The sequence below is a fragment of the Zosterops lateralis genome (assembly GCF_965231275.1).
Source record: "Zosterops lateralis genome assembly, chromosome: 4".
Classification (NCBI taxonomy): Eukaryota; Metazoa; Chordata; class Aves; order Passeriformes; family Zosteropidae; genus Zosterops; species Zosterops lateralis.
In genome coordinates, this window is record NC_139765.1 from 14,847,140 (window position 1) to 14,988,964 (window position 141,825).

Consider the following 141,825-nt stretch of genomic DNA (forward strand, 5'->3'; position numbering starts at 1 on the left):
GATAGACACTACATAAAATAGGCAGGAGCTGAACCCATTATCTACAGTGTTGAGGAAAGGACTCAGTTCTCATGTTTCTGTCTGACAGTAACACAAAGTTTTCTTTGTACAAACTCCAAGATAGGAAGGAGGAGTAGAATCCTAGGTCCCACTCATGAAAACACTTATCTTGGCTTTAACTTACAGTCCATTCTAGAAGGGCTTAAAATACTGCAACATAAATAAAAAGGAAGGATAACAATCTAATGATGGACCAGCTCAAGGCACCTGTTTATTTTGACCACATTTAAACATTCCCATTTGAATGGCATGTTGTATTAACCAAGATCTAAAATCCTGGTTCACAGGCATTTAGTACCCTCTGGTTTAGACAGATCACACTGTTAAGTCAATACATTCCAGACCCTTGTAAAAGACATTTATGTTGTCTTTTCCCATAATCACTACACCACTGGTTTTGGGAAGGTAGGAAGAAGACAGCAACTAACTTAGAAGTAATGGCTAGGGATGAGAGTGTGGGTTAGTGTACATGCTTTGTTCCTAGAATTTTCCTTTAGGATAGAGTGTTCTTGCTCTGCTATTCCAGGAGCCACTGTCATTCCACCTCCTAGAGTGAAGCGTGCCTGTTCCTTGCATAGTCTGTGGCCAGGAGGGCCACAGCTACTCCCAGTCTTTTGCTTATTAACTTTGACAGGTGTTAAAACGGGGTAGCCATTTTAACCCTGCTTTACTGAATAACCTGTACAGGGAGCTACTTCCTCTTGAAAAGGTGATGGAACGTTCTTCTTCCCAAAAGGATGGTGGACAGGCAAGCTCAGGTCCTGTGACAGTCATGACCATTGGCACTAATATACATTGCAGTAAGTACCTCAAGTGTGCTAGAAAAGAAGGTAGTAGCATGTCAGTAAGACAAATCTGAATTCTGATTCCACTAAGTGCCTTTCTCCTAACTACATTATAGTTCTTTATTTTACTTGGCTCTATGCAGCTTGGCCTAACCTTGCAGTGAGAAGACTTTTGGATGATTTAAATGTCTGGCATGGTGTTGCTTGTTCAGGTTGAAAACCTAGCTTTTATGTCTCTCATCAGCTTTACCCTTCAATGCAGCTAGTACAAGTAGTCATAATTCATTACTTGATTACACATTTCTTGTGCAGCTTGAGTTAGGATGCATTTAGGAAGCTCTTGTTCTGGTTAACGTCAAGCACGTACCACCTGAGAACCTGCACTGGCTATCTAATGACTTAAGTTTTGGAGAACACACTGGGGCACAGCATAGACCTGGTTACTGTAACCACCATTCAACCTGGGCTCTGATCACAGCAACTGAAGGCACCACTGTAAAGGCAAAGTACTTCAAAGGGAGAAAAGAAATCAGCAATATCCTATCTTATGCCACACTTTCCTCCCTCTTTTAATTCAAAACACACTCAGTTGATGTCTCCCAACTGCTATTATGCAACAAAGCACCAACTGAGTGCCTAGGAGGGGATTTTGAATATCTGCACCTAACTGTTTTACCTTGAATTATGTTACCTCCTGGAAAGAAAAGACTCAGTTAAACTGGTTCCACAGAACAGTCCTTCATGTCCCAAGCTATAACAATTTGTTTCAATTATGTATCCATTACCCATTTCTTGAGCACTTTCCACATGTGACAAAAATAAAAGCAGTTTCTTTTAGAAAATGAGTGCAGGTGAAAGCACTTTTGCAGCTAATCAAATAAGAAAGGGTTACAAGAGAAAAGTCTTCTTGTTCTGTTTTCTGTTGGACAATGGTCCTGACTTTTGTAGCACTTGCCTGCCAAGATAGACTTGGTAGAGAAGTAAAATTACAAGGAAGAACAACATTACAAGGAGGAACAAAATAGGCTGCAGCCATCCAGGTGGATGTAGCACATGGATGCTACTACAGTGATCTGCTCACTTTGATGCTTCTGCACCCATACTACTGTTAACAACTGAGGACCTAATTTCTGGAAAGCAGAGGTTTAATAAATGCAAAATAGGAATTTCAGGAGCTTCTGCGCAGTGGGCTCTGGCAGTGCTGTCTACTGGACCTCATGTTCCAACAGCTTGTAAACAACAGTGCTCTAATGCAGGGTGTTAGAAAGCCTCTGACTGCAGTGACTGTAAAATTTCAACATTAAATCAAAGGTTCGTTTCTGTTTAGTTTAGCAAAAAAACCAGAGAATAGAAAGTCATTAACAACTGACCACAGCTAAACTATGTAGCAAACTTCAAGAAAGTGAGAGGAGAAATTGCTAGACTAGTTTCAGTTCTGTTTCATACTTCAGGTCTCAATTTAAAAATAAAGCCATTTCCTAAGGAAAAGAGACTGGTCTTTCCATTAAATGATACTCAGCTGTTTTTACCTCTTTCTACATTTTTTCCCCAACCTTCTAAGGATGATGATGTTACAGTTGTTGTGAGCAATTAACAGTATGAACAACGGTTTATTTTCTTCTGTACAAAAGCATTCAAAGCCTTGAAAAAGCAGCCAGGGGCGTGACTGCTCAGAGACAGGCATATTGGAGGAACAACTGCCTCCTCCTTTCCAGAGGGAGACAATCCATGGAGGGTATGCTTGGAGAACATTTGCTTCATCTGTTTCAAAAAGGTGCTTGCCTGCTTTAGAGTGGGTGAAATCTTGATGGTTCAGGCTCTGTATCATCCTATAAAATGCTAGGACAGATGGATAGATCAGCTACAGTTTGCATTCCTGAAACACACAGAAAGCCTCAAAGGGTGCTGAAATCTGTAACAACAGAAGCAGCAACTAATCAGCTATAGCCACAGTTCAGGAAGAACAGTCAGCTTAAAGCTGATATTGCTACAGGCTGAAGGATTTTGGGGCAAAAGAGTATGTCACACCTAGAATCCACAGTACCATTCTTGGATTTTGCATGGCAAAGGGATTACCCTTTACTGGGATACCTTTCTGGAGGTAATGACTAGTCCTTTAGGAACTAAATCCTATTCTTTCCACAGCATAAGGAAACATGTGTTTCATCTGGTTCTACAGCTCTGCCCAGGAAAAAAAGACAGACTTGCTTTTAAACATTGCTCCTAGCAGCTGTGCCAGTTAAGAATACCAAACTCCAAAGGAGCGTCCTGCAAACTTCAGTTGTTCCAGCTGAAAGGTCTGTTCTCTGTTTCACATGGAAAGCCAGGAGTAGCAGCAGGCAGTGCTGAAGGCTCAACAAAAGAAGGATTAGCAGACAGTGTCAAAGTAAAGGAGCAACAAGTTCCATCAGCTACAAAGGAAAGGCTAGTGACATTAATTAAAGCCTACTTATCTACCCCATCCAGCCCAGCACCATCCGAGCTGAGGCTGGAGAACAAAGTGACTGCAAAGTGGCTCAGTGGTGTTGGTCCCTGTTAAATGGGAGGCCATCTTGATGGTTTGAAGATTTTAAACCAAAGCAGCAGGTGTGATGCAACTAAAAACCAAAAGAGGTGGCAGGATGGATTGAGGAGAGAGCATGCTCTTCTGCAGTTATGAGATAGGTCGGTGCAGTCTCTGCCAGTTTAGACCACCTCAGATGCTGGAAGTGAAACTGTGCTGCTCCAGTAAGCAAAGTCATAAGATCCTGTAGCGTCCCCGATCCCAAACTTGCTTCTGCCATTTACAAGGAAGGGTGGCTTTACTCCAATTCACCTTAAAGTTGGGTGAGGAGTGTTTAAAGGAGTCCTGGTTCTTGTCATTGGTTTAACTGTCCCCACCAATAAACTTGGTAGGAGCTATTTAGGAGACTGGGCCATTAACAGCTTGTGCTGAAGCCCTCTTTAGTCCCCAGGTGGAAGGGGGAGTTGATAGGAAGATTTATAGCTCAGCTATAGCATTTCACATTGGTTGTCATCAAACAAATTGCTTTCCTGAAGTCTTCAGCCCTCAGGTATCCAGGCTAGGCCAAAACCTAGTTATCACTGGCAACAGTGAGGTTTGGTGCAAAAGTGCCACTGGTCCTAGCTAGACAACACATTAAAAAAAAAGGGAAAGGGAGACAAAACCAAAAGGAACCATACAGCAGGTACTCACTAGGACGTTGTGTGAGAAAATAAAATCAAATTTTGTTTTTAAATTATAAATACTCTCCGTATAAACTTATTAAATAACTGTGGCTGTGGTGAGTTCCAGTGATCCTCCTAAGCAATGTCTGGTAGACTTTAAAAAGTGATCTTTGCTCCCCATCTCTCTTGCCCTTGGTTTAAGTGCAGCAGGGGTTGTCAATGACTAGCATAACATCAATGCCATACACTTCCAGGAGGTCCATAAGGAAACTTCGATCCCCTTGGGGATCCAGGCCCATGCCTCGTGCATGGTCAGCTGTCAGTGTCTTGTCCTGGCTGGCTGACACCTCCATCAGTGTCTGGAATATGCGGTTGTTCTGCTCCATGAAAAACCTATAGGGTAAGATCAGCGAAAGCAATTGCGTTGGACCTCCAAAAGGACAGTGTGTTTACCAAACAGGCAGCAGAGCCCCAGAACTGCATTTAACCCCCTTTAGCCAGAGATCCCACCTTGTTAGGGGATGCTGTAGTACTTTTCCATTCACTCTACGGGTGACCCAGAATAAACAAAGATAAAGCAGTAACTTTTAATTGACAGTGGTGCTCCTAGCTGTGGGGGGCATTTCCCTCCGAAGAAACCACATTATCACCTAAAGTGTGTTCTGTGGTCACCAAGCAGGTCCATCACACCTACAGCTCCCGTAATGTTGAGGAGGAAGGAGTGTTGTCACACATCTGATAAGCCAGTGGGTAAATAAATTCTTCATTCCTGGTGCAGAACACACCAGTGACAGCTACTTCTTATCTGTTGCTTTTCTAGAAACATGCAAAGCTATTCAGAAAGAGCTCTGGCTATGCCTGTGAAGCTCAACAATCAGAGCTCTCCCCCAGCAGCCCTTGTCACAGTTTCATCCCATTACTTCTCACCTGCTGCAGAATGTGAATAGCAACAGGCAGTGAAGGGCTTCAGAGGTGGTAGACATGTGTTTTTTATCTAATTCTGTACCTCCCACTCTATGCCAGTTCTGGTTCCTCTGTTTGCAAGGTATGAAGTCAGCCACATCAGTGGGCCAGTCCTTCACATGCAGGTTTTATCTCCACACTTTACCAACCCCCAGCATGGTAGAGTGCCCACTTCCCATGAACACTGTCCTTTCCAGAGCCAAATGTTCTGGCAAAAGAAAAATCCCATACTGCTTATGTTTGCAAGGGCATTCTTACATCTCTAATTGTGTTTTTAAAATTCACTTCTCCCTCGCAGCACATAAACAACCCCCGTGGATACTACATTTTGGCGTCTCAAAATGAAAGGAAGATGATCTGAAGAGGAAGAGCCAGTCTGTTTTTGGAATCTTAGAGGAAAAAAGCTGACTATGGAATTATGTCAAACATGCTGTTTCATAGTATGCCAAACAGTGCAACACAAAATCAGTGCAAGAGGCTCCCTAAAACTAGCAGTGTCCAACTAAGTATTAGAGGTAGCCACTCACAAGATGAAAAGGTCCTCTTCACATGAGCTGCAATCCTCACCCACTTCTTGAGAATACATTAACATCTGCCTGAGAGAAGGGAGAGAGGTTAATTGCACATAGCTACTGTGAACCTGAAAGCTTTATGAGACGACCAGAATCTTCAAGAGATAAGCTGAACCAGTGGGATATTTTGAAAATACTACGAGGAAGAAGGTACAAAGGAGCAGTGTCCTCTTTATTCCACCTCTCCGGTGGAGGAGAGGAGGACCACCCAGATGTCTGTGACTACCTTTGGTCATTGAGCCGTCGGTACTTCTCCTTATCAGCATTGTTAATTTTCAGGAGTGGTTGCAGATGTTCATGATGCGTCTTCACATTCTGGTTGTCCACATAGACATCATAGAGATCCCGTTTCTGCTCAAAGATCTTTTCTGTTGTACCTGCCAAAATCAGAGAAGATTTTCAGAGCAGCGTGTTGCTTTCCCAGCAGACCAACTGTTCTCTCCTGCTTGCATAGTTAGTCATTCCATGCACAACCTATTTCTCATCATTTCTATTCCACAGTGTGGTGTCTCAAGACATTTTGCAGCCTGAAGCTAAAAACATCACGCCTAATCCATCATACTTACAGGCCACATATGATACTTCTGTCTCCAGCATTTCTATGTCTGCCACATTCACGTAGAAGAATGGTTTGGACTCTGGGACAGTTCCTCCAAGCCCAGGCAAAGAAACATTTGCAAGGCAACAGCAACAATACACTGTGGACAAGAGAAGTACATCCTGAGATGCTTTTGGTTTCCTTCAAGGGCACTTTGAACCCCACTTGCCCAGTTTTCCCACAGGCTTCTATGAAAACAGTGGTCAGAGCTTTGAAATGCCCTTGAACACCAGAAATTCTCAAGTGAAGACGTTCTATTTTGCATAGGAAATAATCAGTTCTCCCATAGGAATCCCACATTCTAGAATCCACAAATTCAGTCAGTGCTCTTATTGTCCTTGTCTTGTGCTGACAGGAACTGAGTTTGACAGTGCCAGATGTGTCCTTACTCACGAGGCCTGAAGAAAAGCATTTGGTAGGAAATGTGTAAATGCAGACTGAGCGGGATCTTCATGAGGCATGGTCAGAATGGATTTTGAAGACCTGCATGATGTCTCTCCCCTCAGTACTTGCAGGCATTTCTGCAATGCTTCAGCCTACTACACCAGAGCTCTGCAGTGTCCCTGGAAACATACCTCTATAGCAGACAACTCCAACTGGGGGTGGTGAAAATATCAGTATGCGCTTGCGCAGCAGGGCAAACTTCCAGAGGACAAGGATCTGCTCACCGAAGAATTTGATGAACTGAGACATACAGCCAGCAGGGTGTGTGATCTGCAGGTGGAGCGAAAGGCAAGAAAACAGCTCAGAGGTGAAACAGGGACACATGCACAGATGCTAAGTCTAAATGTGGGAGCAAGACCAGCACACAGCTTGCAACGGTCCAAGTAACAAAATCTTATCTAAAGCAGCCTATAAAGCGCAGGAGTGACTGCTTACATAAAGGAGTATGAGGCATCAGCAAGGAGCAGCAGCCCTCTGCCCATTCCTGCAGGCCTCAGGCACCTGCCTCACCTTCATCTCTGGGTACATGTATCTGTGGATGGAAGGCAGCCAGTGGACAGGTTGCTGAGAGCTGGGGGTGCCCTTGCTATCAGGGAGAACTCCTTTCTTGTCATCATAGAATGCCTCTAGATGGGAGTAGTGCCCTGGCATCTCCAGCTGGTGTCTGGAAAAGAAAGGAAAAAAAGGGGAGATCTGTAGTGTTTCCAGACTATTTGTTTAGTGCCTTGCCCCCAGCAAACATCTGCTCTTACAGCTAAAGGGGATCCTGAGTGCCTCAGTTGCACAGACTCATCCAGGAGAGCTGAAGAAACATCAGGACTACCAGCTCTCCATGCAGCCAGAGAACATGCACAGGACTGACACAGGTGGTGAGCTGGTGTGTGCATAGTACTGATACTGTTTTAAATACACTCGGGTACATTTTCACTGCTAGATCCACTCAACACAACTGAAGCATACAGCTAGCCAGGATCACCATTACACAACTAGAAGCCTTTTGTAAGCCCCTAGTAAAATGGTTTTCAGAAGTGGAAAGGGGAACTTCTTGTTCTCTCCACTCTTCCTGTGACACCTATGTCTGCCTACAATAACTAGGGTTTGGGTAGCAATTAACTAGCCTGTTAGGAAGGAACAGACTGCTGCTAATCAGTTCCTTGTCTCTTTCACACTGTGAACCTGTAATACTTTCTGGAGAAACAGCCAGTCAAGGAAATCACAGCAGAGCATTGTCACTGAACTCTCACTTGCCTAAAACTGCTCTGCATAGTAGGAACATTACCCCTCTCAGGTGGGAAATGGCCAGGCTCATTCCCAAGGGAACTTACCTGACCTGGTTCTCCAGGAAGTGCATGTACCTATACAGCAGCGTGTAGGAAGGGGAGAGGATGCCCACAGACTTCATGCGAGCACCACGCTCTAACTCACTCTCCACAGGCATGTTGGCAAAGCAGGCCAGGCCAAAACACAGCCCTTTCCGGAAATAACTGGAGACAAAGGTTTGACAGAAGGCTTAACGTTAAAAAGAGGAAAGAAGAAGAAAGAAAGGTACCTGCTAAAATTACTGATTTGGGGTCATATTTTTTTCTGTAGGGAACTCCCTGAAAATCCCACCCTGCTAGCTGAAGGGCTGAGGACAGGCCTTGGGTTCCCCAGTCTTCTCAGTAGCAAGACAAAATATTTTAGGCAACAGTTCCCAGGAGTTCCCACTAAAGCCCCTACCAGCCACGTCACAGGCTGGTAAGGAATGCAAATAAATAAATAACTTGGAAGGAAGACCAACAGAATGCATGATTCAGTCAGTGCAGAGCACTTCCTCCAAGGAAGAAGCCTGCAGTGGATGCAGTTCTGAGTACAGTACAGCTACCTGGTCATATTTTGGGTGCCAGCACATTGAAGCATACTGATTATCAGACTGCAAGGGTATGGTTCACATGGCTTTAAGAAAGTAACTGTTACTCCTGACCAACAGGAATTGTGACACTGCAGTTCATTGCAAAATATTGCTGCATTGCAACATTGGGTTAGCAGAATGCAGAAAATTCCTCTCTTAAGTGTTTCCACTGAAGGAGCTAGCAAAGGAGAAGGTGAGTGAGACCTGTTTATAACAACATTTAAAGGAACCAAAAGCCCTGGAAGAGTCAAGAACATTTTTCTAAGTCCTGTTCCTGCAAAATCCTTCCCATTTCAGTTCTGCCATTCCTTGCCCTTCACCCTAGGCCTCTGCTGACAGTCTCAAATAGTGGCAGTGCAGATCATTTGCCCAATACACATTAAAATTTGCACACAGTGGGAAGCTGGTCTGTCCCAGTTGGCCTCCACAGGGAAAGCAGTCATACAGCACATCCCTGCAGCTAGCTGGTACCTAATATGATACTGAAAGTGTCTGAAAAGTACCTTTGGCTCAGGTAGAAACAGTTTATCTGTAGGACCCTAGCTTCCTAGGTAGTATTTTTCTTGCACATTCTGAATTAAGAGCTGGTGGTGTAGATGCACAACTAAGAAAGGAAGAAGTAATATAGCTCAGATGTACTCACATGAAATCTGACTGGATTTTGTGGGACCCGCTTGCCATGGATTTGAATTCCACACCTTCCAAATCTATATCTTGGGGTAAACACCATTCCACCATGTTGCCTGCAGAGAAGCATATTAATTTGGGTAAGCTTGAATACAGTAACCATTTCTAAAATGCATACATCACCAATAGGAAGTTGTTGCTTTTCTAACCTTGGGATATCTGTAACAGTGCCCTAACGCAACTCCTGAACTCCTAAATTGTCACGGGCAGTAAGGTGACATACAATACGCCACTCTTCTCTTGCAAATGTTACTTGTAGCACAACACAGAGACACTGCAGGACATTTGGGGCCACTTCTGAAGCTAGAGCTATTTTGTGGGTTTATCCTTGATAAGTTTAATCACAGAGCAGCTAAAATTTTACCTGATGGCAGATAAGCTTTGGTCTACATAAGTATCCATCCCACACAGAAAGAACCAAAGAACAGACTGTTACTCTTTAGGATGTGTTTCTGGGATAGCACACACCACCACCAGTATTGTTCTTTTTCTGTGCTTGTTCTTTTTCTTTGCCTGTGCAGGCCTGGTCAAACAGAAACCCCTAAGCCATCATCCAAATCATCACTTCTTCCCTGAAATCTCTCCTGTTTTTGTTAGGATAGAAGGAGTTAGCTGAAGCTTCATCTGGAGGCTGAGGTGATCCAAGTACTGCAATGTGTTTGTGTATGCTAGGATAACCAACAAAAAAGTACATAAACTACAGGCGAGATCAAGATCAGCAAACATCTGTCACCTGCCAACCCAGCCAGAAAGCATGCAGTTGTTCAGGGGAAAAGGCCACCTGAGGAGCCTGATCCTGGAACAGATGTTATCAGAGAAGTCACAAAATGTCCCTAAAGCAAATTAATTCCTACAAGTTTACCACAGACCAAAAAAGGGGTGATTTCTCACGCTTTCCCATGCCAGCACATCAGAGCCCAGCCTTCTTACCTGGACATTCCCACTGCATTGAGATGTGCTCCAGATTTAGCCACTAACTTTCTGTTCTCTGTCAGTCTGCTCACAGCATTTGAAGTCATGTGGCTTAGTTTTAAAAACAAGGCAAACAGACCAAAATTCTTCACCATAATGCAATGGCAGATGCAGCACAAAGGTGCTTCCTACTGGTTCACTCCTTTCCCTGCCCTTTGGGGTGAGCATTCCAGCTGTGCTTGCATGGATAGCATACATTTGGAAGAGCCTTACACTCAGCCAAGACTCTTGGAGATATTTAAATCTGAGGCGTCATTTCTGAAGTCTGTCTTTTGTCTCATTACTCATACTGCACAAGTATATGCCTGCACAGGAATAGGGCTTAGCTACTGACATTTAAATAGGCTATTTTTCTTCTCACATTGATGCTGTATTCAGTAGACCTCCCCCAGCCCTGCCTGGCAAGGACTTCAAAAAAACCAACAGCGTTAGGCATGGCAACAGGAAGAGTTGTGCATCCAAGTGCCCACTTGCAGTGCACACGCAGACCTCTCCCGCAGAGCCGGGCTGGCCGGGGAGCAACAGCAGCCTCATGACCCCAGGCACAGCCCTGTGCAGTCACACACAAACCACAGAGCTCCGCTGTGCAGCGCCTTGGCCTCTGAGGCGTGTGAAAGGCTGGCAGAGAGAGCCAGTGACATCATAGCAGCCCACGCCCTCCCCTGGAGGGCTCGCAGATTATATATAGATGGTGGCTTTTGTTGTTTGGGGTTTGTGTGCGCCTCTTTGGTTTGCTTTTTAAAGGCACAAGACCCTTCCTTGAAAGTGTGAGGAAATCATCTCTTGAGAATATTGCCTCATAACCACAAAATTGTGGTTAAAGCCAGATGTGCTTTGCTTTTAAGCCTTCCCCACAGAGCATCCCTTATTGGTCATTACCTGTAGATTAATAGATCAATAGGCGAGAGTGCCATCAAGAGCAAAGGAAGATTGGCTTGACTCAGTTTAGTCACTGTCAGGTGTCCATGGCAGAGATGTTGAAGTGGACATGGTTCAAACAATGCCTGTTCCATATCAGCAATAAGGAAAGGATGCCTTGAAACAGATCTTTACCCTGCACGTGACCTCAAAACCAGCTCACCTATCACATAGCTGGTTTGTTTTATTTTCTGTGATCCGTCAGGAGCAGCCTGCACCTGTGCTCCCGGCTGTTCCTCACGCCACCTTGCCCTATGAGCACATGAGCGACGTGGCAGTCAGAGAACAAATGCGGAGATTAAAAAGTAGGAAAGTTGGTCTGGCGAAACAGGAGAGCAAACAAAGGAGAGACTTCACCCAGATGCCATACGACTGCCAGCCTGCCCCAGAAACCAGATGGGGGAGGAGGGAGCAATGTTGTAGAAAAACAGGAAGCATTGCCCTTCCCCATGGAGAAAGCAGCTCTCATGCATACAGGGAACTTTCCAAGTGAGAGTCACCCAGCATTAGAGACCAGGCTAGTGATTTTGCTGAGAGCCAGATCTGCAGATTTGATCTCCTGGAAGCTATCTCCCACCTTCAGGTCAGGTCTGAGCCAGCACTTATTTTCTAGTGTGCAAAGTTAAGGATGTTCTTCCTCTTTCCCTTGTATTTTCTTTTCACTGGATTTTCACATCCTCACAAAGAAGATACTGGCACCAGCATTTGAGGGTCATCACCTGTCGCTCCTTACTATTAGATATTTCCCAAGGGCTTTAGGGCCCCAGCTATGCAATTCTACCATGTTGTGCCAGAACAGGAGAAGCATAAAGTATAACTTAAACATCACATTCGCTCTGTTTCCTGCATGGAAGAAATGTGGGACAGAAAACCAGAATATTTTGTGTGTATTGGTGCAAAACACATTACTTCCCTCTCTCCCCTCTTTGTCTCTCTCCATTATTAAAGACCCTTTCAGCTAACAGACTGTGTGGGACCTCCACAAAGGTGACTGTTATCAGCTGCCCCACAGCAACAGTGAAGAGAGCTCCTTCTCAAGTGCCCAGGTACACCATGCTGCAGGTGAGGACATCCCCGATGCAGGAGCTGCTCTGGCGCTTATGTCAGACACTCACATGAGCACTGACAGTCACAGGGACACTGGAACTGTAACAGTGACTTGGCAACCCCATAACCTACCTTTGGAAACTCATCACATGCAACTGCTATACACTGAGCTCATCTGCTTCAAGCCCTTCTAAATTTAGGAGGGAAGCTGTTACATTCTTTATTAGCATAGTCATCACTTTATCCTTCTACAGTAAAACACCTCTTGCCCACCTACTTGCCTGTAGTTGAGCAGTCACTATCTGGCATAACCACCTGCACAGCCACCGCCAGAGATTCAGCTGTTCCTGTGCCTCAGCAAGCTGCCAGAGGTGATCTGCTGTGCTTTTCCTGGGCAGGATCAAGCAGGTTTCCAGCTAAGACACTAACTGGATGATTTCCTTTAAGTCATACACAAAGACCATACACCCTTACAAACATTATAGAAGTCCTTCACACTGTCTCATGTGGTTGACCAGTAATTCCCGTATTCTTTTTGACCCTAGCAAGTTCACACCAGCTGCAACTTCATGATCTTTTTCCAAGTCCACACCCTCTCTAGGGCACTTTGCTCCCCAGCTGTAAGCTATATTGCTCATAGTCCTATCATCCATGCTGGGTAGCAGCAGGAGGCTGAATCTTCCTGGACTTGACAGACTACTCCAAATGCTGATGACACCCAGCATTAACTGCACATCAGATTTGAGAAGAGCTGTTGCCCAACTTTCCCTGGACTTCATTCAAAGCAACAGCTGGTTCAGAAAAACTCCTGAGAAAGTTCAGCTTTCTGCCAGCTCTCAAGAAAATTTCACAATTTCATATAAGACATATGCTGTCGGATTGAAAGACAACCTGCTGCTGCTGCAGTCATCCAGACTCCTTCGTGTTTTGGATACTTAGTAGAAACACCTCATTTCCATCTCCTGGTGGAAAGATGACATCCAATATCATTTCAGGTTTTTATGAATGAAGAGCCTCTGACCTCTAGACTGAAGGCACCTGTCTCTGGTGCAGTATGAAAGGGTAACTTCTCAAAACCCTTGGGTGTTTTGGGACACAGCAGCCATGCTGTCTGACAGTGGGCTTTGCAGCACATCACACCAGGGTCTACGTCCTCTTCACTACTTCCTTAGGATCTTCAGTGCAAGACTGGCATTCAGTCTTCACTACCAAGGCCCTCTTGTGAGTATGATGTCAGTTACTTTCCCCTCCCACTGAAGAACCAACCTACTGTGCTTTACAGACCTCTTTCCTGTCTCTAGTTACCTTCTGCTGTGGATTTGCTAAGGATGTGCCTGTGCAGAGAAGAAAGAGAAGCCTGGTCTCACATCTGGATGCAAATGGGCTCCTGAATCTCTCTCTCTTGCCTTTGAACCCTAGATCTAGCAACCAAAAGACTCAGGAATGTCTCAGGGCATCAGACCCCTCTGCACAGTAGTACCTGTGTTCACAGGTGCAAGGCGAGTGCTAACTTCATATCTGTGTCCTAACATCCTGTTTTGTGGATACTGTGGCAGCAGCACGATTGGAAAACAAAGTTAAGGCATTTTCTGAAATGCTGACTTACAGGTTTGAAATTAATAACCTCTATCAATAGTGATACAACACCACAGTCTAACAGCACCGGGAGAAATGGATATGGCAGTGAGAAGCGGAAAATACATTCCCTTTCCCCTCTCCTCTGCCTTCCTGGATCGCAGCACAGAGATCCCACCAGAGGCCGGCGTCTAAATACATTGGTCACCAAGAAAAACACAGCCGAGCTGCTGCTGCTGGTGGTGATCATGCCCTGCGAGCCTGCTGGATTTACGCCTGCCATAAACGCCATCCATCACCGACAGCTGCGGGCAGGTCTGCGCCACTCCATGGAGACAGAAAGATGCTCTCAAGATGCTGCTAACAGGTTGGTGCACTCCAGGCAGCGCTGGGCAGAGGCTCGGCCTAAATCTGTGCAGGGGACAGGGGATGCCCCAGTGCCGTGCACAAACTCCCTGTGCCATGACCCGCTGTGGGAAGAGAGACACCCGTCTCTCCTCCGAGCGGCACCAGGCACGGCGCCATCCTCCCGCCAGAACTTCTCGGCGGGATGGAGACCAAAAGCAAACCCCCTTGTGCTCCGTTTTCGGCAAATGCCCACGGCCTCTGGTCCCGACACCGGCAGCCGTGCGGTGGAGCCGCGGTCCCCCGTGGGGCAGAGGGCAGCCCGGCTCCCGCCGGCCGCTCCACACCGGCTCCGGCGACGCTGCCCCAGCGCGGCGGGAGGAGCGGTCCCTGGGAGGCAGGATGCGGGGGGAGCGGTCCCCAAGGGATGCCCAGTCCCGGCCGCATCCATCTTACTCCAGCGGCACCAAGAGCCCCGGGCCCGGCCCCCGCACCCCGGCCCGCCCGCCCCCGGCGCCCCTCACCCGTGCGGGGGTCGAAGGTGACCACGAAGACGGCCACGATCTGGTCCTCCTCCGCCTCGGCCCGCGGCGGCCCCGCCGCTTCCACCGGCCCCTCGCCGTCCCACGGAGCCGCGCTCCAGCCGCCGCCGAGCCGCCGCCCGCCGCTGCCGCTGCTGCCCGGCTCGGCCGCGGGCGGCGGCGCCGACACGGCGGGGCCCTCGGCCCAGAACAGCAGCGGCGCCTCGTCCGAGCGCTCCACCATGGCCGGGCCGGGCCGAGCGGAGCCGAGCCGAGATAACCGAGCCGAGCGATGAGCAGAGTCGGGCCGGGCCAGGCCGAGATGAACCGAGCCGCGACGGGCAGAGATGAGCCCGGCCGGGCCGGGCCGGGCCGGGCCGAGCCGAGCGGAGCCGAGCCGAGCGGAGCCGAGCCGCACCCCCCGCGCCGCACCGGCGGGGGGCGGGAAGCGAGGGGCGGGAGCACGGGGGTGTCACCGGCGGGGCGGGGCCGCGGGGCGGGGCCGGGGAGCGGCCGGAGCCGCCCGGGGCAGCCGGGGGAGGTCCCGGCTCGGAGCTCTCCGGGGCCGCCTCCCGGAGGAGCACGGCGGGCCGGGGTTGTCCACCTGCTCGGGCTTCACCTCCTCGCGCAGGGCACAGCCAGCTGCCCGCCTTCTGTCCCCCTCAGGCTGTGACTCCAGTGCCGAGCAGCTGCTTCCCTCAGCCGCATTAAAGCCATCCTGCTGGGAAAGCCACAGGAATTGGGCAGAGCAGCCTCAGAGCCAGCAACGGGGCCGGCTCGCACCCTCCCCCCCCCCCCCCCCCCCCCCCCCCAAATGGCTGTGGTGGAGGCTGCGAGCGACAAATGTGAGAGTCAGGGATACTGATCCAGTATATACTGGTATGGGGGTGTGTGTGTATGTATATACATATATCCATAAATATATATACACGTACATATGCGCTACAGAAGGTTGTGAAACAGCTTTGCCGGAACAAACAGAATCAGCTTGAGATTGAAAGATGGGGACACAAGCATGACCAAGGAATCCACCGGCAGCCAACCTTTTGTAATTACCGTCCTCCTTCTGCCACCACCAATGTCATTGTCATTAGGAATAATTTGGTTCCCTAGGCCTTTCTGATTAATTGAATTACTCAATTAAGCAGGCCACAATTAAAAGGAAGATATTGTCATAAAAGCCTTAATTGTCTAACTTTTTTCCTGTTAAGCAGTTCTGAGTGTTCAATACCCCATTAAGAAACCCATCATCCAGTTTCCTTAGCAGTGAGGTGTTTTTTTTGGGGTTTTTTTTTTTGTTTGTTTTTGGTTTTTTTTTTTTTTTTTTTTTTTTTTTTTTTTTTTTTTTGTTAACATTAACATCCATTTGCCTGTAAGCTTCATTTCAGACAGCTTCAACACTGAGTGGGCATTTTGTTTCACAAAGCCCATGCACAAGTTTACTTTGCAGAGCTATAGACCAGAGTAGGTGGTTTTTAGCAGATGGAGTTTTTCATAGAAGGTGACTGGCAAAGAAAAAAAGAAACAAACCCTGCACAATATTTTGTTACTGTGTAAAGAAAAGCCAGATTCTGCAAATACTTGGCCACATGCTTTGCTTTAATTGTATAGACAGTGCCAATCTTCATTTGGATGAATATATTTTTGCATGTTGGTGACGCCAAAGTGACAGCTCGTTCCTAACTTCATCTCCACAGTAGTGCTGCTACAAATGTCAAGTGTCTGTCCCCCAGCAATCTAGGCAGGAAACAAATCTCAACTAAGAATTCCTTCATGACCCACATGAGCTATTTGTGGTGCAGAGCTGTTCCTGGTCCCCTCAGCAGTGCAGGCACACTAGTATTGCCCCAGCACGAGGGAGGGGATGCAGTGGGAAGAGCAAACAGTGACAAGGAGCAGGGGGTGCCAGTGCCAGCTCTGGGATGTGCAAAATGTCATCGTGCTCTGAGCTCCCGGCTTTGCTGAAAAACCCCATGGGACAAGTGACCTGGTGGTACCAGAGCATCTGATATGGCTTTGGCCAGCAATCCTGGCCTGCTGAGGGCACACTGTTGGATACATGCAAAATACAAAGGCCACATTTTCTACTGTTTTATTATTTCATTGAAATTGAAAATATTTAGGCTGGAATGTAATATTATCCTTTTAGAAAATGAACACCTTTTCCCTCCAGCTGAGGGTTTAGAAAATTGTCGTCAGGTCTATGTAAATGAAAGTGTGGTAGCTTTTATTTTTAAAATGCAAGATGAATAAGCTGGGCCTTCTTTACACAGCAAGTCTAAGTTTTCTCCATTACATGTCACATCCTTCCTTAGAAAAATGGAGACTGCCTCTAAATCCTGAAGGGAAAAAAAAAAAAGTTTAAAATTTGTTTAAAGTGGGATTGAAACAGGTCTGAAGAAATTTCCTTGCTGAGTTGTTAAAAACATGTAGTTGTGGGGACTAAAAGCATTATTTCTTCAGAATTAGTAATTCCAATCTAATGCTTCAGGTACTGAACATCTGATGAATGCAGTCAGATCACAGCAGTAGTAAAGTGGTCCTGGATCTCAGCTGGCCAGATGCTGCAGACACAGCTTGTCATAGCACTGCCAGGCACTGCCAGGCTTCTGGACCTCACTCAGAATAAGACACATGGAGATGCAGCAGCTGCATTTCAGGCTAAGAGAGGCTGCATGGCAGTAACAGCTCAGTGCCTGCAAGAAATACTGCAAGCTCTGGGCAAGATGCAACCAGTACTGGGCTCCTGGCATGTCCTCCTGAGGCTGTTTTGGTGAATTGGGTAGAATTCATTTCTGTATCACATGAATTTTTTATCACAGTCTTAACAAGCAATTTCAGTGACCCGTATGGCCACATTTTTCATTTAAGGAGTGGGTTAGGAGAGCACAGAGACCTCAGACCAGTGTGGCCCCATGTGTTCTGCTGGGAATTGCCCTTGATGTGTGCAAAGGAAAGTAGGTGCTGCTTCTGTCAAACACCCATCTCCTATGGACTGCAGCCACTTCCAATTTCTGCACATCCTTCTAGCAGCTCTCCTCAAGACTAAAAAAAAGGCTGTTGTAACCTTGTTCCCAATTAGTTAAAACTTGCTCTAGTCCCACTTTGAAACACAGCTTCCCAAAGGCTCAGAAGATTCCTGCTTTTTACAAAGAGGTGCAAGAAGGAGAGACATTGACCTGCTCCTAGGGAGCAACAGAGTGACCCCACCTCTGGGGCTGCCTTCACCAACACAGCTTCTCCCTCCTCTCCTTTGAAACCTCAAATGGGAAGCTGTACTGAGATCCGTGTATGGTTCCTAACTCTCTCCTGAAGTCTTATAAATTATACATTCAAAAATCTATACATTATAAATTAAGCTAATGACTTCTCCATTCAGGCTGGAACGCTTGCCCAAACTAACACATATCTAAGTGCAGGAAGTGAAATTCAGATTTAAAGAAGGAAACCCAGGTACCCATCACCACAAGAAAAATAACTTATACAGGTAAAGCCTACAAAGACTGGATCTCTGATGGGATTATGGAGCAGACAGGCTGTCAGCAAACATCATCCCCCTTACAGGCCCCAGGAGTGAGTGCAGAAGCAGGGAGATGACTCAGACTGAGAGGGAGTCTGACTGCCTGCAGAGCTAGTTGTTGGCACCAAAAATCCACATCCAGAGAGAATTCCTCATCCACCAGGCAACTGTGAACAGGTGCTGCCAAGCTCCAGATGTTTCCTATTAGCATTGGCTCAGATGTGGGGTGGTTATAAATGGTCCAGGGCAGGAGTGAGGCTATCTGTGGGGTATTTGGTGACTCCTTGGGGCACTCTCTGCTTTTACAGCTGTATATAGCATGGATTTTTTTTTTCCCTGGTTGAGAATTTAATGTAGAAAAGAGGGAGTGGAGGCTGTGTGTGTTATTCTTTAGGGTGTGTTTCCTTGTGTGATGAGAGTAGGGGATGGAGGAGTTAGTTCTCTTGGAAACTTACTGGGAAAGGCGGTGACTTCTGAGTTGTATCTGACTTATGGCATTAAGCTAAAAAGCAAAATCTTTTGTTACATGGGCAGCAGCTGAATAGCTTTGTACCTGGTAATTCTAGGGTGCTCTTCATTAACCAATGCTGTCTAATTACACTAATGGATGACCAAGGCTTTTGTGTATGTAAGAGTGTGGTGAGCAGAACAGATGCCCTTGATGAAGCAAGGAAGAAGATAGTTTATCTGTAAATAATGCTGCCTTTCTCTATTCCCCTAACAAAACAGGCCAGTATCAGCTCCACCTGTTCTGTTTCATGTGGTAACATGGATGACTGGGACAACAGCAACGAATTCATTCAGCGACTGGACTTTTCCAGTTGTGGGGAAGAGAGTGAAGACAGAAGTGTAAATGAGGAGGACTCCCTGAGCTTGAGCCCCCCCAGAAGCTCAGAATTCCAGAAACAGCAAGAGAGCAGTCCTCTGCCAGAAACCCCTCAGAGGAAGCTTAGTGAGATTTTCCTGAGCAAGACAAAAGCCTGGATGAGTCCCACCCTGACATCTTCCCCATCTGTGAGCAAGAGCTGGAGTAAACCTGAGACACCACTGCACATCACCTGGAAGAAGCTGCAGCTCTGTGACACCCCACACACTCCTAAGGTAATGGCAGGTGCATAGTATCTCTGTAGGAGATAAATACATCTCCCTTCAAGAGGCTCATTGTTTGAGGGCGACTTGAACATAGGTAGCTGCACTTGCTGCTCCGTTCAGCCGTTTTTGGATGCAAGTGGGTTTTGTCTTGAAAACTGGAAATGGTGTTAAGGCTGGGATGTGTACTTTGCCTGGCAAGTGTGATCAGCTCCAACCAGCTTGTTGTCTGGTGCCACAACACCAAAAGTTTGTCGCTTTGTGTGAAACAGTTGCTCAGTGAATCTGAGGAAAGCAGGGCTTTGTTCTCAGGGTCGCAGACCTTCTACAGAAGAAGTAGCAAACTGATGTGTGCTTGTGGAGGGAAGTTAGCCTCTCTTTACCTGTGTCCCTGTACTAACATTCAACTTAGCTACTGAGCTAGTTTCTTGGGAGAATGAGCCCAGACCCTGTTTTACATGTAACTTCTTGGAGACAGTGTAAGGAAACTGCTTTTTGTCTCGAGTAAGCACAGGTGGAGACTTGGCACCTCCTCCTCTGTTCCTAGATAATTTCTGGTGTGTGCATGGCTCCAAGGAGTCCAGACCTGCAGTGACGTGTAGCTGTTGGTCTTCTCTTGACCTTCCTGCTCTACTGATAGGTTGTTTGCTCTCCTCCTAAAATGGTACACAGAGGATCAGTCCTTTAATGCTTCTGAGCTAGGATTCGACTTCTCCAAAAACTTGATTATGTGGAGAGAAGGATGATCCTCTGGCCTTGTATTATTGACTGTATGGCAATATTTACTGAGGAATGCCCTGCCTCTTTCTAGGGGAAAGCAGTCTAAAGGGCATCAGTTCAAAAATTTCATGCAGTGATCCTTTATAAGAAATCTCCATGAAACTCACCTTAACATAGGTGAGACGTTATCCTTGCTTTGGATGGAGTTATTTTTCTCCTAGTAACTGGTACTGCGCTCTGATTTTGGGCTTAAGGAGAGTGTTGCTAAAACATGGTTGTTGCTCGTAGTGTTTACCCAAAGTCGAGGACTTTTCAGTTTCCCGTGTTCTGCCAGTGAGCAGAAGCACCAGCAGCTGTGTGGCTCCATAGCCAGGACAGCTGCCAGGAACAAGCCAGAGGAAAGTTCATACCATAGAATGTCATGCTCAACATATAAACAGAAGGAAATTAGCCAGGAGGGGCTGATTAGGGCCCGTGGAGGGGCTGGACATCAGTCAGCAGGTGGTAAGCAATTGTGAATAATTTGTCTGTCTTGGGTTTTATTTCTCTTTTTGTTGTCTCTTTTCATAGCAATAATAATTAATTATTGTTACTTTCTCAACCCACAGGTTTTACCTGTTTTCCCACTAGGGGAAGGCATTGTAGTTGTAAGCAATGGACTCACAAACTGAGGGCTTAGTTGCTGGCTGGGATTAAACCATGATACAAGTCTATAAAAATCTTTACCAGACCAGATGGGTTGCAGGTAGTGAAGGCTGCTTTCAGGGTGTGCATTGTGTAGATAACATTGGCTGGATGATTCAAAACATGCTGCTTGTAGTTTGTCATGTTGTAGCCAACAAGCAGCAATTGCATGAAATCAACGATTTCTTTTCCTTTCTCTCCTGGGATAGAGGTCTTGTTTCCCAAGCATGCTGCAAAAGATGGCCTCCAAAGGGCCTAAATCTGCTTGTAGGCAAAGCTGGGAGCATTTGCCTTAGACCATTAAAAGTGATAGAAAGGATGAGAGAGTGGAGCCCTGTCTGAAACTGCAGACAGAGCCACCAGATGTAAGTGGAGAGGTGGCTCCAGGATCATGGTAGTGAGACCACTGTGGGACTGGAAAGGTATAAGACTACCTTGATCTTCAACAGGGAGACTTCTATGTTCTTAAAGGGCTTTTTAGTTAAAGGATGATGTTAAATAATCCTTTTGACCTTATGCCTCCCTCTTGAAGTTGAAACAAGTCAAAACCAAACATATTTTTTAAAAGCTGATGGTTACTGAAGGCGTCAAATCAGAGTGAGTAGACTTTTGTCTTCAGCTCAAGACTGGTGTCTGTTCTTTCCATGGCCCAAGGTTCTGGACTAGTGAGTGAAACACAATGGCCTGTGTTCTATGGCAAAGTGAACTATAGAAGATCCAGAGGTTCATTCTGAACTTAAATTTCTGAAACTCTGGTTTTTATTCATGAGGAGAAATGGGTTCTTTTTGCTTTGCTAGTAGCCATGTAAATATTTCTAGCAACTTCCCCTATCCTAATGCTACTTAGTGCTGGGAAACTTGGGTGGTGTTCTAGCTCATCACTTGACAAACCTGTCCTGACCAAACTGAGGCAACAGTCCATGTCTGGCAGAACTAGGTCTTCCATGTTAATACACCATATGATGCAATTTCTACCTCTCTGTAGGAGGGAAAGGGGAGCAGCTGGCTCCTTTTGAGGACTGTGCTTGCCAAAATGGCTCTGCAAGCCTCACCCAAGTGAGCGGGGAATAGAATATGAAAGGGCTTTACGAAGAATGAAATGTTTTGTGGAAAATGACAACTATGAGGACTAAACTAGGGACACAGGGATTTAATTATTCAACTATTCCAAGGAAGAGAGCTGAGTCCTCCTTGATTTACAGGAGAAGAATAATTTTATTCTGAAATAGCAGCAACAACAACAAAAAAATCCGGGTTTATTTGCCCCTTTTTTTCTTCTCTCAATACAGAGCCTGTTATCGAAGACAGCTTTCCCTTCATCTGCAACAAAGGTCCCATCCAAAGGCTTCCGACATCTGAGACTTACTCCTCGTGCTGACTCTGATGACTCTTCCCAAGCTTCTCTTGTCAACATTAATCCCTTCACACCGGAGTCCTATCGACAGATGCTCTTTCATCCTAATGGCAAACGGAAGGCCAGAGGAGAGCTGTAAGTGAGCTACTCTTGAGCAGCAGACTGAAATCAGGCTGTTGGAAGGAGATAAGTAATGGAGATGTTCAGTATCTGGACTTATTTGCTAACAATGAATCATCTACTTCTGTAGTATGCATTGGTGTAGAGTAAATGTTAGCAGACGTATAAAGGTAACAGAAATATAAATAAAAACCAATCATTGCCTTTGTTCAGGAAGGTAAGTGGGGGATCAGCAGCTCTCTTTAATGCTATGGCTGCAGCTTCACCACTAGTAAGGAGGCCAGGACAATGATGCCTCTGGACAATGCTGCTCTGTCTTGTAGGCAGTACTGACACTGCTTTGTGGAGACCTTCTAAATGGAAACAAAGAATTCCTAACCTAGGAATGCAGTCTTTAAGACCTCAACTAAAAACTTGTTTATCAACTCTATAAAATACATGATTAGGCCGTGAAGCAAGATTTGGAGGTTCCTTTTAGAGATGTTTTCATTTCAAATCCCGTTGGATTGCTGCATTAAAATGATACACCAGACTTTCTTAATCTTCTGTTATAGGAATGATCCTCATCCAGGAAGCCAGATTAAACAGGAGATACCCACAAAGGTGAGTGTCTCTACATTTTCCTCCCACAGAGTGGATCTTTGTAAAAGCTTAGTATTTGATGGAATTTATTTTGTTATTGGAGTATAAACCATGGCATCACCCTAGATGACAAATGCCTATGACAGAAAAGGTCTAAGCTGAATGTTTTGTTAACATTTGTTCGAGACGACAGACTTGGGAAGGATGGAATTTTTTCTTTGTAACTGTGCAATAGCCAGGCTTATGGAAGGATAACGGTACCCTCTAGCCGAAGAGACTGGGATTGCAGGCAAATGGTCTCCATGGAAAAACTACACCTGCAGAGCAAATCTGCTACCAGGCAGCATCCAGAGCTGCCACAATTATTGTTTTACCTACAAGAAAGCCTCAAGTAACTTGTGAATTATTGAACTATTATTCTGCTTGAGTGCTAATGAGATTGAGTATGTAACATAGGTATAAAATAGTGTACTAGGAGGTATTTTTACTGCCAAGCTTTTTAAGATAGTGTAAAATATAGCTGCCTTATGAAATACAACCTGTTGGGAAGGGCTGCTGTTTCATGTGAGCCACATTTTACTGGCTGTGAGGACCAACTCCTACCTCCTCCTCTGGAAGCTCATGTACCATAAACTAAATCACAGCACTGGTTTCTGTGGAAACCACTGTGCAACACGAGCTGCTGTTGCTGTAAGGGATGCAGGAGGATGGAAAAAAATTACTTAGTCCACTCTTGTTGTTCACTTCATGCTCCAGTGCTTATCTTTACTTATTTTCCCTGCCAGTAGGCATCACTCTACCAGCAGTACCAGCAGCTCTCCTAGCTCCCTAGTGGCTATTATTGTAGCAATAATTACGTTCCAATTGTTCTACCAGCTTTTTCAACCCTTTGTGGAAAAGTGTTTCTGGGTGAGATATCAGTGGGAATACAAGCAAATACACTGAGAACAGCTAATCTGCCATTAGTCAACAGCTGGTGCTTCAAACCTGGGGAGCCTGAGCTGATGCAGAATGCCCTTGGCTGCAGGCAACCTCAGCTGCCAGAATAAAGTGGCTCTTTCATGTCTGGGGTCACAGGAAGCCAACACTCCAAGCTCCTCTCCTGAGCTCAAAATAGGCAATAGATCTAAGATCTTCTCAAGTTTTGTCTTTAGGCCAGTACACTGTTGTTGCTTGCTGTTCATGCCTGGCTGACTCCATCAACTGTGGGTCTGGGAACTGGTCTGGGATGTCATGGCAGTAACCCAAGGAGACTTATGCAAATACAGCCAACTAGACTAAATTTCTCCTTAACTACAATTTCTACCTCTATGGCTAACAAGTCCTGATTTTATGAAACCAACCAGCCTTGCAACTTGTCCAAACCAGGGAAGGCGGCCTTTAAGTGGTCAGAAAAAAACACAAGTGAAAGATAATTTCAAGAATTGAAATTGCCATTTCGAGAACTGGCCACACACCTGCATGTATGCTTGGATGAACATCCAGAATGGGAGAGGGAGCAATGTGGGTGCTCAGTGACAGCAAATGTTACACACCTCTAAAACAATGACAGCTATTAAGTCTTTCAATTCCTATTTTTCTTTGCTGTTTTTGTGACTTTGCAGAGATATACTCTGAAAGCGAGCAATATGGTTTCCCGGTACAAGAAGGAGTTCCTGGAACTAGAGAAAATTGGTGTTGGGGAATTTGGCTCTGTCTACAAGTGCATCAAACGCCTTGATGGATGTGTTTATGCCATCAAACGCTCCAAAAGGCCTCTGGCAGGATCCTCAGATGAGTGAGTGTGCTTGCTGAAAACTGCCAGTGGAGATGATGGGCATGTTCTTGAGAGGCGTGATGGGAAGGAGAGAGTGTGGATCTAAAGGTACCTGATGGGTGGCATGAGCAAAAAAATGGCTGCTGCTGCACTTCCAAGAAACTGGGAGAGTGGGGGAAGATACCACTATACAAGTATTGGCTATAAATGTCTAGGGAAGGAAGAAGTCACATGCACTGCAAAGTGAGAGGATGACATACCTGAACACCTTGGGTCTATGTAGACAGTTTCTTTACAATAAGTGTCAAGAAGTTTACTTGACAGCCATACAGCTGTCCCTGCCTTGCTGTATGGCTAGTGCTACTCTTATCTGTACTGCCCAGCTTGTAGTGTCCTGTATGCTAAAGCAAAGTCTTTGAATCTGCTGCTGCCTTTGCCTCTTTAACAAAAGACTTGCTCAGCAATTATTTTCTGTAACAGCTGCTCAGGGCATTTGAGCAAGGGCAGGTTTTGCTTCAGCAGCTGTGAGAGCCAGTCTGTCTGTCAAAACCTGAAAGGGGGAACAGAGGGGTTTCAAGACTTTCAGGCTGCAAACCAGGGTTCCTCTCCTGGTGCCAAGCAGCCTCTGGCAGCCTGTCACCTCTGCTTTTTGTGTGTGCTTCCCTAGGCAGCTGGCACTGCGTGAGGTTTATGCTCACGCTGTCCTGGGGCACCACCCCCACGTGGTGCGCTACTACTCAGCCTGGGCAGAGGATGACCACATGATTATCCAGAATGAGCACTGCAATGGTAAGAGCTGGGCAGTGCTCAAGGCTGAGACCTCAGCATGGGCAAAGTTCCCTTCTTTTGTTCTTAAATGTGGGATGTTTTGTCTTACAAGAAAGCAAACTGCCCTGGGGCTGCACTCTGTGGAGAATCCAGTAAGGGCACATAATATTTAGATGAAGCTCTGAGTGGTGCTAATGTTTTAGAAGCAGTGAATATCTTTGTATTTATGGGATTTGAAAGCTGTTTCTCTGTTTTGGCTGGCCTGGAAAAGCATTCCCCATTCTGATGCTTAGAGTTGTGTTGGGACTGTCCAGGTAACACCTGATATGAGTGACTCAAGACCTGCTGATTTAAGGCCATGTATCTTGGCAAGAGCCTCCTCTTAATGGAGATGGTTGAGATGAAGGCACCCTAGAAGAAAGGGGTTGACAGCTGCGGAGGAATGGAGCAAATGATGAGGCAAAGTATAAATGGGGTGCTGCAGACAGAGTGATAAACTCCTACTTGAGTTTGTCCTTGGCAATACCACTGCTTGAGAGAAATTGGAAAAGATACCTTTAGTTACAGAGTTGCTGAAGGCAAATATGTAATGTTCATCTTTTGACTGCACCTATAGTCTTGGGGTTCAATGAAGAGTGGTGACAGCTGTTTGGAATATTGCTTTCAAATCTGGTGGAGGCAACCATGAAATGTAGTGCTCATTGCTGCAGGATTGATGTATTGCTTGTGATCTGGTGGCTGAACATCTAAGACTAAAGAGAGAGGTGGTGAAAAGTAAGCTGATGGAGACAGAGGCAACTATATCTTCTAGCTCTGAAATACCTGGTGTGTCTCAATGGAGACCTGCAAAACTGTGTTGAATGTTAATGGTTTTCAGTCAAAAATCTGCTACTGGGAATTTAATTTCTTTGTTCCACCATTACCATACCTGCTTTCTGCATCTAAGCACAGCAGCAGCATCTTTTGTTGTTCACTTGCGGAAGCACTAGCATCATTAACAGGTCAATCCTCCTGGTAGGATGTAGGCTGGAGGAAGAACTGCAGTTGTTCATCCTTGTCCAGCAGGAAGCCAGGCATTCCAGGGCATTGGAAAGGCTGAAGCCAAATGGTGATGTCTAAGTTTGCTCACTAGAGCACACAGAGCAGATGTAGTTGGGGTTTGTCACTAGCCAGCCTCCAAGTGTTCTGGGCAGCTAAGCTATTTCAAAAACATGCCATTCCATAAAACTTCTGTCAGGTCCCTGACTGTTTCCCCCTAGGTGGGAGTCTCCAAGATGTGCTGCTGGAAAATGCAAAGCTTGGGCAGTATTTCCCAGAAGGAGAGCTGAAGGAAATATTGCTGCAAGTCTCCATGGGACTAAAATACATCCACAACTCTGGCCTTGTGCACCTGGATATCAAACCTAGTGAGTATAGTGCCCTCCTCCTTTGTGGAGGGTTTTCCTAGTGAACCCTCAGGGGTAGGACCTGTGATAAATCCTTCTGAGTGGACTGATTGTAGTCCTTCAAAGAGAAGAGGACCTTGCCCTTGTCTTGTGTATGGTGTTTTTGATTTGTTTTATGATTTTGATTTGTGCCACTACTGCTGTTGAAAATTGAGCCTTCTCTGATAGTTGGCAGCATTTTTCTCCCGTCTCCTGACGTTTGTAATCCTGGCTTGTGGGAATCACCTGCATACTGGAGGAGCAAGTAGGGCTGCCAGGGAAGATGGGGACTTCCTTATTTACTGCTGTCTTGCACAACACTCGGCTTTTGTGTCTGTACCTACCTTGAGGGATTAAGTTCCTGCAGGAATAGTAACAAGGTTTCCTCTCTGCAGCTCGGGATGGTCACCTCCAGGGCAATGCTTCCCCTCTGTCACATAGTTAATATTCTTAGAGTGGAGCTCCTTCTTCCTGCTGAATTTATGCTTGTAGCTTAGAGGGCAGAGGGAGGGGGGAAATCGATTTCACTGAGATTTTATGCACAAGATACAACTGTCTTATGCCAGCTGTGTGGCTGAATATGAGCTGGGCAGAAAGCTGACTAGTGGGTAGGAAGAATGTGTATAGTTTCTCTGGCTGCAAAGCTTAACTACTTTGACAGGTGGGATTTTTACAGTTGTCAGGCTGCTGCAGCCTGACTACTGATATCACCTTATTGTGAAACTTCTCTGTCTTGCAGGTAATATTTTCATCTGTCACAAGCTAGCAGTTTCAGGCCCTGCTGAGCAGGAGGAGAGTGACAGTGAAGATGAATTCTCTCCTGGTGTGGTGTATAAGATTGGTAGGTTTTAGCCTGCTTTACAGCTGGCCTAAGATTAGGGCTGTCCATTAGTGCCAAAGATTGCTGTGTCCTGTGGCTGAAGAGACTTGCACACAAAACTGATAGGATAGTCATGAATGCCCCAATTACTCATCAGAATTAATTCCTCTAAGAAGACAAGCCACAAGAAATTCATGTGCTTGTTTCCAAGTGCAGATTCCTGAGTTAGGAGCAGGCGTGCTCTCATACTCAAGTGTTTCTTTGTTGGTGCCTATAAAAATGTAGGTTTTTATTGGAGAATGACTTTAGATTGCTTCATTACATTTCAGTTGCTTGTTCTTTGTCTCAGGTGACCTTGGACATGTGACATCAATAACAAACCCTCAGGTGGAGGAAGGAGACAGACGGTTTTTGGCCAATGAGATTTTGCAAGAGGTACAACTGCTAGAGCAGGGCAGTGGGGAGAAAAGGGTGGGAGAGCAAGTGGGGAGAGATCAACAGTAGAGTAATTATTAGTCTAACTTGTTCCTCACCTTATCTCCTCTTTCTTCTATCTGGTCTGGCTGTGAAATCTGTGAAATTAGCACTTTATCATGAACAATAGTGGTGTGGGTCTTATCATGTAAATACTTACTTCATATGTAAATACTTCATAAGTAGCTATCATTGGATTATTGCAACTATTCCCTTTGAGGGATCAGTGAGACAAAACCTTTATCAGTTTGAAGACATTCGATTTGCATATCCAGCTGAGACTAAACTACTGGATTTGATTATTGAGGAATATATTTACCCAGACAGATGCCTTGTAAAACACTGAACAAGTAGTGGCAAGAGGTGGGAGGCACAACACACCTCTTAAACTGACTGCAGTTTTTTGTCACCCTGGCCAACAAATGAAAAGGGAATCAGTATTGAACAACCAGGTTGGATGTGTTACTCAGTTCAGGTATTTAGGTGACAATATCTGTGCTGCAGGTAGATTTAGGAACTGTTAGGCCTATGTATCAGATGCAGTCTTCAGACTGAGTTGGGTATGGGTAGCTTAGTGCCTTGTGGTGAAGGCCAGAGGTACACATGTGTTAGGCCATCCTCTGGAGTTACAGCAGTGATCCCAACATGGCCTGCAAGGTCCAACATGCTGTTGGTTAGTGCTACTGCCTGCTGCCAATCTTTTTTCTCTGAAGAGGAGAAAACAGCTCACTGGCGTGGTGAAAGCGGTGCCATATACATACTTTTCTTTTTGAGCGTTTTTTTTGGCCTGTTTCTTTTTGACCTCATAGCCCAACTCACCTTTGCTTAGTATAGCAATATGCTCCTTTCTAACAGCTTTCCCCTCTCTCTGCAGCAATACTGCTACTTGCCCAAGGCAGACATCTTTGCCCTGGCGCTCACAGTGGCTCTGGCAGCTGGGGCAGCACCACTGCCTCACAACGGGGCCCTGTGGCACCACATCCGCAAAGGCAACATCCCACCCCTCCCCCAGAAGCTTCCCCACCACTTTCTTGAGCTTCTTAAGGTGAGGAAGCAGTCTTGACAGGACGGTGGCTTTTGCAGCTGGCATGTGATAGGAGTGTTAAACTCTGAACTCCTTTGCCTTCTAGCTCATGATCCATCCTGATCCAGTGCAAAGACCTTCTGCCACAGCTCTCACCAAACACCCCATTCTCCGTCCCTCGTGTGGAAAAGCTGCGCAGCTCCAGGAGCAGCTAAATGTGGAGAAATGCAAGACTGCCATGCTGGAAAGGTGGTAGGGCATGGCTTGGCCATGAAGGGGAGAAAGCATGGGCACAACAGTGCTGGTCACCAGCTTTGAATGCAGAGTGGTAGTGTTGGGAGAATAAACATGCAGAAATCTCTGGTCAGCTCCTGTGTTTGGAGCTGGGGACATGATGGGGATGTAAAACAGGGACTTGCAGTGCTTCAGCTCTTGCTTGTAGGAGCTGCTGGCTGAATTACAACAGTGAACTTGTGAGCTTCTTGCAACCACTGGTGATGCAAAATGCTGATACACTCTGCAGGTAGTGGGCAGATGAGGAATTGATAGTGCTGAGATAGTTCTCTTCCTTCTGTGCTTAGCCCACTATCAGATGGTGGCAGATATCCTTTTTTCCCTTGCTGATGGTAGTAGTGTTTTGAGGCACTGGGATCTAAGAACTGTCCTACAACTTCTCTAAGTGCAGTAGTCAGCTAAGGAGTAGGTTTTCTGTGTAGACAAAAGAGTGAATGCTCTGCAAGAACAGCAAGTACTGGGGAAGAAAGGAAATGGAAAAGTATATGCCTTTATTTAGGTATTTGTGCTGCATGAGATGGCATTGATCTAAGTTAAACCATTATCAGATATATAACAATGGGAGAAAAACTGAGCTAGGTGTTCCTCATTCTGGTGCCAGTGTGCTGCTGACCTGATACATAGTTTTCCTCTGGTCAACCTTCAGAGCTCATACCCTTTCAAGCGGAAACTCTAGAGACAGCTACAGTAGTTAAGCTCTGGGCCAAGAAGTTGCCCCCTTCCAGCAGTGCTGTAGTATTACAGTAACCCTCTTGCAAGATTGTTCATAGTTTGCTTCTGTAGCTGATGGGGATTCATGCATGACATGGTTTTCTTCCTTTCTTCTTCCTTCCGTCTCCCCCCTGCAGGGAACTTAAAGCAGCTCGTCTTGCCCAGACCCTCATGAAGGACCAAGCCTTAGGAAGTGCCAAGTTACAAGAGTCTGAAACCTCTTCTAAGCAGAAGAGCAAGCGTCTGGTGGGAGGGAAGAGCTGTCGCTCCTTTAGCTTTACTCTGGGTTACTGAATTTCTGTGTTGTCCAAAGACTGCTGAATGGCCCTGTGAAAGCAGAGGGTCTGCACAGACCAATGCCCCATATTGTCTCCCTGTCATTTTCCTTTTATTGTGTTGGGTTTTTTTTGTTCCCCTGTTAGTTACGAGATGTTGGCTGAGAATAGAATGACTGGCTTATAAGTGTTGGATCATGTGATTTAAGGTTGTCCTCAGTCTTTTACCTGTCGAATTTCTTGTAACTGGCCTTGCTATAGACTCAGTGTAGCTGCTGTGATGAAAGGATGATGTTTTCTCTACTCACTTCCCTCTTTCTTGAGTTGGGCCCTGTTACTGGTGATTTTCTGATCCTAACACTTGGGCTGACCGTATCTTTAGAGGGGTGATAATGGCTGTACAGGGAGACAGCATCTACAGCTGGCCCCTTCTGGGAACAAGTAGGCAGAGACTATGGCAGCCAGTTTTAGCTGCACATCAAGAGCCAGGCTGGTTACACAGCAGTCCTGGGGGGCTCGGGATGCAGCTGGAATGGTGTTTCACTGGGGGGGGGGGGGGGGGGGAACACAGAGTAATAGGAAACACTTTGATTTAAGGAGTGGGAGATGAAGAAAAACATTACTTAGAATGTCAGCAACGAAACTTTTGTAACTGGCTGCACTCTAACAGGCTAGTTAGTCCCTGATGCCCGACTTGTTTTCTGTCAATCGGAGAGGACTCCTTGTTTGTGCAGGGGAGACAACTGCAGTGTGTTGGTAGCTGGGTCTGTCTGTACCCATTTCTCCTCCACTATCTCGCACGTGCCTGCGAACTGTAGCCCTTCAGCAAAGATGAGGGCAAAGGTTAGAAATTAGAAAAGATTTTTTTAGCTTTTTGGAGTTGCCCATGTTAATGGTGGTATGCATTTCGTATCTGAGGTGTCATAAACCCTTCCCCCTCCTCTCCGCTAAATGTAACTTTGGGAGTCCTTGTCGCTTTTTTGTGTTGGTCAACAGTGGGGGGCAGAGCGCTGCGCTGTTATGAGGGAGAGCTCGGTAACTCGCTAAATCCAGGTTTTACTGGTTTATGATGTTGCACATGCTGACTTTTAACTGTTAGATCATATGGTTTCGTGCGAATAAAGGTTTTATCACTTTTTTAAACCGATGACGGAGTGATGGAGTTCTGTTGGGTTCCCCCCCCCGCGGGCGAGGGGCGGGGGGCGGTGCAGGCTCGGCCGGGGCGCGTTTCCGCCCGGAACCTGCCGCCCGTCCCTTTCCTCTTCCGGCCCTCCGCAGGCACAGCGGCGGGAGAGGCGCGGAGGGCGCGGGGTCGGGTGGCGGGGCCGGGCTGGGGCTCCCTGGGCGCTGCTTCAGCCCTGCTCTTCCCTCCGCAGGCTCGGCGGCAGCATGTGGCGGCGACCGGCGTGGCAGGTAGGGCCGTGCGGGGCCGGGCCGGGGCGCTCGGGCTGCGGCCGCGGCGGAACGCGGCCCGGGCGCCCTCGGGGCGGGGAAGGGGCGGCGGGGGAACGGCAGCTCCAGCCCCTGTGCCCCGCCGCGGGGCTGGCAGAGACTCTCCGGCCACGGAACAGCGCTCGGCCGCTGCCCTGGCCGGGGGAGGGACGGACAGGGCGCCCCGGAGCCCTCGCCTGGCCGTGCCCGCTGGTCAGGGCCTCGGCGCTGGGTCTGCCCTTGGGGAGAGAGAGCAGGAGCTTTCTCACGGGCCTGGAAATACCTGTTACGGGAAATGAGCCTAATTTCCAATTTCTGCGCGTGGACCTCTAGCAGAAGTGATTCTAGGCTTTTTTCCCCTCCTCCTTTCTTCCAGGATGGACTGTGTGCTGGAATAATGGCAGTTCCTTTACTGCTTTCCCACTTGCACTACTATGAGTTTTGTGTCCTAGATTTGCCTTGGGAACGAGGGTGTGAGTGCATCCACTGCTCATTCCAGTGTATGGATGTACTTTTTGGGCACACCTGGTTAATCTCTGAAGTGGAGCAGAGCTATCAGACCTCTTTGTTTCTAAAGACTAAGGGTCAAACAACTAAATCCCCACTCTCCTACAAATCTCCTCCCCTCGTATTTATGTATTGCAGAAAAGCAGTGGTTATTGCATGTCCCAGAAGTAATTGCTGGAGGTATACCTTTGGGTCACACTTCTTTTTAGGCAACTCTTTAACCTTGATTTAACGAGATGTTCTTTAAATAATCTTACTAACTTCATTTGGCTGAACAGATTTTTCCTCAGTTCCTCCATTAGTTACCTGGAAAAGAACATACTTGCAGAACCTCTGCAAGTGCTCAGAAAATGAAGTGTAAAGGCTTGTGAATGCTGGTCATAGTTTGTGTCTCAGAAACTCACATTTCTGTTCCTTCAGGTGCTACGCCAGTTTGTAAGACATGACTCTGATACGGTTACCTCATTGGTACTTGAAAGATGTAAGTAACTCCTGAGATGCAGTTTAGTTGTTACTCACTTACTGTGTTTATTTCAGTTTTAGAACGTCTGAAATAGGGCAGGAGAAAAGCAGGGAGGAATGGTAGCTCCTCAGTGTAGCAGCTAAGAATGTGTTTCAGGCTCTTGAGTGGCTCCTTGTCTGGTCTCTGTCAGGTGAAGCAGCACTTTAGGGGGAAAAGAAAAAAGCTCTGACAAGGACTACCACCTCTGTAGGGCAGGTAGTTGTATTTTATCTGTGGCAGTGGTTTGGGTCTGCTGTTGGTGTGGTTTCTAACACCTGCTTTCAGGTGTCTTGTGTGCTTGTTTCTCAGACTTCTGGGCCCCTGAGGCACTTGTGTGTGTGCTGCTGCCCCAGCAGGATTTGCTCCAGGTGTTCTTCACCCTTCACTATTCACTTCACATGCTCATTGTGCACAAGGGGTACTTGCCTGGCCTCTTCCTTGTTGTCCTTGAACATGGAGGAGGGATAGACTGTCTGCCTAGGCCTGGTACCCCTGTAAAAACTGATTCCCTCATTCAGAGGATGGAATGTAGCAATGCAACTTTGTTTCAAAGGTACTGTTCTGCATTGTGTTTTATCATCATGAAACAAATGAGAGTCAAGATAAGTAAATGCAAATTAGTCTCAAGTGACACATGGATGTGTCTGTGAAAGAGATGGAACAGAAATAATAAAGAACCTTTGGCTTTTTAAATCAGTTATCTCACATTGATAAGAAACAGTACAGGTGCAATCAACCATCTGCTGTAGCCCAAAAAAGCCAAATGTTACAAGAGCTTAAAAAGTGCTTAAGAGGTACAGAAAGTTGTGATCCTTGAGAAAAGCTGCTGACTAATGGCTTGCCATGCTTAGATACATCATAATTCACCTGTATGTGTGTTTGGTCTCTCTTGTTTCAGCCATGAATCGTGTTCAGCTGCTTGGTCGGGTTGGACAGGACCCTATCATGAGGCAAGTGGAAGGAAAAAATCCTGTTACCATATTTTCCCTTGCAACCAATGAGATGTGGCGGACAGGAGATAGTGAAGTGGGCCAGGGAGGTGAGTCTGCACGAGCAATGTGTCCCAGGTCACAGCTGCATGGCCAGCAGCACCAAACCTGCAAATCTCTGGGGTGTGGGGAAGTTCCTTTGAGGTCAGCAGAGGTGCTGGTGCATTTGTGTGCCTCTTACTGATCCCCTGCATCATAAACTGAAGAGAGATCTGCTCTCAGGAGGAGAGGGAGAGTGTGAGTGGGCAGTTTGTCACTGGTGGGGTTTGTCAGAGACATAGCAGGTTCTGTACTCTTACTTGTATTTCAGGATGAGAAAAATAAAAGATTTTTCTCATTGATTTCTGTCATCAGTTTGCATCTACAGATGTCTCATTCTCTAAATTCTATTCAGTGTGGAGTGTCTGAGGGGAGAAAAGGTTAATAGCATGAGCACTGTCTTAGAGAAAAAGCAATGTCTTGGTTTGAACTGTGCTGCACAAGGATTTGTTTGGACACAGATGAGTGGAACATTTAGTTCTCGAGTGAAGTGGGAGATGGAATGCTAGTATACTTCTGTTTTGAAATCACTTCTCATAATCTCAGAATACCAATGTGTTGAAACTAATTTCTGAGTCTTGTATCACAAGGAAGATTTGGCATCCAGCTCTGTTACTTCTGTGTATCTTAGGTGATATCAGTCAGAAGACCACATGGCACAGGATCTCTGTCTTCAGACCGGGCCTCAGGGATGTCACCTATCAGTATGTGAGGAAGGGGTAAGTGAATAACAAGTGTGGGTGAGCATTTAATGCCTTAATAATGGATTACTGGAATAATTATGGTGACCAGGAGCTGTAGTAAGACATAGGTGCCATAAAACAAGTTAGCAGAGCTGCTACAAACAACTTATACAAAAGCCTGTGTACTTTGAATCAGATTCAGAATTCAGCCTTGTCATCAGGAAATGTAGTGTTAAGACAAGGAGTCATGGGCTCCAAGTGGAAGAGGGGAAATTTAGGTTGGATATATGGATGTGAGCCTTACTGTCAAGGTAGTGGGGCCCTGGCACAGGCTGCCCCAAGAAGCTGTGGATGGCCCATCCCTGGAAGTGTTCAAAGTCAGGCTGGATGGGGCTTTAAGCAGCCTGATCTAGGGGATGGTATTCCTGCTCCTGGCCAGGGGGTTGGAACATATGGTCTTTAGGATCCCATTTTAACCCAAACCATTCTAAGACTACAGAGGGGAAAACAGCAGCACAGTTCTCTGACCAAAATCAAATTCTTGGTTTTTTTCAGCTCTCGAATCTTTGTTGAAGGGAAGATAGATTATGGTGAATATACAGATAAGAACAATGTGAGGCGACAGGCCACAACAATTATAGCAGGTAAGCAGCAAAGCACCAAGGTGCCCCTTCCCTTTTCAAATGGAAAGGGGATGGAGGGAGGATAGATTTCAAGCTCTGAAATGGAGCTTGGTTTGTCTTCATCCTCAGTATCCACACTGAGGGATTTTGAGAGAATAGTGTGTACCAGAAGATTTCCTCTGGTACTGCTTGTGAGCGCACAGAGAATGACAGTATATGGCTGCAAACTGTTGGTGTCTTTTGCTTACCCCACAGAATGGATGAGTAGACTTGTGCCTTGGATTGACACAACAAAGAAAGCTAGGGAACCCAACATTTTCCTTGAGCCTTTAAATAGCCTGAGCATCCTACATCTTTTGTGAATAGAACTGCTACTGTGTTGCTGTTGAGTGAGGGGTAAATTAATTGAGTAGTAGAGCAAACATTTGTTATGCAAGTATGTCTAAAACTAGGACAGAGGAAAAGGAAGGAAAAAAAAGGGAAAAAGAACAGTCATGTTCTTGGAGGTTTCTGCAGCCTCTTGAAAAGCTAGCAGTGCTATAAGTTACTGGAAAGGAGAAGCAATTCTCTTTTTTAATTAGTATTCTCCTAATGGTTTCTTGTTCAAAAGGCCCAGTCTCAAGATGCTTCAGAAATTCCTTAGGTTTGATGAAGTAGGAGCTTCCCATAGTCCTGTAGGCTGTTGACATGGTAGTGCAGACTGAACATGACAAAAGAAAAAGGAAATAAGCCATAACTGATAGAGATTGTAGTCAAAGAATTAAACTATTGTTTTAAAATGTTTGTAGTGTCTTTGACTGTTCAGCAGCTTTTCATCAGCTTTAGCACTCTTGTTTCATAGCACATATGATCACCTTGAACTGTTTGCTTTCAGGTGTAGAGAAAGAACCCTGTATTGGACACTGTTTTGTTTTATGAACTATTATTCTGTTCCAAAATCTACATCTTTGCAACTTATTTTAACACAAATATCTGGGCTTCATGGTGTGAAGGCTTGCAACAAGGCAAAACAATGCTCAAGATGAATTTTTAAAATTTCTTTTCAGATAATGTGATTTTTTTGAGTGATGGCTCAACGAGAGACAAGGTGTGATGTCCTTAGTGCTTGGATCCAGGCCATTTCATTCCTTTGGTTTTTCAGTGCTTCATAATTCTGTAATCACATATATTACTGTAGATTCTTTAAGAAATAAATAAAATGTTTGTTACCTAGAGAGTACTTCTGTGTGTTTTGTTTTCCCATGTGCTTTCTTTCTGTTACGATCTTTTGGATTCCTTTCTTTTTTCTTCTTAAAAGAAAAGGTACTCCAGCTGTATCAGTTCTTGAACTGATGACTATATAAATGGGAGTCACTCTTTGTATCTTCAGCCATTTTCAAACCTTCTCCCCTTGGTTGCCTTAATCTTTCTCCTGTCTTATGGGGCCTGCCAGCCTGATCCCCTCTCACTGTTGACACCTCCTCTGCCCTATAGGTGTCATTCCCCATTTTTCCTTCGCTAAGCCAGTTGGACAGTAAGTTTAAAGCAGAACCATTGGCGTTGACTGGTGCTTAGCTGGAGATTTGTCATAGACCAGAGCAGGCCTCTTGTGCATTTTCATCTTCCCCTCTGCTGATCCTAGGTATTCTCTCACCAAACCCTGCTTAGGTCTTGTTTGTTGTGGCATTTGGTGTGGGATGACATAAGCGTTCCCATCCCGTCCCTCGTTAGGGTGCTGTGCCCATGGTTTGCCATCAGGAGGAGCTGGAGGAGCGACGGTTTCTGATGTGCCGCTGAGGAGTTGAGTGAAAAACATTCCAGATCCGGGATTCCTAGTGTGGGAGAGGTGCTTGCTTCACTTCGTTTTGTTGTCAGAGTGAGAATTATTGTATTATTGGTAAGAAATTGTTCAACTAAAAGGTGTTTGATTCTACTACACGAAGAAGAGAAGGTGAAATTCCCCCTGTAATACAATATGATGTGAACAGGGAAAGAAAAATATTAGAGATGACAATTTCCTGCCTTCAGAGCTCGTGGGATTTTGTATCTCATCCCTCTAAGCCCAGTGCAGAACACATTAATAGTCTTTGAGCTCTTCCCCCTACAGAATTTTTGGGGTTTTTTAATGCCCTGTGAACATTCTGTACTAACAAAAACTTCAGTTCTTTCAATTCAGCATCTGTTTCTGGTTGATGTTAAAGCTCTAACAAGTATCTGAGTCACTGGTGTACTGTGTTAGATGTATTGCAAAGCCTTTGCTACTTCACTGAGTTATCAACAGGAGATTGTCTTTTTAAATAAAAAGTCCTGACTTTGGTTCCTTTAACTACTTGTTTAATCTGAGCCTGTTGTACTGCCATGAGAATTGTGATGGTGCTCTTGCACAGTAGTGATTCAAGCACAGTTTGTGCTTGGTCCACACAATTTTTTCCTGTTTGTCAAAAGCTGAGGTTTGTCTTGAGCTTTCTGCTAGGGGGCCTCGAGCAAATGTGCTGAGCTTTTGTTCATTCAGTGGTCACCTCGTTTGCACTCTGCTGTGATGTGGAGCTCATGGCAGTGTCTGTTTTGGAGCCTGAGAACTGCCGTTCCACTCCAGACTCAGAGCAGAAGTGACAGCAAAGATTCCCTTCACCACCACAATGGAGCGGCCAGAACTGCCCGAACTCTGCAACTGCTGAACGGCTCCTGCTAATCTCTGCCCCTGGCTCAAGCTGGAGAGCTAACACAAGATATTAAGATTAGGTGCCAGCAAAGAAAAATATTTGCTCAAGAACTTTTGAGTTTTTTTGCCCTTCCAGTTCTATTTAAAGTAGCTAGTACACTTTTAAAGGTTGACCTGCTACAAAGACAACACACACTGACTTTGACCACACACTGGAAGGACTGTGCTGAATGTTCAGCACAGCTTGGCAATAGGGCAGGCCTTCCCAAATGGTTCTGCATTGCCTTAGTTACAGCAAAAATAACCAATGGCAGAGGCTTGTTGTGTGTTCATCTCTTATGACTTCTCTGCTGCCCTGGGGCAAAGTTAATCTGTAACTAATTCATTTCAGTTATGACAAAATCCTGTGTGAAATCAGCATTCCTGTAGCATCTGGTTGGTTTTGTTATGGATAGGTACTTGTTCTGTGAGGAAATGGAATAGGAATGGTATCACCTGAGTGAAATACAGTGATTCCTTGTTTATAACTATGCAATGAGTGTTTTCCCATGGTGTCCCCTGAAAAAGAGTATTCTGCTTTTTCTTGTCTATGTTAGCATCTTGTATAAACCTGATGAGGCAAGCTGTGATTGTTTGTATTAACCAGGATATTTAGAAGTGTTTGACCTTAAGAAATTTATTTTATGTATTTATGGTGATATTTGGAAAATATAGATACAGGTGACTTCTTTTTAGAATCTCAGCATGTTCACCCAGTACTTGGAGTGTTTCTGAAAAGCTCTGAGGCAGAGCTATTCTGGTCTGCAAGGCGGCTCCATTGCACTCAGTTATTCTGTCACCCTGCTGTAAGGTATAAGGAACACTCCTCTCCTCTGTTTGTTTTTGTGGCTGTTTTGAGGAAGACTCTGTGGCGTTGTGCCTGTGTCACACAGCAAAGAATGCTTTCAACTTTAATTCTCATCAATCTGCTGCAGAAATTGCTCTGTCCACAGGAATTATGAGCCATGAAAAAGAAGTAGGAGAAGATGCTTCACCCAAAGAATTTAAGTCCCACTTCACCAAAATAGCCCTCTTGTTGTTCTCTGTGAGGTTGGGGGCACTGTGTCTGTGTTCCCAAACACAGGTCACATTTCAGTTCAAGACCAGCAAGTGCTTGTTGGGAGCTGGTGAAAGCTCTTGCAGAGGGGCAGGGATTGCAAAGGCAGGAAAGCTGAACCGGAGCTTAGAGAAGCCCCTCGGTACAACAGCAAAGAACATTCTGGTAAAGAGAGCCTGTATTTCTCAGTGTACCAATTATGTGGGCTTAGTAACAGGCTGTCTTCAGGGCTGGCCATCCCACTTTTTTCATATGTCAGAAAAGGAATAAAATGCCAGGATTGTGAGAAGAAAACTTTACTATTCTCAAGCTCACCTTCTGTTTTTAACTCTGAAATTTCTGTGGTGGAAGCCTTTTTGCCAAGTAGTTGAACGTGTCTGAATGTACAAACTAAGACTTGGTGTCTGTTTGTCTTGGCAGTGGTGAGCTTCTCAGCACAGCAGTGTGATTTAGATGTCATTTACACAAGAAATTTGCTTTGTTAGTGCATTGCCAGATACTGGGTAGTGCAAGTAAAGTCTTTGCATAACACACAAAGAAATAACTTTCACAGGGTTTCTCCTGAGACATCCTCTAGTGGGAAATCTGTCAGTGTGTGTGAGATTTTTCTTCTGCTTGTTGCTTAGTCCCACGCAAAAAAAAATCAGCTTATTACCATACCTGGCTATTTCACAAAAATCTGTAGTAATTATTGTGATTTGAAATTGACTGCTGGTTTATTCTGTATAGTCTTACACCTGAAATTTGTGTCCTGCACTCTTTAAGAAATGCTGAATTTGTTGAAGAAATCTCTAGCTGTGGCTGTTTCCTGTTGCTTTCAAGGGGTAAGATTGTTTTGGTAGCTGGTCAGAAGCCTGGCAGTTTTCATCCTGTGGGCTCTGTTGCTGTTTGTTCTTTCCTTGCTAGTTGGTTTCTCAAATTGATTTGAACAGGGTGGCTGTAGAAAATGGATGATTATCTTGATCCTGGTTGTCACAAGTCAGAAAAATGTCACCTGTAAATATTTAATGAACCTTTGTGCAGCTGACCTGATCGAGAACTGAGTAATGATGTGGTTGCAGGAGTTGTGGCTTCTGTAACCCGGATCTGCAAGGAGAATGAGAGCACCTTTCCTCTGCCAGGCTTTGTATTTTTGCTTGCTTTGTTCTTTGATATTTTAAGTAAGTGGTGTTTGTTTGGAGCTCTGCCTTAGCAATCTCCTCTTTCTTAGCTGGTTTGGTTTTCTCTGTAGGTTTTCAATATGTGTTTTCTGTGTGGGCTTTCTGCTCCTTGCAGAAAGGGAATGGAATTTTCAGTAAACAAAAGCTGAGCTCTCCTCTGTATGTGCAGACAGTAATTCCCCACCCTTTTATGTTCTTGTAGACTTTTGGTCAATTTTTATACTGTCCCCCTGTGCTGCAGAGTGAGTTCAAACCCACTTCAGAAGAGTGCAGTGAAGAAAGAGTCTTACACAAAAGAAGAAATCAAAAATGCTTTCAGAATTACATGAGTTGGAACTTAATACTGTAATAGCTCCTCTAAGAGAAAAGTAATGAAGCATGGAGAAACAGCCTTGATTTTTCAGCAGGCTGTTAACTATTGAAATCCACTATTTAAATCCTCCAAGGAGTATGGGATAAAGTTAGAATAGATGTGTCTGTATCATGCTCTTGTTGGTTTTAAGGTGCTTTCCCCAGTGCCTGATTCTGGTGTAGGGTCCATCTGTGGGCAGCAACATGTGACACATTAGACTGCTGTCCCATGTGTTGTATCAGCATGCTGAATAATTAATATTCTCTGGAAAGGATTAGTTTCCTCCACTTCTGTCTCTTCCTTCTTGGTGCCCTGTATGTGCTGCCAGTCTCTAGCAGAACTTTGCTACTTCAGATTTCCTTCCCCAAGAAGAACTGGTGCTGCAGCACAAACACATCAGTGTGGTCTCTATGCTGTTGGCTGCCACCGTGCAAAGCAAATTGGTCACATTTCCTTACAAAGTCTTGGGTAATTTCAAAGATGTTGAAGCTCAAAACTTACATGTAGCCTTGAACACTAATTTTAATAATGTGTCAGTAACTGGGCAGGATGCCCAGTTACCAATATTGTGTTTTATATTATAGCTCCAGAAATGGGTAATTTTGTGTGTCAAAGCATTTCAGTGGCCAAAGAAGTCTTCCAGCATACTTATGAATTCTCAGCAGCTCTGTGTCACACAGCAGCAGCTGTGCCTCAGTGCCAATGATAAAGAGAGAGCTCCTGGAGAAGTGCAGAGGGGTGAGGGACACAACTTTATATGGTGCAGAAAGGTGGAAACCACTGGGAGAAGCAGTGTGCTGTTTACCAAGGTGCCCAGTTTTGTAAGAGTGCTTTATCCAAGGTGGCATGACAGAAGTATGTGCCTGTGCAGCTTCTTCCTTAAATAAATACTTCTGCCTGATAAATGTGCTAGGGTGAGAAAGTTCAGCCCAGTCCTTGTGGCCCCTTGTTCTCATCACGCTCAGCAAAGGAAGCTGCACTCACCCAGTCAGGACCATCTTCTAAGGTGGGTTTTGTTTGTTGATTTACAAGGCAAACTGTGGGACTCCCTTTAGACTTCCCATATGGGCAAAACATTCGTTGAGTGCCCCAGCCCCAAGAAATTACCCAGTCACAGCAGTGATTGTAGAAGGTGCTAATCTCAGCCAGCAGCGTGAGGGAGAGCCTTTTGTTAAAGGGATTATCACAAGGCCTCTACAGCTTTGAAAGAAAGAACACATCCAATAAAAACACGGAGGCTCCTGGATGAGGAACTGACCTTTACAAATTTCACAATCTGCATCTCGGGCCTGGCACAATGGAATTGTGATATTGGAATTGATAACAGTGCCAGGACACAAGAAGTTTGCACCTCTGGCTCGGCTTGCCAAAGTGGAAGGCAGCAATTTAGGAACTGGTAATTTGGCTTTAGGTTTGGCTTTAGATGATTTCTGTGCTGCTGAAGGCAAATATCAGACTGACTTCTTTCACAATGACTAACTTAAAATAGCGAATCGTTGCAGGAGATCTTTGGTAGTGTAACTTTTGTTACACTTTTAAATTTTCTTCCTAATCAAACTCCAGCAGCTTAATAAACTTTAAAGGAACAAACTTGGTGAAATCACCATTATTTTTTCTATTCTTGTTGCTGTTGTGCCTATTAAGGGCTGGGGAATCCTTCTGGCTTTGTTTTCCTCAGAGGGCTGGTCTGGGCTCTCCTGAGCGAGGACTGGATGACTCGTGCTGGCTCTGTGAGTGGACGGGAGTGGCTGCCCCAGGACGTGATGTCTAAAGGGAGGTTTAGGAGGGAGACAACACGCCAAGGCCTCCGGCTCTGGTTCCTGTCTGAGGCAGCCGGAGCTGTCCCTCAGTGCTGAGCCGGCCCTACCCGAGCGCCGGGAGCTGCGGACAAGCAGCGAGGAACGCCCACCTTTTAAATCCGAAATCTTTGGCAACCTTTCACTTTTAAAGAACAATGGAATGTCAGTGTTGCCTCGTCTTGGCAGGGACACAAGTCTTAAAATACCATAATTTCCCGTTGCCTGTGATTATTTTTACTGCCGGTTGATGAGCGCTCTGGGACCGACCGGGGTGAGGCAGGCACCAGCGTCCTCCGTGCAGCTGCCCCGAGCTGTGCCGCTCTGGTTTTCACGAGGCGCGCTCTGCCCTGCGCTCATCGCACAGCTCCGCTGGCTGTGCTGTCCCACTCCCTCCCCCGGGGCCACCATCCCGGGCGCGGGGCCAGGGCCGCCGCGGGTCCCACCCTGAGGGGGGGAGGCGGGGCGGACTGCGCCGGGCGCAGTCTTGTCGCTGTCCCATTGGCTGGCGCGCCCGCCGCTCCGCCGCGCCATTGGCCGAGCGCGCCACGCCCACATTCCGCGGCCGCGGCCGCTCGGGGCCCGCGCGCCCATTGGCCCGCGCCCGGCGCTGCTCGCCCCCGATTGGCGGGCGGGGCGGCGGAGGCGGGGCGGGTGAGCGGCGCGCAGCTGGCGGGGGTGACCCGCCCGGCCGACGCCCGCGCGCTGCCGCCAGCTGGGGGAAGGCGCCGGGGCGGGGGCGAGCGCGCGGCTCCGCGGGCCGGGGCAGGGTCCGGCAGCGGGGCGGGGGACGGACCGGCCCACAGACAGACAGACAAAGCGACGGGCCGGTAGGGGTGCCTGCGGCCGCCATGGAGGTGTGCGAGAGCGGCGGGGAGCAGCCGCCGCTGCTGCACTGGGACCGCAAGCTGAGCGAGCTGTGCGAGCCCGCAGACCCCGACACACTGCTGAGCCGCACGGTGAGGAGCCGCGGGGGCGGGCGGCGACTCCTGGCGGCGCCGGGAGGCTGGGGGTGGGATGGCTGAGATGCCGCCGCGGGTGGCCCTGTTTGGGGGCCGTGGTGGGTTCCTCGGGCTCCCCGTGGGCGGGAGTGTCCCGGGGTCGCCACCGGGCGGGCTTGGCCCTCAGGTGCTCCCCGCGCCCCTCGCCGTGACTGCCGCCCCTCCGGGGCTGCTCCCCCGAGGGCCGAGGTGTCCTCAGGCAGGCCCTGGGGTCCCCTGTGCGCCGGGGGGTCTCGGTCCCCTCCCCTCCGAGCCTGGCGGTACCCGGGGTCCCGCAGCCCCCGCCCGGCCGGGGCGCCCTCGGCGTGGCCGCTTCTCCCGGGCGACCGCGCAGGAGTCGCCGGCCGTGTCCTTCTCCAAGACAGGACTGTCCCGGCTATGTCCCGCTCCCCCGGCGCAGGAAGGAAGTGACACAAACTTCGATGTTTTTGTTGTTTATTTTTTTGGCTGGAATCCCCATATTTTGGCTTGCGCAAAACGCATAGTTAGGAGAGTTACGAGGAAACGGGTCCTGTTAGCTCTGCTCTATTGGTTCGCTGTTACTCAGGAGGCTCCTCGCAAGCAGAGCGATCGATACACCTCTGTAAAGCCCTGTAGGTGTAAATCCCGAGTGGAAGCGTTCCTGGAGCACCTTGGGAGAGCAGCACTGGAGACTCTCCAGCCCGCCGGGATGCGAGGCGCGGGGCAGCCACGCCCGGTGTGGTTGCTGAGCACGTGCTGGGATGGAGAGCCAGTGGAACACGATGGTGGCAATGGATGGGCAGTGCCCGAGGGGCTCCGCGCTTCTGCCTTGCTCCCAAGAGGGTGACGTGCAAATCCAGCCCCGGAGAGAGGCACCCAGCTCTTTATGGGAGCAGTGGTGATCCCACAGCCACTGCCTCTGTGCCGGTCTTGGCGTTAGTCTTGTAAGACAAACAAGGAAAACCTTATTTGCTCTCTGTGGTATGTGGTAGTTTTACTGATCCGGGATCGTGTCCGTCACAAGCTCCAAGGCTCATTCCAGCAGGAAACGAGCCTGCTGCACGCGTGACGGTCCTGAAACAGTGTTTGGCTTCTTTGTCTTTGAAAGTCTTGGGCTTTCTTGTGCAATGTGTATCTTCTGGTAGATCCGGGGAAAAGCGATCGTGTTATGGTGGCTTGGGTTTTTGAAAGAGCCAGCAGGAGCACTTAACTATGGAAAGCCCTTCCTTCAAACAGCTGTTTTCTTGTGGGTGTGGTTTTTTGTTTTTTTTTTTTTTCCTCCCTTTATCAACAAGAATGTTGTGAATGAAATAAGAAGCTCTTTGGCGAGTGTTCCCCTTCAGATTTTAGTTGTGGTGGCTTACTTCCTCTTGCTCTGTTTGGATCCTTGTGATGAAAATGGAGTTGCCACTCTTAACTTTTATTTTCAGGCACAGTGTTCACATTTCTTCTTTAATTAGTGCCTTGAAGGAGATCTTACGCTTGGGCTAGAACTTGTGGCTGTAATGAGGTGGATATGTATCTTTTCTGCCCTTTTTCAAGGAGCCTGAGAATGAAGTGTGTCTTGATAAAGAAAACATCCTGTTTGTCTGGTGGATGGAAATGGGATGCTTTATTGGGATTTGCAGCTTCAAATGCTATGATGAGCATTTTGTAAGGGGTAGTGCATAGCTGGATGTGGAAGATCTTGGGCTTTGATGACCTTCGTTGGGAGTAACACTGACATTGATTTGTTTGTGTTTGCTGTCTTGCTGATTGGGTCGTTTTAGGAGTTCAAGATTTCTTCAGAGACCCTCTTCAAGCCAAATAAAAAGTGTGAAATCAATTTCTCTTTTTGATTGTTCTTGGAATTCTTCTGAAAGAAGTTTCAGAATAAAAGAGCCCAACTAAATGCTATTAAGTAGGTATAGTGAGGTATTGCAATCTTTAAAGAAGAATGTTTATGAAATTAACATTCTGTAAAGTGAAAAAAAAACCCACTTCTGCCTGTTGAACTTTTTCTTTTGTGAATGTGCCCTGCTGTGTGGAGAAAAATACTGTGCTTGATACCATGAAACACAAGGTCTCTATTTACCTCTGGCCAGAACTTCATAAAATCATTGGAAAAACCCAAAACAAACAAACAAGCTCTCTGGATAAAACATCTGTTCTTCTCGTGGGCTGTGCTTTCCGTTTTGAGAGGACTGGTTTGACCCAGTTACTCTGCTGTTTGTAAACTTACTGCAGGGTATTTCTGGAAATATTGGAATGATGAGGAGACTGTTTGCGTGCTCCCTCTGCAGGAGTGCCCACACTCTGTGCTGTCTGTTGCCCTCACAGCCAAGGAACACGGGTCCTACAGCATCTTCTGGTCTTCACACACTCCTGAGGTGCCCCTTAGCTGGTTGTGCAGGTCTGCATCCAAGGGAACCGTGGGCTTGGGAAGGGTCTCTGGGACAGTCATGCATCCCTGGGAGCGTGAGCTGGACTGGCAGGGGGAGGAGGGAGAAGATGGTGATGACTGAGGGGAGAGCTCGCAAGCAGGAAGAAGGATCAGTGTCATTCCACAGTCAGACCTGTGTGTACATACTGATGAGGGTGAGAATTCTGTGCCAACTGCCTTTTGTGTATTTTGAGTTAAAATTTAACCTTTCTGTGACCAAGAAGGCTGTTTCTGGCTCTTGTTGATTTGACACTAGCAGACAGGTGTGAAAGTATGCATACACTTAAAAACTTGACCTCTATTTTAAACTGTTCCAGCCTGCCTTAATTACCAGGGCTGAAATCCAACCTCCTGGGGATTTACATTTCTCTTTAACAGCTGATGATTTCACCAGTGCCTGGAGCTGTGTGAGGAGCCATTCCCTCACCCCACTGGTGCTGTCAGTGATATCATCGGCTGTACCTGGAGCAAGTGGGGCCTCAGGAGCTCAGTTCTGCTATTGGCAGGCAGCAGTCCTGGAGGTGTCTCGTTAAAGTCCTCACAGTGCTCACCTGGATGCCAGACAGCTTTACAGCAGTTATTTTTCCAGAGTGGTTTAGTTTCCCATGAAAGCAAAAGCTGAAAGGTTTCCCAGAGGCGTGTTCATGGTATATGTCATGTGTCTGCATTATATAATTTTCTTCTGTGCTGTAACGTGTTGTGACTGTGTTGGTAGTGCTGCGTGCTGGCACTGTGCAAGGCAGTGTTATTGTTATTATTGTTATTTTTAGTGTTAGTGTTATTACTACTATTTATGCGTTTTTTCCTGGTGGTCAAACAGATGGGAAACACAACACCTGCCACTGTCCAAGGGGAGCAGGAGCATGACCAGGGGGTAAAACCTCCAGCTTCTTGCTGCTGCTGTTACTTTCCACAACACACAGGTGGGCTTGAAGTGGGAGAGCTCTGCTGTGGGCCATGGGGTCCACTGGAATTGATCTGTGGTTGGACATGGCCCAGCTGGGACCATGTCTTCTGTGACAGGTGTCAGATCTGGTGCAGATGGATAAGTCTGACAAACAGGCCATGAAATGCCAACTACCTGTCCTGTTGCTGGATGGGGGCTGAAAAGCAGGTAGTTCTTAGGAGCCTTTGACATTTAAAACCTCCTTATGTATTACTGAGGAGGCAATTTTATTTCCCCCCCCTGCCCCCCTACATTTTCATGGTTATTTTAACACATTGGCTGCTGCTTCCAGATGGTAGCAAAATGCTGCTGAATGCAAGCATGGATGTGGTGTTGGCATGGCACATGTAGAACTGCAGCTGCCCTACAGGTACAGGGGGACAGCAGCTGGCTTAGATATTTAGGACCGAATTCCTAGATGACATATCCTGGGTGTCTGGATGAGTGGTTAACTGGAAGGTAACTTCAAATGCCAAGTATCCCAAATGGTTTATTCATTAAAGAGCCCAACTGTTGAACTTGGAACTCATGAAACAATTTGAATTAGTGAAATGTCACATTGCTGTTGTCTGAGTGGTGTTTGAGCCCTGTAATGCTGTTTCCATGTTGCTGGTGATGCTGTAGGCAGCTCAGCCCTGGGACAGGGGTGTAGTGTAGGTTGGCATGTGAGGAGGAGGCTTTCCAGGCCGCAGCTACCCAGTTTCTGTCTCCCTGTGAAAGCAAAACCAAAGGTGAAGGTTAATGATCAGGGTTGTGATTGTCATCTAAGATGAGCTTGGGAAACTCTGAGCTGGCCTTCTTTCCTCCCCTGTACAATTCCCTGAACCTCAGCAGTGCTTGCCTGGTGACTCATTTCCTCTGCCACAAAAACGATGCTTGCTGTTACTTTGTGAATCTAATGACTTCTGCAGGAAAGCTGCTTCTGGATGAGCTGCCAGGGAGTGCCTCGAGCTTTTGGAGTACCGGAGTCGTTTTTTTAATGGATGACAGTGCTTGATTTTTACAGTCTGCGTGCATTTAATTGAAAGCTGTGGTTACTGCAGTGGGTGTGGATGTGGAGCTGGTTGTATCTTATTGTGTGGTGGCTGCATGGAGCTCTCTGGTGTTAGTATAGTTGGATCCAATTTTTGTTTCATTTTAGTAGGGGGAGAGCTACTTCATTTATTTGCACATGGGGTTTGGTCTGTTGCCCACAAACCATAAAGCTGAAATCCCTCATTCTTTCTTCTCTATACACCTGCAGCTGACTTTATGTAAAATATTTGTACAGTCTGTACTTGCAAAGATTTTTCCAAAATTTCAGCAGAGAGGGGAAATGAGAAAGTGAGATTTTTAAATAGTTGTATGCAGAGTTCATACAAAGCAGTAGTGTTAAATTTTGTCAATGACTTTCCATATCAATAAAAAAGTGAACATCACAACTGCTGAACAGCAAAATTAGTTGTACACGATGCCGTGCACTGAAAACCATTTCTCCTCCTCGTTTTCTTCCCAAATTTATATGAGAAAACTCATCCAGTTTGCCAAGAGATGTCACATACTTGTAATGGTCTAACTGATCTACAGTTCCTCTAAAAGCTGAGATAAACACAAGTAGGAGACCTTGAAATTTTACCCTGCTGTTTTCTGACAGTTAAAATTAGAAAAATGGGGGTATTGAATTGCTGGCTGTAACTGTATAGTGAAGTGCTTGATCTGCAGTGAAGACAGGAGCTGGAAAAAATGTTAGTCTGTCCTGGGACTGACTTTGAAGCATGGTAGATAAGAATGAGCCAGCACAAACCCACTATTTAGTATTTTTCCTAATGGACGTGACTGATGTGCACTGTTCTCTGTAAATGTTTCCTTTGGAAAGCCAGTCCTTACACATTGAGCAGGTTGTGCACGATAGCAGGGGTAAAGGAATTTCGCTTATGGTGTTACCAGACAGGGCTTTCCTGTGTCTGGAGTTGTTCAACTTATCTACAGGGCTGGTGGGAACTTGTGCTCTTTGCAGGTCTTTGTTTGCAATGTGAAGAGTCCCTTCTAAGCTAGGGCTAAGTGAGTTTCCTCTATCCAGGGATGGGGACCAGTTTTTTATTAAAGCAGTCTTGCTTTTTTAGGGTTATCTGTGTCTGTAGAGGAGACCAGTGTGTGCTATTCCTTGCTGGCTACTCCTCCCTCCAAAGAGCCAGGAGCTGTGTGTCACTGTGGGCTCATTTTCCTTGGTCCCTCAGCTCACAAGGTCCCCCTGAGATACTTGGTTGCTTTAAAGACAGGATCCTTTGAAAGTAGCCCCCTGTCTCTGACCAGAGAGGTTTTCTTGCTGGCATTGCACTTGGAGGTAGGTGCTGCCTTTTTGTGCTTTTTTGTATCCAAATGTTGGTTATCAGGCTTTGCTGTCCTTACTGCTGCCTGTACACCTTCCTCCCCGCATTCCCAAAGGCTCTTTTCCAGTCACTTCATAACACTTGGTTTAAACATCCATCATCTGTATCCTTTGTCTTAGGCTGCTTCTCTTGCTTTTGGAGAAGGATCATTTTTCTGGGTGAGAAGTTAGCAATTACTGATAGGTGAAATTGCTGTCAGACACAGAGTGTCTGACCTGGCTTGGTGGCATTTGTCACAGGCTGTCTTGGCTGCCAACCCTGAGCTTACAAGGTCCTCCCTTTAACTTCTCTGATTCCCTAGAGCATCCCTTTTTCCAAGAGAAATAGGTCCCTGGTGTGTCCCTGAAGGGTGCTCTCACAGTAGAGCTCTCTGTTTTCAGGAGGGCACATTCTTTTGTGCTGTTGTTCCCTATTCATCTCTCTCTGAATGATGGAGATACCTTCTGGCTGTGGTTTTTTTGTGGGTGACAAAACCTGACAGTACAGTTCTGCACCTGGATATAACCACAGGCTGTTGTGGCAGCTGCCTTGGAGCTCATCCAGTTTTAAAATGACTTTTTGCCAGAAATTAGCTTTCAGGGGTATCAGCTTGCCCTGACACAGCTTGCCCTGTAGCAGCCCAGGTACTGATACAGACATGAAAAGGCAGGTAGGAATATTTGGCTGGGGAAGGGGTAGTGGAACTGCATTTTGAGCTAAAGGAATGTGCAGTGGGAGTAGTCAGAGTAGATTTATGAGTTGTGCTCAGAAGCAAGCCTGGTGTGCATGTGTGTATTTATTTGATACCAGTAGACAATTATTTTGATGTCACTGGAAAGAACAGGGCTTGCCTGGAAGAGGTATTTGTTCAAGAAAAAAGGGTTGTTTGAGAAGGATATGGGTAGGTAGCAGAAAAATAGATAGACTTGGTGTTCAAGGAAGCACTGATGTTGGATTGGTCCATGGCCCCACCACCCTTCTATGATGTCAAGTGCTGGTGAAAAGTGGAGGCTGCCTTGGATGCTAAATTATTTTTCTTTCATAAAAGTGAAAGGAATGGCATGCAAAGAATATGCTTGGCTTGGAGCCACAATTTGCTGGCAAATATGTTGCCGTTTCACCTCCTTGAAGTAAGTAATAGGCAGTAGAGAAGACAGGTAGAAAATGGTGGGGTTTAACAAGGCATAGCTGAGGTGCACATTCAGTCTGAGATGCTGAGCTTTTCAGAGCAGGGACTTTTTCCTCATTCTCCCTATCTGTGAGCTGTCAGACACAGATCACAACTGCAGGAAAAAAAGTCACTGCATTGAGTTGAGTGCTAAATGTGTGCAGGAAGGATACACATACTCTACCAAATAATGAGCATTCCCTCTCCTGAGAGTGAGCAGGGAAGCAGAGAGGGCAGTGTGAAAAAATAAAGTGTGGTTAAATGGGCAGACCTTAATTTCTAGAGCTGTCCCCATAGGTGCCATCCATCCAAATGTGGAGCTGAATACTGCCAGTGACCTCTCTGTGTCTTGGAAACTACTACCCTTTTTTTTTTTTTTTTTTTTTTTTTTTTTTTTTGCCATCTACTGCTAACTGGCTTTCAGTCTTCTGTATGTGATCTGGCTCGGCTGTGGTGACAGGCAAAAATTTAATGGAAAAACGTGACACCTGCTTCATCTCTCTTCTCTCTGCCAAAGAAAAATATGAAAAATATTCTTCTGCAGCTGTGCTGGGGCTGGCTTTGTCCTTTCATGCAATCTGTCAGTCATATGGGGTGAGAAATGGAGACCAGGCTTCTCTGCTCTGCCCTGATAACCTCTTAGGAGCTTCAGGCCTCTTTCCTTGCCAGATTGGATGTTTCCTGGGCAGCAATGTAGGGCAGAAGTTGGTGGAGTCTCTTCTCCTGTAGTGTAAAGGCAAAGAGCAATATTCCTGATGGGCTTTAGTGGCTCACCTGGAGCTGGGCTCACTGCACTCCTGCAGCTCTGCTGGGATGAGCCCAGGCTGTTTGGTGACCCTGCAGCCCTCATCTCCAAGCTCTTGCTGCAGCTGAAGTTGCCTGCAGAGGAGTGTGCTTTTTTTGTGTGAGATGGGCTGATCTCCAGTAGACAGGAGGAAATCATTTACTCTTGTTCTGCACCAAAGATGTTGAGTACTGCCCCTGATTTTGGATGTGAGCAGAGTCCTAAGCAGTGGCAAAATTCTTTGAAGCACAAAGTGGCTTGTGAAGCAAGGGAAGCATCTTTCAATTGCTGTACTTAGGAGTACCCAATTTAATTTCTCTTCTCCAAAGTTTGGATGCTGTGATGTGAATGTCTGTAGAAAAGAGTGGAAAAAGAGTCAGGCTCTTTACACCACACCATGGCAGGAGGGTGAGAGGAAATGGACATCAGCAGAAGTGACAGAGGTTCAGACTGGTAAGGAAAAAGGGCTTCACAGTGAGTATAACTGAGCACTGGAAAGAGCTGCCCAGGGAGACTGCACCACCTCCTTCCTGGCAAGTTTTTAAGACCTGACTGGCTAAAGCCATGAGTAAGCTGGTCTTAGCTTAGTGTTGGCCCTGTTTGGGCAGAGACAACCTGAGCCCCTTCCTGCTGGAGCTGTGCTGTGGTTACTTTCACAGCAGTCTGGACTCAAGGCACTGACCTGCTCAGATTGGGATGGGGCACTGCTGGGCAGCAGACTGGTTTGTTTCAAGGTTGTTTGTCTATGCTACCTCATACCCATGTTATTTCCTTTTTGTGGATAACCCTGAAATTAGCTCATGTGCATAGCATGGCAGAGTTTTTGTAGACCTAAAACGTGAAAAACACCCAACAAAAAACCCTCCAAACTCCAGTCCTTGAATACCAAGTAGATCTGTTCCTTCATCCCTGCAGCAAATTCTGTGTGCAAGAGAGTGCTTATCCCAGGGCTGCTTTTTTCCCAGCCTTCTACAAGTTCTTTTGTTGGCTTCAGTAATCCACCTGCAGTGTTTTGATTTTGTGGGGGTTATCTGAAGACATGTGTGTTCTTGTTTATGAAGCCTGTGGTACCCACAGGAGAGATTTGTGTATGTGTGGAACCAAAGCTCAGGAGCAGCAGAGAACTGATCTTCTCTCCTGGATTTTCTCATCACTGCTGAGGCAGCAATGGCAGGGTTGCCTTAGAAAGCCTGTGATATTATGGACATGGCAATGCCTTCAGGAGTGGCCAAGACTAAGAACTTAGAACTGAGACTGCAGTATGTCTTGCAGCTAGACACTTGGCTTTCTGGGACCTGTCCTGGCTAGCAAAAGATGAAAACTGAGGGAAAATATGATGTCTGAACTCTCCACTTTCATAACTCCTAATATGAGGCAGTGGCTGACTTTCTGGAAAACATCTATCTCATCATAGGTGTAACTGGCCTCATCATCAACACTGCTGGTATGTCTTGTTTGAGCTGCTTGGTTGCAGCTCTCTACCCCTCCTCCTCTGTGCTTCCCCCCCCCGCCCCCCCCCCCCCCCCCGACCGTGGCACAGCTGGCTGTGTGACTCAGGCCTGAGAGCAGTGTGGGGTTTCAGGCAGGCTGGTCAGAGGTATTTTTTAGAAAAAGGGCATAAAGCAGAAGGGTTCTTTTTAGAAAAAGAAAAGCACAAATGGCTTTATGCCTTGTGTGCTCCCTGGTGCAATGCTGCAGGGACCGAAGGCTCTCTGGGGATGTCCATTATGGTTGGCTGTGAGCCATCTGCCCTTCCTCTCGCCGGGAAGCATTTCTCCCTTGCCTCTCCAGACGGATGCCTGCGTGTCTGTCTGAGCCCTTCCCTCAGGGCACTCCTGAGGGGGCTCAACCCGAGGCTCACTGGGAGAGGGCGAGAGCTGGCGGCTGCAGGAGGGCTCCAGATGTGCGTGGGTGCTGCTCCCTGCAGGAGCAGCCATGACAGGAATCACTTTTGGCACTAGTTTTAAGGCATGAGCTTTCTGGATGCAAAATTTGTCCCCTCCTCGAGCCTTCGTGCTTTTGCAGTTCTTCCAATTCAGTTGATTTGCTCCTCATGGCTTTCTGTGGATGCTGTCGCTTGCCAAAAGGACTAAAAGAGAAAAAGAAGTATTTTGTACTTGCCTGGGGTGACTCGTGACTTCTCACTTGGCTGTAGTAATTGAGAACAAAATTTCAGCTAAATTTCCATCAGAAAAGTGCTTCAGGGAGTCTGCTCTGTGACTTGGGAATGCTTCTCTATTGCCATTGCTTGTTTGTTAGGTTGTTAAAAATATGTTAGAAAAACCACAGGGAAAAGATGAACTTAATTTATGTTGCTGTTTTTTTCTTAACTACAAACACTGTAAGATCTGCAAGATCAAAATGAACACAAAAAGTGTCACTGACTTTCCAAATTGTGCAGTTAAAATCTTGATTACATTTCTAAAAAGTTAAAAGGCATTTCATGTTCACAACTTTTTTTTTTTTTTTTTTAGTTTTAATGAAAAAGAACTTTTCTTGGGACATCCTGCTGGCAAGATTGGTTGGGGATGGAAGAAAACCCTACTTGGTTTTAAGATGCGACTTCAGTGCTCAAGTGGGACATTTCATGGTGTGGTGGCTGGGATGGAGCCACTGGAGCTACGAGGAAATTGTTTAAAATTCAGAGGTATTTGAGGGGGAAAAAGGAGCTTGGAATTGTAAGCAAGAAAGGAGAGTCTGCAGAAGTTCGCACTGCTGAAGAGGCTTTTGAAGCAGTTATTGAGTGCAGAAAGCTGTGAAGTCTGGATGTAAAGGAGCCAGGATTGTGGCTGGGAATGGCCACTGCAATTATGAAAGTGTTGAAAAGTATGGTTTGGGGAGATTCTTAAAAACCTGGGTCTTGCAGGTGTCAGTATGTCAGAGTTTGGTTGAGGACTTTTCAGTTCTTGACACCTGGATATCTGAAAGAAAGGCTAATTTGGGAGAATTCCTACAGCAGCAAAAGTAAGTGGTTGAAGTAGCAGGTTTCTGAGAAATGGTTACAAACATTAAATGTGCATTGCTTTGAAGGTGAACAGGTGTTTGGAGGAGTTTGAGGAAGTGATGTGATCAGAATAGTTTATGTTAAGCTCACATTGCTATTCTTGAGGCATCTTTCTCAGTTTCATGTGATGACTGTAAGGATATTTTCAGTAATAGTACCAGAATAGAGTGTCTGTGAAAACTTTGATTTCAGCTGTGGTTCTCGTAACACACAGGTAATGAATATTTCTGTACTCACAGCAAGATCCTTTCAGAGCTTTGTGCTTAGATTAAAATTATCATAAAAGGGATTGTGAATCTTAAGCTATCATTATGCTGTGCCCTTTTTAAACTGCTAATGTCCTCTGGTAATACCTTTTCTCTTTTTGTCTGATCTAATGCTTATAGGTTAGAGAAGGGTAAAAAAGGATCAGTGTGAAGAAAAGGGAAGCTGGTGATCAGCAAAGAATATCCAAGGGGAAAACACAATGTTGGCAAGTGTAAGGGTAGAAAGGGGACTTTTCTAAATGGTGTCATATGAAAATTAGCCACAAATTAGGTTACAAATTGCCTTGGAACCAATAAATTTTGATAACTGGAAATCCAGATAGGCTGGAAGGTCCCAGAGGAGATGTTTGGCTTGTTGACATTGATTTTTGTTGGGTCATGACATCGTGAGGAAATATCCGAAAATATGCAATTAATAGAGTAAAGGGGAAGAAATGAAAACTATGCACTGGAGGTCCTGGTACCAAAGATATGTAAAAATACTAGGAATCTTTTAGGATTCTGCAGTTACAGAGTACAATAATACAGATAGGATTTAACCCTGGTAGGCAGAATTTAATGGAAAGCAAATATAGTCAGACAAACTTGGTTTCGTTCTTTGAGATGAAAAAAAAAAAAGATAGTAAATGGAGACATTTTGCAAGCAATTGGGTATTTATTTCATTGTATTGGTTGAAAGATTGTGCCACAAAGTATATGGAATTAAAGGACTGACTCAAAGTCATTGCAAATGGAGAATTGGTGTCAGGAGAATAGATTTATTGGGTTCTGCAAAAAGGTACCAGACAGGAGGCTCCTCAAGGTTTTCATCCATGGTCTGGAAGCAAAGTGATGTGGCTAGGAACAAAAAAATAGGTATCTACCTATGGGACAGGCGAATACATATTGGAAATCAAGACTTGGAAAGTGGAACAAAAAAAGTGCTAAAATATACTTGACTTAAGAAAAATGTTCATTCCTCAATCTTTGAGGCACACCCATATTCTCTTCTGGCAGTTATATTTCAACAAATTATCAGATTGTATATAAGGGTACCTCATGGAAGCAGTGGATTAGGACAGGGAAGATTAGGAAGGTTTCATAGTCCTTTCTAGCTTGAAATGCTATAAAACTTTATTGCTGGGCCTGTTGACTTCAGGGCGTAACATACATCACATGCATCACAGCATTTGGTCATTTTCCTGAACTGTTGTTTTCAGTGAAGTTTAAATAAGTGCTTTAATTGCTTCAAGCTGTTTTTGGGCTGCTTGTGTTTATCATGACGCCTCTTGGCACATATAAAGGAGGAAAATGTACCAGGAATATGGAGAAGGATAAGATTTCTGCTAGAAAAAAAGGCATTAGTCTCAAAATACAGGGTCACCTTTATGTATATTCCCTCTTGAAACTGAGTACCAAAGGTGGCCTTGTATTGTCTGAGCCTCTGTCTGGGATGGACTGGGTAAAACACAAATGACTGGTGTCAGTGTGCCAAGGGTGTTCAGCTCTGACAGGTGAAGGGCAGAGGAAAAGAAGAAAGCAAGGCAGTTAGGGTGAGGTATGAGGAAAAAGGGAATGTGTGAAAAGGTGGGATAAATATACAGATAAAACCCCGAAGTTTGTAGCTTTGATTTTAAAGGTATAATTAGTGGAAGGTGGTGGCTGATATGGTTCCAGTTGTGTTAATGGTACCAACTTTTACCCCAGTGTTTAATAGTGGAAGATTGTTCTTGTCCCTCTGCCTCTGTGCATCACACTACAACCCTGTACTTTTCTACATCATCAGCTGCAGGAAGCTTAAAATCCCTTGCCTGTGGCAAGTCTTACCTCATTCATGCCTGTCCAGAACTTCTGCAACATTTTAACAAGCCTGGTCACCTCTGTGTGATTCCGGGTCAGTCTCCTCATAGTTTACAGGAGAATAGTCTTTAATTCTGACCTGAATTGAATTGAAACAGGAGGAAGAGAGTGCCTGGGACATTTGGGAAGGGCAAGTAATTTTTCTCCCTTGGCATCTCTTTATTTAGGTAGCTGACAGATAGGAGATACTGCCTTAAACTGCTTCCATGGCATGACATAACCTCTTATAGTGGTAACGCTGTGTTGGTTTTTCTCCGGAATATGCTAGAAGCAAAAATATTTTATTCAGGTATAGTGTGGACAGTAGATGTGATTTGAAAGTGTCCAAAAGCTGTACTGGAAACGTGGCAATTACCAGGAGAGTGCCCATCTTCCCTAAGGCAGTGTTCCTTCTTTTGGAAATGAAGTCGCAGTGTGCCTGTGATGTGATGGTGTGTGCGGGGGAATGCTGTTCCACTCGTGAAGTGGCCCCTTCCTGACCTGCTTAGCATGGAGTACCTCCTGGAGAATGCCTGGCAAGGAATGAAGCTCCTCAGCCTGATGATCCTGTCAGGCTGGTCAGGCTCCACCAGGAGAGGCTGAAGCTACGTGCTGCTGGGAGTCACCTCTGGAGCCTGTCTGGGGATGGAATAAATGAGCAGTGCTGGTCCTTCAGCACTAGTTAATTTGTGGGGTAAATTCTCCTCCTGTGACTGCCTTCGTCATTCTGCTGTGCAGAGGTAACGCGTGGCAGTGGAGCCACAGGACAAGACATTCCAGAGTACTGCCAGAAGGCTTTTGAGGGATCTCTCTTGATTTACATGCCCTCTCTTAATTGAGCCCTCTGAAGGCACTTTCCAGCAGGTGCCCCAAAAATCTCAATTCCCATGTCTGCTTAGATCTCCAACAAGAGGCCTGGTGTTAGAGCCAGGCAGGGTGCATTACATCAGTTTAGTCAAGCAGCAGGGAAAAATGGGAGTCAGAATTCTGTGGAGATGATACGAAGTGAGCAAGCAAATGCCTGAGAAAACCTGGACCAAGTAGGAGTGTGAAGAAATGTGGAGGCAGAGGAAATGGAGTGAGGAAATATAATGAGTTGTGTGCAGCCCAGGCTGTGACTTCAGTGGTCTGCCCTATGTACCAAAGAGAGATGGCTGTGCTGGTGCTGGGAAACAGCTCTTTGACAGTTCAGTCACTGGCAGATGCTGCACTGTGTGTGAGCTTTGAGGCAGTGCTGTGACAATCTGAAATGTGTCTGTGTGATACTTTACTTCAGAGCTCTTGTATTAAGCAGAGATAGTTGATACATCTCGTACTGAAGCTGTACCCATATAGGAGCTGATCTTCTCTCTGAACTTTGGAGGGGAGAGGGGCCTGGTGTAGAAGTAGCCCTGAGGTTACACATGGCCTGGTGCTGTCTCATAGCAGCAGGGAGGAGGTAGCTGTCATGGTTTTTCCTTGTCTCTAAACAGATTGTCAGGGATTTCTCTGAAGTACAAGGACACAATTAATGTAACCAGCACATTCAGGTTCCTCTCTGTAGTTATTTGCAACACAGAGACACTTAGACCCTCTTTTGTTAGCTTAGCCAGGGACTGAGCAAAGACCTGTTTTCTTCAGCATCCTGTATTTTCCCCTGATTTGGTTTGAGGAGTGGTGCCCGTGGTTGCATCACTCCTTTGGGCTTCTTCCTGGAATCTCCCTGCAAACCTGCCTGTTCCCAGTTAGTGGCAGTGTTTCAGGAATGTGAGCCAAGCCAGACAGGGATGTTCCCTGTCAGATTATGGATTTTTTTTACCTACTTGATCGTAAAATAAAACCTTGGTAGAAGGTTTACATGGTATGTATTGTATGTAAACTTTCTATCAAGCTTTAAAAATGCTGTACAAATCCATTTCCCACAGTTCCCCACTAAGGGAGTGAGCAGGGAGCCTTAGGACCTTATGGTCAGTGTAACTGCAGGCAGTACAGTCAAATGCTAGAGATCACTCTTAACTTCTCAGAGTCTCCTTTTTAGCAAATAGTCTTTGCATTCTAGTGCTGTTCCTTTAAATACCAGATAAGAAAATAAGGTTGGGAGGAAGGAGAAGGTTTTTCCATCCCTCTCTGACAGGGTGGAAAAAAAGAGTTATGAAATGTAATTTTTTAAATAGTTTTATGTGAGGTACAGCTCTGTGTCATTTAGATCTTCTCCACTATAGCCTAGTGCACAGTTTCTCACAGTGGTGGGCAGACTCATATGAAAGGGCACAAGTGTAACCACTATGAGGGGGTAAAAAAGGTTTCCATTATTTTATTGGAAAAGCATATAGGCAGAGGATCTGTTGAGGGGATCCAGGGAAGGGGCAGAGAGATGCAGAGGAGCTGAGAAATGTGTGCTCTTTCAGCCAGCTCCTGCCCTAGAAACCATACAGTGTAGGAGGGTGTCACTTCAGGTGTTGGTGGTCTTGTGGAGCTCTCTTAATTAATTTTTGGTGTATTTAATCCAGACCTGTCAGCTCTTGCTGAGTATGTTTTAATAGGAGAACCTCTTCCAAATTAAGCTTTGGAGAGCTCTTCAGGGGGTTCAGACTAAGGGGCAGGGCATGGATTGGACAACAGTCAGTTTGACAGAATTTGGGAGGAAGAAATAGCAAGGAGCCGTCCTAGCTTACAACTTTAATAAAGACTAATTGACTGACCAGGAAGAGATTTAAGAAAGCAGAAACTGTCTGTAATCTTCCTTAAGGCAAGAGTTACCGCTATAAGAGGCTGGGTTCCTCTTATTCCATATTTCTAGTATATGCATGGTGAACCTGTGACTTAGCAGCAGAATGTTTGTCTGCAGACTGTGCTTTTTTATCTTTCCCTGGCAGACATAATGCAGTTGTGTGTATTGATGCCTCTGTGTGAAGCTGGGGCTGCTGCTCAGAGGCACCTCTGGGAAGTCTGGATTGCTTGCTTTGGTCAGAGGCTGACTGATAAAGTGTAGGGCAAGCTGGCTCAGCCACTTCGGTTTGGATTCTGGCTGGGCTTGGAGGGCTTTAGAGGACGTTTAAAGACAGGGAAAAAAAGAAGACAGAATGTGCCTTTACCAGGAAGTGATGCAAACCTCAGGAGGTCCAAATTTGATTCCCTCTTCAACAGGAGAAGTAGTGCACTCAGCCTTAGCAAAATACTGTCATCTGTCCACTAATGTGTTGTTTTTCTTGGAGGTGTGCAGTATTTTGGAGACTCTTCCTGTATTTTGGGAAAAGAGTGGGAGTGCACCATCCAAAGCAGAATATATCAGAATGTGGCACTTGCACATTAGCAAAATAATGTTTAACTAATGTAGCTTAAATAACTTAAAGAAATTTAAGTGGAAGGTGCATGTTTTGCTTAGTTAGGATTATACATAACCACAAGGAAGGTAAAGATCTTGCTCATTAATGCGGTGGAATTTTGCTAGATGGAACCATATGTGAAGAGGAAAAAACAGAAGTGTGAAATATTTTAAATCTACTCTTGTATATACAGTGCTTAAAATGTGACTTGCTAACTCTATGAAAATGAAATCATTCCTGTTATGAGTTTTTGATACTTACCAGCCAGCTCTGACCCCACAGTGATCTTGGGCAACACGAGAACTGCACTGCTCTGGAATCTGAGATGTACAAGGCTCACCTTGTTCCTTAGACTTCGCACAGGTGCTGCCTGTGCACAGGAGACACAGATTTGGGGTCTTGTGGGAGGGCTGGAGCACCAACAGGGCTGCAGCAAGTGGCATCCCAGGCTTGTCATGCTGTGTAAATAGGGAGGGAGGGGTTTGTACCTGAGTACATCTGTGGTGAGTGAGTACAGACTCAGCTGCGGGAGGGCGGCTGAGCGAATGTTTTACTGCTGCTGTCACAACTATATATCGAAGATCAGAAAAAAAACAACCAACTCACTGCAGTGGTCAGGCCAAAAGAACTTCAGCTGAATTTTATTTTTCAATTGCTAAAGCATGTCTGGATTGTTTGTATAGTAAAAAAGAAAGTCAGGTACTTTGTGTCTAGTGGATGGCAGGTGGCCCAGAGAGGAGGAGATTGCTCAGTTTGAGGCTGATCTGTTGCCATCATGAAGTACATGGCTACCTAGAGTAATCTTTTTTTAGTGGGATTTGGGAACATTACATGCCAGAAGCAGATGTTCCCTTCAGTAGGAAGGGTTGAATAGTCCTGTGTGTGTGCTCTAAAAAAACATGCACGGGTTTTGGAGGAAGCAGCGTTGCTAGTGCCCTGCCAGAGTTTGAAGTGTCAGTTCTGTGGTATAGCCTGCAGGATAATGCTGATTTATGGTAACTCTGACACCTCCAGCCGTTCGGTGACTCAGGGTTGGGGAGAGTAGCCTGTGAAATCTACTTGGCATTTTAATTTTGTTGTTGCAACATTATAAGAAACAGTACGTCCTGGTCAGGATGCACTGTAGCCTGAGGCATTTCAGACTAATCCATGAGATCATAAGGATAGGGAACCACACAAACCACACATTCTTCTCTAGGGAAGAGCTGTTCACCCTGGAGATAGTACAGCTAGGCAGTGCAAACTTGGACAACATGTCCAGATCAATCTGCTTTTTTTCCTGTTTCAAGATCATGGCATGACAATTTAGTGAAATTGGACTTTAAATGCATTGTCACACAAAGAAATTTTGTGAAGTCTTTGATAGAGCTCAAATTGCTCATTCTGTGAATTTAAGAAGAATTCTTAGAGATGTCTGTTGTCTCTACTAGTTTTGGTTCTTCCTGAGGCTGAAGACAGAGTATCTTTTTTCCAGACTTATGCATATGGGGTTAGGTAGATTTGCAGATCCCTTACAGGAATACTCAAGTTTTTGTTGCATTTTCAATGCCAAATGCTGCTCTAGTTTGAGGAGGTCACTTCTTGCACTTCCTTATCTGGAAAATATATGCTACCATACCTCACTGTGTTTTATGGAATAATTCTAGAAAATGAAGAGTTTCCCATATTGTTGGCAAAGATCTGCAGCAAAAATACTGGTATTATTTTTCATTTTTTTATGGAAGTGCCTTTTTCACTTCAATGGAGTTCTGTGCACCTGACCTCAGCCAGAATGGTCTAATTGTTGCAATTAAATCACCAAATTCTGTCATTCATAATACTTGTAAAATGAGAAGTGCTCTGTGCAAGGCAGTGGGATTTAGATAAAGCAGCCTAAACAGCCTACCTCATGATGTCTCATTTTACAAAGTCTTACACCAGATGATGCAGGAAGACTGCATGATTTTTTTATCATGTCACTGTAAGACTCTGCGTGGAAACACTGAGTTATATACGTCTACATTCTCTTATGTTTCCAAGAAGTAATAGGCTGTGAGGTGAGCTGCTGCTGTAAACGATGCAGTTCTGAGAGGAGGAGAGAAAAAAAGAAATCCCAGTTTTGCTGGGAGAGCTTGAGTTGTACAGGGCTGAGTGCTTGGGCTGCTGCTGTTTCAAAGTTGTGGAACCTCGCTGATCTCTTATATGAGGTCACTCCTGATCAACCAAACAGGTAGAAATAAAGCTGAAATCACCTGTGGAAGGGAGAGCAAGAAGTGAACAACTAGTTAGGTGTTCTGGCTGTCCACTTCAGAGCTGCTGGCATAACTGAAAATGGAGTAGCTCCCTTGTATTGCAAGGTCGTCTCTGTTAGCTTGAATAATCCACAAATCCATCTTGGTGGAACTGGATTGGAGCAGCGGATGTGGAGTCAAGCTACTCACCCTGAGAGAACAGTGACCTCTGGGAAGGATGGTGCCTTCTGTTGAATATGAAGAATAAAACAAAAGTTTCTGGCAGAGGGGCACATATCTCTGCAGGTTATGGTTGTTAAACATTTTATCTCAGAATTCCAGTGACACAGCAATACTAGGATTTTCTTGGTGGCCTTTTACATGGTCTGCTGATGCTGTGGGATGCTGGAAAGAGGCTGAACCACACCTTTTGGTGAAACAGATACGATGGAAGGTCAGGCTATAAGAAATTCCTTGTTTATTAACTCGTTCTGCATTTGCAGTATGGTGTGATGGCTTCAAATTGAGTCTTGCAGTTGGAATGTGCCTCTTTGTTGTGCTCAGTCTGAGTTTTAGTGACAGAACTGGCGTAGCTGAGTAGTTCGCGTGTGACTTTGCCAGGACTTGCTCAGTTTTCAAGATGTGCTCTCATTCATTGGATATGAGCAACATTTAGACTCTTGAGCTGTTAAAGAGAGGTTGCCAAAGTATGTTTCATAGCTTGATATTGTTATAACACTCCTTCCTGCATGCTGGGTTTCCAGGCACGTCGAGGTTTTCTGAAATGTGTTCCTTCAGCTTTGTTCACACTGGTTTGTGTCAACTGAGATCCCTGCTTTCTTCACCACTATCAACAGAGAGAAATGGTTTCTCAGAGTTTGAAAAAACTCAGGTGTTACCCAAAAATGAGAGTAGGGTAAGACCATGGTCATTTAGGCCAGAGAGGGTCCCTTCAAAGTCTAGGAATAGGCAGAGGAGCATGCCATCACAAGAAGCTGCCTTATAATTGCTCCCCTTGCCCCTCCTCTTCCTCACCCACTTAAAAGTAGAACTTGGGAAAGAAATAAGAAAGACAGCAAAGAAGCCAACCCCAAAACGTACCCAGCCAGGGTAGTCTGAGACAGTGGAAGCAGAGGTATGCAATTAAAAAGAGCTGTGTGTGCCCAGTCCTAGACATTCCTGCAGCTGCAGGCTCCTGGCGTGGGATCAGGGTGGGCTGGATCCCTGCCAGCCCCTGCCTCGGCAGGGACTCTGCTGGGGAGGGCACTGTGGATGGGAGAGAGGCAAGGGTTACTGCTCTTTCTCCACGGGGTGATGAAGCTGCTCCTGCCTTTGCTCAGAAATGTCTCACTTCCTCTGTTTATGTGCCTTGGACAAGCTGCACTGAAGGAAGAAAGAGCCTCAGAAATCCATCTGAAAGGCAGATGGAGCTCAGCTCCTCTCTAGCAGGGAGCCTACCTCTGCTTTCCACCCTGCCCGCACAGTCCCTGCTCTGTGCGCCAGCAGGGGAACGCTTTCACAACAAATGTCTCTGTGTTTGCCTTGGAACTGGAGGGGAAGGGGCAGGGGTCAGCACCAACAGTCAGGCTTTTGAGACCCTGGGACCACTGAGCCTTGCATGTGTGCTTAACTTTTAACCAAAGCCCGTTGAATCCGTGTGGTTTTTTTCTGCCTACGGGATGATGTAAATCCAGGGAGGGGTTAACACATCGGTTACTGGTAGTTAAATATAAAGTGTGAGAGCATGGCTGGGGCGTTGGTGGGGTGAATTATGGGGATGCTCTCGCTGCTTTCCAAGGACAACAACTCTGTGTTTGTGCTTTGGGCTGAGGCAAGCCTGAAGCCTCTCTGGGCACATACTTGGTCTTTCTTTGCACAGTGTTGCTTTTCCATACTGCTGCCTCCAGTTGTGCCTCTCCGGTCTCTGCTGGGGGCTGTCATGGGAAGAGGTGCCTGGGCCTTACTCACCAGTGTTTTAGCATAACCCGGCCCAGGAAGGTGAGCTGGGCACCTTGTTCCTTCCTGAGAACAGGAATGGCAGGGGTGAAGGCCTGCTCCTGCCATCATGAGAGTGATAGTCCTGCAGGTGTCTAGCATGATGTTATCTTAAACCAGGGCTGTTTTTCTGGATATTTTTCAAGAACTTGTTTGTCTGAGTTTTTGGGCAGTGACTGAAGGGTTCAGGTATCTTGGGGCTAGATAGGTATCTTACACAAAAAGCGCCTGGGATGTTCTTGGTGGCTGTTGGTGAAATATTGTCTCTTTCCCCAGCATCCCTAGGGCTCTTCCCATCACAGGCGCACAGGTGTGCTCTTGTGCCACCACTGGCAGAGGCTGAACAAGGTGAATGACCACAGGGCCTTTTTTCTGCTAGAGGTTATCTTGCCAAGGATGAAGCTTGTGTATATCAGCAGAGGAGGCTTTCTGGTGGTATTCCTGCACCAGTTTCACAAGCATGCTTTTGTTTCTGGGAAGAAGAGTCATTGCTATGGGAATTTGAGTGTCAAAAGGCAAGATGGGAAGCTGTGCACATTCCTCTTTTGCTCCCCAGTTGTGGTTTTGGGTCTTGTTTATTCTTGTCTAGTCACTGAAGACTTTAGAAGATCTGTGTTGTGGTCCCCTGGTAGGGATCCTCTCTTCAGTCCTCCTTACGTACTGGATTTTTTTCCCTTAACAAAACACTAGCTTCGGAGTGTCCAAGGAGACCTGAATATGTGCATGGACATCCCTTAGCAGTGAGAGATTTCACAGCCCTTGGCTGGGTCTGTAGCCTATTTGTTTATTGGTCCAGTTGCCCCTCTTGGAGGTGCAGAGTCGTGGTGTTTTCTGGTAATACAATGCATTGCCTAACAATACTATGATGTGGTGTGAAAACTCCTGTCCAGCTTTTATTCCTGCAGGTACAACACTGTGTGTAGGGCCTCTCTCTTATCAACAGAAAAGCCAGGAATACAAATTTATACACATCAAAAAAGGCTGATTCTTAGCATGTATCCTTGTTTACTGCTTGAACTTCTAAGAATGGATTTACATCAGGATCAAGTAAATCATCTGCTTAAATAAGAATGGCTAGAGCATTAAACCTTTAAATGCATATCAGATTGTCGCTGCTTTTATTTCGTATTTTCATTTTAGTTAGGGAACATGCAGTTTGAATTGCTGTTAGCATGGGAATCTGATTTAAATCTATTTCCACGTTCTGTCCTGACCTTTTCTGAGTGGTTTAACAAATCCTGTGAAGAGGATAGTAGGTCTAACTGCAGCTACATGGACCGGAGATTGAAGCACTGTAGGCAGGATGGAGAGATGGATGATCTCTTCAACACCTTCCCCCATCCCACTCACCTGGCAGCTTGTAGAATAGCACATAGAGGAGTTATGCTAAAAGCTGGATGGTCCATTTAAATCTTTGTTATCTCCATCTGTTTGCAGGCTTTTCTGGGTGTGCCTGGCATTTGCAGTATGGTGTGATGGCTTCAAATTGAGTCTTGCAGTCCCCATAAAGCTCAGACTGGAGGCTTGTGTAACGGAAACCTTTCATGGAACAAAACTATTAGGTCTTTCTGTAAAATGGTCTAGTGTGTTCCTTTTACAAAATGATACCCTGCTGGACCTTTTGAAATGGTACTAGATATTTTTTATTACATTATTGGAAAAATAAAGGTAACTTAGTGTGGAAAAGAGGAGAGCTGCAGCTTTCCAAAAGAAGAGCTATTTCTACTGCAGTGTGTGCATGCTTGCAACTGTTACAACACAGAACAATTCACCTAACAAAAATCCCAGAAATACTGAGTTCTTCTTTGGCATTAGTGCCAGCCATGCTCATTTTGGCTTGCTGAAGACCAGATCTTCCAAAGCCATCTGAAACCACAACTTGTTGGTAGAACAGAACAGTGATTTTAAGTCCCTTGCTGTTTTTGCACACCTAACACTTTTCTGTGGACTCTGCAAACTTGAACTTATTTCATGTTCTTTAGTTTCCTTTGTTAGACTTTGCAGCTCTTGCAAGCAGGAAAAAAATAAAAATAGAGGCATAGAGAGGAGGATGCTCAGCAATTCTGAAAATTTGGTGAGTTTAGTTTTGGCATATCTGAGTCTTTGTATTGTTACTGCATAAGATGTGATTATTGTGAGCCTTGATTTATAAAATCTTCTGGTTTGTGAAACTTTGCTCTAGTCTCTGGAGAACAGAAGCTACTGAAGGGTCTGGAGTACAGATCTTCTGAGGAGTGGCTGGGGTTGCTGGATTTTTTAGCCTAGAGAAAAAGAGACTCAGGGGAGACCTTTGTGGTCTCTACAACTACCTGAAAGGTGGTTAGGTCAATCTGTTCTTCCAGGTAACAAGCAAGAAGAAATCAAGAAGAAATGGCCTTGTACCAGGGTACGTTTAGATTGGATAATACAAAAAAAAAGAAAAAAAAAAAAAAAAAATTGTGGAGGGGGCTGTCGAGTATTGGAACAGTCTGCCCAGGGAAGTGGTTGAGATTCTTTCTACACATACACATTTTGAATGTGAAGCTGTCTTGGTTAGAAGGATGTGGAAATGCTTTACACAGGAACCATTTGTTCTTGTATGTTAGTTTAATGAAGTAAAACTTGTGTGACTTGATGTGCTTTTTCTTTAACGGAAGCAAAAGACACTGTGCTAACTTGCTGAGCGCCAGGTACCACTTTCAGTTCATTGGGGCAACATCAGTTCAGTGCTTGATCTTCTGGCACATTGATGCCTGTCCTGGCAACTTGGTTTGATTTCATTTCATGATGCAGAATTAAGGTGGTGTGAAGTCAGTCCTGTCATCTGTAACCAGCTCCAACCCCCACAGGAAGCAGCAGTTTTAGGATAACTTCTCTTCCTTTTTTTTTTCCCTTCTTTTAGTTAAAGAACCTTCCTGATACCCCACATTTGTCCGTGTCCCTTACGCAACAGCTTTCTGCGTAAAATCCGCTGCAAGTTTCAGATTCCTCAAGAGTCCCATAGCATTTTGGTCTCCCTCCCTCCCAGCCCAGATGGTCTGTAGCAGATGCTCATCCGAAATGTTACGCAGCCAACGGTGCTGTGTTAAAAAAATGATCTATATTTAATACACACAGACACACACAAGCACACACACACACATACGCATGTATATATAATTTGTGTATATATAGTCCTAACTGGCTCTGGAGTTACACACTGCTGATAAGCAGTACAAGGTTCCCCTGATTATTTTTCTGGCTCTGTACCTGTGTTTCCCTAGAGACAAACAGACTCATTTAGCTCTGGGAGAGTTTTCCTCCCTTTGGATGCTCTCTGCTTGAGCTGTGCAATGCAGGGGCCTGTGCTGGGTTGGTACCTGGCAGCAGGGTCTTGTGTGGCCCTGTTCCACAGGTGCCTTGCAGACTGCATGGAGAAATCACAATGCCTAAAATTTGAATGCAAGTTTTGATTTCTGAGCTCCCGAGCTTGCACTTTGCCTCTGGGTAGCCCTCAGAGCCTAAAGTACTGTACATGGTGTTGGTGAGGTGGCATCTTGAATCCGGTGTTCATCCTCGTGACAGGAAGGACACTGAGCTGCTGGAGCAAGTCCAGAGAAGGGCAGCAGAGGAGGTGAAGGATCTGGAGTACAAATCTTATGAGGAGCAGCTGAGGAAGCTGGGGTTTAGAGAAAAGTAGGCTCAGGGATGACCTTCTTGCTCTCTGCTATCTGAAAGGAAGTCATAGCAATGCGGGGTGGGTGTCCTCTTCCAAGTGACAGGTGGTAGGACAAGAGGAAATGGCCTCAAGTTGCCCCAGCAGAGGTTATAGATTGGATGGATGATAGGAAAATTTTCTTTACCAACAGGGTTGTCAAGCCCTGGAACAGGCTGTCTAGGGAAGGGATTGAGTCACCATCCCTGGGGATTTTTAAAATATGTGCAGATGTGGCACTTAAAGACAAGGTTCATTGTTGGACTTGGCAGTGCTGAGTTGGACTTGATGATCTCAAAGGTATTTTCTAACCTAAACAATTGCGAGTGCATGTGTGTGTGTCTCTTTCTCCTGGCTTTCATGCAAGTGTCCAGTGCTGTGCCCTGCAACAAGGGGCTTTCTATGTCTCCCAGCTGGCTTTGGTTATCTTATGATCTTGATAATTTTGGCATTGAATGTGATGCAATCTTCCCCTGCCACTACTATTGAGATCCCTCCCTTGTGGCTGAGTATGGCTTCCTTACTGCCCTTGGGCACATGGCAAAGGGTGCCTTTGCCTCGGGACAGGAGGCCCAGGCTGGCCCGGGTGGTGTGTGGCGGCAGCTCCTGCCCAGCCCTCTAACCACCAGGCCATATTTCTTTCCTTAGAAGAAGGAAAATGTGTTGACAAAGTCTGGAAAAACCACATTTTCCACCCGCTTCTAAACTGTTGGGTAATGGTTGCACAAGCAGGGGCTGAGGGGCCCCTGGAGGCAGTGGCTGGGTGCTGGGACGAGTCCCATGTCCTTCCTCAGGCACACCCCCAGGCTGGGCCCCCCCTCCCTGCTCCCCATTCAGGCACCCAGCCACCTCTGAATAGCTGGAATAGATCTTGGCCGTGGCTGGCAGGGGTCTAAGCTAGCGCAGGCCGGGATAGTGGGAATGAGCGATGACGTGTGCCTGTGCTTATGCAATGTCTGATACTTCCCTGTGCTGTCTCTGTCCCCAGGACGCTGGCAGGCTCTTTCTGCAGTCTCAGGAGAGGTATCTTCCACACTGCACAGCTCACTCGCTTGCTCAGTATATCCAATTAATGAAATTTCAGTGCTGCAAGTGGGAGTGGCTTTGTTTGTGCATTAGCATTTGGGAGATGTGGACGGGGAAGATGCTGCACAGGGCTCTGTGTGTGCTCTGGTGTGTGTGTGTGCTGGCTGGAGGGGTTGGCTGGAGCACCTTCTGCTTCAGTGCCGGAAACTCACATCGCTGGCTGGCAATAATCTTGTAATTAATCTTTAAAACTGGGTGAAACTCCTACTTTCCTTAAATGCTCCCTCTCCCTTCATTCTGTCATCTGGTTGCTTTTAAAGCTTTTCTTTACCAAACTAAATAAGCTTTAAAAACTTTTTTTTTTTTTAAATAAGCTTATTTCTAATGTAAAATAAGAGCACAAGTAACCTTGTTTGAACAGTGTTACACATTTCACACTTGTGTTTGTGCTCTTTGTCAGATTTAAAGCAAGAATAGTTACTTGCCTTTGATTTCTCTGCTATGGGCAGCCTTCTGCTGCTGCAAACTTGGCACTTTAAAACGATTATAGGCCCTGAAAGAGATGCCCAGACACATACAGCTTTACTAACTAGAAGACTTAAAAGAGACTTTGAAATGAGCAGCTGCTAAATGACTTCTTTTGAAGCAAATCCCTTCACATGGAAGCTCCCTTTTAATTTCCCCATGCACTTTAGCATTCTTCTCGCTGGGGCTCGTGGGGCATCTCCCATCAGGACTGAAACTGGCTATCTATTGGTTGTGGAAATCAAATGTGGACTCTGAAAATTATCACAATGCTCTGTGCTTGTGAGTTCTTGCTGTTGGTAACAACCATTTGCTTGTGCTGTGGCATGGCTGCAGCTGCCCTTCTGATCCTGAGGAAGAAATCAGTTTCAGAAGGATAGGGGGCAGTTCACATGCATGTGTTTGTGTTTTCAGTCTCTCTGATAGAGAAACCCTGCAGTCCAATGCAAGCTTGCCAAATCTTTCCTCTGAGGCCCTCTTCCAGCTCTCTGTTGAGGTGCAGCTTTTGCAGTGATGGCGAGTGGTAGGGGCTCCCTGTCCCAGCTCGCTGGTGGGTGTGTGCAGCCCAAACAAGCACTCTGGCGTGGAGAGGAGAGGTGACTCGATTGTGCAGCAGAGCTGGAGAACCCAGCCTTAAAAATAAACAATAAAAATAAACAAGGGAAAAAAAATAAACAATAAAAATAAACAAAGGAAAAGGTTTTCAATGGGCTAACACTGTGGGATGTGCTGGCTGCTTGAAGTTTCCCAAGCACCGTGCTTGGAGCAGGCTTGTGAGCGGGGCACTGTGTCTTAACACAGACAACCTTTGGTCTTAAACCTGGGCTCTTGAACTGTGTTCCCCAGCTGCCTTCCTGATAAGGATATCAAGTTATCTGGAATACAGGAATGCAAAGCTGCATCAGCAGGTTTCCCAGCTCCGGGTTTGCATCACTTTCTCCAGAACACGCTGCCATTCTAGTAAACAGCCTTGTTTTGCTGCCAGAAGGCTAAAGTAAACAATTATGATGAATTATTTTAACTTTATGTAAATCAAGGGCTATAAAATTTCCCCAGATTGTTTGAATTCCTGCATATCTTTCTAGGGTAACCTCTTGTCTTCAATTAAGGATGGCTTGGGTCAAAAAATTCACACTGTTCCTTCATGATTGATTGTTCTCCCTTTTTTTAATATTGTGAACCACAATGAATGTATCTGGCTCCAGCTGGTAAACTTAGCTGCAAGCTGGTGGAGCCATTCTCTTAAATCTTATCACTGTTTCATTACTTATGAACATTCATGTTCTGCCTTTGTTTCCTCTTTGATAAGCCGAATACGTTGGTTTCTTCTTTCCTTATTTGCTTTTATTTTGAGTCAAGATTTCCCTTTCTTATAGTGATTCTTGTAATTCTCTGGACTTTCTCCAGTTGTTCTACTTTCTTTTTTTTTGAAATTTGGCAGCATAGGAGTGGAGCCTGGCTGTGGCCAGTAGCAGCTACATCCACCATGAGCACGGAGAAATTTGTGCTTCACGCCTCTCTGTCTTCTGAAGTTCTCAAACTCATGTGCTCTGGGTTTTGCAGGGAACACAGACTTGTGCAGCAGGTTGTGTGATTGGCCTGAGGCTGCAGTACCAAGCTGTAATGGCGGGGTTGAGCTTTACAGGCACACTTCTTTTAAATATGAAAGAAGTTTCTCATTTAAGAAACAAGTACAAACTAAAGAAGTCCTAAATAAATACAAAAGGCAAAATTTCTACAATACCTCCCTGCTGTTCTTTGGGTGCTTGCCACACAGCATGGGATGGCCATGCAAGTGCTTGGCTGCATCTGGAACTGTGAGAAACCCCAGCACTGGCTGAGGCCTGAACCTGAAGTACAGCAGGGGTCTCCTGCATTTGGAACAGGAGCACACATCTGCAGTAATTCCTCCCCAGGACCCAGTGCTTGTGGTACCTGTCCCACACATGTTCCTTCAGCCATATCTCTCCCAGAGTCCTGGGGTCTTGGCATTTGATTGTCAGACACCAAGAGTGACTTGGAGCCTTTTGTTTGCACCATAAGAGACTTTTTTTTTTCTTTTTTTATCTTCAGCTTTACTTAAGATATGTCTCTTGTTTATGGCTGCTTACCAAGTTCTCTGTGTTTTGGTTTTGTGACATGACCTTTTTGTTACTTGCTGCCCCTGCTGATACTGCATTATCTGCAACCTTCAGTAGTGGTGGCTTTTCCTCTCAGGTCACTGATAAAATATTAAGAGTCTGGGGCCAAGAACTGCTCCCTGTGGGAACCCACTGAAAACGTGTGGCACAATCAGGTCATTTGTGTTTCACATCTAGAGGTTTCTGATTTCCTTGTCACACTGAATGAGGCCTGTTGACTTCATCTCACTCCAGCTTTGTTTGTATAGCACCAAGTCAACTGCCTTGTGCTACAAGGGGTATTAAGTTTGTAATATTATTTCAGAATGAGATAAAATTTAAGAAGCTTAATTGTCAGTTATTGTAGAATTATAAGCATAAATTAGATTTCTCTTCCTTTTGGAAGTTCTTGGGCTCTTTACTACTCTCTTCCCTTTTCCATCTCTTCCCTTCATCAGAAATGAGCAGTAGGTAGGTTGACTTGCTGTTACTGTGGTTGCCTTGTTTACACTTAAATATTTTCATATTATCTCTTACAGTCCATTAGTATTGTCTCCTACTGAAAATAGTTTCAGGAGCTCCTTAGAAGCTCTATTTAGACTCTTCAGATGGAAGTTTTCTAGGTCTACTAATTAAAATGGCCAACTTTGAGTAGCTGTTTTTACAGTCTCTTCCATTATTGTTGGGATAAAAGTCATTTCATTACCATCCTGTAGGATGGCTGTATCATCTGGTCCTATATAAAGAGCAGTAATTCAGAACCGCCCCCTCCCAGGAATATTCAATTAAACATTTTGATCTTCTTTTTTCTCCCCCCAATAACTGTAGCCAAGCAATGGTCTGATCTATAATTAAGATTCCTCTGAATCCTGACAAACTCAGAAGCAATCTTTCTTCCTCTAAATTGCATTTTCTAGTAACTCTTTCTTGTTTTCTAGATTCTGATTTATGTTAACTTCAGTAATTTTTCCTTTCTTTTAGTAGCTCAAAAATATAATATTTATGTTCCCATGGTAAGCAGGTTTGTTTTCCCTGTATGGTTTTTCTTCACATGCCATGGTGAGATGGCAGTGGTCACTCTGCCTTTCAGGTGGAGAGGAACAAATGAGAGAAAGTTGAGAGCAGTCACAAAAGTAAACACTTTAATATGCCCAGATTTAAATGACAGTGCACAAAAGTCAATGACACTTGGCAAAAATACACAGCTGGGGCTGGAGGAAGTTCTTGCACAATCTTAATATGCTGCTTATCTGTCATTGGTTTATTTTATCTCTTTCCAGGTGCTGTGACTTTGACTCTTCCTGTTGTTTTCCTTCTACTCCCTTGCTGTTCTGGCTCTGCTCCTCCAGAGTCTTTGCCTGCAGTTTGCAGCTTCATTCCCAGTTCTACTGCTCTTCCTTATGTTCTGCAAGGGGATGAGTAGCTTGGCCTCTCTTTTACCTGCTTGGAGCAAAGGCTTGGAAGTGGAAGGTACAGAGAGGAGGTAGGGATGAAGGAGAGAGGTGCTCTGAGTTGGGAAAGGGCTAAAAAAAGAACTTGAAATACCAGTTCACAGACAAATTATGGCAACAGTGTCTTGAACTCTCCCTTGTATTCCCAGGACTCATGAGGAGAAAGAGCCACCATACCTCTTGCTAAATAACATGATCCACAAGTCCCTGCATCTCTGGAAGGAAGCAGAGAGGAGAAATAAGCACACAAGTTTGTTTTTGTTTAAGACTTGGTCTTACAATACAGATGTATCTATCTACTGTTATCTTGGGTCCTGAACTGTAGTCCAGTACCACTCATGGTTTATTTATTTATTTTTTATAAAACGGAGTGAAGTAATATTTACTGGTGCTGTGACAAAAGGCTTGTCATAGGAAATTGGAATACCAGCTCTCAAATGTGGGGTATCTTAAAATGATTTGTCTAGATGCATGCTACACATGCTTGTAAGTATATATTTATTTGAACTTTTTCATATCCTGTCTCCTTTTTTCCTTTCTGCAGATTTCAGCAGGGCTTTAAAACAAACTCTGTCTGCCTTTGACACGAGTGAAAACCAAGTGACCCACCCACACTCCTGTTTTGACATAAAATGAAATTCATCTTCCCTCAGCAGAAAGGTCCCAAAGTACCAGTGCAGGTGAAAGCACTGGTCCATACAAAATGAGGTGCTGAAACCATTTCTGTGGCTTCCTGTGTGGATTTTTACAGAGTTAAGGCTGTAGAAGTGCAACGTGGGTATCCTGAAGTATCCATCTTGTGGTACAGAGGACCACTGGGGGTGGCTTTAAAATGCAAGGCTTTTTGCTGTGAGATGCATTTGGTAGGGCTGGCTCATCCAAAACAGCTCCAGTGTCATAGCTTCAAAAACCATGTAGAGGCTAGGGATGTTCTTGGTGTTGTCATCAAGTACTGTCACACTGCTCTTCAGTAGCAGGTTGCAGTAGCAGGGCAGTAGCAGGTTGGACATGAAACTTCCTTCAAAGTTGCAAACTGGAAACATTTTCGCAGTCAGGGACGGGAACTCTGTGATGATACCTGCTGTTGTTGGAGTCTGAGCTCTGTGTGCATCCATAGTGTTTGGGTGTAGTCTAAGCTCACAGGAAGGGTGAGAGGTAGGTCAGATAAAACCCCAGGATGTTTCTACTGAAAGCAAAGTAGGGGACTTGTCTGGAAAGGTGTTATTCAGTGCGGTTGGCTGTTTGACTGATGAGATCACACATTTAAATAGTATTTGACACACAACCAACTTTTTTAGTGCACTGTACTTAATGTGTAACCCTCAGTGACAGCAGCACTGAACACAAAGTCCTGCCAGTGTGTGTTTCTCCTTTTGCCCTCATAGTAGATATCTGTGTGATAGAGACACAGGTCCTGCTGGGCAGGGTCTAAGCCCTGTGGCAGCTGAGGTCATTGCTAGCCAAAGGCTGCTGACCCTTGAGCTCTGCGAGTTCATCCTCCTGGGTAGGGCAGTATGACCTGTTGATTTCTTTACATTTGTTTCACAAAACCACTCCATTTTTTTTTCCTTCCACTGTGCTCAAGCACCTGTTTCTCAAGTTCAAGAGAGGGTTCTATGGGCATGGTGTGGTTTGTTTTTTTTAAAGCTATATACATATCTGCAATTTCAGCCATTATGTGTGTGGATTTTTGGTAGTTCTTATAAAAGCTAATTCAGATTTTTCATAATCAACTCAGGGTGTCTGCATTTAGGTACTTCATAGTCTGACTCTTCAAAACTGAGGAGTGCCTAAATAAACACTGAAGAGCTTAAATCTGTGTCTTTTCAAGCCTCAGCTTCTACGCTTCTGTTCTTAAAAACAAACAAGGAAACAATGCAGTAACAATCCCACCACCCAGTGCTATAAATCTGTAAGAGAAAGCCTACTAACTCTTGTGAAATAAAATGCCCAATCTCTCTTTAAGCTGCCAACACTGATCATAAAATCTTGCTTATTTTGTAATAACAGACAGCTTTAATTAAACAGTAGGATTTTGATGGGTGGTGTGTAGGTTTGCAGCCAGTGCTAGGAAGAAGAAAGAACGATGGCTCATGCAAGCTGGAACCCTGCCATTTAAACTTTGCAACCATTAAAGAAGAAACACTTCTGAAGAAAAAAATAAGGATTTTTATTTAAAATGTCAAATGTCAGTCAGGACTAGCAGGCACTGCTGATAGAGCAGGAGTTGTTTCCTACCTACACCAGTCAGACTAGTGAAAGATCCTCCTTTGAAAGATACTAATTTGGTCCCCAGGGAGGAGGTTGTTGAGAACACTTTAAACATGAAACAGCTGAACTGAAAAACATCTGTGTTCTGCAGGAGGCCTCCTGCACTAATGGGAACCTAGATGTGAAATTATGGTTTTTCTGAGGTCTCCTAATAGTATCAGTGGTTATCTTTTCCTCCTTCCTGTTACAGTTCTAAAGTCAGCTGGGAGTTGGACTTGATGATCTTTATGGGTTCTTTCCCATAACTTGAGATATTCTGTGATCTCTAAGATGCATGCAAGACTACTGGATTTTGTTTAAAATACAGGAACTGTGCTGACTGTGACCTTTACAAAGGGCTTATATGTACCCATCAACAAGAGATGCTGTTACATGAGGCCTGAGATGTATTTTGTTTGCTTTTGTCCCCTCCCATTTTCATGTTGAGGGAAGATGTAAAATGAAGCCAAGTGCAGTGTGGCCAAATGGTGAAAAAAATCTCCTATATTGTTAAGATCTGTTTCCTGTCAAAAAGGAACTGGAGCAACCATGTTCTTTTAAAAATGGCTGTAAGTTGAACCAGCTGTGCAAGAACAAAATGTGTTGCTGCTGAGCTCTTGGGCAGCAAAGACTATAAATGCCCACAATTGAATTGTAAAATTTGTATACAATCTGAAAACTTTCTTCACTGTTTATTTTTTGGCTTAACCCTGTGAGTTACATGGAAGACACTAGTTTGATGTAAAATTTGCAGTAAATGCAAGTTCCCACCTTAGAGCCTGGAGGTATAGCTGGGGTATAACCAAGCAAATTAATAATATCTCACAGCAAATATTTATGACTGGCACTGCATGGCTGGAGCACGGCTGGAAAAAAAAAAACAAAACCAACCAAACATACTTTTCTTCACTACACAGCTTTCAGTACATAACTAGTCTCTTTAGGTATCTTGTGTGTGTGCGTCAAAAATCATTGGAGGCCCCAGTGACTTAAGTTCTGGAAGCTGAGCTCCCCTCCCTGTGTAGTGTGAGCCACACTGGCTGGAGGTGGCAAGGAGAGGCTTGCCCCTACTCTTGGTGGCTTGGAGCCTTGTGAGATGCAAGTGGGTCAGTCAGGCCTGACTTGCAGCCTCTGCAATCACTGGGGGGTAAAGAATTGTGACCCTGCTGCTCACTGGGTGAGGGAAAGGGCATGGGGACAAGTAACAGTGAGGTTCAGTGTTCTGTGCTTCTGCTGCTCAAGCTGGCAAATAAAATAAAGATGGGGGAGTGGTGGGGGAAGAGCTGAGACAAAAGAACAGCTATATCTGACCTGAGAGCTTAATCCCAGTGCTTACTTGCAGCACAGTAATGTACTTTGAGGTCTCAGTCAGGGACTCACATGAGGGGAGCCTTTTTGAAGGGCTTCCAGCGCAGTGACTCACTGCTCTGGCCCCAGTGACTCACTCCTCCTTTGGCTTTTTGGGGAGAGGGTGGGAAATAGCAAAACATGCACCTAGCCCACTGAAAAGTTAGGCTAGGTCCAAGAGCTGTGCACTGGGAGAAGGGCAGGGGAACGTGAGGAGGATTTTCCTATTTTGCATGACTCCCAGGAGGCTTGAACTAGGAATGAGCAATAGCATCCTTTTCTCTTCTTGCACACAGTGAACTTAAAGACTGAACTTGAGGATTGTTTCTCACCCTTGCCTCAGCTGCACAAGGGCTTCTTTCTTTCTTCAATTTTTGTTTTTCTTTCTTTTAACCCATATTTTGTCCTGTCTATTCAAGAGTTTCATTTAGGTTTTAGCTATATTTTTAAATACAAAATCCTGGTTTTGGTGGGGAGTTGTTAAAGAATAAAGTGAAAGAATATTTTGGAACACAGGCAGAGGAGTTCTTGAAAGCATGGTTCTTGAAAAATCCCCCTGAGAAGTTAAAAAAATGCATGTCTTCTTTGCTGGTTGTGGGGTGGGAATATTTGAGTGTTTGCAATGGAAATGTGTGCATACATGTGTGTATAATGGGGTGGATTATAAGATTTGCTCAGCATGAACTTCACCATTTCCAACTGTGTAACCTGAGCAAGTTGAGAAGATGTGCAGATTTAATTACCATGTAAATCTATTAGCTCTGAATTTCCTGGAATTTGTTTTGCTGAAGACACAACCTGTCATCATATATAAATCAATCATATATAAATCATACATAAATCAACCAGGAAATCCATATTCACTTAGTGGATTTTTTTTAACCTGTCCATGTTTTTATTTTAGTGCTTAAAATGAGTAAATGCTGGTGTGAGAGACCAAACCATTGTGTCTGCTCTTACAGTGGATCTCTTTGCTAGTTTCAATTACCAGATTTGTGTTACTCTTCATATTCTCCCACAAATGAGGGAATTTCAGTATAGCTACTGAGTAGACATTAAATGATTTTACAGTATAATAAAGACATAAACCCCAAGCTGTTTGTACCTAGAGGTAGAGGGTGGGATTTCTTTTTTTGTGAGTTCCTGTTGTGTATCTGACAGTTCCTCCTGTGGAGGGGTGACTGATCCCTCCAGAATGGGGAGACTTTGGGGTGGGCCAGGAGGGAGCCACCAACTCTCAGGAGGGTAATATCTTGAATTTGTGGATGGTTATAACCCTGGCTGCCTTGCCCTGGTCTGCTGGGAGAGCTGGGCTTGTTTTGCAGTGTGCAAAAGGTGCTGTCACTGCAGCACCCCTCTGACATGGCTCTGCTGGAAAAGGTGGGATTGTGCTGCTACAATCAGTGTGTGGGACTTGCAGCTGAAGCAGTGCATTTTTCTAGGCTCAGCAAAGCCTGCTACTTTTTTAACAATTTAAATATAACTGGGAAGTATCATTTGGGGCTCTTGACTTCTCTGGATTCCTTTTGTAATGAGTTCTTAGAAGGCTAATTTTCTGAGGATGACTTCAATTTTTAGGCATGGTAATGTCTTATCTTCAAACTGGGCTAGTGCTGCTTGCATTTGGCTTCATGCACCTAGCAAAACCTGAGTGTTTTGCTTCACAGATCTTCGTTTGATCAGACAAGAAAGAAAAAAAACTCCCTGGTTCCTGAGGCAGTTGGAGAAAAGGGCCTTTGTGTGGCAGGAACAGGCAGATGCTGTGGAGAGCTGCAGCCCCGCGGCACAGCTGGTCTGCAGCCAAATAATACTTTCGAAGAGCTATCCAAAAATCTGCTGTGCACCCGTATGTGAGAGCTTTCCTCTGTTTGCTTACTGCAATGTGATGTCTGGAGGTGTTTGTGTTCCCCAAAAACACCCAGGATGTAGACATGAGCCAATGTCCAGCCAGATGAGTGCTGAAACTCCTCAGGGCTTCAGTTTACTTTCTGTATGTAAACAGGAGTGCTGCTGTTTTGTTTGGTGGTTCTGAGGGAAGAGGAGGTGGAAGATAAGATTACATCTGAACTAAATCCCTGACTTTTTACAGAGGTTAAAATCCCAGCTGAACACATCTCTTTGCTATGTGGTGAGAATAGTTTAATAATTCAAACAGACTCCTTGTACTAACACATGTCTACAATTAGTGTTGGGGCTGCCAGTGGGGTGTGAGGATAGCAGGAAACTGGCAGCTGAGCGGTCTACAGAGGTATTAACAACAAAAAGGGAAAAAAAGAAAAAAAGAGCAGATTCTCAGTGCAAGTGCTCTTTCCTCTGTTTTTAAATTTTTTGTAAATGTGAAGTCTCTGCATGAAAGATGCCCAGCTGAAAGCCGTAGGCAAAGAATTTCTTGCTTTAGCAAGCTAATTTGTATACAGGGTCTAAGGATCAAAGTCTCTGTTTCCTTCCCAAATTGCCCTTTTGTGTTCCTGAGCGCTGGGATGGTTGCTACTGTGTCAAAATTGAGGGTTATTCTGGGGCTTTCCAGCTATGGAAGTGGTTGATGACTGCTGAGGTGCATGTGCCAGCACAGAGGAGGAGGAGGAGGGGGATTGGCAATGGGAGAATGTCTTTGAAAAGACAGAAGGAGCAGCTTAGGTGTAGGTGGAAGTTTTGGGGAGCTGGAGGTCTGGCTGCCCCCAGATGATTTCTGCTTTAGCTGCTGCTCAGATGCCTTTTCTTCTTTTTAGTTCTCTAAGCAAATGGAGCCACTTTCAATGAGAGAATTGTTTTATTAAGGACAAAAAGTGATCTCGATCCCTGTGAATCAAGGAGGCTGTGATTTTTTTAATCAGAGTGAGAAGTCCAGATCCCTAAAATTGTCCCTAAAATTGCTGAGTTCAGTATCTGCACAGTCTGACCTGTGGCAGTCTCTACTGGCTAGTGTACAATATTATATCACAGACCATGAAAAAGAAACTTGAGAATTATAATGAAACTAGAAAATCATTTTAGAAATCATCCATTTATTTGCTATCAGACAATTCTGTTAAAAATGCATATTCTTTTCTTGCTCACAGCTTGCTGCTTTGCAGCTGCATGTGAAAAGGAGAAAACACAAATATTGACTAACATGTTGAACATCCTTCCCCACCTCAAGGTCCTCATTCTTTCTGGTTTTCTGAAGTTCAATGTTTGTTTCCTCCTTTGTTTTTCCTGAGGTGGTATTAGGAAAATTCCCCATTTAGAAAGGAAAAAATAAATAAAATCTGATGTACTTAACTTCAGTCAAATGGAAAAATAAAATAACATTTGATAAGCTTTTATTCCATATCAAAACAATGACAGACAGAAGGCTAATAATCTTTATTTGTGAATGTGCCAAAAGTAGCTGAGTAGCCTGTGGCCATGTTTCTTTCAGCTGAGTCTTTAAAGTTATAGCATCTAAATATTGTCAGACTAAGTCAACATGTAGGCATGGTGTTTTCAAGGATGACATCCTGAAACTGGATAATGGTAAAGTAGCTGCGTGTGGAACCCATGGTACAAATACTGTAGCAGCCACATTCCAGCATCTGCTGCTCATCAGTCAGAGTAATGCATGCAAGAATTAGAAAGAGGAAAATGCTCCAGCTTTAGGAAAATATGTAAACAAATTGCTCCAAATGAAAAGAAATGTGTACACTGGAGGGAAAAACATTGTCCCTAAGAAAGGCACTGCTTTTTTCTGCATTTATCCTCGACTTCTTTCATGACTGGGAAGGATTTCTATACCTTGTTTACACATTAATGGCTGCCTGCCCTCTTTTACTCAGTGTCTTTATTGATGTACCAGGATGTTCAACAGCTCTTGTGCATCCTTTTTCTTTCTTCTTCATGTAGTGGGGTGTTGTAGTTTATACTTCTATCCTTGTGGGGAAGCACCTGGTTGTGAAATGCTAGTGAGTTCTTTGGTATCAAAATAAACGAGGCTTTATAAGGTGGTCATGACCCTCTTGCAGAGTCCTCTAAGAGTTTGTTAGTGTTATCATTTACAGTAAGTAAATATGAGGCTGCAAATCTGTTTTGCCATTTATAAAGGCTTTTCTTGAGCTACTTTGTTATTCCAGCATAGCAGCTGTGGTCCTCTGTTTATTGCCTTGTATTCAGTCAATATTTTCTTTTCCTCAGTGTCTATCACAATTGACTCAAGACTTACAGATTTGGAAAAAAACCACAGTTAGCATTTGGAAGAGGTGCTTGTACATCCAAGTGTTATAAATGCAATGGCAAATATCGGATTAACAAAGAAAAAATTTATTAATAACACAATATCGATCACCAATAAAAGAGAAAACCACAAAATAGGAAATTAGCAGCGCCGCGCCGGGTGGATAGGGGTCTGCACACCAGGGTACAGGTTGCCCAAATCCACCCCGAACGATTCTCAGTCCACCGCTTTATAGGATTTTTCTGCCCTGAGGCAGTCCAGGTGTCCAGGGTGGGCCAAATAGTCCGAATTTCTTTTCGATGGCCTTCCCGGATCTGCCAAGTCCCGTTGATCCATTCCGGGAAGGTCTTTTCTTATGCCAATTGTACCAGTCAGTCTTATGTTGATTCCAGTATGCATATCGTGCCAGGGCATTGATGAAATCTGCGTCATCGTCAAGAAGGAATTCTCCTTGCATTGGAAAGGATGCGATTCTTATCGGGGCTGGCTAGCGTCTTTGTTCAGTCTGATGGTCCTTGTCCTGTTTCGCAACTGGAGCCGTGGAGGCTGGGGATACAGATTTCTACCTACTAGACTCTTTACATTTTATTAACGTCATTCTTATTATACATTGGATTATTATTTTTTACACCAAATTTATCACACAAGGAACTCTGAGAGCTGGCTGTGCTCAGGGTTTTCAGCATGAGGCTTCAAGGCCACAGGTGCTGCTGGAGCTGTGAAATGTGAGTGCATGAGGGTGTGAGCCCACCCCTTCCCCTGTGGTTTTATACAATATTGACTTGTTTAATTCTTAATTTAGCCTACAGGAAGCTGAATCTTGAATTTCAGTGTTTGTTTCTGCAGGAGAGAGCACGATGAAGAGCCAAGATCAATACTGCTTGCAAAAACTAAACAAATCAAACAAACTTAGGCTTTTATAGCATCGTGCCTCAGCCGACAAAGATTCCTATATAAGATGGTAGATAATGCCTCATTGTTCAGAAAATCTCATTAAAATTCACCGTGCAAGTATTTTTGTACTAAAATAGAATTCATTGTGTGAATGAGATGAACAGGAATGATTTGTTGCAGTGCAGATTTTTCATCTGTCAAAGATGTAGTTTTCTGACATTGGAAAGAAGATGAAGAGACAAAGTTTTTGGCTGTCGATGGGAACTGCGTTGGAGTCTGGAGGAAATAGATTGCAAGGGTTGGTTTGTGCTCATTTTGAATAATAAACAAACAAACAAACACTACATACAGATCTAACACGTGCTGCTGGTGTAATGAATTCAGTGCAATAGACAAAGTGGTAATTAGTACTGGCTGTCAGGAGCTTTAGCTCTGGGGCCTAGAAGCGGGCTATGGGCTCTAGGTGGAATCCTACTTCTAAAATATATGCATAAATCAACCAGGAAACCCATTTTATAGCAAATGCATTAATTGCTTGGCTGCGGATGTGCATGGACCCCTTTTCCTGAAGCACACAGAATGTTCTGCACAGCTAAAATAGTCATATGTGGTGTCAGAGTCTGTGCTGGAATGTGTTTCATTTTTCTTCTGTGCTTCAATGAACATTAACCCCTTATATTCTAGTCCACACACAATATGTTCTGGTGATAGATCCTGTAGGATCTTTCACTCTTTCTGAGGGAAGTGTGCTTTCCCATTTTTGGTGGTGCACTGTAGTGAGTACCTTGGTGTAGTGGGAGGAGACTGCTGCAGGACATGAGTACCATGCCTCCATTTGCCATTTTCATTGCAGTTTAATGACAGGCTCTTCTGTTGTAATGTATGCCTCTGAGAGGACTTTTGTTCTAGCTGCAGCTCTTCAGCTTGAAGTAGTGGTTGGAGGAGGAGATTGTTAGTGCTGGTAGATCCTGCTACTGACTGGCACGGATGACCAGGGCACATATAGAATTGTTCTGACCTGTTCTCTCCTGTGATTGGCATGACAGACAGGAAAGGAGATAAACTTTCCCCTGTCTTTTTGTCTCCACAGCACTTCACAGAATTCCTGGATGAATTTTCACCTGATGTCCTAGGCCAGCTCTTGAATGATCCCTTCTTGTCTGAGAAGAATGAAATAATGGAAGTGGAGCTGTCTCCAGCATCCCCAGCACCCCTCATCCAGGCTGAACACAGCTATTCCCTCTGTGGGGACTCTCGACCCCAGTCTCCCTTGACTCACATCTCGACTGATGACAACTTCAATGAAGGTACAACACACTGAGCCCATGTTCATTTGTTGTGATGATGCAGTCAGTAATGAAATGCTCCTGGTGGAACTGTGGCTGTGGAAAATGGTGATGCAGAGAAAATGATGAAAACCCATTGTGTTCTTAACAGTTATCTGTAATTCAGCAGTTATAAACATTTGGAAGGGAAAAGGGGGAAAGACAAGAATGGTGGGAGGAGGAGATCCCAACCTTCTTGTTCTGGTGTGAAGTGATTGGTGGAGGAGCGAGACCGTGAATATCTGTTAACTGTAAGGAATAATTGCAATGTCAGACTTTGCCTCCTAATAACTGGTTTATCTTCACCATTAGCTTTACAGTGCAAAGCAGTGGAGTGTTAAGCTGCATTACAATAAAAGGGAGAGAGATTAGTGCTTGTGGCTAAGCATTGACCAGCTAAGCTGTTTATGAAGATCCACCAGACAGGTCTTCAAAGGCTGACAGTTTTGTAGTCCAAAGTGCTCTGTTGGAACAAGATGAAATCTTTTAGAGATTTTACAAGGGGACAACTAATAAAACCTGTGAGAAGTATTTTTCAGTGTAGGACAGGATTTTTGGAAGTGATTGGGAAACATCATCTGTAGAAAGCCTTCCGTTTCTAGCTGTTTTATGTGAATATTTTTAAATTAACACCTATGGGAGATGTTAATTGTGGAAGGGAAAACAAGCATAAGGAACATCAGAAACTAAGCTTTTCTGGAAGTTCATAGGGAGAAACTTCAAATTAGACTAAAAGTGAGGGGAGTTTCCTTTGGGGAAAATTCCTGAAGAAATTCATACTGCTGAGACCACTGTAATAGAGCTGTAGTCAAATGATGTTTTAAAAAGCCAAGAAACATTAGCAAGTGGGTTTAAAAATAGAAAATAAATGGAAAACATTTTGTCTTATGTTCATTCTGCAGAGTGTTTCATAAGAGAGGAGGAGGAGGAGGAGGAGTTTTTCTTGGTGTTTGGAATTTTATTTAATTTTAACCCCCGAATCATGTTCACGACCTTTCCACACCTATTGACTTCAAAGCAGTGAAGCTCAGAGAAATTATTAAGGAAATTGCAGTTTTAGAGTGAATCTGGCTGTCTGATAGATATTCAAAGCCATCACCCTGATGATTTTTGTGGAGTGGCAGGAGCTGAGACCTATATAGAAATGTCCAAAAAGTTTGCATTCTCCAAATACCCATTCCAATGGACAGAGTGGTGAGCTCTTGTAGTGTTTTCATGCTTTTTCCATGGTGAGGCATGTTTTTTGAGCTCCAACATGCAGGGAGGCTGAGAAAAAGGATCATTGTTCAGCACATGATCTTCAAGACAGGCTTAAGCCTTCTGGTGTCTATTCCTGTCTTTTGTTTTTCTCCCCGCCCCAAGTCTCCCACCACCTTATTGAAAATGTTATTTAATGTTTCCTCTCAGCTCTTATGTTGGAGTGGTTGGTTGCTCTGACTCCATTTTCCTGCAGAGGAACAAGTAATTTCTGCTGTGGGCTGTTTCTTGCTGGCCACTGCCTGGCCATTACTGTAGATTCTGCAGCTGCTGAATTGACCTATTCCTGTAATTGTAAATTTTATATAAAGTTTTTTCTAAAAGGAGCTATAGCTGTAAAACCTAGGAAACTCGTGAGCCTGGGTTTAACTTTTCCGAGAAGTCCTGTTAAGTTCAATGTGAGAACACATTTCAGTGTCTGTAAAGCCAAGGTCCAAACATTGGCTTTCCCCACCTACTCTTCTGACTTCACTGTATTGAGGCCCTTTCCCCAGCTTTGTACAGAATAACTTTTTTGAATACTTGCAGCCTGTTTCTAGTGTGGGCTCCCTGAATGTGTCAGTTTTAAAGCACATGTGTACAACATACCTGGCATTTAATGCGTTATTTGGTTTCTCCCCATGATGAGATTATATTCTTAGATTCAGTTTTGCATGAACTTTAAAGATGCTAGAGGGAGAGAGATTTACAGGCTTGACCTGCCTGCTTGCAGCTGGCTGATCACTTTAATTTGCCTGAACTGGTGAGCAAGGCATATGGCCTGGGGATGGCTTCAGGCTGCAGCATGAAAAAGAAGGCTGTGTCCTGTTGACGAACTATCCACACCAGCTGCACTGCCACCTCTCTCCCACGGGGTTTCTGCTTTCTAGTTTTGAGCCCTGGGGTTTTTGAAACAACTGTAGAATGACTGTGGTGAAGGACAGTGGCTGGCTGTGGAGTGGAAAATGCTCTTGAAAGGACATAGGGAAGCTGGGAGGGCAGACTGAGAGTAGTAGGGCTGATGGGTAAGGAAGATCTCATTGCAGCCTTTCGAGGCACAAATTAATTTCTGACATCTGCAAAAAAATAGGGAAAGAAGCCTTAATTTTCTGTTATGGTCAGTGCAGGTTTGTCTTCAGTTTTCCAGTCTTTGCAGCCTTATAGAAAGAGAGGGCTGTGGGTCAGACAGCCAGGAGCAAGGCAGCACCCAAGTTTCAGCAGGCACTATGGTTTTTCTCCTTGTGACTTGAGATGTGAGTGTAGGCTTCTACCCTGCCCTCTCATGCTTGATCTTGTTAGCTGTGGGTAGAGAGCTTAGGATGGTGGCTGTCCCTTGTTTTGGACATGTGAGATGCATAGGTGACAGCTGAGTACAGGTAATACTGAAGGGCTGGTGTGTACCAGGAGTGTGAAGGCAGAGCCTGCAGCATCTGTGTGGGGCTCTTCATCCTCTGAGATGAGTTCGAATGCTGGGGGTGTTTTGTGGTGGGTGTGTGTTTGATTTTTCTGGTGTTTTTCACTTTGTGACCTGGCAGGGTAGAGACAGTGGACAGCTGACCAGTCATTTGGGTGTCTCCTCAGATCGTGCTCTGGTGGCTGGGTGCATTCCTTTCCCAGTCCCCTGAGGGCTCTGCTTTTGAGATAATCCGAGTCTCCACCTGCCCCTCCTGTTGGTGCTTTCCTGCTTTGAAATTACTTCTGGATTTGAAGAGGCTTGTCTTGGCTGAAGGTTTGACAAACTGATTGATGAAATGGTGTGTTTCTGTTTTACTCCTAGCTGTGCCAAAAGTGGGGCTGGCCCAAGACTGTAACCTGTATTGTTACTGGGTTTTTTACTGCTGAAGTTGTTTTTCTGTCATGTGCCTTTAAAACTTGAGCTTTCTTTTTCAACTTTTAAACTTCAAGTCCGTTTCCCCACATGATTTGAAAAACACAAACAAATAAGAAACCAAAACGAACCAAACAAAACCTCAAAAACATGGCTCTCACTTCTCCAGTCCAAGCAGCCCTTCAACAATAAATCCAGCCCTCATCTCAGACAGGGCTATGGAAAACCGTTGCTTCGGGATAGAGTTCACAGGCAGTAATCAGTGTCATGCATTGTCTTTTCGCATAGCAGTACCTCTGGGCTTGAGGCTCCGTTTGGTCTTCATATGTTTTATTTGTATCCATATGTATGCACACATATAATATACACATATATATGTAGTATATATGTGAGTCATAAGAGTTTTATTATTTAAAGTAGATTATATTACGTATCCTTATTTTATTCTTTTTATATAGGCTATATAGAGAGAGGTACAATGTCCTGCTTCTGTCTGTTTTTCTCCAGATACAATGAACAATGAAAACGGGAATCTCTGCTGCACTGACTGTGGAGAAAACTTAAATGAGCAAAGAAATTCACTCGTGCTTTCAAAAGTTGCTGTCAAAGCCATACTGATGATTTTTAGAGCATATCCCTGCAACTTGTTTTCTGCATCTTTTTTTTTTTTAATGTGTTTATTTAGGAAATGAGGAGAAAGCCATTTAGTGGGAGTGGCCTGTATTTGAATGATTTTTATGTGGAAAGGTGTCAGTCAATCCTTGTCACCATCTACAGTGTTAAAATCATGGAATCATAGAATACTCTGAGTTGGAAGGGACCCATAAGGATCATCAAGTTCAGTTCCTGGCCCGGCACAGGACACACCTAGAATCAGACCATATGCCTGAGAGCATTGACAACAACTACATTTACACCAGAGTATGAGAAGATTTTTGAACTTCTATATATCTAAGGTCCACAATCTCAATAGGTCACTCTGCATCAGCCCTCTAACTCCTACTTGAGCAGCAGCATGTCTGAAAAATGTTAGTTTTGATTTAGAGGTGGGTGTTTACTTATGGTTACTGTAATAATTGTCAGCTTTATTTGCAGTCTGGCCTTCTTTAGCTTCCAGTTACACATAGATGAGATCTCATTATAGTCTTTGTTTCTTTTAAAGAACCATCTGTTCTCTGAAACCTCTTTCCTTAGGTGTTTGTAGGCTGTGATTAAGTTCCCTCTTGATTGCTGCTTGGATACAGTCTAAATGAACTGCACTTCCTTGATGTTTCTCCCTAGGTGGAATCTTCTGGACATTCAGCTATTGTCATGCCTTGCTCAATACAGGGACCTTTGCAGTTTCTTTTTCAAACGCTTTGTCAAGTGACTACAGGAACTGATTTCCCAGGAATAGTTTCCCTGATGATGCATATTATGGGAATACTCCTCCCACTTCCAGTCCTGCTGTTTGTGAAACCAGTGATCTCATTTTTTCTGTAGTGTTGCACTGACAGCTTGTACTCACTTAGTTATGCACTGTGAGCATCAAGTCCATTTCATATGTGTTGAAGCCATAATACAGATCTGCCTTCACAGCATATGTGTGGGGTGTGAGGAGGAAAATTCAGACCTGAGAGAGAGAGAGGACTGTTTTATTTGACCACATTGTTTCTGTGGATAACTTTCTCATAACTTAAAAGAAAAGAAATCATAGTCTTATGTAGGACATTTAATGACATCCAACTTTAAGGCTGTAAATCCAGCTACCACTTCAGTGTGTGCCTGACTTCCAGGTATATAAAGTTGATGTGTCTTTGTTTCTATCCTAGTAAGTTTGATAGTGGTGAAAATTATCTGTGGGTTTTACATGGTCTCCATGCTGGTCAAAGAGGGAATACCGGTATGAACGATGATCATTTGTTATGAAAAAAGCTATTTCTGCTATGCATTTTAATTACTGTGTATCACTGCTGCTCATCTTTGCCCTTTTATTTAATTTTCCCTTCCAGGCACTTTAAAAAGGACCCCAATGTTTGGTAGTCAAACAGTATCTCTTTTGTCGCAGCAGTTCTGAGAGCTTCGGTTTCATTATTGGCGGTGGGAGCGTGTGCACGCTGAGAGGGGGAAATGCCATCTGGAAAATCTGTAAGAGGAACTGTTTGTTGATGAATGTGGGCTCTCACCTCCCAAAGGAGAGAGCGGGAGAGGTACAGGCATTGGAGTTCAGCATTTCAGGCATAATAAACAGGGCTTGTGTCTGACAAGGAGCGTTATGTGAGTCCAGAGCTGGGCACTGAGAACTGTCCGAACCCAGGGGACAGAGAAGGAAACAGTTATTTCTCCAGGAAGGTCCTATTTCCCTTTGGGAGGCGGGAAAGGCTCTGACTCCAAAGCTGGGAACACTGAACTTCCTTCCCTGCAAGTAGCATGTTCAGCAGCATGCCCAAAATGTGAGCATCAGCAGTCCTTTTGGGCTCATGGTGCAGAGCTGCTTCTCTGACAGATCAAGCAGTCATTTTCCCCACAAACAACTTGTGAGCCTCTCCTAAGAGGTGCTTTCCCTTGGCAGCTGTTCTGTGGTGGAGAGCTCCTGAACACCCCTAGATCCTCCTTGTCCATGTATAGAGGCACTCGCCTTGGAGGGAGGATTCAGGGACCCCTTTGCACACAGGGACCCCTGGTGTCGTTTAAGCACCATCTGCATCCAAGTGTGTCATTAACGTGTGGTGTTGAGCCTGCAGATGGTTGTCCACGGCAGGGCAGTACAGAAGCCAGGTGGGCTATACATCCAGCCCTGGGGTGCATGATGATGGTGTAAGGCCTGTCATGCACCAGAAGGAATTAGTTGAAGCCCTATTGTTCAAATCTCTAACACAACTGAAGAGGGAGGCTATTTAAATACACTTGGCTGGAGAACACTTTGACTCATGAAAGAACTTCCTGCATTACCCTCTGCAGAACAGCCAGAGATGGCTTTTCTGATACCTGTGCAGAGCACTTTGATAGTCTGTGGTCTCCTTAAGTTTTCAGTTTTGTTTTTCTCTTAAGTTATTTTATCCATCGCTCGAACAGTGAACTTTAAGGAGGAGGCAAAAGCTGCCTCTTCATTCTCATCATGCAGATAAAGATATATCCCTTGATGATTCTAGAGGTCTTATTTGCACACTGGTTTGAAATAACATTCAGTGCATGCATCTGTTTTCTGTGATGGAGATCTGTAATGGTGGTATGGGCTTTTATTCCCCTTGAAGATTGTGTTCAGTGGTGCACCGTTTATGTGGGCTGTTTACATAGTAGTGCTATCTTACTTTTATTTTTACTGCAGGGAAAAAAAAGGTGAAACTCATGTTGTTTTTCTGGATTCTTGCATTCTCTGTACTTGAGAGGCGTGAGGGTGAGATGCAGAGTACGTCTCTCATGTATTCAAAAATGCACAGTAAACACATATGCAACTTAATTATCCAGCAATAAGTCTGTAAACTCTAATGAAGAGTGCTGAAAAGAGTGTGGGGAGCAAGGGACACCATTTTAGTTATTTTAAAGTTCTGTTTTTCTGTACATCTATCAGAAAGGGTGAAATTTAGTCAATGTTGGAAAAGATCTACTTTTTCACAGGAAAGGAGGTGGTATGTTAGACAAGATTGAAGAATTAGTTGGATAGAAATGACAAAAGGAAAGCAAAACTTTCTGGGAACTCTGATATTAGAAAAACTGTACAGTTGAAGTAAGCATTTTGGACCTTGCTTTCCACTTTTCCTACCCTGCCTTTCCGTAACATGTTCATGGAACAAGAAATGAAGCAAAATGTTGCAGTTCTTCTGAGAGATCTGAATATCCTAGAAAGCTGCACCTGGTTTTATGAAGAGACTGTGGAATTTTTTATATCTGTGTATATTGTAAAAATGTTTTTTATAAACACAGAAATGGTATATATTAATGACATGTAAAAACACAGCTGTTGTTGGTTGTGTGTTTTTCATGTGTGCCTAAATCACACACACTGATTACAGCTACAGCTAAACAAGACTGCAGGAGAAGAGGCTCAGGCTTGATGACAAAATAAGCACACGGAAACTTTCTGAAGAAATGTAATTTTAGTCTTGGATACAGGAGATCTTAGGTGCATGTGTCTCAAACCCTGGGTGGCTGTGATGAATGGGTTTTTTGAATGCCTGAGTTGAAACTCTGATGTTTGACTCGTAGCTGTGGTAGGTCCTCACAGCCCAACCTGAAAGTTCAGCGCATACTGGATTTTGATCAAGTGCAATAACAGGGCTAAATCATCTGAAAATTCCAGTTGTCTCCAGTTCTCTCCAGTTGGCCATTTCAAATTACTAGTTACTTTTTGGCCTTAGTCTCTTCATGTCTTACTTGAATTTTCAGCTCCACTATCAAAATGAATTCAGGTCATGGAGTGTTTCCCTAGGAGGGAATTAAATAGCCCTGTGGGAACAAAATTTGAATTGTATTTGGTAAAGGAGAGGTGAGGCTGTGCATGAGACAGTGCAAAGAACAAAACATGGAATATCTTCTCAATTAGTGAAGTACCATGCATTCTGCTTGTTGGATAAAGCATGGGTTCTGTAGAGAAATTGTTTGGTCATCTTATTAAAGCATTCCTATTTTTAGATGTATGTGGTGTGCAAAAGGACACTGAGTTAAACATTCATAGGTATTTCTTAATATCTGGGTGCTTTGCAACCTGAATGTTCAGTTCACATGTGCAATTTACCCGCACTAATACATTGCATGTAGAAGTGTTGGCTGGGATTTTGCTAAGTACTGTGTGGACTCCCTAAATTACATGTTCCATGTGCCAAAATACCTAGTATTTATGGACTTACAAAAGTGTAGGTAAAGAGGAATGCTACTTATCTAAACATTGCATGATAGACTTCTGAGGTTTGTGAAAAATTTCAGCTGGAGAGGGAACTGACAGTCAGGATCACTTATTCAACAGTGAGCTGTTTTGAAGCCTGAGAAGAGATTTTTAAAGAGAGCCAAAGTGACAATACTTAGGATGTATATTTTCTTAGCCATTTGGAGAGATAAATCTCTTCCTTAGGCTTTCTTCTCTCTGTATCTGAATGACTTGCAGCATATTTTGTTTCACCTTCGAGGATGCAGCATTTCTTATTCATATTTGTCTAGAATTTGTACCATCATGAAAATTATACTCTCAGCTTCTTGTTTTGGACTGTGGCTCAAAAGTTCACGTGTACCTCCTGGATCATGTCAAATATAAATATAAACACCTCTAACTTCTTGACACCAGTCATTTACTCTTACCACAGCACATCTTGCTTGGTTTGGAGAAGACACCTACCTCCTTTTTCCCCCAGTGGGTCTCTTGAGCCAGCCCTTGTTGTCCTTTTCATTTCAGTATTTGATATGAACCTTCTTGCTTGTTCTTACTATTCTGTGAAACTTCTCTCTTGGTTCTCTGTAACCCTCTGTCTGAAATACTCTTGTCTTGGAGTGTGTGCCATACCTCTCTGTATTTTTCCTCTTTGCCTAAGTTTTTCTGATTTTGTCTTACATTCTCAAGGGCTTTGGGATAAGGGTTGCCACTTGGCTCTGCTAGTACAGTGCTTGGCAGAGTTCACTAAGGTAAGGAGCTATTATAAGAGTAAACTAAGAATGATTTTCAGATAATTTCAACCTGCTGTGCTCAGGAAGAGGAGAAAGGAGAGTGGGAAATGTCCTTGCAGCTTCCTTGGAGGAGAGGAGGGATTGTAGACGACTACAGAAGCTGGAATGTGTCTAAGGAAAGTAACCTGTAGCACAACACTCCCTGATCCTGGTAATGTGTAACAGCAACTTGGAAAAGGTGGGGGAGGAGAGTATCAAGGTGAGATTTGACCAGTCCTCCATCCCTTTGTTTCACAGGATTGTTCATCTGGAATGACAGCTGTCACCATGCATTGTAAGAGGCAGTGTCAAAAAAATGCCAGATGCAGTTCTTCAGAATTATCTCAGTGCTAAATGCAGTGTGTTGCTGTTGCAGGAAAACATCTGTAATCTACAGACTGGTTAGACTGGCCTAAAGCCTAGAATAACTCTGAGTAGTTTATGCAGATCTAAGTGGTGATGGCAGGGATGTCAGGTTAATCAGCAAAGTTGGCTTCCAGAGGAGTAAAAATGACCAGCCAAAGGCCAGCATATCTTGCTGTCTTAGAGCAGCTGAATATTCATGGTGAGTCTGGGGATTAGAGGTGATAAACATCATAAAGTGGAGCCTTAGAGGACAGGCCCTGTTTTGCTGGTCACTCATGGCTGGATTTCCTTTCTAGTTTCATGATGATATGAATTTGAGAAAATTAAGGGCTAATTACTGGCTACACTAATAGCTCTCATTTATCCATAGCCTTCACGATAGTGCTGCCCCAGGGGTAGCTCAACCCAGAAGTGCAAGAGGCAGCAAAGGGAGGCTCTGCACAAGGTGATGTGGGGCCAGTTTTGGCACAAGTTATCCAAACAGGCATTTGAAAGTTGCATTTGCCAAGGGATTCTGGATTTCCAGGCAGATACCACTTTAAAGGTTTTACCTGAGTGGTGCATACACAGCAAGCTGGGACATAGCTGTGCTCTCGTGTTTGTGAGTAGAGAGGCTCAGGTAGGGTTGAAAAAGAGCAATGTCCTCTCTCCTGAGTTAATATTTAGACAGGCCTACCTATTTTTTTTCCCATAAATGCTTCTATTTTTGCATTTCTGCATTTCCCAGGAAGCTCTGGGAGTAAGCCCTCCAGAAGCTTAAATATGGTGTTTAGCCCTTGCTTTGCAGTTAAATCTGGCAGAGCTGCTGGCCTTGCTGTTCTTGAGCTTCTGATTACAGGATACACTTTTTTCATTTTTAATTCCTTGGTGTGTCTTTACTCAAATTACCTCCTTCCTTGCCAGTGGTGGAGGTTTGATCCCACCACAAAGTAATTGCTAGAACTGGGGATGATCATTCTTCTCCCTTCTTCCAGGCACCCAGCTCCTGCCGGTGTGCTCTGTGTGTGTGTGGTCTTAATAGCAAGGACACACAGCAGCACAGAGGCTGTGAGCCCACTCTTATTTTTGTTACCTGTTTGCAGCTGAACTATGTTGACATCTCACCAGCTCGCACACTCAGCTGTGAATGAAGGGTCTTGTGCAGCCCTGCAGAATGCTGGTGGCGCAGCCACAGCCCCGTGGCTGCCTCCCAGGATGGTGGTGCAGCACACAGTTAATTCAAACATCTGTTGCTTTTACCAGCCCTACGGTGTATGTTTTACTCTCTCTGTTTTAATTTCCTATATGCAGTAAAGAATCTGCTTGAAGGCAGTAGAAAGCTTTGAAAGCAAGATCAGCGCTCTTTTTTCTTTTATGTATATTTGCTTTCAGATTCCAGCTGCTCTACTTAATGGATATGCCTCTCACAACTACTGCTCAGTCATGGCAGAGGGATGCAGTGGACCTAGTATAGGATATTCTCCTGCAAGAGGAGAGACTAAAGTCTTTCAGTTGGCATAGGAAGTTTTCTAAGGCAGAATTGCAATTGCCAAAAATGCTTTTGATTATTTTGTATTTTTAAAAGGGATTGTTAATAGCCTTGTGGAATTGTTTCAAAGGTTGAGTCTTTCCAAGTTCTTGGTACTCAGTTATACTTCAGACCTGGGAAAATAAGTCTGTTTTTCAGCAAGTCAAACAGTGAATGGAAATGGGGAGCTAAACTTACCATGCTGACCTTCTTCCAGTTCTTGGCAATGCTGGGCAAACTCTTCAGCTTTGTCTAGAGAAAAGTTGCATGGCTTTCTCTTGACTAGTGAGCTTTCAATAAGTGAGGTTAGGGAATAATTCTCCCAACACATGATGCACCTTTCATTGCTCCCAGATAAAATATGCATTCTGTACTGTGACTTCCCAGAGGCTCTGTGGAGGAAATTAGCATGATCACCATGCCACTGGTGCTACTGTGAAGTCATCAAAGCCTGTATTCTGTGCGTACTAAATGAATCCTTGGGGAAAAAATATTAGTTAGAAGTTAGGGTGTGACAAATACTTTGTTCTTAAAACTATAATCCCACCATTTGAGCTATGACTGCAGGCAGTAGAAGAAGCAGGAGTCTGTCTAAAGGCTATCTCTAGAAGGAGGGATAAAACTGAGGCATTAGCCTGTTTAGGACACGGCTCCCTGGCTGCTTTACCCAGTGGCTTGTTTAGTCTTGTTCTGCTACGCATTAGCAGCTTTCAGCAATGTACAGCGATTAGTGCTCTGTGTCTGTCCTCGCTGCTGCTCTGTGTATCCTGGGGCTAGGATTAGGTTACAGCCCTGAAATGGCATGGTTATCTGCATTGACTGAGCGCTGAATAGTAAGGGCAGAGTTTTGTTGACAGAATAAAATGTCTTCTGTGTTTGTTTCCCTTCTCTGGAGGAGGAATGACATTATTTTCATTTGTAGTCTTTCTGTTTCTGATCTAAACATGTGGTGTCCAATTTCCTTCCCTGGCAGGTGACCTGGAAAATGAGGAATGGTGTCTGGCTACAGAGTTTACTCCAGCTGCAATAAAGACTGAGCCAGGGCTATGTGAGACATCAGGCCTGGCTCCCTCAGTCAGTCTCACCGTCACAGCCACATCGCTGGAGGGGGAACAGCCTCAACTACAGACAGATGCCCTGGTACTGCAGACTCTCTGTTCTCTGTGCAAACTAGCTGCAGGTTCTCCTAAGGCTGCATACCAGCGTAGCCTCCTTGGTGCCAGCGCTTGGCAGTTCAGGGTGCACACTGCAGTGTGCTTTAATGGTTTTAAATGTTTGCTGGTGTTCCTCTATCACTGTAAGAGCTTGTGTTTCAGACTGCTTGTCTGCATCTTTAGCTCTTAATGGTTTGATATACAGCTTTGTCTGGGGTCTTGGGTTTGTAGAAATATTTGAATAGTTTCTAATGAACCAGTTGCACTTGAACTGACTAATCCATTTGCTATGTCAAGCCTGTGACAAGCTGAGTGTCTTTCATAAGAATTCACTTTAATGCTGCTATGCCTTCCCCTAACCAGAACAAGACTCCTTGTTTGGATTGATTGGAGAGTTTCCCCATTTGCCTGCAAAGTTACTTTTTCCAGATATGTGGAGCTTTGACATTTCAAGCTGCTGCCACTTCCGGACCAATGAGCCTCACAAGGAGCTTTGTGATGCTTTTCTGACCACAGCTGGAGCAGCCAGTGGGCCTTCTGAAGAGCTTAGTTTGTGATTGGGTTAAGGAGAATGAGCCGCAGCAGCTGGTGGCTCACCAGGGTCCCCAGCCAGTGGAGGAAGAAGCGTGGCTGTTGTCAGCCCTCAGGATGCAATGTCAGTCCAGGGTGGAGGGAGTTGATACATGCTGAAAATAAATGCTTCCACTTGGATGTGGATAAGAATATGTGCAACAGAAATTATTTTATGAGAAACTGAAGAAAGCTAGGCACAAGTTTCCCATAATTTTCTCCTAGCTTGAATGTGCTGTTCCCAAGACATAGTCCTGCTGTAGCTTGGGATGCTGTGACTTGCAGAGTATTGGGACTTCCTGCTGTTTCGTTGCTATTGCATGGATTTGTTACACAGGTTACTGAGAGAGATTTTGGCTGCAATTAACCTGCTAGTGTACCAGACTGGCTTCCTCAGGCCTGGGACTGTAGCACACAGACAGGCTCTGGGCAGCAGCTTGGCAGCCTGGTGTGCCAGCCCTGTCAATGGGGCAAGCCAGGTGTCTTCCAAACCTCAGTCAGCAGTGACTGTCCCTTTTCCTGCTCCTCAGCACTGTGAAAGGAATTTAGGTCCCAAAACCTGGTGCTCAGTGACTGCAGCTTGCTCTTGCACTCAGATGACAATGACCTTTAACAGGCTCTCCCTGACTCTCAGGAGTGTGTCGGTCCTTGCTCAAACAGACAGTGCAGTCCAGCAAATCCTAGCAGCCGCTCTGTTGCTAAGAGAAGTAATTTGAGTGGGTTACATGTTAGCTTTCAGTCTGAAATGTCATCTCTGAGGCGTAATCTTTTATTTTAGCTAAATATAGTAGTAAGAAAAGGCATAGTGGGGCTAGTCAGGGCAGTATTCTCTGTAGCCTCGTTTAGCAAACTGTGTGAAGCAGTTAAAGCTTTGCCTGTGGCAGAGCAGGAGGAGAGGAAACCTCTCCATTTATGGAGAAGTAATCCTTGTGTCCTTCTGTTAAGATTTTTAATATGTGTACTCCAGGTTTTCATGATGTTAATTTCTCTTTTCTAGATGAAACCACTGACCCAGAAAGTTCTTCCAGAGATTAAATTGGAGCCCCATGAAGTGGATCAGTTCCTGAACCTCTCTTCTAAGGAAGGTCTGTTAAATACCAAATGAAAATATAGGGGTTGAAGTCCAGAAAGTACAATAAATGTACTTTACCCTGATAAAATATTTGGATTTCTCATTCACCATGTTAGCTTTTAGGCTGAAGCTGTTGTTTTATATAGATTCAACTCAAGCTGTTGAAGAACCAGCGTCTATCTGAGCCTTTATGTGAGGGTTTTTTTCCTTTCTTTCTTCCCCCTCCCAGCCTTTTTCATCACAAAGAAAATGATCTTTTTTTCTCTGTAGGGTATTGATAATTGTACTGAAGGAAACTTGAATTATTCATGTACATGATTATTTAGGATAGAAAAGAAATCAATTTGAGGAGACTTAGTTAAGATATAAGAAACTTTACTGTTAACCTCTGTTGCAAAAGCAGGATGTGAGTTTATATGAAAATAAAAATTAGGTGAATCTGTAGCATATTAGTTTTAAGAACAATTGTTATCTCTTTGTACTACACTCTAATGTGGAAGGAGAAGCAAAGATCCCTACCCTGAAAGCTAAACAAAATTAAAGCTAAGAAAACTTTAGAAGAGCCAAATATTTGATGTGAAATCTGAGCAGATAACTGCATTTCAGTTAGAAACACTTGATATTCTGTTAGTGAATTTATTTCTGTGAGTAAGTAGTACTGCTCTAGGGAGAGAAGCAAATGATGTAGCAGGTGGATAAAGGGAGGCTGTATCTCAACCCAGGTGTAGATTTGTTTGCTCACTTTGTGGGATTAAGGGCCTTTCTGTTTATCAAATATGTTTCTTCTTCTGGCAACTGCAAGAGCTAACATGTGAGACAAAAAGAGTATTAAAGATTTTTTTAATTACTATTTTTCTTCCATCCTCCCTCACCATGCATTTGATATTTTCAACTCAAATTTGCAAAGCATAACAGAAGTGGAAGGTGGAAAATTAGCCCTCTATCTTCCTACTTCAAAATTCAATTGCTGTAAATTTAGCTCACATGAAAAAGTGACTTAGTTATGGCTGTTTTGAGCATCTGCTAAATTGTCCATTTATTAAGAGTAGGTGAGACATGCCCTGTTGCTCTCAGTCCAGGCCCATTTGATCATAAGCAGCACTTTGACAATTCTAGAACAGGTTCTTTTGGCTGCAGTTGAGTTTATCTTATGGCCCTGGATAGACAGTGTGAAAGAGCTTCCTGCAGTGGCTGCCTGTGCTGCTCCTGCTCCATCAGTGCATTGAAGCCTTTCCTGTCACTAGGTTGTCAGTCGCTTCTCAGCTGTGCCAAATCATGTCCTTAGGAGGCCTTTCTCTTCTTTCTGATCATGGAGCTCCTTGGATGTGATCCCTTCCCTTGCAAATACTGGCAAATGGTTTAATCCATGGCAAAGTTAGAAAATACTATTGTTTTTGGAGAGAAAGTATGCTGGCTCACAGCCCCTCTGTTAACTGTGGTTTCCCAGGAACAGGGAACTCGTGCTTTACATTATACATTAGCCTCAAAGCATTTGAAGAAGGAGCTGAAGTGTAGGTAGAAGTGACTGGAGCATATGCACAGAGCCCTGTTTTGTCTGTCAAACCTAAAGATAGCTGCTGCATTTCATTCCTTCTTTGGAGACCTGCATGCTCTGAACCTCTTCCAAGTTGCCACTTTTGCTCGATCCATTTTTTAGCAGACACTCCTAGTCTTGGAAACTGTGTGGTGTTGGTGGGGGCTGTAGTGGCAATTTAAATTGACACCTTAAACCCTTGTGTTACTTTCTGTCTCTCTTGCCATTTAGCAGTGGATCCCCTGCATTTGCCTCCCACCCCTCCGAGCAGCCATGGCAGTGACTCCGAAGGAGGGCAGAGCCCGGCTCGATCACTCCCTCCTTCCAGCCCAATCCAGCTCCAGGCCACGGCTAAGGCTGTGTCACGAACAGCTTCAGTGCTCTCCAATTCCCCTCTCCTGACTGCACCACATGTAAGTTGAGCTGGCTTTCTCCACCATTTATCTGTGTCTCTCTATCCCTTTTTTTTTTCTTTTTTTTTTTTCCCTTTTTTAATTACTGGTTTTGACAGAGATTTGCTAACTTTCTATTGTTGTTTCGATGAATTCATCTCTGGTCAAAACTGCAGATCCAGTAATTCTTGCTCACTGGTCTGTCCTGTTCCCGCAGGGAACATCGTGTGCCTCTCCTCTAAGCTGAGACAGGGTTCACTGGTGTTATTAGGTTTATCCCATCATGGACTGTGTTATGCTTTAGGGCCCAGCCTTGCTGGGTTGACCTGTCTCTGGTAGATCTGCATCTGTCCTCTTCTTGTGTCATTAGCAAGTGGTGATCCTTGGGGAGGGATTTTCAGTAGTGTTTCTCATGTGTCTCTTTCCCTGTTTGAGCCAAAGGCAGTTTTACTCTTGGCCTCAGTGTGTACAGAGCTGGGCCAAGAACAACTGTTCTGAGGGCATCCTGTCCCAGAGGTTTGAACTCTGAATGGAAGTTACCTGTAGGATCTTCCACACATTCCCAGTTGCAGGAGGCTGTTGTAGTAGGCCTAGTCCTCTCTGAAGTGAGAGACCTGCTGCCTCTCCTCCCTAACAACCTCTTCTTCTAGGACTGTGCACTTACACTTGTGTTTATTTCATTTCTATGACCCTTGAAGAAATTACAGGGGACAGGCCCTCTCATCCTGACAGAGGAAGAGAAGAGGACACTGATAGCAGAGGGCTATCCAATCCCTACCAAACTGCCCCTGACAAAAGCAGAGGAGAAAGTTCTAAAGAAAATCCGCAGGAAAATAAAAAACAAGGTAAATATTAGTTAGCTTTGCTGGGTGATTCCTGTTTTTCCTTCATTTTTAAAAATGCTGCAGAATTCGGCAGTAGTGGTCTGTGGTACTGTTGCATGCTCTAAGCTGTCTTTAAACAAAATACTTTTCTTTGTTCCTAAACACATCCATCAAATTGTCTGTCAGTTTAAGTGTGCTTCAGAGTAGGTATTTACCTGACCCCATTAACAATAGAGTATTTAGCAGGCAGGGTATCAAGTTGCTGTGGCTTGGCTCCATTTAAAAATCAGTACAATCCTACCCTTATGGTAGGCAAAGAACTCTGTATTCTTTGCATGGTGAGGGAGGTGTTCTTTTCTGTTTCCTGTTTTAAAATATGATGTGTATTTCAGTACACTAGTCTTTTGATCACTGAATTCAGTGACTTGCCAAAGATGGTACCAAAGATGTCAAATGTCCTACAAGTCCTTTTTTTTTTTTTTTTTCCTTCTGACATGGGGAAGATCTTAATGATAGGGAAGAATAATTTTTTTTCAGACCTGGCCAGCTCACTTGTTCTAGAGGATTTTAGCACCCTTTTCATGGTTGGTGTATTCTGCTACTGGTTTTGCAGATAGAGGTGTAAATTTGGGCACACTGAATTGGAATTTGGTCTTGTAATTTTTTTTTCAAAATTTTCTGAAGTGATCTTGTGCGCTTCATGTACCACTTACATAGAGTCAGAGTTATTTATATATAGGAGAAATCTGGAGGTCCTTTGGTCAAAGCCCTGGCTTGGAAAGTGGGGTCAGCTTGGAATAGGCTGCTCAGGGTCTTGTCCAGTCATGTTTTACTGCCCCAAAGATTGACATGTCCCCTGAGTCTCTGGGCACCATGTTTTCATATAGGCCACTCTTGTAAAAACAAATAAATAGAATCCCTAATGTGTGATTGGAATTTCCTTTGCTGCAAATTGTATTTGATGCCTCTTGCCATTTTGCTGTGTGCCTCTGAGAGCTCTGACATCATCTTTGCTGCACGAGATAGTTGAACACAGCAGTAAGATTCCCTCCCTGGCCTTCTCTTCTTCAGTCTGAACAAGCCCAGCTTTTTCTGCCTTTCCTGAAATGTCATGTGCTCTGGCATGCTTATTATAGCAGGGATCTGCCTCTAGGCCTGCTTCTGTACATCCAAAGGATTTATTTCTGAGCCATGGACTGCACTGCTGTACTCAGCTGTGGTTTTCAGCCACTGAGCAGAGGGGGAAGAACCACTCCTGGACCTGCTAACTACAATCTCATTGATGCAGACCCACATTTGGTTGGTGGCTTTTCCAGCAGGGGCACACTGCTGACAGATGTTTCACTTGTTCATCAGGACCCTATGTCCTTTTCTGCAAAGCTGCTTTCTAGTACATTCATGGGCTTTTCCTCTCCTGGATGCAGACATTGTCCTGGGATCATCTTTTGGTATTTCTCCTAGGATATTCTCTCCAGATGAATCTGATTTCCTTTTTAAGGTTAGCAGGGGATGATCTTTTTTTTGTGTGTGATTGAAAGGAGGAGCCTTGCTTCAGAATGTGGAAATAGATCAAGTCAGTGCTTTGCTTGCCAGGAACAGAAATGAGAACAAGACTGAGGCTTGACTCTAATAACATTGGGGTTTTTTACCAGTTTATTAATTCATCTCTGACACTTTTGTTTTCTATGCAAATATTTGGTATTTTTCCTCCGTTTTCCTTAGATCTCTGCCCAGGAAAGTAGAAGAAAAAAGAAAGAATACATGGACAGTCTGGAAAAAAAGTAAGCCAGCCTCCTTCCTGTTTCAAGCAGTCCAATAGCACTATTTGTGGGACTGGGAAGGGATCCAGCTGTGGCTGCTGGGACAGTTCCATGCACAAAGTGCCAGGTGCCATCTCGTGGCAGTGACTGAGAAAAGGCCCTGCTCCTGCCAGCTGCTTGTCGGGGTCAGAACTGTGCCTGCCTGCTAAGGTGCCAACAAACACTTCACACCTTAAATTAGGCAAGACCCAGCTGTATTGGCCTTTGCCTCAGGCAACTGTGTTGGCCTAGTGGACTGGCAATGTTCAGGGAAAGATGGATCCAGAGTGAGTATATTCTGTCTTCTAGTGCAGATGAAAACAGAAATAGGAAGTGGGTGAGTCAGGACTGCCTGGGAAAATAAGCAGGACTCAGGAAAATAGCGTGTGACCTGATCAACTTCCCTTAGCAAGCAGGAGCCAAACCCCCAGTTAGTGATTTATATCCCAAATTAATCTTTCTTCCAGGAGATGAATATTCTAGTATTACTCTTATGCAATTCACCAGATGGTTCTGTTAAAACCCTTGTACCATCTTTGGTTATATCCTTGATGTAATTTCCATTTTTTTCTTGTCTCTTTATAAGTCTGTCATACTTCCTCAGAGCTACTCTTCTGAAATTCCACCTCATGCATACCAGATATCAAGGCTATTTCCTTTTCTCTTTTTTCTTCTTGAAGCTATTCAAGAATGGTCCTGTTTGTCTTCTTAGGAGTCACATATTTTACTTGGACCTCTTTCATGTTACATGACAATCTCCTTTAGTTTGGGGATTTCCAGGGATGGTTTGGAAATGGGTAGTATTTTGGTTCAGTCTTGAGCACTGTCTTTAATTTCGTGGCTTATTAGCCCTCATAAACTTGAAATTTGAGGCTCTGATTTCAGAATCATTTCAGAATTGCATTTGCCAGACAGCTAATGCAACTTTTGCCATGTATTTCACACTATGAAGTGTGATTAAATATTACGACTGAAGTTCATTGGTGTAATGTTTCTTTAAATGTAGGCAGGGTCACAGAGCTCTCAGTGAAAGCAAGTTTAGCTTGTTTTACAATCAGTTGAATAAATAACTGATGTGTTTATATTTCTGTTTCACTGTGCTGTCTCCAGAGTTGAGACCTGCTCAAATGAAAACAGTGAGCTGCGTAAGAAGGTTGAGGTCCTGGAGAACACTAACAGGTAAGGTATGGAGATCATCAAATAAAACCTGGTAGCGGGATATTACCATGAAAAGTGAGAATCTGGAGGTTAAGAGATCAACTGAAATGTGAACAATAGCTGTGTCTGGTGGGGTTCATGTCAGAGAAAGATGTGGAAGGCCTGTGACTGCAGTGGGATGTAAAGCATGGAGTTCTTGATGTCATGTCTTAAACTGCCTCCCCAGCCTGTTGTGTGCTTGAGAAACCTTTCAGCACTCTTTTCTGAGTTCATCCACTATCCAAGGGAATGTAATTAGTAATACAAAACAAACAAACAAAAAAACATCTATAGTCCAGCTCTCCCAATTTTCGTTATTTAGTGAAATTTTGCCAGGAAACTTTAACCTTAGACATGACACTTCCAGAAATTACAGTGCTGAAACTCAAGGGTCATTATTAGTTCCTTATGCACTACTAGATGCCCTTGCAATTATTGTGCCCCCTTCTAACTTTATCACACTCCAGAATTTCCTTCATTTGGAGGGGAAAATCACCTTCTTGCTTCTTCATTTCTGAAGAAATGGGTGACTCAGTGGTGGCTTTTTCAAAGGACACATGACAGAAAATGTTGAATAGCTAAGCTTTTAATTGGGTGTCAGCTGAGAGTGTGCGGTGTCAATCCTGGCTTATGCTCAGTGTGTCAAATTCCATTGAGTAGGTACTAGATGAGGTAGGTAGTAGATGAGCCCACTCTTAACACATCCCAGTTAGAGGCAGTTGCAGTGATGGTTGAATATTACCAAGGAACATGATGGTGACACTGAAGTGTGGGAGGAGGCTGGGTTCTGAAGATAAGACCCATGATCATGGAAAATGGCCCTAGAGCTGATCTGGCAGCCAGTGCATTGCTAATTGAGTGGCATGTGTTGTTTCTAATCTCTGGATCAAATCTCTAATTTCATGAAGCCAGACCCTGTAGTACTGTGACTTGCTGGAGAGTGTCTCCCACACACTGCTCATGCATAAAGACATCTGCTGCTTGCCTGAAGAGAGCCAAGGCAGTTCTGTGCCTCTTATATCATTGGCCAGGGTTTGACATAAAAGAAACAGGAACTATTCTGTAGGTGTGGAGAAGGGATGTCTCACGCAGAATCTCTCCCAGAAGGTACTGAAGCCAACTTCTCTTAAGAAAAGGTGCAGCTGTAGATTATCCTATCCCCTTGGGAGTAATATATTGTCAACCCCACGGCTGATCTCCCCAGTTAAGATAAATTTGGCGAGCTGTTTTCTTCTCTGAGCTGTTGAGGATGTACTCATGAGAAAAGCTTTTTTGGTATTGTCCATCCTTTCAGAAAGGACCTTTAGCATCTTATCTATTATTTGATTATTGTAATTCTTTCATGCTAAATGCTCTAAAAAGTTTTAGGTAAGTGATACTATCTCCAAATCCTTCATACTTTGGCCATGTGGGATGAGTTGCATTGTTTCCTTCCCTCTGCAATAGCATTGATATTGATCTATAATTTCTTGCAGAGAAGCAGATGTTCATCCTTCTGCACAGAAATTCTTGTAATTCGTGGCAATGCTGTTTTGGCTGTTTAGATACCAACTGTGTCTAAAATCTGCTAAGGCTTCCATGTGAAGTACTGAGAAATTTGTTAAAGTGCTTGCATTCATCAAACCTCAGTTTTGTAACATATCATATTATAGAGTTTTCCACCTTAACTCCAAAAAGCCATTTTTCCTATTTACTGTATAATTGTGCAACTGTCTTATTCAGAGAATGGTTCCTGGTCTGGACAAATGTACATTATCCACATTCTACAATGAATTCAAAATATCTCATTTCCTCACTGGTATTTACACAGAGCCTTGGTGTGACATCCAGAAACTGTTAACATGTTTCAGAACTTGTCTTCACAGCATCCTATAGCTGGAACTTTCATCTCCTACATGCAGTCAGGAATCTAAGTTTGGAGCAGTGGTGGTCAAAATTACTTAGTGTCAGTTTGGTGTGTCAGACACCTGAATTTATCTGTTTAGGACTTTATTTTTCGAAGTCCCTAGCACAGTTATGCACACATATATCTTATTTAATATGCCCAAGGCAGAGCCCTAGTTGACTTTAGCTGTAACTTTGAGTATTTTCATTTCAGTGAAAAATGAAGACATCATTGAACGTATTATCTAAAAGTAGATTTACAGACACCAGAGCTGTTTTCCCATTGTGAAAGACTGTTAAGAGTGGAAGAAAGATAATAAGAAAATAAGATCTATGATTACATGTTAAAATGGTGCATTCAAGTGTAGATGCAGACAAAGCTGGATTTTTACCTTGCTGGAAAATTGAGCTGTAGTTGCTTACCTAAAAGTTCATGAACATGTATTGCTCTCAGTCACTATCACGTTTGTGTAGTCTAGCTGGATTGAGAGGAACTGAAGGGCAATTTCCAAAACATACAACTATTGAACAGCAGTTTCCTTTCAGTATGTGCAATCGTATTTTAAGTGTATGTTAAGCTATATATAGAAAACATTTGTATAGATAGATACCTAAGACTTCAGGGAAACCCTGCTTGCATTTCAAAATCTGGCTCCAAACCATGGAAACACTAGATTTTTTTTCTGATGAAAGTGTTCCTTCATTAATCTCAGTAACATGAAAAAAATTAGAAGATTCTTCCTTGAAAGCCAGCCTTAACCTGAAGTCTGGTTCTGAAAAGATGTCACGTCAAAGGTGCAAGTATGGTCAAAAAATTTGCATCTAGGAGCATCTCCTTTGTCATTTACATATCTTAAAAGACAAGGCAGAAGGCTGGGGATCAAGATGCTGGAGTTTTTAATTCTCATTACTCTGAGTGGGTGAATGCAGCATTTTTGTCGGCTTTAGTATTAGAACACTAGCATATGCTACCTCTCTTAATTCGTGTGACTCAATCCCTTAAAAGAAACCCATCCAAGTTCCTTCCTAGGCAGTTTTCTCAAAACTAAGGCAGCACATTATTACACGCTTACCTGTTTTGTCTTACAGCCACAAGTGAGCCATTGGTTTGAGTAGCATCTAAACCTGTGGAGCACTGCTTTCTTAGAAAGCAAAGGGTGTGAGAAGAAGCTGGTGCTGGGTGTTGAAATAAGTTGTCCCAGTCACCAGGAAGGCTTGACCCACTCACATTTTGACACTGAGACCAAAGGCAGAAACTGCCAGTGATCCAGAGTGTTGCAAACATTCTCTGACACCAGTGTTGTCTACCTGGGAGCCAGGTCTGTTTGGGCTTAAAGACAATTTTGAAACATCTGGTTCTGGGTATGATGTGTTAAGAAGTGCTTTTGCTTCTCACTTTTGTTGAGTCTGTATTTGTAAATATCTTGATGATCCCTTTTCTTGGAGAAATGATAGACATATCTAGTGCATGTATGGTTGAGAGTGTCACACATGGACAGTGAATGCAAGTGGCTGCCAGAGTTGCTGCCATGGAGTAACAGTAGCCAGCTGTGTAGATCTGCACTAACAAGCACTTTAAAGGCAATGTCTTATAAATAAAAATGGTATATTCTTCCATTTCTCCAACTCCTGAAGATCAAGTTGCACATCAGTCTGACCCACCAAGGGTTTATCAGCCCCAAAGCTGTCAGACTTCACTGATTTGCGTGGCTATTCTTTCATTTGACACTGGTAAAGTCATTTTACCAAATCATTTTCAAGGAGTAAAGGATCTAGGTTTAAGTTGCAATGAGATATCTTGCACATAATTTCAGGCCACCTTTACAATATTTGACAAACCTTGGCAGCTCTAGAGTAGCTCCTTACTTTCAGACCAGCAGGACATTGGTTTTCGTGCTGAAACATCTTTTACAAAAAATTGCTGGAGATTTTCTTTGTAATTCAAATGAGGGAAAAATATGGGTTTAAGTGTATTTTAGGGAAAACCTTACTTTGGAATTTGTCCCCTTTCCTACAAATGGGCCAGGCAGAAAAGGAACCTCTGTGTAGAGTAAAAGAATAATTTTTCTCTCTCCTTATCAGGATTAGGCTTTGTTCCTCACACTATAGGAACAATCCTCTAAAAACTTTTGCTTAAGATAAAGTGTTTGGTGTTCCGTAGAAGATATTATTTGTTTGAGTTTTTTTGTTTGTTTGAATCAATGTTGGATTTTAAACAGAAACACTGACTCCAGGAGATTTCCCAGGTGGTTCTGTAGTGACAAGTTTTCTCTCCTTAATTAAAGTATCACTGAAAGCAGAGGGGAAGGCTTGACTTGGTCTATACCTTGGTAGGGAAAAGGTGTCTTCTGAGGATGAATATATAGTGAATATGCACCAAAACCAAGACCTCACAGACAGACCAAGTTTGCTGTCAGTATGTGGGAGGAAGTGCAGGAGTCTTCAGTCACTTTACAGCTTTCCTATGAGGTGCCTCCATTGGCAAGGAAAAGCGTGAAAGCACACTCACACCCTCCTACGGAATTGACCCTCTAATTGAATATCCCTGGGAAAGGTGTCAGACACAGTGAAAATAATCCCTGTGGGTGCAAACCCCCTTAGCATGCTGTCTTCAGATTGCATTTTCTCCTGTTAGGACTTAGCCATAGACAGTAAATTCCACTAAAAGCATTTGTGGCCTTTCTACTGCTATTTAGAGGCAGCATCATAGTTTAGGGAAGTCCCTTTTCTGCAGGGCAGAGATCTGCTCGTTTTGCCACTCCTGGTCCAGATCACCCATGCAGCTGTCCAGTCACAAGCTTTTGCATGGGAATCTTTTAACCTCAGAATCCAGTCTTCCACCATTGCAGATTCAAATAGAGAATACAAGCACCAAAGAGTGTCCCATTTTGGCAGTGGCAGGATAAACTGATGTTGTCTCTGATCAGACTTGTTTCTTGTTCTTGCCTTGGTTCTTGCTCACAGTTTGGAAATGCACTTGTATCCTGTAAGCTCCACACACTGAGTCCTTGTCTGTTGAGAAAAAAACCCAGGAGCTCTGTTCGAACTGATAAATTACTTGGGGAAGAAAGGCATTTTATGTGAAGGTATTTGGTAAATAAGGTGGGGGATGAATCTTCCTCTGTGTATAGGAGACCTCAGAATACCTGCCTAATCACACTTTCCAAAGAGTCTGTTTTATAATCAGCTCTCTGGGCCCACTCTGCCCAACAGGTTTTTTAAATTGAGCATGAAAAGGCAGAGATGAGCAAAATGAGGAGAATTGCCTCTTCTCTGTTGATTTCCTCACCAGCCATTAGCTGTTTTCTCACTGACGCCTCCACAAAAAGTGGCAAGAATGATCAGCATTTTAAGGGTGCTGCTGCTGCCAGCCCCCGAGCTGAGGAGGAGGAGAGCTCCTTCCTCCTCACTCTGCAGAGCTGTTCTGCATCAAGCCCAATGAGTCAGGCCTGACATGAGGGAAAGATCTAGTCTTCCAAAATAGCACAGAAAGTTCAGGGTTGAAAGGGCATTGCTGTCTAACAAAGCTGTTAGCACATGGTGGTAATACTGTGGGCTACGTGTTCTGTGCCAGGAAATGATGTGCACAAGACTGGTGAACCTTGTGCCATACAGTGGATGTCAGGAGGAACTGGAGAGAGGTGCCAAAGGGAGCAGGGAATTAGGATGGTCTCATTTATGTGGTGGACACTGTTGGTATCTCTGAATTTGCCTGTGGTCTCTGTATTACTGAGTAAAGGATTGCACTGGGCATAACGCTCTCTTTTTTAAATACTGAGTTGCAGAGTAAGCCATGCTCTCAAGAGCATGCAAGATATCTTTTCTTAACAAGTTGAGAAGGATCTGCTGGCCCAGATAAATCTGTGCTGTGAGAATGCCTTGTGCTCATTTCAGAATGTATTCCTGAAGTCCTTGAATTCATTAAACCTTAATTAGCAATGAGCATTGATGATTAAAAAAATCTATGAAAATAGGCAGACCCCAGTGTATATTGAGCTTTGAAGGCACCTCTGGGTCTGTCCTACAATTAGCTTTTAGCCAGTTTGGTCTTAAAATACTCCTTCTATTTTCTCTGACATCCTGACCTTGCGTCTTGCTTTAGCTTTTGACATTACAGCCTCTAAAACTGTCATCTGGAGTTTCTATGGGGTATCCTCCACAGTAGATTGTGAAACTTACAGAAGAAGTGAAAAGTAAACTTGGAAACAAACAGCAAATTTACCATCTTGATACAAAATTATACATTTGTGTTGAGGACAGGTGTTTGGGTTGCTCATAGATTGTTAAAAAGACTGCTGTGAAAACTCTGTACCAATCATACTTTGAGATCATTTCCCATTTACATTACTTCTATTCTGGCTGTAGTAATTGATGCTACAGCAGACAAAGAAAATAAGCAATCAGAAAGGCTCTTCTGGTCTGGGACTGTTGACTCCAGCCACCAGAGAATTGTCGTTGTGGTTGGGACCTCTGAAAGACCCAGTCAGAGTAGCCACTTGAAGCATCTGCAATTTTTGCCAGCTCTGCAGGATTTAACAAATAGCATTGAAGTGTTTTATTTTATAAATGATTGTGAGAAGTGAAGTCTGCCTATGTCTGGTTTTAAGTCCTTCTCTTTAAAAGTCAACCAGCATGTGTTCTAAACCACTAAACAGCAGGTTTCTGGGAAAAAGAAGGTTTTGATAACCAACTGTATCACCAACTAGAACAGTTGGACATTTTGATAACTAACTAGAGCAGTTATAAACTCAATTCTGGATATTTAAAAATAATGGCAAAACTCCTGCTGAATTCATGACATAGAGTCAGGTAATACTTGAAACTGGTCACTTGCATGTAGAGCAGTTTCAGTTGTTTATGTGCCATTTTGTATAGAAACACTGAAAATACAATTTTTATTTATAAGAACTTACCAAAAGTACTGAAGAAGTAATTGTTCAGGGACATCAGCTGAAGGAAAAGCAAAAGATCTTGAAAGTTCCAGTGGTAATACCAATGTTAAAACTTTGTAAAATTAAAAACTTTGCTTGCTAGTAATTTTAAGGAGAAGACTTTAACTATCTCTGCCTTGTCTTAAATGCTGTATTATTTCCATGTGTGCAATTTGAAACAAAAATCTATTTAACCAACCAGCAGGTCAGTGTGTGTGATGCTTGTTTGTTGTCTTTGCTTTCCAGAACCCTTCTGCAGCAGTTGCAGAGACTCCAAGCCATGGTTGCTGGCAAAGTGTCCCGCTCGTGTAAGGCAGCTAGCACACAAACAGGGACCTGTCTTATGGTGAGTGTCCCTAAGGCTGGGAATTGTAAGGGAATTAGAATCTCTTTCCACTCCTCAAAGGCACATCTCCTGTTTTGCAAAACCTCTCAATGGCAAATTTGCAGCTTGGGGAGCTCCTTTTCATGATTTGACAATTTTGAGGGAGGTGAGACTTGTGACTGTTGAAGATTAATGATAGTGGAAAGGTACTGAGTTCTGGAGGAGACTAGGCTCCTAGTTTTGGTTGGGTGCTGCAGTGATGAAAGAAGGAGGAATGCTCCTCCAAGTCACCCACTTTATTATTTCCTGCAATATTACATGGTGGAAATGGTGTCTAGGGTTGTAGAATGATAATGAGGGTGACCTTTGAGACTCAGTGCTTTTGATACCAATAAAAATAAACTTGCTCAGCCAAATCAAAGTATGACTGAGGCTGCAAATCTACCTCTGTCCTATTTCAGTAGTAGTAGTAGTCAAGATAAGAAAATAAGTAGAAATGAAACATTTTCTTTTCCCTCGTTACACTCAGCTAGCAAGTTCCCTTTATACCTGAAGTGGTGTAAATTGATGGAAATCATTTACAAGGCCTAAGCTGTTCTCCCAATCTAGCCTCACTGTCACTTGGAAGCAAGACTGGGACCAGCAGCAGAAATATGCTTGGAAATCCTCAGCAGTACCTGTAAAACACACACGACACTTTATCTGCATTTCAAACTTTGTGTGTAAATGAGGCAGCTGGTCAGAATGGTGAAGACATTGAAAACAATGAAATGTGCCCCTTAAAACACTGAATTGTTATTGTCCAGGTGCCTTTGCTAGGTATGTAGTGATGAGAATGGCCTCAAATGATTTGTTTTGATAAAGCGTCAGTTCTTATGTGCGCATGTGGGTCAAGTGCACTCACCTTTCCTGCATCCTCCCTTTGCCAGATGGTGGTGCTGTGCTTTGCAGTAGTTTTTGGCAGCTTCTCTCAGAGCTATGGGCCGTATCCTTCTGCTACAAAGATGGTGTTGCCCAGGCAGCATTCCTCACCGGAGTCCTACACAGATTCCATTGGTAAGTGACAGCTATTCCAGTCTTGCTCTTTCCTTGTTTGTACTTCAACACCCATTCCTAACCCCCTTCTCCAGCACCTCTTGCACTTTTGCTCCTTAAATGGCCATTTTTTAAATATACCTGTGTTTTTCTCAGAAGGATAGCTTGGCAAACTGTGCTGATGGCAGCAGACTTCATAAAAATGAGGAACACCTTTTCCCCACTAGCCTGCTTGGTACTTCTGTTGAAAAATTTTTTTGCCTGTTTGCGGAACTAAAGTTAGTGGTCTGTGAAAGGTAGCAAGGTTTCTACTCAGTAGCAAATGTTCATACTGCTAAAATGCACAAATTATTTCAGTTGCTATTTTCTTTGCCAGTGTTATCAAAGAGTCCAAGTACTGAATGGGAAACTGTTAGTATAACATAGCCATAATGAACCAATATATTATCAAAATTATTATTTAATTTTGTTCTTGTTTTGTGAATTATTTAGAGCTTTATGATCCCTACGTGCACTATTCCTGTGGTTTCTTTCTTCAGCTATCAAATTGCCAGTTGATCACTATGAAAAGGCCTTTGCAGCTTTGGCTCTGCCCTAACAGTTTCTATTTCCTAAAATGACCAGGGCTGTTCTCTGAGCTGTCTGTTGCTCATCTCATTTTGCCTTCTGTTTTCGTATGCAGTGAGGTCAAGGAGTCTGCTAATTTATGAAGAGCCTCACCAACTGGAGGAGCCATCAAGCCCGATCTCCTTTGCAGATCGCAATGACAGGCAAACAGACACCTCCAAATTCACAACACTACCCTTGGAAGCTGTGTCAGGGACACAGCAGGATGATATCATGCAGTTCACAATAGCCAATGAGACAAGGCTAGAGAAATCAGTGCTGCTGGGCCTGCAGCAGCACAGGTGAGTGCAGGGTGGGCTGCTTGTCACACAGGTGTTCTGGGTCACTCTTGTTCATGCTTGAAAGTCAGAGGTTAGGCTAGCAGCTCAGCTATGCTGGACACTGTGAAGCATGAAGTAAGTGTTTGGTTTTTATCTGGAGAGCCTATAGGCAAAGTCACTGTTGCTCTGGAGAAGCAGTTGCAATAGAACTGTAGTAATACAGCTACCAACCTCAGTACTTCTGCCAGAAACTTAACCCTAAGCCTGTTAGTTGGGCCTACCCACTTCTTTAAAGCACTTGTGTGCTTCCCAAAGGCATAAGCTTTTGGCAGTTGTATGGAAGTGTGAGATGTGACTCACTGGAATTTCAAACAGGTTAGGGCACGAAGAGCTGGAGTTTCTCACAGCAGTGATATTACTAAAGCATTACTGCAGAAAGTTTGCAGGACTCAGTCTCAAGAGACAGACATGTAAAATTATCTGGCTCCTTAAGTTCCTGCACTGAGTTCATTCACTTTTAGCATAAATGTAAGGGATTTTTTTTTTAGCATAAATGTGAGTTTTGCAGGCCTCTGAAAAGAGAGAGTGTTACTGCTTTAAATAGGTATGCTTCTTTCTGCTGCACCTTTGCTTGCCTAGAACCAAAGAGATGGCTACTTCAGTAAAATTCAGTATGTTACCAGACTCAGCTAACTGACAAATACCTACCTGATAAATACTGAATGGCTCTTTAGCATTAGGCAAATCAAGCAGGATATGTATTTTAAAAAATTACCGTTGGTGTTAACCTTTGGTTTTTTGTTCCCTACAGAGTCAGCTCTGAACTAGAAGGAAACGAAACACTGAAGATAATTGAAATAGATAGAAGAGTCAACGCCACCTCTTAAAAATAAAAAAGGCCTTTTTTCTTGACTTCCCTCTTTCCCACATATTTTCAACCAAAGTTCCCCTGACTTGTCATCCTCAGTGAACCAAAGTACAAAAGAGAAGGAATTCAACTTCTTCATTGACTCGTAAGGCTGTGACTACAGATGGGATTTCTTGTCTTTGTAACTCCCTTCCTCACATCGCACACAGTCCCTGTCTCTGCTTTTATCCCTTTCCTGTCTACCACTGCAAGGGCAGGATTGAATTATGATGGCAGATGATGCCAGCAGTGTGCCAGTGACTGGTGGGTGTGTGTGCCTGTACATGCACACAGCCTGATCTGAGCACAAAGACATTCTGGGGAAGGGTGAGTTGTGCGAAACCAATGGGAGCATGTGGGTGATAGATTTCTTGGGAGAAGGTAATTGAGAGAGAGAGGAGATGCAGCATGATGGTGCTGAGAGTCTCACCACAGCTCTGTGCCTACTGGTCTACAGCACTTGAGCCTTTTGGGGGGACGGAGAAGCACATGTGCAGCCTGCTTCTGAGGGACAAGAAAGGGCCCTGACACTGCTGAGATCACAGCACAGGCAGGAGAGGGCTGGTCCATGATACTGCTGAATTGTCCCCCCCCAGCTCTTTCTCTTCTCCCCTCCAGTCTCTTCATCATTTAGCAGGGTAGGTTTCTCTGTATATTGAAAGCAGTCCTGGTAGGCTTCCCTGCTTCTACCCTTGAGATTTTAAGCAAAGATCAGTCACTGTCTTACCACACTCTGTGTGGGACAATTACACTAGTTTGACTAAATCTGTTTAGAAACCAGGTTTTGTGACATTTATGCAATATTTTAAATGGACGCCCTTTAGTCTGCCTAAGGCTAATCTGTTTAGCTTAAATAAGTTCTTTCCCAACAAACTAAATCAATATAAGGCTTAAACCAGAAGTGCCTCCTGAGAGGACCATATGGATTTAATTTATTGGCTTTTAGCAGGTTGATGAAAATTCTTGTGTAGACCCAGTCTCAGACTGTCTTGTGTTTTCCTTTCCTTGCCATGTTCCTGTTACTGTTGTAAATAGTATTTATTAGCTTTGAAAAATTCTGTTCAAGCAGTTGCAATGAAGAGAACTGAGCTTTCCTAACTGTGCAAGTGATCTGGACAGACCCTGAAATCAGACACACAGACATCACAGAACACTCATTTCCTCCCCTTAAGCTTGAATTGTCCTGAAATAAAGCCATGTGTCTTATTTTCCTCTTACCTGCTTTTCCAGAGATGTGATCTGCTTTGGGTACAGATAGGCCCAGCTCATGACTGGAGGTGGAGGATACAGTATTAACTGTATGGCAGGGCAGCCTCTTATCTGAGTAGCTGAGACCTGTCAAAAGAGGAATGAGATGAGCATGTGGGGAGGTGAAGTGAGTGGCCCCAGCTCATTGAGAAAGCCAAGAGCAGAATTCAGGTCTGATCCCAGTCCAGTACTCTTCTCCGTGCTTTTTTTCCTTTTTGTCCCATGTTTTTGTTGTCTTCAAGTGTCCCCTCTCTCTCTCTCTCTCAGTATCCTGGTCATGCCTTTGCCTGAGCTGTGCTTCTTGCAATTTGTCCTTGCAGGGGCATAGTTGAACTCAGTCCAGAATTTGAGCAGGGTTTTATCTGGTTCCTACAGAAGGGCACTTGTGCTCCATTGAGGATGGATCTAATGTGAAAAACCTAATTCAGCAGGCTAGCATAGCTACTTTACAGTTTACCAGAAGTCAATTAAAAAAAAAAAGTAATTTGAAGCTCTTTTTTCTTTTTTTTTTTCCCTAATGATAAATAAGGGAAAACTAACCTAGCCTTACAAGTATTTTTTTATTCTGTACAGTAGGTATTTCCTGCAACTATTCTATTTTGTAAAATATTGAATTTGTATTTTATTACAGCAGCTGTCATATCAGCTGCTTTCTTATTCTTCATTCTCTTTAGACTTTCTTCCTTCAGCATCCTATTTCTCAGCCTCGGGCCTGACTCAAAATTCAGTGAGTTGAATGGGAGGGATTTGGTGGATTAGAGGGGACTGTGGATCAGTCCCCTCTATGTCCTTTTAAGAAGGTGTTTCACATCAGTGAGAGTGAAACAAGTGCCTGACTCCATGAGCTAGTACTGAGTTCTGGTGTACAGATGTGCTTTTCTAGGTAATGCCCTATTCTTCTATGCAAGTGCCTTATTATTTTACCTGAGGTGACAATGAGAGGACAAATGCTGTTGTAGTCTGTTTTGCAAGTGTTACCATCTTGACATGGGTCAGCCTCCACTGTAAAGTCTGTTTCCCTTCACAGTGATCCTGCTGGGTTCTCTGAATCATTCCAGTATCCATTAACAACTTCTGTGTTTGGGTTTTTTTAAAATAGTTTAAAGCTTCACATAAACAATGATTACTTGTGTCATAAGGGATGGCTGCATTGCTCAGCCACTTGAGGTCAGCAAAGTGATAGGAGAAAGCTGAGATTGACCCCAACTGGTCAGCATAGTTGGGCAAGGTCATAGTTTAGAAAATTCCTTAATTGGTCTTTTTTTTTTTCCAGAGCACCCTTGGTTCGATGCCTTTGAGGGCAACCAAGTGGTTAAATGTTTTGCAAAAGAGGCCCCAGGGTGTGAAGCACAACAGCACTTACCAGTTTTGCAGTTTGCTCTGTGCAGCCTGAGCTCCTCCCCATTGCCAGCTAAATGGATCACCTCCCATTTCAGATACAGCTGGCTGACTTCACTGTGTGAAAACCAAAGTGGAATTATTTCTCAGCTCTTAAATGATAGATAATTTTGCACAACCAAAATGGCTCCTCATCTCTGAAACCTACTGCACTGGCCACCGTTAAAACTTTGCCCTGTTTTGGTTTAATTTGGACATATTGGTCCAAATCTGGTTGGAAGATAATCATGTTTTCATCCTGAGAATTTTAAACTGGCCGTGATTTGGGTCAGGCCTCTGTGTTAATTCATCCAAGCTGGTATGACAATACTGATTTCTTATAAATGTTTGATAACCTTGTGTAACCCTTAAGATATTTTTAGGTACCCTTTTAGGGAATCTCTTTACCTAGCACATGCATTGCTTGGGGATTTATTGTATTACATGTTACTTTATGATAAGGAAAAGCTTTTCTTCACTTTGGTATGTTTGTGATGATTTATCTTCAGGGGCCTTAATAGAGCAGGTTTCTCTGCTAGGGGCCAAGGAATCCCCTGTCATCAGCTGCTCACAGGCTGTGGTGTGGCAAGGACCCCACAATCTCCAGAGGGACTTTGCAGCCATGTTCTGTACCTGGCAGGGGGCAGAGGAGGCAGGACAAGGTGTGATTGCACTGCCAGCCTCAGCATCCAGGGGTGACCCTGCTGGGAACATTGGTGCACTGCAGACCACGTGAAGAGGCAGCTTCTGTGCTCTGAGTGAAGGGCATGGGGCAGGAGTAGTTGGGCATATTCAGGGAGGATGCCAGTAAGTGCTTTTAGTTAGTTCAGCTCTATTACTTGAGGCCTTAGCCTTCTGCCAGTGTGCTTTTTCTGGTCATCATTGATTTGGTGCTGTGGAATCATATGTGTGTGTATGGACAGGGTAAGCAAAGGCCTTGTGTGCTACATAGTAATAAACTTCAGAGTCCTCAGCTGTAAGGTTATGTTGCTTATCAGCACAATTTTATACACACTAGTAAACTTACCTTTTGGCCTATAGCTTTAAATCATGTCTAGGTCTGTTGGCATGTCTTTGCTTCTAGGGACATAAGCTATGAAGGAATATAGGGCATTATTTTATATATATGTATATTTAAAAAGTCTGAAACACAGGACATGTGATGTTTCTAACCTTGTTACCAGTGTGTAGATAATGTTGGGTTTTTTCCCCCCAGGCTAATTATAGTTCTTTGCTGCACTTCTTTCATTTCATCTGTACCACTCAATATTTTTCAGCAGCACAGACTAATGGATTAGGCTGAGGTTCTTAGGCCAGATCCCAGCTGATAAAACCAGCTTGGTTCTCACACACTGCTCTTGGGGTCTGATTTATACTGACAGGGGACCTCTTCCTCCACATCTCTCTCTGTAACAGTGTATCTTGATGCGTTCTTGATTCTTCTAACATAGACCAAAAATTCATCTAGAAACTTTTTTTTTTCCCTGCTAAAGAAACCAACCCACCTCTCCACTCTCATCCTCCTAAACTATCAGTGGTGAATTCTGTCTAGACGCTTTGAGAATGTAGGTCAAGTCAGTGAATGATGCTAATTGCTACGTTGGGAGGGATTTCCACTGAGTATTTGGGCTCTAGATTCTAGCTAATGCCAAGAGGCCATTGTTCAAAACCCACGCAGCTAAGAACAGAGGAATACGGAGTATTTTTATACTCTTGGTGACTAAAATATTTCTTTCTCGAGTCACTAATTAAAAAGGGAACATTTTGTATTCTGAAGGTGAAATAATAGGTCAGTATTTTGTAGCTACAGAAGTTGTCCCAGCCTATATTACAGTGTAGTGCTACGATGTGTTGCTTCTTTGCACTATCTAGTGTTAAAGTTTAACAACTTTGGGGGTTGCAAAGGGGAATGAACTGATGTATGTGGTAATCAAGGTCTTTACAAAGAAAATGTAAGTATTCAATCCATCTTGTTGTAGCTTTCTCATGGCCAATAAAGTGACATTGGGCATTCAGAAAATTTGTTGAAGGTTGATCCCAATTAATACTGTATTGCTTAGGTGACCAGCATCCATTGGAGACTCCAGGACTGAGAGGGAAATTGCAATTTGGTTTTCTCATTTTTATGTCAAGCCATCTTCTGCTTTACCAAGGTGTGTACATATGTATGAATCAAATTCCTGTGTAGAAAAAAGTGCATCATGCAGGAAACTCATTTGTACTGCTGTTTGGATCTGATGCTGAATGGAGTTTGGATATTCTTTATTAGCAGTAGTGTCTTGTCTGCCCTACAACCAATCTCCAGATTCTTCCTCCAAGAGCTGCTACTAAGGAGGTGAGAACAGAACATAGGAAAGCTGGATTTGTAGACCTGTCCTACAGAAAGGGTGAAAGAAAAGGCAGGTGAAGGGGCTCCTCACATCACAGGGAAACCTTCTAGTTCTTGATTCCATAAATCAGCAGTGATAGCCTCTTTCATTAGTTACCTGCTAGGTGTAGCTTTACTCCTGTTCCCTTTGCTCTTTAATGCTATGCAGTCCTGTCTATGCATACCTAACCTTTGTGTTATATCCCACTTTACCCTCTAAACAGCAGGGAAAAATTTTTTGAACCTCAGCAGTCCATAATGAAGGGAATGGAAGAGAGAGAGGGGGAAGCAGAGGCAGGTACTGAATTTTTTTAACAGAACTCTGCTCATATCTGACTTTACCATAACAGATTTTAATTCAGTGGTGCTGCTATCATGGCAGCTTGCTTTCTTCATTTGTACAGCTAGCGAGAACGAGTGTGACTGTGTGTGCATCTGTGCACATGTGCATGGTGAATGATCAAAAGGTATCAAAACCACAGAGTTTTCTTAATGTAATAAGTGTTGCTAAATTAAGGCATTTACCTGAACACACAGAGTACTTTGGGGTGGTGCATCAGAAAGTCCAGGCATTTCTTCCTGAAACCTGTTCACATTCCACATCACCGAGCCCTCATAAAACTGTTGTGTGAATTGCTGTCCTGTGATTAATTGTCAACGAAATGTTGTTGCACTGTGTAATTTTGTGTGTGTGCATAGACTGTCTGACCTTTCTAGAGAACAGTTCTGTGGCTTTGTACAAAAAATAATTGTTTTATATTCTGGTATCATTTTAGGTCTGCAGAATTATGGCTTTGAATGCTTTTTTTTTTTTTTTTTTTTTTTTTTTTTTAATTGTGATGTAAATTAGCCTTAAAAGGTGGCCCCTGGGAGCACTGATGCCCTAACCACCCCTTGGGCATAGTGAGATGCCAGTCAGGGGAAGCAGTTTCCTCTCGGGGGTGGTGCAAGTACATCCCAGTTTCCCTGAGATTCAGTAGGCCTTCCAAGGGTTTTTTACCTGGTGTTGCTCTCTTGAAGAGAAGTATCCACAGCCAATTCCATTGCCCTGTGCCATGCAGAACAGTACCTTGTGATTAAGTCACTCTGCTGTGACACCCCTGGGGCACTTAAGCTGATTTTTCCTTTTCCCTCTATCCATGTCAATGCTGTATAGGTTTGTTCAAACATTTGAAACTATCTAAGATGACAGAGACAGTGACACTAGTGCAAAAGCACCCCCACAAACTCCTTGGTAAACTTCACTAGGACCTCTTCTGACTGCAGATATCTCTATTCTCTTGCCATGTCTGTTTAACTCTGTGTCTGTGTTCAGTGGCCTGTCTATTTTTGTACAAGTGCTGTCATCTGGATACGGTCCCACCTGATGGTTCATGCTGCAAGCATGTCCATTGGGTGGAAAGAAATCGCTGTTTTTCCTTTTTAAATCATCTGCCTGATTCTGTGGGAGAACAGACTACCTGCTTTTGTAGCCTAAATATGTATGTAGTGAAGTATGTTATGCTTTTCATTTCTTGCAAATAAATATTTTCTGTAGAAAAAAAAAAAGTACTACTTCTTTGATTTCCTGATGATCGGAAAAAACCTGGACCCTCGACTTTTCCACGTGTGCCGGCATGTGCAAGTGTCCATCTTCAACACAGCAGAACCCTGGTAATTTAGTGATGGAAAAGGAAGGTAAAGGACAATGATGTGGGATTTTACTGAAGCTGGCTGCCCCTTCCCTTTTTGAGGTTAGCAGAGAATTACATCTCAGTACTGGGTGGAAATCAGGTGAGGGCCGGTGGCATTTATTAGTGACAGTAACACGCAGTATAGTTGTATGCTCCAGCCCCAGTAACAGTAATTCTCTGTACAAGTGGGGTCCAGGAAGGCTGATGCTTGAGGGGGCATTGCTTCAGCCCAGTGACACCAGTCTGCCAGGGCTTGCTGGGGCTGATCTCTCTGTGCCAAACAGCCCTCTGGAAGGTAAGGCCTTTCCATGCTCTGGCTTTGCACTGGGCTTGTTTAAACTGGAGTGAACTCTTAAAAGAACACTTTCTGCTTTGGCTTTTGGGGATTGGGTTCTGCTAGCCTCAGCTCCTTTCCTTAGCCTGCCTCACCGCTGAGGTAATTCTGGAGCTTTCTCCAGCAATTCAGAAGCTGCTCTGCCTGTGTGAACACCCAACATGACACCCGAGAGCCCAAGCCCAGCATCCAGCCAGGGCACAGGGCTGACCTCTGCTGCTTTGAGTTGACATGGAAAAGAAAATGCCTGATTGCTTTCAGTTTGGGGACTCTGTGGTTTTGCTGGTTATCCAGAGAACTTGACGATGGATGACCCAGTACAGCTGTGAAAATTACCCTGTGCAGAGCTGGCATCACAAATGGTACACTAATTTGTTTTATACCAGTTTTCTGCTAGGAGGGAGACTTTGTATATGAGTACCATGCATTCCTGCAACAGCAACCAAGAATTTATCTTCCACTGGGAACACTAGCCATGGAAGTACTAGTTCCAGCTTAACTGAAAATGGAAGTGAGACAGATGGCTTTGGTGCCTCCTTTCCAAGGCCTCTTAAAGAAGGCTGCTTTAGAGTTTGGGAAAGTTAGCATACCCCGGGAATTGAAACACTGGGGCCTGCACTAAATTTCTGGCTGATGTGGATTTTCAAGATTGCATTGATTTTGGGCTGAAGAGGTTAAAGTAGCAAAAGAAATTGGCAGTGAAGGAAGAAAAAAAAGAAGCTCTTCTCCAGGGATCTAGCCTGCATGCCTCTTGCTTTCCAAACAGGCAATTTCGCTTGCCAGGACTATTGATCCAAGGGGCACTTGTTTGCAGCATCAAGCCATATATAGCATTTTTAGAGGAAAATCGTTAGACTGTGACTGATTGGGAAAGTTACCCTCAGCTTAGTTTCCTCCAAGCAAATAAAACACAGGCCGGTGATTAGCCATGGGTTAAGAATCTCCTCGGATCTCCGTGTGACCCTTAAAGCATCACACAGCAGGTGATGCTGCAAGGAGGCTGTGATTAAAACAGAAACCCCCACACAATGGGGAAATGCTGTGTGATGAGCTGTCAGCCTCCCTACCTATCAGTCTCCAGGACATGCTGTTCTTGGAAAAGCATCTTACTGTTTGGATTTGAGGCTGGATTTTGATACTCCTTTTTCAGGTGGATTCCTGCTGCAGGGCAGGAGGAAGGATGTCCAAATGCAGCTCGTGATGCCCTTTGTGCTATGTTGAGGTAGAAAGTGTTCTCCTTGTGCTGTTAGCTGTTGTTTGTACCTATTTTACAACAGCACAGACTTCACCCTCCTTGAAGGTATTTCATGGAAGATTAATTCCTGATGCTCCCTTTCCAGATTTGTTTGCTCTAGGATTTTTTTAGAAACATGGGCCTCATGATTGTGGCATGCTGGTGAATTTGGCTTGCCCTATTTATTCCATTTCAGATTCCTGGTCTGCAAAACCAGTGGTAGTTTTCTCTCTGTAAGTCATACTAAGATTAAACAAAGCAAGGTGATCCAAAGGAGATAACAGATGGAAACAAAAGCATATTTCCTTTCTAATGAATAATAATGCTTGGGTGTCTTGTCTCCCTTCAGTTTGTGCCTCGGAGAGTCATAGTGATTTATTTGATTTCTCATTTTCTTGGTGTTGCATTTTTGTGGGCTTCAAATGATCCCTAGGAATGACTTCTTTAAGTTTTCATTATTGAATTAATCTTACACTGTATTTGCACGAGTTCTATATGTTACTATAAAATTACTATTTTGTGTATCTCTAGTAAGGAGGAAATGGCAAGTTCAGGCCCCTATCTTTGCTGTGGTACAGCTGAGGGAAGATAAGAATATGTTCATGACACCATTGGGTTGTCTCATTTTCTCTGTTTAAAGAAATGCTTAGGTTCTGGTTAGCCCTTGTTTTTAAACCTCTTTGGTAAAAACCTATGTTTGATCTGCTCAGCTGAGGTTGCTCCCTCCTTGTTGAGCCTCAACATCTCTGAGTTTCCCAATGGATGAGCAGTGCTCTACTCGACCTTCAAATGTTGACCAAAAGGGAATGTTTTTGTGGGTGGATCCAATCTAGCAACATTAGATCTGGAATGGGAAGTTGGCCACTTCTGTCACATTTAAAAAAATATTTACAGTTGGAGGAGATGCAAATACATGCATACACCTGTCTATGTGTATAAATATATTTTTATATGTTTTGTATGTTTTTCCTGAAAGTTGAATGTTAGGGGCTACCCTGGGGATGCATTTTGTGTGAACTTCAGGAATATGGAGCATTTAAAGTAGACTGACTTCTCACTGGCTGTCCTGGCACACTGAAGAAGTAAGGTTGTCTCACCCTTTTCTTCCCCAATCCCCTTTTTCATATATCCATCTCTTTTCTATTAGAAAAAGAAATTTCAGTCCCTCTTGCTCGGAATAAAACTTACTGCAGTGCACACAGTCTCTGCACACTGGAGTGTTCAAAATGGGATTTAACAGGCCTGTGAGTGAGTAATGGAATAAACCTTCCCTTGGCTGTACTCCAAAAGGCTGAAATCCCTCCTTTCGCTGCATTTCCTCCGTCATTCCCACCATCCCCTGCTATTCATGGCATGCAGTATGGTGAGAAGTTTCCACCCAGGAAAAAGAGCTCCCCACCTGCTGAACCTTGTCAGCTCTCCCAGACAATCAGGGGAGGCGCCAGGTGCTCCACTTAACCTGATAGCACTTTAGAGATGACAACCCAGACCTGGGGTTTTGCATTTTTGTTATCACGATAATCCTGGATACTGGCAAAACCTGCTAAAAATCTATTTTTGTGCTCACGTTTTTCTTTCTGGCCCAGTGGTATGTCTGCAGCCACAGCTTGGAGCAAACGTGATACTCCTACAAAATTTCTGCTGTCGCTGCTCTGCTGTACCCACAGGGATTGGCAGCTACACCACAGGTGTAATTGCGTAAGCAGGGCTTTCCTTCATGAGCCTCAGACTCTCTCATAATTGCTCATATTCAGAAAAAAGGCAAAGGAAGTCAATTTAGCTCTTCGTGTTGCAAATGAGTCATGCAAATTGCAGCAGTCAGAGGAAAAATAGGTAATCCCGGAGCAGAGTGTAAATTTGGTCGTATGGCTACAAGGGTTATTGACAAGCAGGAGCTACAGGAGGGCTTATGCTGAAGGAGGAGGGGGCTCAGTGGCATAGATGTTCACTGGAGAGGGGGTAGGAAATCCTGATTAGTTGTTAGGCTTTGCTCCAGATGCTCTGGGAGAGGTGGAGCTGGGGCACAGGCCACAGAGCTGTTCCCATGTGGACCAAAGGCTGAGAGAGAATAAAGCTGTGAAATGATGCAGAGTGTTCTGCTCTCCAAGTGCAAAATTAATTTGCAGTTACAGGTTTTTTAGCACATGTCATTGGCATCTTCTCATAGCAACGGGCCACACAGTTTTCACCAATGACAAAACCTCGAAAATAGCACTGATAAGAGAGGGACTTGTGGTGCCACTCCCCATCCTTGAAGCTGGCTTTTCGGCTGGCTCTGAACTTCTATTTGACAGGTCCACCCCAAGATTATTTAGTTTGGTTCTGCAAAATACATTTTTCACATGATCTTAAATTGAAGGCTTTCACAAGCAACATTTGGTGCTGATTTCCCCGGAAATTCAACTGGAGAATTTCCAGCTGAGATCCCAGCTCTCAATGGAAAAGAAACCAATGGCTCCAGCAGAACTCCATGCTGGTTTGTAGATCTCTATGCACAAAGCTCAGAGGAGGATCTGGGCCTTCCTTTTGCAGTCCTGCATATGAACCTTAGTTTTGCTTCTAATAAGCAAAAGTTCTACATTGCTTAATTATGTTTTATGTGCTTCACTAGTAATTAAAAGTACTCTGAGGTTTGGGGGAGAAAACATATATTGGGCAAAGCACCTGTGCACTTGTGGGAATGTGTGCATTGGTTATGCATAGGGGTAGAGCATTCCTGTGAAGGTCCGTTCAACTTTTCAATACTCACTTTTCATCATGCAGTAGGGTGCTGGTGGCTCCTGCCACAAGGGACAGGAAGATGTTAATTGGCTGGCTTGGAGGGCCTGTCAGTGCTGAAGTTGAGGTGAAGGATGTGTACACAATATGTGCTTCATGTGGAGAAACTGAATCTGTGAATGGGATTGGGAAGGAGCAAGGATCAGGTATAAGGTATCTGCTGACTGTCATAAACCTGATTGGCACAGGGTTCCCACAGAAGAGGCAAGGCTGCTTAGGGAAGTCATGTGTGGAGCATGAGAATTTAGTGAAATCTCTTCCTGTAGGGTTTGCCTTCTCTGTAGAGGGTAATTGTTCATGCTTCTCTCTCTTTTTTTTCTTTCCTTATGTATTTCTATCTTGGATTGCATTACCTCAGAGAACTTTTGGATACAGAAAACAAAGCACTGTCTGTGTGCAATTCCTGAAATAATTTCTGTATTGCCACAGACTTCAACCTTTTCTGTACTTTTTAATCTTATTGTCACTGTCAGCTCTCGTGCTGAAACATGCTGCCACTTTCCTCTGAAGTCCTCCTTAGTGTCCCCTGATGAAGAAAAGGGAGAAGCAGGGAACAAGGTGGGAGTACAATTAACTTTTTTGAAGGGGCACCGTGATGCTTGTCAGAAGATGTCTCTGCCGCTGGGTGCTTTGATTCCGAGTGCACCAAATTGAGATCACCGGGGGAACAAATTGGAAGCGATCAGTAGAGGAGCAAGCGCGGGTGTAGGAAGGGCACCGCTGGCCGCTCGGGAGCCCCTGGGCTCTCTGGCCTGGGTTTGCAGCGTGACGCGGGGCGGGGCGCGGCCGGGCGTGGCTGCGGGGGCGCGGCGGGGGTGCGGCGCTGCCATTGGCCGGCGGCGGGCGGGGCGTGGCGGCGGGCGAGGCCGGCCAGGAGTTTCCCACAATGCCCCGCTGCAGTGCGGCCGCCGATGGATGCTGCGCGGTCGCGCTGCCATTTGCAGCCGCCGCGGCTCGCAGCTCGCCCCGCGGCCCCGGGAGCTGCGGTCCCCCGGCCGCCGCCGCCCCCCAGCGACTGCAGCCGCCGGCCAGCCCTCCCCTGCCCCCGCCTCCTCCTCCTTCTCGGCCCCGCTGCTCCGCCGCAATGAACCCCCCCGCCGCGGCCGGCGGGGAGGAGACGGGGGCGGCGGGCGGCGGCGGCTGCCGGGGGGCCGAGGGTGGCGGGGAGGCGGCGGGTGCCGCCGGGATCCCGGAGGAGCAGGAGCTGTCGGCGGCGGACGAGTCGCTGGAGGAGAAGCTGCGGAGCCTCACCTTCAGGAAGCAGGTGTCCTACAGGTGGGTGCCGGGCGGGCGCCTCTCGGTAGGTGGGGAGGCGGCAGGCGGGTCCGGCGGTGGCGCGGCCAGGCAGCGGCGTGAGGGCAGCACCCCTGGAGCCTCGTGGGCTTCTTCTTCATCCCGAAGCCTTAAAGAGCTCTCCCAGATCTGCCTTCCCTTAAGCCAGCGAGCGAGCTGCGCTCAGCCCCGCTGCTGCCGTCAGGTTTAGGGCGCTCCTCCGGCGCGGCAGCGCCAGGGGAGATGGGGACCGTGATGGGGAATGTGGGTAAACTTCAGAGTTACTCCGAGCCACAGCGGGGGCTTTGCCCGGCTGCCTGGGGAACAGGGCTTGCCCTTTCCAGTGAAACCACAGCCGCCCGTGATGCCAGCGCCTCCAAACGCTCATTAAGGGGATCGGAAAAACCTTTCTGGCGGTACGGCTGCTCCCGGGACGAGTTTCTCTATGGGATTTCTCCCGGAGTGCAATGTCCCCTTCCTGCCTGCTCCCCAGCCGCGCCGGCCGCCGTTGCATAAGGCCAGCGGCCGATAAGATTGGGGGGCTGCTGTGCCGGCACCCCATCCCTGGCTGCGGGCTGAGGGCCACCAGCGGGCAGCCACGGGCTGCCACAGGCCCTGCTGTGGCCAGAGCAGGACCTTAGTTTCATAATCAGGGTCTCCTGTTTTTATGGCTGTGCATTTACCTCACACGTCTGATGTCAGATAAATGGGGTTGTTCCTGCTGTAAATACACCTGCGCGAAGGGGCCGTCGGTGGGGCTTGTCTGTTCTTCTGTTACCGACAAGGAGCTACTAATTGCCAGCATCTGCTGAAACGGATTGCTGTCTGGGAAGGTCCATGCCAAAAAGTTTTTGAGTCTTACCTAATTCTAGTTGCAGAGCCCCTGTGGAGGCAGCACATCACCAGTAACTAGCGTTCTAGTGTGCTTAGGGATGAGATCTCCCGGCTGGGAGGACAGAAGACCCAAAGTTGTTACTTGCCCCGGCAAGAAAAGGGTGTCTCTATCCGCAGGTAAATTAGCTGAAGACTGTCCCCAGCCATGGGGGTGCTTAATGTGCTGTGAATTTACAGCTGGGATAACTTAGGAGCTGGTCTAAGCTCTGCATGTGGCAGGGCTTAAAAATGATGCAATTAAACTCTCTTCATAGCTGAAATTTTATATAATACTTGATGTGTGCAGAGAGACTTTCCCCATCAGGGCTGATGGTCCCAGTGGGGAGTGTGAAGTTTGGGATGATTCATCCTAGGCTCCGTAAGGTGAGCAATGTGAAAACGAAAACTTAGTGGACACCTCTGAAAAAAACATTACATCAGTCAGCTCTTGGTACTTTTACATCTCTACCCTGAGAGTTTTCTTAAGTTGTACCATTTAGGGGCAAATCTGTTGCAGGTAGAGGCAGAGTCTGAGGTGAGCTGCTGAAATAAGAGTGGCTATTAACAAGACAGGTTTGCTCACGTATCTGCTCTTGGGACAGAAGGCAAGGAGTTTGCAATAAGTCTTCTGCCGTTTTATTTTTTTTTTTTTTTTGGGGGGGGCATGGGGATAGGAAAGAGGAGATACTAAAATCTGTCTTTAATGTTCTGCTCTCAGGATTGTTGAGAAGTGTGTTAAAGATGTGGGTTTTCTGCATGGTCAATATTTGTAAGGGTTTCATGGTAAATGTTTTTTAGGAGGAAATGTAGGGTCTTTTTTTCTCCTTCTCCTCTCCTCCATCCATTAAAGCATATAACAAGTCCTGAACCTTCAGGGATAAAAGCCTTAAGCGTCTCTTGATGCATATCACTCGTTCTACTTGACTTAAGACATGTGCAAGAAAGTACATTTTCTTTGCATCCTTGGATTTCCACACCTTTTCCTCATTTACAGCTGGTTTTCTACAGATAATATGCACTTTATCATTTATCCATAACAAGAATAATCTGGATAGATAGAAGAGTATAAAACTTTCAGAGAGGACTGCCACTGAGTTTTCTACACCCTGCAACCCCAGGCTCTTTAAATTGCTACCATTTCCCTCAGTAAATTATGGTGCTGAAATATATTTGCAAATGTAAATGGCTATATTAGATCAAGGAAAACCCATTTGCATTGGCACTTGGACTCCCTTACCCACTGTCACAATAGAAATTATACAAGGCTTTATACAGCCTTTCAAACAGCTCATTTAAGGCTCTCTTTGCAGGTGCATTACATTGCCATACACACCCATAGAGCTGTATTTATACATTCAGGGAAAAAACAAAACAAAACAAAACAAAACAAACAAACAAAAAAAAAAACCAAAAAAAAAAACACCAAAAAAACAAAAACCAAAAAACCCCCAACAGCTGGAGCTTGCTTAAAATAATAAAGGTGCATGAAAATACATGTAAAAAAAATAAGTCTACTAGTGGCAGTTGAAGGAGTGAAATGGGAGGTCAGGATATTGTTACAGGGGGAGAAAAGGGAAGAAAAACTTCTACTGTACCGATGTTATTAAACTATGGTTTACCTGAGACTGGGCTTACAGTATTATCTTCCGCCCTCCCTTCTTTTTAAATTTGTTGTTAAACAGCAAATATCCTCAATGTAATACATCTCTAATTAGTTGACATTGTTGTTCCATGCAAATAACTTGCTAGTTTCTCTAGAATTGTACCAAGACTATGAGTAACCTGTTCAGAAATCACTGTTTTTTACCGATGTAGCTTGAAATGCAGAAACGGCTGTATCGAATATGTCGTGATTTTGTGTAGCAAATAACAATGTAGGCGTGTTTGTCCCCCAGTCAAACCAGCAGGAGGAAGAACTTGCTTTAAATCACACAGGTATGCCTCGTGGGGATCTTGAGAATTGACCTTACCACGTTCCCAGTCGTATCCACCTTGCGCCCGGCGGTCCCCAGGGCACGCTGCCCACACCAAAAGCTCCGTTGGGAGCGGATCTGTGCCGGCCGCGCTCTCCTGGGCTCTGTGCTGTGCTTAGGGGCACACGCAAGGCGGGGACTGATGGCTTTGGGCTGCGGCTGTTCCCGGCTCCGTGCGCTGCCAACGCGCGGCCCCGGAGCGGATCTCCCGGCGCTGCCGCCGGGGCACAGGGAGGGGACGAGGGGCTGCAAACAGATCCCTTAATCTCTTGCTGAGGGATCTCTTGCTGCGCTGGGCAGACTGACTGACAGCCAGAGAAATCTCCTTTTAGGGAGAAATCTCCCTTTTCAGCCTCATGCTCCTAAACCGGGCCGACCAACCCGATGGTTGGATGCTGCCATCAGGATACCAACAGCTGAGCAGCATCTCTTGGCCTTATTTTTTTTACCCTGAAAATATGGAGTTAAATATCTCAGTGATGTTTTGGCTCTTCTGCTGAAAATCTGAAATATTGGCTCACAAAATGAAAAATGTCTTTTTTTTTTTTTTTTCCCTTAACTGATAGAACCAAAAGTTCAGTTTCCCACCCTGCTGTGAAAATTTTGGCAAATGAAAACTGAAAATTGAATTAAATATGCACATCTGCCAGAGAGAAATGCTTTCTGAAGTTTGGCTTTCAGAGTAGTATTTACCCCATGCATTTCTAGACCCAGCAGACTATTTACAGGATATTGGAACAGAAAGCTGTGAGGTAATATTTTTTCCCTTTAATTTTTCTTATTTTGTCATTGCAAAGTTTGTGAGGAAACTTATGGTGTCTTTTAGATTAAGTAGAGGTTGAAGTTGCTTTTCTGAAGTAATTCTTGATATAAAGAGAGAATCAGATTACACCAAAGATGGATGATCACTAAGAATATTTCCACAATAGAAAGCTACTGTAAGAGGAATCCTGGGAAACAAAGCATTGTCTGATAGTTTCTGCAAGTATTTGTGCCTCCAAAATCTAATTTGAAATGCAGTCTTGCCATTTAATTGTTTAAGCTTAGAGAAAGAATAAGAGTAGTAAATGAATGAATAAAAACCCCAACCAAACAAAAGATTGTCCCTAAAAATCAAAACGAACAACACAACTTGAAGAGCAAGCTAACTGAAACAATCAATGGAGCAAATGGTTTTTAAATTCTTAATTAATTATTATTTAGATATTCAGAGAGTCTTGATTAGTGGCATTGGAAAAATAAAAATAAAGTTGTGATTTTTTAATGTCCCTCTTGTGAGAGCTCAAGTGGTGTTTCGCAAACTCTTGTCACTAGAGAATAGTTTTCCTAGAGAAATGCAATTTCACTTTGACCAAGTTGGGAAATCTTGACTAAAGCAGTGGGTGGTAGGTTTTAGAATTTTTGCTCCTGCTTGAGTCAGGGATTTCCAAACGTGGGGCAGCAAGGAACCATCTCAGAGGCATGTGCCACTAATTGGCAGCATCTTGGCAGCTCAGTGGTCGTGCCTTGCTCCAGCAGGGAATCGTGCATTGCCCTTCTGCTAATGGAAGAGGGTGGAAGTGCTGCTTTCCTTTGGTCCCTGATTCCCTTGGCCATCCAGTTCCACTCCTGCTGGAATGAGTCACTGTGAAGGGTCAACATCTCAAGTAGGTGGTTTGAGTTTCCTTGGCAGAACTTTCTCCCCCGCCTGCTAAATGAATCTGTTTGGGATGTGCCTCATGTGCTTTCCCGACCCTTCCTCTGTGAACAGAAGCCAAGAATTGAGCTGGCCTCTCCCCCTGCACCATCAGCAAGAACTGCTTGTCTGCCGTGGTGATAAGTAACAGGAGTTATAATTAGAGTTGGTTTTGTCACTGCATTTGAAGGGGAAAAAGTTATGGCAAGGAAATTCTGGGAAATCCTTATTACACAAGCCTTGTCACTGCTGATGAGCATTTAAGTACCTGGGACTACAGATGGGGACCAAAATAGAAATATAAACATAGGAAACATCCTCATTTTTTTTTTGGTTCTTTTATTTTCAGGCATGGTAACAGTCATAAAACACACATCACTCCTTAGTAAATATTAAATATAGACAGGATAATAGAGGTATTTCCTATTACTAAGACTTAATTGTTTTATGAAATGTGACAGCATTTACTAGTGTATTGTGAAGTATTATAAATAATTAAAGCTGAATGACATTTGTAAAAATGAAAACACCTAACAAAAGCCTTTGATCTCTTGATTGTGTTGTTTTATTTTACCTAAGTTTCCTTGAATCTTAACAACATGCTAATGCTGTAAATGAGCATGGCTGTTCTGCATGAAAATGATGGATGGGTTTTTATCTCCTACCAAATGTCAAGGAAATAATTCTCACTCTCTGGCCTAATCTCAGAGGATCTGCCTGCAACAGTCTGTTAGGAGTTGTGGGTAGGTACTGTGCAGTCTTGTTACCACCCACTCCTTTAACAGTAACTCGATTTACTTTGTCACCCAAGACTTTCATCACCGTTTTGTCATTTCCTCCCAAAGCAGATCACTGGATGTTTTTGGTACATGATAGGACCTTCATGAAGCTATTTGTTTTATAAAGCTTTGAGGTGTAAACTTTGTGCTGCAGTAAAATGCAGAAAAATGCTAGGATAGTCAGAAAGAATTCTACCATGGGAGAATCAAGCTGACATTTAAGGTTCCCTCCTGACATTGAGATGTGGCTGCCAGTCTGGCCATCAATGTCTCTACGTAGCACAAAGTAAAGGGACTGTCTTTGAATTTAGAGCATGTCTGACCTTCTCCCTTCTCTGTTTGGGCTGGGCAGCACCTCACAAAAGAGATATTGTGAGTGGTAACTCTGACTAAAATTACACGTGAGCTGCAATGGAATTATGTACATAGTCAGAAGGAGATAAGTGCATCAGTGATCTGAAAGGGTGAGCCTCTGTGAGCACATAATGAAGCTGTTGTGTAGCACAGGCACGGACATGTACACCCAGATTGCCCTGTAGGTGGAAAAATTCATAGTGTAAAAAGTGCTGAATCAGGTGCCACATAACTTTGATGAAGTGGAAAACCAATATTTCCTCTCTAGTCTTTTGCAATAAATGAGCAGGTAGACAGTTCTTCTCTCCTGGGTCTGTCATGGGGCTGATGAAATTATCTCCTTGAAGCCTCACCAGACTTTTGATAGACTTTCTTGTTGTTTTTTTTTTTTGTTTTTTTTTTTTTTTTTTTTTTTTTTTTTTTTTTTTTTTGGTTTTTTGTTTGGTTTTTTTTTTTTTTTTTCTTGGTTGGTTTGGTGGTGGTGTTGTTTTTGGTGTTGTGGGTTTTTTTGTTTGTTTGTTTGTTTGTTTGTTTGTTTGTTTTTTAATTTGGCAATTTGGCTGAGGTATTGGGAAGGAGATGTGTACAGGCAACAATCTTCTGTGCTTTTCCTGTTGCTTTATGCTACATGCAGCAGAGCCTGGGCATGAGATATACACGTGACAGTCAGACAAAGGATTTCACAGATGTTAAGGAAAAGAGGAACAGTGGAGAGAATAATAATAAAAAATAGTCAGGAAAGGCAGCCTCACCTCTTTGTATCCACTTCTAGGTACAGAACTGTCAGTGAGAAACTTTGCTGTGGAATAAAATGAATGTAGAAATTTGGGGCTCTTTTTTTGTCTTGCTTTACAAAGTTGTTGTTTTGGTTTTTTTAAAAGCTCTTTGTAAGTAGAAGTAATGCACAAACTCAGGTATACTTGATTGTTCACCCATGTGTCCCATTGTTGGTTTGGGGACATTTGTTTCTCCTGCTTCTTTTAGTTATTGAATGATTCTATGATTTGTTGCTCTTAGCAAAGAGAGGCTGTGTGGGACAGGGTATATTTGAAAAAAAGGTGTTTGTTAAGAATACCTCTAGAGAAGCCCATGTGTGTAGGAGACTGTTGGGGCCTTCATGTGGGTTAGTGCTGGGTGCTTGGGTGGCTGTGTGTGGCTAAAGTGATGTCCCTTCAGGGTGAAGAAGGTTTATGGTGGCACATGGGCACAAAGGACTTGGCTGTGTGTTTTAAAAGTTGCAGCCACGTGAGAAAACCATCTGTGCTTTCACCAAAAAATTGCTGGGCCCTCTGTGGACTGAGAAATGCATACCACGGTGTGCTGTGTACTTCTGGGCCTTGGAGCATGCTCTGTATAAATATCCAGGGACAAAGATGAAGGGAAGTCATTATGTTGTTAATTCCAATGTAGGAGGTGTGAGTTTTCTGCCTTTTTCTGTCCTTTCCTCTGAGGTAATGTATTTATGCACACAAAACATTAATGTGCTTGCTCATGGCAAAGGCCATAGGTCTGATGGAAAGGGTGTGCCAGGAACTGTGTCCCAGGTTTTCAGGCACATTTCTCTCTCTTTAAAAGCCCCCACGTCTCTCTGGTTTCAGTTCTCATTTCTGTCTATACCGTGCTTTTCCTTTCTGTTTTCCTGTGTCTCTTGATGTGGATATACTGCGTGCAGCTGCTTCCCTGCTGCTGGGTTGTGCCAGCCCCTGGATTTTCCTATTACCCTTTCTCTCAGGATACTGAGATGATCAGGCTGTTGCTGATGCATGTGCATCCCACTTCATGCTGCCAGCAGGAAAGGTGGTTTCCTCTCAGCCAGCTTGTAAAGGCTTCTTTTTCCACCTGGAAACTTGTCTTTTGTCTTTTGCTTATGAAGGAATTCAGGATTTTGTCCATGAAGATTAAGACGTGTGCAGTTCTCACACCAGCACCACCTTGTCTAATGTGTTGGCGGCTGTGTGCCACAGATGAGCACAGTGTCCAGTCAGTACTTCAATTGGTCTCTGAGGAAAACACTGGGCTTGAGATGACCGTGGTTAGGAAAAAAGGTTTTTCTACCTTAAATTTCAGTAGAATTTTTTCTCTTACAAAAAACCACAGTCCCCCATCTTAGTCTGCAGAAAGAGATCCACAAATGAAGTAGGAGACTGTGTAGTGTCGAGGAAGAGGCTGTTTGTTTTTTAACTCAAAATAATCTAGTATGCTGGCCAGAGCCTTACTTCAAACTAAAAAGTGTAGTTTTTGCCCACTGGACATTGTCTCAGCTTTTTCCACCTGTAGGGCTGTAATCTGTGACAATACATAGCAGCAGGCAGTGTAGGGCCTGAGTTTTTGTAGATAGATTTTGAGAAACAGAGGGAAAGGAACATAGAGAGACTTATTTTAGAGTACAGATGGAGTCTGTTGGACAAAGTGGGAAAAGATCTTCAACTCCAGCACTTAGGACAAGACCTCTCATCTAGGCTAAAAAGAGAATGGAAGAGAAAAAGATTGAAACTGCAACTTTCAGAGAAAACCTGAAAGTTAGGGGAGAGGCAGAAGAGGACAGCTGTGCATGAATATTATAATTTGATCTTGCTTAGAGTAAAATATATCCAAATACACATAAAGGGGGCCTAGAGGAGAGCTGGAGAGGAACTTTTCACAAAGGTCTGTAGTGATAGGACAAGGGGGAATGGCTTTAAAATGAAAAAGGATGGGTTTACATTAGGTATTAGGAAGAAATTGTTCCCTGTGAGGATGGTGAGGCACTGGCACAGGTTCCCCAGAGAAGCTGTGCATGCCCCACCTCTGGAAGTGTCCAAGGCCAGTTTGGAAGGGGCTCTGAGCAACCTGGGATAGTGGAAATTGTCTCAGCCTATGGAAGGGGGGTGTTGGATCTGGATGATCTGTAAGGTCCTTTTCAAACCAAAGCATTCTTTGTTTCTATGAAGTTTTGCTTCTGACTTATTTCATTGGGCAAGTGGGAGGGTTAATTTTTAAAGATCTTCTGTAGCCTGAGGCTGCCACAGGGCACTAATTGGTTCTTCTGAATGTCTCAACACCTTCAGTTAATTTTGTGAAATGGCTTAGCATAAAGTTGGGGAAGAGGCTGAAGGGAAAGGGAAGAATTTGTTAGGTGGTTCTGAGGAATGAATGATCACTAACTACTGTGTTCATGACAAAAAAAGCTGGTGCAGGGCTGACCTTATCTGTGCTCTGGGATTGAGCCTGGTATTTCTCAATACCTGTCTATACTGCATTTTTGAGGAAGATTGGTGGTTTGAAACGCTTGTGCTAGAAAAACCTTGGTAATGAGGTCCCGAACCTCTCAGCTCTGGATTTGCATTCCAATGCATCTGTGAATGGCACTGCCAGAATACCTTTCCATTTAACAGCTGTTTTAAAGCTTATCTAGATTCAAACTTTACAGTTCCTTATGAGAAAGTGCTGTTTCAGAATTTGGTTCATCCAACTTTTTTTTTTTTTTTTTTTTTTTTTTTTTTTTTTTTTTTTTTTTTTTTTTGAGGGGCTATTGCATTAAATTCTACCTACAAAGTTTTCCAGCTTACCGACCCCACCTAACACTAATCTCTATTGTTGTAGACAAATAGCCACGCAGTCAGAGAGAAGGGAGGTGTCTAATTGTACTTGGGATTGAGGTATAATCGAACCCTTCATTGCTCCTCCTGTGGCTAAACGTGAGAGATGAGAAGATGCAGGATGCCCTTTCCTCGGGCTGCCAATAAGGTGTGTACCACCAGCAACGAGGTCACTTATTGGCAGTGGTGCTGCTGGCAGCCCTATAGCCTCAGCCAGGCTACAGATACACTGCAGAGATAAATGATATCGATGTTTGAGTGATCTGACTCCATGCAAGAGCTCTTGGAGGAGAGATGTGGGATCTTTTTCAATGTCCAGGGACTCAAAGGAAGGTGTTTAGCGGTCAGAGGTGTGGGTAGTGGGAATGTGGTGTGCAAATACTTTGTCTTGTGTTCCAATATCCTTTTCAGATTTATTCAAAATTATCCATTCCTCCCCCGCTGTTACTAAGGAGTTTGTGTTTAATATGTACATCTAAAATATGTACATATTAAGGCTATATGATACAAAAGTATTTGGGGATATGAGCTGATGCTTTTTAGAGAAGGAGAAAAAATCATGTTTAATAGAGACACAATTATTAGGAGCACTCCGCTTATGTAGAACTCATGTCAATATTTGTAATTTCACCAACTTCAAAGTGTTTCAAAATGGTAAAATTTGTTTCAATGTTTCTAATTTTTTTCAAATATTTATGAGTTTTGCCTGTCATAAAACCAAACAACTAAGTTTTTAGTAGTCAGATTATATTTCTTCTAAATTATATGACTCATCAGGAAGCTTGACCCACTGGGGAGCATTTTCTAAGTGGGGCAGGGATTAAGCTTCAATTGCACAGATTCATCAAAGATGATGAGTCGAACACCCTAGAATCCCTCTGTGCTCTGAAACTGCTCCCTGATGTTGTGTAATAGGCAGGAGAGGGGACTGCCCATGATGCTCTGAGAGCTGCCGTGGGGTTTCTGGGCACCATAGGAGAGGATGAAGAAGGGAAATAGCTTTAAAGCCTGTTAGCATTAAAAGATGATGAGAAAATACCTTCCTGTCATCACTTTATTTCATTAGGTTGCTAATGAGTTTCCTCTAGGGATGGTAATGGGGTAGTTCTGATGCTTTTATCCAATTAGTGAGCGATCCCAGGAGTATATCCTTTTGTTGTGAAAACACATCGAGGTTCATTCCTCCTGGAGCATTGCATCCTGCAGGTGCTCTGAAGGCAATGAAATGCCATGTAAAGGTGCATGCTAGGCCAGGTCCTTCATTACTAATTGCTGATGTTAGCCTGATCTATGGTTTTGAGATGGAGCCCTGGAGAGCAATGGGCTCTCCTATGAAAGCAAGTGAAATGCCAAAGATGTGAATAAAGTTTCATTATGAGTTTTGAGGTTACTTATAAGTTCAGACACTGGGAGAATTTGCATTTTAAAACCTTCATGTAGATAGGAAACAAAAGATAAGTGCCTTTGATGCTACTGCCTCAAGGGATATCCAGTACCAGTGCCTTGCCAGCTGCTTATGTGTGTAGGAACCTTTGCTTCTGGCACTGTAGTCACCTCCAGGTTTTAGCTTTATTTAAAATGACATGGAAGAAGGAATTAGCAACAGTACCGATGCAGCTGACATGTTTGGTTGTGGGTGGCCTTCCATTAGTGTAAATAAGTTATTCCTTGCTCTTCATTTTTGTCTCTGCAGGTAGTCAACAGTTGCAACTGTCACTTCTCTTGTAGGGCTCTGCATTTGGGTTTGCAGCCGGGAGTTTTGTCCCTGGCCAGCATCTACCACAAGAGAATTTATGTCTTTCTGTATTTTTTTAGTTGCTCTCTGTCCTTTTAATTCTATAATTTTCCTTTGTTGTCCTGCCTTCACCAAGACCCCGGTGCTCTGTGTTATTTATATACCTGGGGCTGCGCAGCTCGTGGTACAATGAAAGAAGAACACAGAATACATGAACACTGGGTTTCCCATTCTACAAGGATAGAGTTAAATTATTGAGGTTGCTCAAACAGTTTTTTCCTGCCTCCAAGGTTAGTGTGAGCTTTATAGTACAGTGCTTTATCTCTGATTCTTTACCATCAAGATGCTCATAAGCTGCTTCCTTTTCCCTTTAGGGCTGCCATATGGGGAGTTTCCAAGCCCTGCAGTGGTTGGCTGTGTTGCAGAGGGGTTAAAGTGTAATTGGAACAGAGACTGGTTTTTTAACTCCTTCGTGTCAGTACAATGCAAACCTAAGGCAAAAAGGAAGACGCACCCTAGTTACCCTCTTCAGCTTTTCCTTTTCCCCAGCTTTTTCAGGTATTGAAGGAATGCTGAGAGGTGTCTGACAAGCCCCACTATTGAATAACAAACAGTGCTGGACTAGGCTCCCAGTGGGTTGGGCACAGGGTAGGGTTGTGATGCTTGCTTGGACTCCTTTGGCTTTGTGAATCTTGATTCAGCCTGGGCAGCAAACAGCAAAACGGTGTTTTTAATTTCCTTGAGTGTGATGTGGACCATATCATTGCTTGATAAATGTGCCATGTTCCAGAGTGAACAGCAAAATTACTGAGTGTCAGGTTATTTGGCCTCTGTCTTGGCAGCATTTTGTTTCTCTTTTTTCAGCAGAGAGAAGGATGAGTAATGTTGGCAGTGATGCTGGGGCAGCTACAAGTTGGATTCAGACCAAAGAAGCAGTTAAGATACCCTCTCACAGATTTTACATACGGTGTTTAGAAACTGCTACCTGGATGGCCTTCAGTCTAGTGGCCTAGAAGTGGCAGCTCTTTCCCCAAAAATCCCCTTACCGATCAAACTTTGATCCATTAGAGAGGGAGAAAAACCATAACCTTCAGCAGGGATGGCTATAGGCAGGCTGGCCTGGCAGGCTCTGGTACCCTCCAAAGGGAGGGCTGGCAGAAGCACAGCTTTTCTGCTTTCCAGAGGAGATACTGCATGTCTTTCCCTCTGGGAATAGCCTGGGCCTTCCCAGAGAACAGCAAGCTGCTGTCCAGACCTCAGACTCCTGGATATGTGATAGACATCAACAACATAAGCCAAGCATTATGCATGTTTATCTAACCCTCTGGGCAGTCTCAAGCCAGAAGCACTCCAGAGAGAGCATTGTGAGAGCTCCCCTCTTAAAAAACGTGTTTAGAAAAATCTCACATGTGATTTGCGATTAAAAAAAAGAAAAAAAAAAGATATTGAGTGGAATAAAATCTACTCATTTTTCCTGATTTTTTTTTTTTTTTTTATGATGGACACAAGCTGAGCTATCTCTGGCTGCAGCTGGGCAAGATGTTTAATATGACACAAGAGTAATTTTATTTCCTCATATGTAATCTTCTAGACTCACCTATTCAAGACGAAGGAATGCATTCTTTCCTATTTACACCTCATGTCTCGTGAAAATGTGAGAGATCAGATAGCAGGAATTTAAAAAGAAAACCTAATCTAATCCCTTGGCTGGGCAATATGGTATTTTTTGCCTAATCCCTGGATTGCTCAGTACACTCTTCTCTTTCCACCACCTCCTTAGTGCAGAAAGGAGAGCATTGAAATGCAATTCTGCCAGCAGCAGATGATAGGTTGAAGCTGTCCTTTTCCTGCCCATACAATAGCTGCTTACAATTCCAGTTTCTCTTCCTTCTGAAGAAAGGCTTTGAATTTGGTGTTGATATTAGTACCTGCTCCAGTAAGCCACAGCTGCTGAGCCCGAGTGTAGGGGCTCCTCTCCTTTCACGGCTCATAAGATGACTAATTTGACAAGAGAGATAGAAGGAAGAAGGGAGCTGACCTACGGCTTTGAAAGTGCTGGGTTCATTCCTACTCATTTCCTTATTGGTAGGGGCTGTTTTCTGCTCAGGGAGAGGTGCAGTGCAGACAGTGGCAGGGAGAGCTTCCATCACAGACTGATTATACTCCTCTTCTGACTTAGCAGAAAAAGAAGGTAATTCACTTTCTTTTCAGACTTTGGCCTTTGTCCTAAGATTACTCAAGCCTTTTGCTTCATGAACACTGGAGACCATCCCATTTTACATGTGAAGTGCCAAGATACCAAATGACCTTTCCTTTCTGCCACCCGTGATGTTGTTTTACTATCCCTTGCAGCTGTGCATTTTATAAAACTGAGCCTGACTACCTCCTGAAGGATATAGATGTGGGCCTGCTCCATGTGTCTGCTTCTCCCATCTGCTTGTGCTGGGAGCTGCAGGTGATAAAAAAAGGATTTGATTAATTCAACCCAGTCAGAATTTTGGGTCCTCCAGCTGGCCAAAGATAGGCTTTTCCAGTGGGTCACCAGCCATTATAAAATGAGAGAAGGAGAGAAAGGAAAGGTGCAAAGTCATGCTTAGAGCACACCCGGTAATTCTTTGAAACAAATTTTTTTCCAAGCTTGAAAGAAGCCAATAAGGATGTGAAATACAGAGAAAAAGAAAAGAGGGAGGAAATAAGCTGGGACAGCAAAATCACCACTCGACTCCACCCAATTTGAATGGCTGAAAAAGAGAAAGAAGTAGATTCCTCTCCTGCAGAAGACAGCTTGCTGTCTCGAGAGGCAGTTCCCTGGCAAGTTAGCTCTCCTGCCTGCACCATGAGGACCATGTCCAGAAAACACAGCGCTCTCCTGGGTTTTGCTGTGTCCGGGCTGTGCCTGGACAGCAGCCCCTGTTTCCTGCATGGCAGTCCCTTTCCCAGCCAGCCCTACCCAAACACATAGTGGGAGCTTTTTGTTTCTGATTCAGTCACTTTACAAACAGTGTCACAATTTGTCAGGTGCTGAGCATGATATTTGCTTGATGGAAATGTTGGCTCTATTGTGAATCAATCCTAACAGCTTCTCACAGCGAGGTTGTAAGACAATGAGACAAATTTACTACACAGGCAGACAAAGCAGCTTCTATTATGTGTGGAACTACAAAAAATAGGAGGAAAAATGAAAACCAGTGAAAATATCTTCGTGATGGGTGGTTGCAGGTACAACAGTGCGCGTCAGCAGCTGACTGGAGTGATGAAGATGTTGGGGACACCCAGGTGAGCCTGGAGGGCTCCTGCCTGATGTGGCTGAGCTGGGGGTGTGTGCTGAAACACAAGAAGATTTCAAAGCCATTCTCTAAAGAGTCTTCTCAGAGAGGCAGTGGGAAAACACATTTGGTTTTTAAAATGGTGAGCTTTCACTCATTCTAAGAAAGCTGGGCATCAGGTAATAATTGTGAAGGTACCATAATATAAGCATTTGCTTATAATTCCAGTCCTGTGTAGTGGAGAAAGGTAGCTTAAAGGTTCCAGTTGAATATTCCCATTTTAAAAGCATTTTTTGACATAATATTTTCCAACTGAAACCTTCTGGGGAAGATGCTGATTTGTCTAAAAAACCCCCCAACATGACCAACATACTTATATATTCATCTTATAAGTAAAATATGGAAGGGTTGATATTATAATTCCTTTTCTTCATCCTGAGATCTTCTTTTCACTCTGATTCAGAAGAGAAAAGTGATTTTATTTTGATTTGAAATATGAGAATTTTCCAACAAATGGGAATGCAAGCCAAAGTTGCTATTTGGTAACGTTTGTGAAACTGTCTTGTCCTTGATTCATTTTTTTATGATAGAAATGTGTTGTAATAACCACATCTAGTGCTGGTCAGCCCTATGACACTTAGCCTCTTCTGAGCTACCAGGGACTGAAGGAACATGGAAGATGAATTGTCTCTGACTGCTAGCAGGACCTTCTTGATGTCATGATTAAAATATGTTATCAGAGTAATATTGGGTGGCCATCCAAATTTTTCCAGGTAAAGAGGGAGGTCATTCTCCAGGGATATCTGAAAGCTGAATGTACATTAGGTGTATGAATAATGTGGTGGTTATTGTTGGTTTTTTTTCTTTTTATTTTTTCCTTTTCTTTCTGAGAATGTTCTGTCTTCTTCTGCAGTTACTGGTGGGAGTAACTGGTTGGTAGAAAGCTGAATAGTCACTGGCAACAACTCTTGTCTTACAGAGAGGTTGAAAGTGATGTGTGATGTTAGACCTGGAAAGGCTTCTGCCCTGAAGACACGTTGATCTGCTCTTTAGCCATTTCTGCAGCCCCTTTCTGAGCATGGAGTAGATGGATCAACAACTACTTTCTCTCAGGGAGGGGCACCAGTGTGGTGGATCCTGGCAGGATGATGATCTCTCCCACCATACTCTGGCTGCTGAGCACCACAGTGTGCTTAGCTCAACAGGGCGAGAATTTTGTACTAGTCAAATTTCCATGAGACTTGGCCCTCTGGACTGAGGAGCTCCCATTCAACTGGTCTGGGCAGCAGAAAAGGAAGGAGAGTAAGACTAAAAGGTGTTGTTTACTGCAGCCTGGAAACAAATACAAGAGATAGGTAAAATAGCAAGACAGTGTTTGTTATAGTAAATTATGTCTAGACAAAGGATTGCTGAATTGTCAGTCACAGAACAGTGTCTGCTTGTACTGGTTTTGCTGTTTCAGACATATGTCTCCCACAGGATTTAAGAACTTTCTTGGGAAGAGACCATATGAATGTGCAGTTCTTGCCATTAAGACTAATGCATTTCCTTCTAATGGCTTTGCTGTGATGAATCAGCCCCCATGTGCACCTCTTGGTAGTTGGTGTCACACCCTGCTGACTCTGGAAAAATTGTGAGTACTGGTATGTGTGAAGAAGTCAGTATAAGGAGAGGAGGAATTATTCTTGATGGATAATTTCAGGCTGGGGAGACTACCCCTACTCAATGGTTGTTAGCATGTGAGATAGTCTTCTCCAGAGGACCATTTTTGCCAACATAATTCGGGCTCCAAACTGTCCTCTGGAAGAACCCATCTCTATTGACTGCAGGCAGTCCATGGAAAGCAGTCTTAAAAATTAGTTTTTATGTAGACCCTTCTTACAAATAGGATGAATAAATGTATATGCTTGTTAGTGTTTGAACAAATCCTTCCAAATTAAAAAAAAAGGCAACGATAGAATTTTTCTTTCAAAAAGTTTTAATTTTAGTTTTGTTGTTTTGGTTTTTTTTAGCAAGACATAAATCTGCTTTGAAGTGGATGTGGTGACTTCTTCTAGTGGATGCTGGCAAGTATGTCGATTTTATAAAGTGCTGCAATATCTCTACAGCCAAATAGAGATGTTGCCATTTTGCCTGCTGTGAACTGCATCTTGAAAATGAACTGCTTTGCCAGCTGCAAGGGCAGCTGGGAGCCACTTGTTCTGTGACTTGGTGCTAGTGCAGGACATGAAAGCAAATCTCTTGCCTCTCTTGGGTGTATATATCTAGAGAGGCACATTTGTCGTGTTTTCCATGACTTACAATAGATTGCTTGGAAAGTAAAATGCATGGATTGCCCATGACTGCTGCTCTGTCAGGATTGTTCTTTAGTGGTTCAAAGCCAGCCCTGGCTGCTGAAAGGGGCATGTGTTAGAGGTGATGCCTCTGTGCAAGTCCTGATGTTATTCTGTGGGACAGTCCCTTTTTTTATGAGCTTTGCTCTTAGCCTAACATTTGCTGTTATTACTCTAATTCTTTTACCTCTACAGAATGGCATAAACAATACCTGCAGGGGGGAAGGAATGGGGACAAATCATCTTTATTGTGAATATGTGACATGTCCAGCTGTTGATGGTGTGCTGAATGGTACCTTGGTGGCTAATATTTTTGACCTCTTTTATTAGTTTTACTTTTTTCTTCCTTTGGTTTGTTGGGACCCTGAAAAGCTATAGATGAAATGAAAAAGACTAAAGAAGGGTAAATTGCTTCAGGCATTCAAGTGTATTTTGTGATTATTCTGCAAGAAGAGAGATGACAGACTGTGGTTATTTGGTTTATAAGTAGAAGAAAATATGAGTGAGCTCAGGGGCTTTTTCTTTACTTGCCATACATGATTGTTTTGTGTGTGTATTTAATAGGGACTTCATTGCTGCAGCAAATCATTGAAGAGAAATATTCACTAGAATCCAAAGAAGGATTAGGCTTTTGTAGGAGAATGAACTGCATTCATAACAAGTCTGACTACTATATACCCACAATGTCACTGCCAATGATTTCTTGCTTTAGGAGCTGAAAATGTGACCTGGAGGGTCTGGAAAGGGAGTGTCTGTACACTGCAACTTTCCATCCTTCACTAGGTACATGCCACTGCCTTTGTTTCTGCCTGCATTGCCCTAAAATACCAATATAGGTATTGGTGGGATATTGAGCAGAGCTCTTGAACTCGTTGGGCAGTGATTTGATCAGGCATGACAGCCGCTAAAGACCTAAACAAATAGCAAAGAAGCTAATTCTGTTCCCCTATCTAAAATTCTAATCTTGTTTGTGACATCATAATTGGTTGCCATAGGGACAATTATGGTGTCATAAAAAAAGGATTAATGATGAGTTTAAGTGAGGATTAAGCAGCTGGAACAGATGAACTTTTTAATGACTCCTGCCTCCTCTGAAAGCTACTGTTTTGTGCATAAAAATATAGCTCCAAATAAAGAATGTTGGGCTGCATGAAAGCAAATATGCACTGAAGGAACTGTTATGCATCCAAAAGGCTATTGCTCTAAGCTTCTGGGGTTTATGAGGATATTGCACTGTAAAGGAATTCTCATCCACATAGAGAAATGCTAGAATGAGCAACCGATCTCCTGTCTCATGTGGACTTCTCCAGGTGTGAAGCTCCACAGTTTTTCCTTCTGTGCATCTCTTTTTTTGTGTATCTAAACATGAAAAACTATGTGTACTTGGGGTTCATGTTCCATTGTAGTTAGTTTAGAAAATAAGTATGAGGGAAGGGATATGTAAAAGATAAATGAATTTTGATAAATCCTAATATATTCACTTGTGAGGGTGCTTCAAATTTTAGTGGCTTGTCTCTTTGGAATTGCTTTTGTCAAGAAAATCAGGATCCCTGGAGCTATTATACTTCAGTATAGATCATTTGATGGTTTAGCTTTTCCCTGTGCTGTAAAAGCTGGGAGGGCTACTTGGCAGAGAGCAAATCAAGCAGACAGGATTCTTGCGTCCAAGATGGCAGGATCTGAACTACTGCATTAAATGCTCGGTTCTCACACATTTTCCGTGCTGCTGATTGTAGGCGATTTCTAAAGCAAAGTTTTGAGAAGATCTGGATTGTTTCTGCAGGATGAATGCCTGTGCTAGCTGCTTTGTCCCTTCGAGTGCCCTCTCCTGTTCCCCCCAGAGGCAGGCGGGCTCCGTGCGGCCCCGCTGCTCTGGCCGCCGTGTGAGCTGTGAGCCGAGCCGCTC

The 141,825-nt window shown here is 44.2% G+C and overlaps 4 protein-coding genes across 8 annotated transcripts; 3 read left to right on the plus strand and 1 right to left on the minus strand.

The window, feature by feature from the left end:
- Positions 1-243: 243 nt before the first annotated feature.
- DENND11 (DENN domain containing 11) lies at positions 244-14,790 on the minus strand (the record flags this gene model as incomplete). The annotated part of the gene is made up of 9 exons (XM_083860499.1): positions 244-4,406; positions 5,504-5,572; positions 5,775-5,925; positions 6,115-6,246; positions 6,722-6,860; positions 7,101-7,254; positions 7,916-8,074; positions 9,125-9,224; positions 14,550-14,790. The coding sequence occupies 9 exons, from the start codon at positions 14,788-14,790 to the stop codon at positions 4,211-4,213; spliced, it is 1,341 nt and encodes a 446-aa protein (XP_083716625.1). The 3' UTR covers positions 244-4,210.
- Positions 14,791-18,834: 4,044 nt separating this feature from the next.
- Positions 18,835-30,180, plus strand: WEE2 (WEE2 oocyte meiosis inhibiting kinase; the record flags this gene model as incomplete). Its single annotated transcript, XM_083860410.1, has 11 exons — positions 18,835-19,167; positions 21,849-22,048; positions 22,588-22,636; positions 24,220-24,392; positions 25,039-25,160; positions 26,399-26,545; positions 27,303-27,404; positions 27,733-27,818; positions 28,732-28,902; positions 28,988-29,130; positions 30,024-30,180. 11 exons carry the CDS (start codon positions 18,835-18,837, stop codon positions 30,178-30,180), a joined length of 1,683 nt encoding a protein of 560 aa, XP_083716536.1.
- Positions 30,181-31,446: 1,266 nt separating this feature from the next.
- Positions 31,447-36,995, plus strand: SSBP1 (single stranded DNA binding protein 1). 2 transcript variants are annotated; one of them, XM_083860434.1, is made up of 6 exons: positions 31,447-31,574; positions 32,520-32,580; positions 33,500-33,640; positions 34,261-34,348; positions 34,868-34,956; positions 36,646-36,995. In XM_083860434.1, exons 1-6 carry the CDS (start codon positions 31,551-31,553, stop codon positions 36,717-36,719), a joined length of 477 nt encoding a protein of 158 aa, XP_083716560.1. In that variant the 5' UTR covers positions 31,447-31,550; the 3' UTR covers positions 36,720-36,995. The 2 variants fall into 2 exon arrangements, with proteins under 2 accessions (XP_083716560.1, XP_083716561.1); XM_083860435.1 differs by lacking the exon at positions 36,646-36,995 and adding an exon at positions 35,982-36,154.
- Positions 36,996-42,801: 5,806 nt separating this feature from the next.
- On the plus strand, positions 42,802-112,852 carry CREB3L2 (cAMP responsive element binding protein 3 like 2). 4 transcript variants are annotated; one of them, XM_083859472.1, is made up of 13 exons: positions 42,862-42,939; positions 53,085-53,257; positions 81,774-81,990; positions 93,532-93,698; positions 95,280-95,367; positions 97,120-97,301; positions 97,979-98,125; positions 99,827-99,885; positions 101,014-101,082; positions 108,162-108,261; positions 109,170-109,296; positions 109,958-110,183; positions 110,974-112,852. In XM_083859472.1, the coding sequence occupies exons 3-13, from the start codon at positions 81,861-81,863 to the stop codon at positions 111,047-111,049; spliced, it is 1,371 nt and encodes a 456-aa protein (XP_083715598.1). In that variant the 5' UTR covers positions 42,862-42,939; positions 53,085-53,257; positions 81,774-81,860; the 3' UTR covers positions 111,050-112,852. The 4 variants fall into 4 exon arrangements, with proteins under 4 accessions (XP_083715595.1, XP_083715596.1, XP_083715598.1 ...); XM_083859469.1 differs by lacking the exon at positions 53,085-53,257 and having other exon boundaries at positions 42,802-42,939; XM_083859470.1 differs by lacking the exon at positions 53,085-53,257 and having other exon boundaries at positions 42,802-42,939; positions 97,123-97,301.
- Positions 112,853-141,825: the final 28,973 nt, after the last annotated feature.

Excerpts from the sequence above, each read along its gene's own strand:
- SSBP1 (XM_083860434.1), top strand. The coding sequence starts at position 31,551 with ATGTGGCGGCGACCGGCGTGGCAG. Across the intron at positions 33,641-34,260 it reads TAGTGAAGTGGGCCAGGGAG|GTGATATCAGTCAGAAGACC; the intron begins GTGAGTCTGCAC and ends TGTGTATCTTAG. Across the intron at positions 34,349-34,867 it reads TATCAGTATGTGAGGAAGGG|CTCTCGAATCTTTGTTGAAG; the intron begins GTAAGTGAATAA and ends GGTTTTTTTCAG.
- CREB3L2 (XM_083859469.1), top strand. The coding sequence starts at position 42,832 with ATGGAGGTGTGCGAGAGCGGCGGGGAGCAGCCGCCGCTGCTGCACTGG. Across the intron at positions 99,886-101,013 it reads ATGGACAGTCTGGAAAAAAA|AGTTGAGACCTGCTCAAATG; the intron begins GTAAGCCAGCCT and ends TGCTGTCTCCAG. Across the intron at positions 110,184-110,973 it reads CTGGGCCTGCAGCAGCACAG|AGTCAGCTCTGAACTAGAAG; the intron begins GTGAGTGCAGGG and ends TGTTCCCTACAG.